Source organism: Oncorhynchus mykiss, chromosome 20, assembly GCF_013265735.2.
Source record: "Oncorhynchus mykiss isolate Arlee chromosome 20, USDA_OmykA_1.1, whole genome shotgun sequence".
Taxonomy (NCBI): Eukaryota; Metazoa; Chordata; class Actinopteri; order Salmoniformes; family Salmonidae; genus Oncorhynchus; species Oncorhynchus mykiss.
This window is the reverse complement of record NC_048584.1, coordinates 23,190,478-23,304,557: the sequence shown is the minus strand read 5'-3', so window position 1 is coordinate 23,304,557 and position 114,080 is coordinate 23,190,478. Positions and strand designations below refer to the sequence as shown.

Below are 114,080 nucleotides of genomic sequence, written 5' to 3'. Positions count from 1 at the left end.
TTGGGTCGTGTCAGCCAGGCTGGCAACTGATTATAACTGCCATGGAATTATTACTGATGAACAAGAGGAGGGGGAAAAAAATGTATCTTGCCAAAACTCATGAATGGCAGCAGTGGATCGAAGGACGGTGGGGTATGTGCACAGGTGCCGCTGTAAAATTTGAATCGGCTATCAGGAACCTTTGACCAGGTTAACCACTAGGTTACAAGGAAGATCTATTCTGTCTTAGTGACTCAGGAATATACATGGCTGGAGGTGTAACCACTTAACTGTTAGTTACTATATGACACATGACTGTTCCAGTTCTCAAAAGAAAATCAATGGACAACCATTGATCTCTCATCTCCTCATCTTAGTTACTATGTGTTGATATGTTTGATGATGAATAGCTGCTATTTATCATGTAAGAGGATGCTTAACAATATACCCTCTTCGCACCATCCTACTGACCCGAACTGTGCTGGATTATTCAAGTGGGTCAGGTGATGACAAAATTCCCCTCTAGTCTAAATAGATACTCTCATGTGGAGTGGTACTGAACATGAAAGCAAACTGTAAAGAAAAGATGAGACACCATATTGAAAAAGAACGTTTATTCTTTTCTATATATCGTCTGACGTCCATTTCCCAAAAAGTGCATCATTGATTGGACACTAAAGCAAAACTCAAATGAATGAGGACAGGGGAGAGACACAGCCACGCTACATTTACATTCATAGTGGACAGAAAGATGCACTATGGGTAGACAGTCACAGGCTGTGTCTGATATGACCCCCTGTTCCCAATATAGTGCACTACTTTTGCCCATCAGCTCTGGGAAAAGGTATTGCACTATGCCTGGGAAAGGGTGTCATTTCAGACACAGTAACAGTCACGTGTATAAAAGTGTTAAGATGAAAATGTCTTGGGTCAAGTTGTTCCTTCAGATCAAGAGGTGTTGGTCAGGTCTTCATTTATCCCTTGATCATGGCAGCGAACTCTGCAAAAGTGAACACACCATTTTTTTGTATTAGTAATATGAATGGTTCAATAATTTTCAATTTCAACTGAGATTGCGAAGACTTGAAATAACATTCCCAAATTCCAAAAAGGAATAATCCTCACCATCAACTCCAATCATGCCATCACCATCTTTGTCCCCGTCAGCCAGGAAAGCCTTGGTCTCAGCGTCAGTCAGAGCTCTGGCAGAGGCAGAGAAGTTCTGCAGGAACAGCCTGGATGGATACAGAACAAACAGGCAATAAGCAAAGATGCTTTCCTGCTCTACTCATATTTTGGGGGAGGGGACTCTATTTTGCTGAGACAGAAATAGGAACCCCGTTCCCTACAGAGGGGTAGGTTTAAAGTGACGTCCTTTTTTTGCCCCCACACTTAACAATCAGTAAAGCCCTATAAAGGGAACATTAATTTTAAGAAACATGATCAAAGTTGTTATATGATGAGTGTAATATTGGAGGGGTCCTTACTTGAGCTCATCCTCCTCAATGAAGCCACTCTTGTCCTGGTCAATGACGTAGAAGGCCTTCTTTACATCATCGTTGGACTTGCCGGCCAGGCCAACCTTGGCGAAGAAAGCCTTGTGGTTGAAGGAGTCAGCAGCTGTGGGGAGATCAGTCATCCATTAAAATGCTGTCAGAGGATTTCACAGTTACAAATATACTTAACAATACTGCTGTGCCAGGGCTGTGCCCGCTTGCCCATGGCTAGTCTAGTGGTTGACCTGCTGCCCCCAGACTGGAGGCAACGGGTTCAATATTCCGGTCTAGCCACTCTTTTCTGTGCTATATCCCTCTCATCTCTCTCCTCAACGACCACAAAAATGAAAGAAGCCTGCTATATACAATCTTGCCCACAAACACAGAGATCCTACAATAGGGAGAGAGAGTAGAAAATTAACTGAGGCATCTACAAGAGGTTTACCTGTGCAAGCAGCAAGGGCTGCAGCAACATCAGCATCGTTAAGACCGGCGAAGGACATGGTTAGCTGGGGAGACAGCAGAGAAGATCAGTTACAGCGAAGCAAATGTTTTTCTGTTCATCACCTGCTTCTGTACAGCAACCGCAAAGACTGATTTCATTATGCTGAGTCTCTGTCCTTTATCAGAGTTGGATATTTGGAAGATTGAACCACTCTAAATTAAACCATTGCATTTCCTAATAATATAAATGGTAATAACATAGTTGTTGTAGTTAACATAGTTATTGTGCTGTTATTAACATCTGAAAAACAAGTTATATTATTTTGTTTAGTTTTAGTTATTTGAGTTATTTTTGGTTATTTTGGGTAGTTTTGGATCTTTTAGTTAGAGTTGGTTATTTTGGTTAGTTTTGATTCTTTTGATTAGTTTTAGTTAGTTTTGGATCTTTTGGTTAGTTTTGGTTCTTTTGGTTAATGTTAGTTCTTTTACTTAGTTTTTGATATTTTGGTTAGGATAGGTTCACACAACAGAGAGCATCAGGATGGACAGTCCTCTATTCCAAAACCTGGATTTGCAGGCAGTGAGTGATATATCATCCCAATGATGTAGCCTAGTCATTCCATTTGGTTCCTTGATTATTCCAAAGGCAAAAAAACGTGTCCTGCGTTTCTTTAATTGAGATGCTTCCATCATGTTCCGTTCCATAGCAAGGTGTAGTAAAGCCGAAGGGTTGAAGATACATGCAAGATGTTGTCGACCTGACAAGACGAAGATTCATCCCTCTGCAACAGACTCACCTCAGGTTTGGCTTTAACGCTTGAGTGGATTCGCAAAGATGATTCTGCCAACTGGTGTAAGCCCCCCTGCCCAAGCCCTCGACCTTATATACCCTACTCACCCGAAATATGAGGCAAAATGTAATAGACACCGCATGCAAAGCAGTTGGTTGAAAATGTGTCCAGTAGTCAGTGTCCTTTCTATTTATATCTACATACATGAAGATGCTTAAATGGTACTTGTTTGCAAAAGTGCTTAATATTAAATCGGGCTAATAATATACGCTGGTATAGATGACATAGATTTGCCGCTGATGCAGATTTATATTGTGTGAAAATCCATACTGATGACAATATTAGGTAAATTAGATTTGTAGTTATTGAAAACTTGACTTTATACGCAGATGTTTCTGCATCTTTTGTTGGCTTCGACTTTCATATATATACATATATAAAAATATTTTGATTTCAAATCAAATTGTATTTGTCACATGCGTCGTAACAGTTGTAGACTAACAGTGAAATACTTATTTGGGCATTTATTTATGTTTTACGGTCTGTTTTACAAAATCCATCAACAGCTATCAAGTTTAACAGTTCATAGGCCTAATTTACGACTGAGTTGCTCCGTCTCAATGCGTAATTGGCACGCGCAAAATGTCTGGAATGAGTTGTTGTGCATGTATCTGTCTAACAAAAGTAGAGCCCATGATTTATGGCCATAGGTGTAAGGTGCTGTATTACGCTGCGGAAGAAAACAAACACTTGAATTACTTGAAAGACTAATTATAATAGGGCTGATGTGTCTTCATGTTAAATCATTTAAAAACATTGAAAGCCTTTTTGTTTTGTTATTGAAAAAGCTAAACACCATTTAAACCTCTTAAGGGTGGCCCCTTTTTGAAAATGTTCGCCTAAAATGACATACCCAAATCTAACTGCCTGTAGCTCAGGCCCTGAAGCAAGGATATGCATTTTCTTGGTACCATTTGAAAGGAAACACTTTTAGGTTTGTGGAAATGTGAAAGGAATGTAGGAGAATATAACACATTCGATCTGGTAAAAGATAATACCAAGAAAAAAACAACCCTTTTTAATATTTTTTTGTTACCATCATCTTTGAAATGTATTATTCCAGCCCAGGTGCAATTTAGATTTTGGCCACTAGATGGTAGCAGTGTATGTGCAAAGTTTTAGTCTGAATCAATGAACTGTTCAAAATATTTGTATCAAGACTGCCCAAATGTGCCTAATTTGTTTATTAATAACTTTTCATCCTCAAAACTGTGCACTCTCCTCAAACAATAGCATGGTATTCTTTCACTGTAATAGCTACTGTAAATTTGACAGTGCAGTTAGATTAGCAATAATTTAAGCTTTCTGCCAGTATCAGATAAGTCTATGTCCTGGGAAATGTTCTTGTTACTTACAACCTCATGCTAATCGCATTAGCCTACGTTAGCTCAACCGTCCCGCAGGGGACCCACCGATCCTGAAGACGTTTTAAAGGACCTGTGCTGTCAGAAACGTGAGTTCTCTGTGTTTTAAATATTTTGCCACACTATAAGGTTGGACTAATACTATGAAATTGTGAAAATTATGATAATGCCCTTTTAGTGTAAAAGCTTTTTGAAAAGAACGCCTGAAATTTCAGCCTGTTTTAGTGGGATGGTGTTTTGGGCTGCCTGGTGACATCACCAGGTGACAAATGAGCTAATAGACTAATAAGAAAGAGTTCCAAACCTCTCTACCAATATCAGCTAGTTTTCAGTTTTCCCCTCCCCACTCAGACCTCTCCCAGACAGTCCAAGCAGTCCTGCTTGAGAAATTGCTCCTAGCTAAGAAGCTATTTTTCTTTCTTTTTGTCCATTTTAATTGAAAACAATTACAGTAAGGTACTTAATTGCTACCCATAAATGGTTTGATATTGAGACGGAAATGACAGCATTGAAACTTTAACAAGTGCATTCAATAACTTAACAGCTCTTTAGAGCTGAGTAAATCAGCAAGTGCATGCTTGAAATTATATATGGTGAAAATAAAAATAAAAGCTCAAGAAACATAATAACAAAATAATTCAAAATCTAGCCCAAAATGTCATATACAATTGTATAGGTTCTTTTATCTGTCATATACAATTGTATAGGTTCTTTTATCTGTCATATACAATTGTATAGGTTCTTTTATCTGTCATATACAATTTGCACATTTGGCAAAAAAAATCATTAATTGAATTCTAATTAGGGCCTAATAATTTATGGAACTATTAATCTATATTTCACATCTTTCCCTACAATTGGATGTACTGGTGCCATTTGGGAGGTTCAAAATGTTAATTGGGGACCTCTCTGCTGAGGAATGTGACTCTTTTTCCTGAGAAAGTTTGTAATTTTGTATATTTGTATTATATTATATTTTGTAAATTGTGTGTATGCAGGGCTACCTTGCGAAAGAGACATTGGTCTCAATGGGACTCCCTGTTTAAAGTAAAGGTAAAATAATAATAAAATAAACATATTTTTTAAATCAGTGGCTCAAGGGAGAGAAGAGGGGACACCCGTAGGAATGTATTTGGCACAATGGATAGATTGAGTCAGTCATCACCTCTGTCTAATTGAAGGTTGCCTGGTGTTATTTTGGTTCCTTTCAGGTCCCCTACTCCCCTCCAGGCTGTTTCTCAGTATGGCTATGCTATTATTTACGACAACAGTGAAAGGTGATAGGTCTACTTCTATCATCATTCAAACATTTAGATCTGGGGAGAGCCATTACGCAATACCTAGGCTACTGTACCGTACATCACTCAATTTTAACAATGCTCTCGATGGTGCCATTTCAGATGCAGAAGTCCACATACGAGTATACATACAGTATGTGTGTGACACGGTTAATGTGTCTACATCCCAAATGGCACTAATTAGTAGTGTACTATTTTTGACCAGAGTTCTATGGGCCCTGATAAAAAGTAGTACGCTATAGAAAGAATAGGGCGCCATTTGGCATGTATGCTATGTGTTTCATACTACGGCAGGTGGCACTGTTGAGGTGGCACTTGTTACTTTTGATTGAGAAGGCCAGCTGGATAAACTATGGAATGCAGTTGGTTGCCATTATTTTTCTATGGTTGTGTAGAGACTATCCAAACCTTTGTGTGTGTACTGGCCATAGTAGTAGTGGCCATTTAAATAGATTTAGCGATGGCAACCTCATCAGTTTATATTTTATGGTACATAAATCAACAGGTCTAGAATTACATGGGAAAATGCTAATTACATAGAAATAGCATATTCAATACGTTTTATCAGTCAGTCACTCCTTTCCCCATCCTTGATCCTCAGGTGCCGTTTGGCTTGACCCCTAACCCCTGACCTTTACCCACAGATAGGTAGAGGAATCCATCTTGACACAAATAAGATTAAAGCGTTTCCCCCTTAAATCTTCTCCCTTAGATTATGTGCTTTTTTAAAAATCTATTCCTGCCATTATTTAACATGAGTGTTGTTGTTAGATGGATGTGTCAGAACAATGGACAACCCGTTATCAGCTGAAATTAGGAAGGAATCCAAGCTGATGTGGGACATTCTGATATTCTGACATTCCAAACTCCACTTAGAGGTGGTCCTTGGACTAAATCCCACCTTGTCATCAATAGCATATACAAATAATTAAATACATTTACTGTACATTCTACATGTAAACAAATATCTGCTAGTAAAAGTTCAGAGTGCAATTTGTTCACTTTTCCCTCCCTCGCGACATAAATAGAAATGGCCTTATTCTATGTCACCGAGTATGACATTTTCTCAGTCTGATAGCTGAGGGAGAGAAACTTGTTCATAAATGTGCCTCATTAACAAAAACGGTGTAACATGGGAGTTCTGAAACACTAGCCAAGAGCTGGCTGGGGGCCTTTGCAATGTGCTGGCTCTAACTGAACATATGCAAGAGATCCTCCAGCTGGCCAGCCCTCTGAAGAGCTGTCTCCAAGAGGCCCTGGCAGTGTCTGTGTCTTTCTGAACCAGCTATAGGTGTGCCAGAGCTGAACATATATATGTCTCCTAGATGCAGTGCAAGTAGGTGGATCCTGTTTTAATTTTATGTGAACCGATATGTTCACATGATGTATCGCAGAGGTCACTATATACAGTTACATCTCAGTACCCTGTGGAGGAATGCTGATGGGAATCCCGGTGTAGCTAGTGTGTGCTGCATCAGTCCTGTATACTCCAATATTTTAAATAAGCCTAACATTTTATTCCTTCTTAAGTGCTTCGAAGGACTTGCTCAACTGTGACACTCAATGTCAGATGAAAAACCATTAGAAACAAAAGTCGTTGTTAATCCAAATGAACATTTATTTCAATTTTCTAAAAGTGCAAAAGGTCTGGTGGTAAACTTTTGCACACCGGCTGACGCAGTTAAAAAACATAACAGTCAACACGCTTTGGGAGTGTGGGGTGACATTCATAAATAAAATGAATATAAAAAAGATGCAGTATTTGACAGGCAGCAAGCCAGGACAACCTCAGCAGCAGACTTGTGGTTCTATGAAAACCGAGCCAATAATAGATGACTTATACCTTCACCAAGGTGGTGAACTCTGTGGAAACAAGGAAGAAACAACAACAGTTATTGCAAGACAGGTCATGATGAGGACTTGGGAAAAAAATGATTCTCATAAAATCCTCATTTCCTTCATGTCATGGCATTTAAAGGTAGTTAGTTACACGTTACTAAAAATTGTTTGTTGTTACAGTTACTTGGCCAACTGGATAGGGTCAAGTACATAGTTGCTTGTTTGATAGAAATGTGTAAAAGTGATTTGATTACCATCAACTCCAATCATGCCATCACCATCAGCATCTCCTGCTGCAAGGAAGACCTTGGTCTCTTTATCTGTCAGAGCTCTGGCACCAGCAGAGAAGGTCTGGAGGAACAGCCTGGAGAGAGAGGAGCACCTTAGAGACCGCTGCCCTATGTACATAGTCATCAATCACTGGTTACTTTTATCATGTTTACATACTGTTTTACCCACTTTATATGTATACCCTGTATTGTAGTCATAGATCATCCTATATAACTACTGCTGAACACACATTTTATATTCATATATTGTCCATACTGTTTATACACCATCATATACATATATATATATATATATATATATATATATATATATATATATATATATATATTCCAGTCTCTGACATTGCTCATTCCCATATTTCTTAATTATTTTTATTGTTTTTTGTGTGTAATGTTTTGTATTGTTAGGTATATCGCACTGTTGGAGCTAGAACATAAGCATTTCACTACAGCTGAGGTAACATCTGCAAAATATGTGCACGCTACCAATGAAATGTGATTTGATTTGAAGGGTGTGTTTAAGTATCCCTATGCGATCAAATTGAAATGAGACTTGGTGAGGGGAGATCAAGGAATAGTGAAGATATGCACTGGCATTCATTTCAGTTTCATGGGTGGTGTTGCGTTGTCATGTACAGTAAGTTAGCTTTTGGCAAATGAATCAACAGAATGAGTTGCCTTATACTGTATAGTAAGTTAGCTTTTGGCAAATGAATCAACAGAATGAGTTGCCTTATACTGTATAGTAAGTTAGCTTTTGGCAAATGAATCAACTGGGCTGCGTCTTCGGCGCCCGGGGAACAGTGGATTGACTGCCTTCCTCAGGAATAAGTGGCCTTGTATAATACAGTAAGTTAGCTTTTGACAACGGAATCAACTGGATCAGTGTGAGACTTACTTGAGCTCATCCTCCTCAATGAAGCCACTCTTGTCCTGGTCAACAAAGTAGAAGGCTTTCTTCAAATCCTCAGTAGACTTGCCAGCCAGGCCAACCTTGGCGAAGAACTCCTTGTGGTTGAAGGAGTCAGCAGCTGTGAGGGATAAACACCGTGGTAATTTCAACATCACTGTCTGGCCTGCTCATGGATGATTAAACATGGTCAATATGGGCCCTTTCACTTTAACTGACATTGATTGTCATAAATCAATTAAACATAGCACACCTGCGCAATGCTGGAGGGCAGCAGCGATATCCTCGTCCTTAAGCATTCCCTTGAAAGCCATTTTTTCGATTCTGAGAAGTGGGGAGAGAGAAAGCAAGAGAAGAGAAAAAGAGAGAGAGAGACATTTTCAAGTCATGAACATGAATATTCAACAGAAAATACTTGGGCCCACTAACCTTTTGACTCTGAAAACCACATCTATTGTCAAGAAAACTGTCTCAGGCACATATATATTTATGTAGATTGACCTTTTCCCAAATGTTCTTTCATTAATTTACTAATTGTTTAATGAATTAATGGATTTAAATGGATAATAAATAGCATTAGTACTGTGTTATCTGTAGCCTACAGGTTTACATTCCAAACGTAGCTCATCTGTGCTCAAAGGCAGAGTGCCTCAACGCAAGAAACTACAGTAGGCCAAAGCCCATACAGTGGAATGCTGTGACCCATGTCCTTTAGGTCTGCTAGACCTGTTTATCAGATCATCTCTTTCATCTATTTCTACCAGCTCTGGAGTCTGTTTCTATTCTGTCTCTCAACCATTCACACAGAAAGATTCACATAGGACTTTCACTGTCATGAAGGTCCATGGCAATTTAGATGGAGAAGAAGCATTGGTGAAGAAAGACACATTGAGTAAGACATGTCTGCCAGTGACAGTAAGTATCATTCAGAGTGGTCCTCGAACTGACATTCCTCGTGCGCCAAAACCATGGCATAAGTCCTCCATCTCTCAGGTAAGAAGCGCTTTAAGTCCAATTTTTTTTGCTTTATTTAAACTCCAATTCCAAACGCACTCCAGATAGAAACGTTTCCCTCTTCATTTTTTATTGAATGTATTCCGTGGAGGCAGTAAAGAAAAAATCTTTGCATGTTGCTGATGCTGAAAACCATTGGTGGTCTGTAGCCTAAATTAGAGCATCAGTCCGGTTGAGGGAACTCACCTTTGGAGGATTAGTGGATTAGTGGCGAGGAGGCTGCTGTATCTCAGTGTAGGGCTGGATGAAGCAATACTCCCCTAGCTCCCACATTATATACCCTCGCCCTTCAAGGTGTAACGCACACCGTATGCTTAGGGTTCCTTTTGGAAAAATGTGTCTAGTAGTCAAATTGTACTATTTTTATCCTTTCAACTAGGGATATGCATGCAGTCCTGGGGTGAAATGCAAGAGGGGCATTTTGGGCTTCGAGCTGATCTTCTCATTCGGCTGTATGTTGGAGATAAAATGCCTGCAATGCGTTTTTTTTAATATGACCCATTATCTGCAATCATGGCAATGTGGCACTTGGTGACCTCAGTGTGTTTCTGAAAATGTATAGAGCAAGTGTGAGATGATAAACAGACATGAACAATTTAGTATCCATCAAATCAGATCATTTTGTTTTGTATGATTTATATAAAAATCAAACTGTTTAACTATCTGTACAATATAGTTTTAATCATTAAAAAAATGTATAAGCTTAATTTCAATTTATATATTCATATGATGTAGGTCTAGATTTTCTACTTCATTATTATTTGACATAGATTCATCATTCTTATGCTGGAAGACATTGTGCTTGTCATATTTGTAAACAATAAAATCACCTCCATACTAGCAGAGTCTCATTTTAAACACGTTAAAAGTTGTTGTTGTTGATAGAAACATAGACATTATCTTCTTGACAGTTAAAAGGTTCCCAAGTTATCAGTTTATAGCAAGAAACCTAATCCCTCGTCTGCCTTCCATATATACTGTATATGAATAATCATGAGAAGAAACTGACTTCGTTTGGATGATGTACTGCAGTTGGATACACATGAGAGGAATATAGACTTGTGTTGACTTGACTCTTTACCCTGGGCCACATGCTCATATTCATGCAAGGAGCAGCCTGTCAAGGACATGACTAGGATACATCACATACTGTCATGTGAAACAGGTGCTACAATATTTATGATCAAAGCCATATATACTGTATTTATAAACTTTACATCAGAGAAAGACAGCTGCAGGCGAGGCAAGTGTTAAGCCAAAGACTGTTTATTTGTATTGGTTTACAATATCATATTTTCCTTAGTCCAAACTAGCATACAGCATATTTCACTACTTGTACTGACAGACAGAGGCTGGACCAATCCAAGAAGGCACTGAGCAGATTCACACAGACCATGTACTGCTTGTCTTCAAACTACAAGATTGTCAAAAATAAACATCTTCTTTATCTTCCTCTCTTTATGAGGACATGACAAGGTTGGAGAACTCTGAAAGAGAGACACAAACTGTTTTCAATGTGTTCATTCTTAATGTTCAATATGCAGAATATACAGATTTAATTACTGTCTAACTACATTTCCAAACTGGGTTTCTCATCCAGTGATCCTTAAACTGCCATTAGAATCATAAATGCTAACAGCCGACCCAGGCTACCGCAGGTTAGGTGTTTTTCGTCATGGTTCTTGTTCTGGAGAGTGGTCAATAGCTGGCAGTTATAAAATCAGATTTTTAACCAAACCTTAAACTTAACCATAACCTTAACCACACTGATAACCCTAATACAATTTAGCCAATTTGACTTTGCAGCTGGCCTATCTAAGGCAAAATGTCTCAGTTCTGCCTCCAGGACAAGACTCATGACAATAAACAACAACCTGCCTGATGGCCTAGTAACCCTACCGTCCCAGCCTATCTTTCCGTCCCCGTCCTTGTCCCCAGCTAGGAGAAAGGCTCTGGTCTCAGCCGCTGTCAGGGGACGAGCCCCCTTGGAGAAGTTCTGGAGGAAAAGCCTAACACGCACACACACACACACACACACACACACACACACACACACACACACACACACACACACACACACGTGCACACACACACACACACACACACACACGCACACACGCACACACACGTGCACACACACACACACACGTGCACATACACACACACACACACGCGCACACACACGTACACACACACACACACACACGCGCACACACACGTACACACACACGCACACACGCGCACACACCCACACGCACACACGAAACACAAAACACAAAAAGTAGCATTACATACTGTACAGTACAGTACAGTACTGTACAGTTGAAGTTTTGTGTGTTTGGTTGTATCCATCTAACTCTAAAGGATCTTAAGTCCTTGTATTAGGCTACTTTTTTTGAGAAACAAAATAAAATAACAACATTTGTATCTGCCTAGTATCTGCTGCTACTTTGATCATGGGATCAAGTTCCCTAGAAGACGTCTGTGTTATATTGTGACTCAACTGTAGCTCGTCCTGTTCGATGTAGCCACTCTTGTCCTGGTCCAGGATCATGAAGATCTTCTCAATCTCAGGGGGAGACTTCTTGGACAAGCCCACCATCGCAAAAAACTTCTTGGGGCTGAAGGAGTCGTTTGCTAAGAGCAGAATGGACAGTGCATAACGACAAACGACCAAACAACCCGTTGATGATTGAAATGAATAGCTCATAACTTGCATTTCCAGTTTCTTTACGTAAACACATTTGTGAAGCCACAATCATAGAGAGAAAAATAAACGGCATTTATGAGTCCCTATGGGCAATCCAACACACCTACTGTAATATTCCACATACCATTAAGTTACAGTAGAGGTCAAAAGTGCAAACATACATTCATACCTCTGCAAGCATTGATCGCTGAAGTAATATCTGACGCAGCAAGGAAGTCTGTGAGAGCCATACTGAAACTGTAGCGAGATCGTGATGAAACGTAGCAGCTTGTGGTTCTATCCTAACTGATGGTGAGGTAGAAAGCTACTGGTAAGAGCGATCTTATGATGCCATGGTGTCAGAAACCACCAGCGTTTCCCTGCCAAACACAGCTGTCTTTTGGGCCCACTTGACGTTCAACGGGCGTGGATGTCACGGCGTCACTATGACAAAGCTTTTGTTTCGCACTTAATTAAGAGACAAACTGAAAGTGGCCCTTCTGGTGAACAGAAAGCCATTCTTACTAGCTTTCCCCCATATAGTGGAAAAAGTACAGATTGAACCCTTTAAGCCTGAATATGAGATTTGTTTGAAACAGCCAGCGACAGTGATACATGATCAGAAGTGTTGATCTGTCTTTGTATTCATGAGATTTAGTCATTTTCCTTTCGGACATGCTGGGAAAAGGCTTCAGGAACAGATAAGAGGACAAGAAAACAGACGACATGCTATATTTGGTTGGCCAGATATCGCCTGGCTTGCCTGCTCTTCTCTCTCCCTCTCCTCCTGTCTTCCTCCACTGTCATTGCTCATCTCCCTCCTCTCTGCCCTCTCCCTTCTCTAAGTTTCTGGTTGCTTCCTCCCTGTGTTACAGAGCTGTCTCTCTGGCACATGATCCCCCAGGCTTAGCTATAAACATCCTGTTATTCGGAGGCTCAGTCACGTTTGGGCTTCCCCTGAGATGGGGGTAGGCTCACTATCGTCACGGGTAGTGGTAAATCACTTACCAGGGACTTTGTTTTATGAGAATATTAGGTTTTGATTCTGCAAATCTCCAGTGTCAGTACTGCTGTACATGTTATGTCTTTGCAGTGGGGCAGACACAGCTGTTGGTGCCTGATAGAGGTTGAGGAAGTGTTAACGACGGATGAATGCTGAAGAGCCACCTCCCTGCGAGGCTGTTTTACTGAACAGCCACCTGCTGGAGTATTCACACATTCCCAGGTGGCCATGCTCTACTGTAGCCTATTAGGTACAGTAACTGGATAATGGCCGTTGGCTTGGAAACAGTACAGTGTAATGTTTCCTGCTGGTTCGACAGCGACTAGCTTTGGAGAGAAACATAACGATAAAGAGCTTGAACTGACCGTGACACATTTACCCTTACATGAAATTTTGGGGAATGATGATTGACAGTATCCCCACTATCCCTAATAATACATCTACTTCATTGCTCACATGTGGGGGTCATTGCTGATATCTGCCCCGGGCCCTCTCTGCAGCGATCTGTGTCACTGTGGGCCTGCTACTGAGCACGTGCAAGCCTATGGCTGGAGTTGTAGAGCTCCTCTGAGCACCAATGACGTGAGCCGGTTTCCTCAGGATAGACGACAGCAGGCCTCTCAGCCAGGGGAGTTGAAAAACGACAAAAACATCCTCTCCCTCCATACCTGCCCCCGGCCATGGCCTTGTCCCCTTCCATGCTCCGATGCTTGTTTGCAGGAAGGCCAGGTTTCCTGTGTGATGGAGGAGAGGGGGATGGGGGGGATGAGGGAGAGGGGAAGAGGGATGGGTGGTAGGGCTTCTACACGTAGAGACTGTACAGATTGACTTTATGTTTTAGCTGTGTGTGGATGTTGGCGTTCTATGTAGTTTCCTGTGCAGGTGAAGCTTGTTGATATCCACGAAGACAATACACAGTAGTTGTGGAGGTGGGGGAGGAAAGACAATGGAACTAAGAAGCAGAGCAGCCTTCTTCTACATGGAGAACCATAGTGGTAAGTAGGAGGAAAATGCTACATTTTGGGGATTGGGATTTTGTGTTTGTCATTGTAGTCCTGTTTTGTGTTGTGCTGGTTGATAGAGCTTACTGTATCCACTTTGCCAGATATGATGTCATGTTGAGACCTGACAAGACTGAATTGTTTGGGTTTGTAAAATGTCTTGTTGATCTATCAAAAGGGGATTATAAATTGGTTAGTTCGAGCCCTGAATGCTGGTTTGCTGACAGCCGTGGTATATCAGACCGTATACCACGGGTACAACAAAACGTTTCTTTTAACTATTCTAAGTATGTTGGTAACCAGTTCATATTAGCAATAAGGCACCTCGGGGGTTTGTGATATATTGTCAATATACCACGTCTAAGAGCTGTGTCCAGGCACTCTGCGTTGCATCATGCCGAAGAACATCCCGTAGCTGTGGTATATTGTCTATATACCACACCCCCTCGGGCCTTATTGATTAATTATATTATGGGGAAAAAATGTCTATACAATTATTTAGTGTAAAGACTTGTCTATGTATCCTCCAGGGGGATCTGCACTCCATCATTAGAGCTGAGTCTAACTGCTAACTATGGAAACACTAAAACACATCAGTGGAAAGTAAAGCACACGTACAGGTGTACTATCTTAATTTGACCAGTTTCTCAAAGCAGAAAAAGAATCCAGCAGCAACAGGAAATGTTAGTTATTATTTGAAAATGTTTGTAGGGGTCGATACATTTTTTATTAGGGTAAATCAAGTCTGACATTTTAAAGTGGAAATTACGAACTTCAGAAGCCTTTTTAAACCTTGAATACACAATATTTTGCACTTCCTGCTCAGCGGGAAAATTTGCTGTGACAACAGATTAATCAAACAGAGTGATAGTAAAACACATTAGCCTCCTGAGGGATCTCTCCCAGATCCCTGGACCATGATTACCACATCGTTTATTTTTCATATTTTAGCCCTTTTTCTCCCCACGATCCTGCCAAGCACGACCCCACGACCATGCCAAGCTGCGCTGCTTCTTGACACACTGCTCGCTTAACCCGGAAGCCAGCCGCACCAATGTGTCGGAGGAAACACCGCCCAACTGGCGACCGTGTCAGCGTGCATGAGCCCGGCTCGCCACAGGAGTCGCTATAGGACAAGGACATCCGGCCAGCCAAACCCTCCCCTTACCCAGACGATGCTGGGCCAATTGTACGCCGCCTCATGGTCTCCCGGTCACAGCCGGCTGTGACACAGCCTGGGATCAAACCTGGATCTGTAGGGCCTTAGAACACCCCACCACATTGTTGCCTGGCTGGGATTGATTGGTGCTATTTTGGTGTGGTGAGAGCTGAGTCATTTTGGCATAGCTGACAGACATGGGGACGGTCTCTCAGCTGCCAAGCCAACCAGCCGGTGGCAGTGTTCTCTTCTCACTCCCAGAGTAAGAGGAGAGAGAGAGAGCCTGCTGACCTGCTGGGTTTGGACTTTTTGCTTGCTTTCTTTATCTGGCTTTTTCTCCGTTGGTCCCACTGCATCGAGCTAAATGAAGTGCATCTTAAGTATCTGAAAGACAACCAATCCTGTTTTGACTTGGGTTTGTGCACATTTCAGGGTGAAGTCTGCTCAGGTCTGATTCTGTATGCTGTTTATGGACAACGTTTCTACCACTGATAAGGTCTTTGGGGAGTCACAGGGAGTATATCTGGGGCTCTGCTGCTGAGCTATTCAGCTTACTGTACTCCTCTCACACTCAGACACAGAGATCTGCAGCCCGGGCTCGCTCGCTCAGCCCACTAACTGGCTGCTATGAGTATGGGCTTTAGATCTACCTTCCATTGTAATCGGGTACTTACTGTGGACTGCATGTAGAGGTTTTTAATGTTTTAAACATTTGCACCCTCGAGAGGATAATGATACAGACATAAAGGGGGAGAGAGAGAGAGAGACAGATAGAGAGAGAGAGAGACTGCTTGAACATCCATCCTGGGGAAAGCGATTGCTCCTCTTCTTCCCTGGGCTCAGTTACATCTCTGTCTATTTCCATCGGACCAGCTGTGGTGGGGGACATACCGATACCGTTCTCAGATTCATCCCGACCCCCCCAATCCCATCACCCCACTTCTCCTCGCAAGGCCTCTCCCTCCTCAAGCGGTTTTATTTCACTCTCCTGACGCTTTGACATCAATCACTCAAGATTTAAGTGTGTGTGTGTGCGCGTGCATGCGTACATGCTTGTCTGTGTGTGCGTGCGTGCACGTGTGTGCGTGAGGGAGTGCGTGTTGATGGGAGCCCTGTAGTAACCCTATGCCACTTCTCGCAGCTATAAATCCTCAGCAACCAAAGGAAAACAAGACAGAGTGTTCTATCTGATCGCTGCTCACGTTCTGATCACTGCTCACGTTACTCCTTACTCCAACCTAACTTAATGCCAGGCTGGCTGAGTACCCTGTCCCCTCCACAACAACAACCTAAGGACCTTCCCTCACACTCATTCGGCAGTCTACACGTGAGCCAAGGGTAGGCTACTCACTGGGTTTGGGAGGATAAACACAACAGAACATAGTTTTGTCCAGGGATGAAAATGACCAGACATTTATAGGAGTAATATTATGTGGAGGAAGTTATCAGGTGGGTTGAGTAAATAAGCAAATAGAATGAACGTGCACACTGTCACGTGTTCCCAATGAACGTTATTAAATGGACAACGTTTCAACCAACGCTCAGTCCCAGTTAAAGACCCCCTTTGGCTGCGATCCAGGCTTAGTTGAATCAGGTATGATTGCGTTGGCACAAAAGCATGTACCATGTGTGGCTCCCAAGTCCTGAGGACCGGGATTGAACAGCCCTGGGTTAGAGGGGACATTTGGCCAGTTGTATCTCAGGGGGCTGGAGAGAGACTTCCCCACACACATCACCCTCTGCTGGTGTGATTTCACCAGGCCATTAAATAGGCCTGTGTTAGCTAGTCTACTGTAACTCCCTGAGATGCTCATTAAGCCATTGTATGTCAGGTTTCCCTTCTACACCCACATCAGCAGGTGCAGTGCTCTTTTTCTCTCCGTTTCTCTTCATTTCTCTTGCTTGCTCTCCCCCATCTCACTTTTTTTTATCCTTTCTCTCCCTCTTTCTTTCTTTCCTGACTCTCTCGCTTCCCCTCCACCCTTCTGTTCTAAGGAGTGTTAGAAAATGGTTGGTCTTTCTCTTGTGTTACTTTCTGGATAGGATAGGGGCCGTGGGGTGGAATGTAATGTACACTTCTCAAGCTTCAGGACCCCCTTAAAGAGTTAAGAGATTTGGCTTAGACAGGTTTGTTCAAATCAACAGGGATCTTTGCTTCCACCATCCTGCACTGTGCTGTAGCTTATTTCACGTACGGGTTTAAATTCAAACTTGCCTTTTAATCCCTGTGCTTTAGCCATTGGCTACCATCGGTCAGCACAAAAATGTAAAGAATTCATGTCACTCTGGTATCAAGGATTTGGAGACAGGCGCAGGAATACATCTGGGTTTTTAATACACCCAAAACAAACATGTGCAGTAACACTGGGATGTACCCAAACAAAAGAGTGAGGTCAAACCTCGTAGAACGACACGGGACGAGACCCGTAATACACAAAACACGCAGCACAGACAAGGCATAGGTACTCACATGACCAACGGACATGGGGAATATAATGGACAGCCCAATGGGAAACAAAGGGCACATTTGTACAAATACAATCAGTGAGGAATTGGAGCCAGGTGTGCGTAATGACACAGTTCAGTGAAGCCTCGAAGGCCGGTGACGTTTGACCTCCGGAACTGGTAAACAGAATGAGCAGCAGTACCGGGGGGATCCGTGACAATGCAGCTAGCCAGCGACTCTATTTAAAGAGTGGGGATAGAAGCAGCAAACCAGAAGGGAAAAAAATGGTTGATATGAATTAAACTGCAATTATTTTAATCATAAGTAAGTTCACCTGTAACAAGTGTCATGTAAGCTATTTATTAAATGTGAAAATCTATTTTGGCATATGTAGCCTATACCCTTCACCGTTCGTCTCTCTCTGTCCCTCTATCTTCTGTTTCCTGTCTGTTTAATTCGTAACCAGGGAAACCCTGACTCATTACATTTTGGACCGATATATAGTTGCACCATGCAACTGGAGTAGTACCCCCCCCCCAAGCTGTAATAGGGCCATTCTGATGCCAGTTGGCTTAGAGCATGAGTGACAGTCTCTCTCTGTCCGGTGGTGGGTGAGTGAAGGGTGGGGTTCCCCAGCACCCCTTGGAGGAGGTTGGGATGGGGCGAGGGTGTGAAGGATAGGAGGAGCACAGAGCAGAGCTGAGGGTTTAAATTAGAACATCGCTGGCCAGTCCTCAGAAACCAAGAAAACAATTTCATGTAATATAGCTCTCCAGTTAGGGAATGTGCTTACCAATTTGTCAATCATTAGATTCTCAGGCTACTGTATGTACGCTGTGTCCTCTCCCTCCAGACCAGCTGTCCCAGTGGGACTGTTTTAGTATCTGATAGTGGTTGCGGTTGAGTGTGGCTGGCTGAATGATCACTTTGCACCATCCAAGAGTTCTACAGCTGTCCATCTTGGATTATGATTGTGTGTGTGTGTGTGTGTGTGCAGGTCAGAGGTGACAGTCTAGCTTTTCAACACTTTCCCAACAGTTCTTTGCCTCTCAGCGTCGCAAGCAAATTTCTCAGCGATTGTGTGTTCTGCGGCTCAGTGCTAGCTTCATGTTATTGCTGAAATATCAGTTTGCTCTAAGCTGGTCTCCTGCTTCTGTTACAGTACTGTATGAGTTCATGTGTTCGTATGTGTACCTTTATATGGGGCCGTCACAGGCTTCAATGGGTTTCTTGTTATCACATTAGGATAGTTTCAGTTTACTTTCTACAGTCACTATGCTCACTTTTATAGACTCAAACAATGTTTTGAGTTTCACCGTGGTAACATATACTGTAACCATTTTAATGATTAATTTTTTTAAAGTGTAAAGTAAAATGAGGTTGTACAGATTGATGATGTAATGACAGGCCTAGGTGTGCCAATGCTTGTCTTGACTAGCCCTCACCCCCCTACACTCCCATCCACCTCCCTACCCACCTCCCAGCCCCCTACACATTTCGCGACCCCCAACACCCTACGAACCCGAACCCTCCAATCCCCCTCTTTCTCCCCAGAGACCAAACTAACAGTTCACAGTCCAGCCTAGTGTTGTGTTAACAGTCAATTAACTACCTAATAAACCCCTTCACAAACATTCTGCAGAGTAGGACAAATCAAGTCTGACATTTTAAAGTGGAAATTACCAACATTAGAAGCCTTTTTAAACCTTGTATACAAGATTGCATTTTACTACTGTGTAGGAAATTAAGATCCCACACCTGTATGTACCAAAAGTCCAGGGCAAATTAACCTTACAGTATAGATATAGACAATTATAGACAGTATAGATATAGACAGTATAGGTATAGACAGCTATATCTATAATTTGTGTTCCTGTTCAAGCTGGGTCATTTGATCTCCTAATCTCTTCTCCTCACCATGGTAACAACCCAGAACCCAGGCAGAGAGAGGCAGGTGGGAGAGCTGCCAGACTGACATGGCACTTTTATTTTTAAATCGGCATGACACAGCAGCAGAGCCACATCGTCTACGAGACATGCATGACCCTATAAGGTCTACTTCCATCCACTACACACACTGGCTGAGTGAGACGAGCTCTTCTGGAGGGAGTGGTTCTCTTCTCTGCCTCCTAGTGGTTGGACACTGTCATGACATGGGTTTATCTGCCTTCTATTGGTAGGATACTGTCACGACATGGGTTTATCTGCCTTCTATTGGTAGGATACTGTCACGACATGGGTTTTGGAGTTCACTGACTTACATTTACATTTTAGTCATCTTATCCAGAGCGACTCACAGGAGCAGTTAGGGTTAAGTGCCTTGCTCAAGGGCACGTCAACAGATTTTTGACCTAGTCGGCTCGGGGATAACCTTTCGGTTACTGACCCAACGCTCTTTACTGCCAGGCTACCTGCAGAACTGTGAGAACCTGACTTACTGTCAGTGGTTTGGGAAGGAGGTTCAAGTCTCAAGTTGTAATGTCACATGTACAAGTACAGTGAAATGCCTTTCTTGCAAGCTCTAAACCCAACAATGCAGTAATCAATTTCAATGTAGCACTAAAAATAATGAAAGGTAGAACAAAAACACAATAAATAAAAATAAGAAAAACAGGAGAAAGTAAGCAAGCATACTATATACAGGGTCAGTTCCAGTAGCATATTTACAATGTACAGGGATACTGGAGAGATAGAGGTAGATATGCATAGGGGTAAGGTGACGAGGCATCAGGATATATGATAAACAGAGTAGCAGCAGCGTATATGATGATTGTATGTCAGTTGGCTTAGGGGATTTTAGAAACTTAAAATAAGGGCTTTATTTTGTGTAGACTTACCCTGGTGTGACGTTTTCATAACCTTATAAATCTCTCTCGGACAAGGTGACTTTTATCAATATATTTGTCTCTATTTACTCTCAAAATGTTAATTAGCATCAAAGACATCATGCAAAACTACAAATCCCTGCATGTAAGGTCCGACGCTGGATATGAGAAGCAGGTACAGAGAGTTGAACATTTCATGTGGAACAGACAGGTAACAGGACAGGACCAGCGTCAGAACCCGAGTAACAAAGACATGCGAACATCAAGGCTGAAGCAGGGAACAGAGCGGGGAACCAGACAGATATAGGGGAGGTAATGACAGAGGTGATTGAGTCCAGGTGAGTCCAATAATCGATGATGCGCGTGACGGGGGGAAGGCAGGTGCGCGTAATGATGGTGGCAGGAGTGCGTAATGCTGGGGAGGCTGGCGCCTTCGAGCGCCAGGGAGGGGGAGCGGGAGCAGGCGTGACAGCAAGCTCCTCCACGTCCTCTCTAGCTGACACCTTCGCTAACAGGTACTGTGTCAATTTAGAACTTGCACAAGGCAGTTCACAAAATTGTCCATTTCAAGAAATGTAACCAATTGATTCAATACTACATTTAGCTACCATTAGATAGTTAATCCAGAGATTCTTACCTTTGCCTCGATTCAGCAGTCTCGTCCAGATCAAAATGACATTTGTAGTTCTTTATGATATCAAACATTAGCAGCTAATTAGCATTTCACTTTTGGGGGTTAAATACAGGCGAATATATTGATAAAAGTCACCTTGTCCGAGAGAGATTTATAAGGTTATAAAAAAGTCACACCAGGGTAAGTCTACACAAAACACAGCCCCTATTTTAAGTTTCTAAAATCCTCTATGGGAAAAATGAACGGTGGAAAAATGATTGGAACCAATTCGCTGTTTGAATGCTAGGTTTTATGGTTATCATGACCCATACTGTGGTACTCTATTATGTGTAGGTTAGTGAGACAAAATCTCCATTGAATCCATTTTAAATTCATGCTGTAACACAACAAAATGTGGAATAGTGTGTGAATACTTTCTGAAGGCACTGTACTCACTGTATATGTGTTCAATTCTACTTCGTGTTTACTCCTATTTAGGAATGTGTTCAGGGTATCTACATTTAGACTTTATGTTGAGGGGTGGAGGTACCATTACAGGTTACTGTACAGTATACTGCAGTATAGAGTTCCTTACCCCAGTAAACCGTGTTCTGCCCGTACAGGGGAATGAACATGGATGAATAAATTAGGCTAAGTTGGCTCCACTCAATACTTGTTTAAGCACGCATGCAAGCGCACACAAAACACACACACACACACACACACACACACACACACACACACACACACACACACACACACACACACACACACACACACACACACACACACACACACACACACACACACACACACACACACACACACTTGAGGCACATACACACTTGATGCGTGCATACTTGCCCAAAATGGTAATACGTTATTGGCATCAATCTTGCTTGTTCAGCCATGTCCAGGTCTCAACTGGGGAAGAGCAGGAGTACTGGTGTCAACAGAGGCTCATAAATACATTATCAGCTCTCTGAAATGTATCTTAGATTTATGTCATCATATTATAGGAACTCTTGTCAGCAAACGCTCTAAAGACCCAATAATCTGCTACTAAGATACTAAGATACTACTGGCATGACACAATAAGCTGACATGTTTACCACTTTGACTGTTGTTGTTTCAGTGTCTAGTTTCACCCTAACCCCCAAAACGGCAGAATGAGAAGTGAGACGCTATCCTCCGGGCGTGTCCAAATAAAGGCTGTAGGCAGGGCTGCTAGGGCCCTGGCTGGTGGAGAGCTCATTTCACAGGTTTACCCAGAGTGCAATGTTGCATGGTCTGGACGGTTAGAGAGCAGAGCGTCATGTGTCGCCCGCCTTGCTTGGGCGTCACTGCCACTGCTCAGAATAAGCCCAGTGCGCTCCAATTACCCTCCTCTCACGGATTGTTTGGTGTCACTTGTCGTCTGTTGGCTGGATATGATGATTCTGTGCCTCTGGTGTAAAAGGATAGTTACGCAGCCCCCCCCCCCCCCCCCCACCCCGGCTTGCGAATGTGCGTGTGATACAACTAAATTGGTGTGGCAAACTCACAGCCAACCCAATCAGAAAAGAAAAGCGACCCCCCTCCCTCCCCCTTTTCGGGTGGTGCTAGGCACGGGTAGATCTACTATCGGTACTCTCTGTCCCTGACTCCGCCCACTAGGGTCTGCACATGGACAAGTGTCCCAGGCCGTTGCATTGCATTGTGGGACTGGTGCATTGCATTTCTTTGGACTGTCATCAAGTGGCCATTAATGTTGAAGACCTGGGAAGAGGAGAGGTAGATATAGACTCGTTATTACCCTGGCTAGGGGTATTAATAGCAGGTGGGGCAGTGGAGAAGGGATATTCTATGCTTTGCCCCAGTTAGAAAAACAACAATAAATTAGGGAATGGAACAGCTATCCACCCATCCTATCCCTACAGTTGAAATCTGAGCAAAGATGGATGCCGCTTTCAATGTGGCCCATCAGAGTCAAAGATACTGTAATGAATGAATGAAGCGGATGACGTTGTAGATCTATGTCAAGAGGTAGCAGAACTATCTGATGCTGAGTAAATAGATTGAACACAGCGCAAATAGTTTAGACTACATTTGAACTTGTTTTTCAACCCTGGCCTATATCATATGCACATTGCTGCTAAGTTTGGTGGACCCAACAGAAGGACCAGGGTTTGCAGGCTAGGTGACATGATGCCTGGACTATACAGAAAGTGGGAGGGAGGAAGGGTGCAAGGGAGCAAGGGAGCAAGGGAGGGAGGGAGCAAGGGAGCAAGGGAGGGATTAAAGGAAAGAGGGGGGGTGCCCCTTAAACACACAGGGGCCAGGGTGAAATGCAAGCACCTTCCTCCATTTGAGTTAACCACCATCTGTCTCTCTCTCTCCATCTCCTTTCCTCCACTCCTCTCTTCACTCCATCCTTTCCTTCTTTTTCAGACTCTGGACAGGGAGGACCTGAAAGACGAGTGTGCGCGTGTCTCCCTGGGAACAATATCCTGATGCTGCATGAGTGTATCAAGTGGAACTCCAGCATCAGTGATTTTGTTGCCAGGGGGAGGACAGTAGCAATCGGACCTTACAACTTGCCCTCCTTCAGAAACAGTGTGGGAAATATACTGTGAAAATTGATGAAGAATAACATTTTCAGTCAATTAATCCCTCCTTCCTTCCTTCTTTCAGGAGATAGTAGTAATTGAATGGAATCTGTACATAGGCGTGTTGTTGGACATTTATTATGTCACATCAAATAAATGTGAAACTTGCAAGATGTGTCAATGAGATATTTAAACAGTTATCACTAGCTGACCTCCTACCAGTACCTTTGAATGAACATTAGACAATGTCACTAGCCGGCTCCCACCCGGTATTGTACCCTACACCTTAGAGACAGCTGCCCTATGTACATAGTCATTGAACACGGGTCATTTTAATCATGTTTACATACTGTTTTACCCACTTTCTATGTATACCCTGTATTGTAGTCATGGATCATCCTATATAACTACTGCTGAACACACCTTTTATATTCACATACTGCCCATACTGTCTATACACACCATGCACATATATCCACTACCGGTCAAAAGTTTTAGAACACCTACTCATTCAAGGGTTTTTCTTTATTTTCACTATTTTATACATTGCAGAATAATAGTGAAGACATCAGAACTATAAAATAACACATAAGAGAATGCCAAGAGTGTGCAAAGCTGTCATCAAGGCAAAGGGTGGCTATTTGAAGAATCTCAAATATATAATATATTTTGATTTGTTTAACACTTTTTTTGGTCACTACATGATTCCATATGTGTTATTTCATAGTTTTGATGTCTTCACTATTATTATACAATGTAGAAAATAGTGAAAATAAAGAAAAACCCTTGAATTAGTAGGTGTTCTAAAACTTTTGACCAGTAGTGTGTGTATTTATATTCAGGTCTCTGGTCAGGATGCTAATTTCCTGCAATTCCATCCATTATGCCATGGGATTTTGTTCTGTGTACTTAAATACTGTATTCTCAACATAGCTCATTCTAATATATCTACCGATATACATATCATTCTTAGTATATATTGTGTAAATGCATCTGGTGTAAATATGTACAGATTACACTTGGAATGCTGTTAATTAGATTCGATCTGACATTTCTTGACTTCGTGTAGTATTTTGTTATTTATTATTATTTGGTGTTTGCCATTTTACTGCAGTGTTAGTAGCTAGTAACATAAGCACTTCGCTCTGCTCAACTGTGTACGCGACCAATGACCTTTGATTTGTGTGTGACATGTCTTTGACATCGACTGTCTGCTATTATCAACAGAACCACTAGAGGGCAGTCCTGCCCGCATAGGCTTGTGATTGTATGCCGTGGTGAAAGTCCTAAAAATAGTAAGGGTCCTGAGGTTGCACAGCCTTCTTTCTTCCAAGCCCTCTTGCAAACTTTCAGTTTCTGATTTTGAGCCAAAATTGTCCAAGCATTTTGTCTGTAAAGCTTCAGGGAGTAGTCGGTGTGTGTGAGTACTGTCCTCTTACTGTCTCTCACTGAGGAGGATCTGTTACATTATTCATTTTATTTTATTAACCTTTATTTAAGTAGGCAACATTAGCCAGGCTTTTAATCGATTTGCCTGTCTTGCTCTGCTCCTGGTCAAGCCCATGGGACTGACTACTGTACACGTGAGCTCTTTGTCCTCTCCCCACTGTTCACCTCTATCTGACTTTGGTCTTCTCTCTCTCTCTCTCTCTCTCTCTCTCTCTCTCTCTCTCCTACTCTCTGTCTCTCTCTGTCTCTCTCTCGCTTTTCCTTTTTCTTATCTCTCTCGTCCTCATTTCTCTTTCACTGTCTCTCTTGCCTTTCTTCTTATTTCTCCTAATTTCCTATTGTATCTATTTTCTCCAGAGACTCGGTTCTGGATTACTGATCCGCTGATCTGACCATTTGCTGTAGAATGGGATCCTCAAACCACAAGGTACAGTAGTATTCTGACCTCCTCTCTCTTAAGTCAATTTTCTCTTGAAATTTGCATTGATAATGTAAGATAGGACCATGTGTCAGGAAGTTGCATCAGAACTTTGTACTGTTCTGTAGTTGAGGGCATCATGATGTAGCAACATGTAAAATGACATTTGTTTATCTTCACTTGACAGACTTAAGAGGCTGAGTTAGCTGTCCTGTCTTTGGATGGACCCTCATCTTATTGGCTACCCATTATTGGCCACCCGAATGGGTGTGGTCGTAGTGGAGAAAACTGATGAGAGCGACCAATGGTATGTTCCTGTAACTTTTACTACAGTGTCAATGGTTTTTGTCCATTGTTTTGCAGTTTGCATTGTCTTGTTAAATCTTCAGCTCATAATCCTCTTTATTTTATAGTACTCTCTCTCTTTGTGTGTGTTTGTGCGCAGTGGTGTCAGGTACTTAAGTAAAAAATACTTTAAAGTACTACTTAAATCGTTTTTGGGGGGTATCTGTAGTTTACTTTACTATTAAAAAAATACTACTTTCACTTTTACTTCACTACATTCCTAAAGAAAATAATGTACTTTTACTTCACTACGTTCCTAAAGAAAATAATGTACTTTTATTTCACTACGTTCCTAAAGAAAATAATGTACTTTTACTTCACTACGTTCCTAAAGAAAATAATGTACTTTTACTTCATACATTTTCCTAGAACCCAAAAGTCCTCGTTACATTTTGAATTATGATTTCTGAGTGTTTGAGTGAGCCCCTGTCCATTCGTAAAGAAAAAACATCTGGTTTGCTTAACATAAGCAATTTTAAATAATTTATACTTTTAGTTTTGATACTTAAGTATATTTCTCAAGTAGTATTTTACTGGCTGACTTTCACTTTTACTTGAATAACTTTCTATTAAGGTATCTATACTTTTACTCAAGTTTGACAATTGGGTACTTTTTCCACCACTGTTCGTGCGAGTGCGTGCTTGTGTATTTGTGTCTGTGTGCGCATGTGTGTGTGTTTAAGCTGTGTCTTTTTTGTATGTAGGACATTGGTAGCGGATACACAGTGAGGTGCTAATCCAGGTGGTAAAGGAGACACAGATTACAGCCCTGTGTGTGTGTGTGTGTGTGTGTGTGTGTGTGTGTGCACGCATGCGTGTGAATGTGAGAGAGAGAGAGAGAGAGAGGGGGGAGGGGGCAAGAGCGTGTGTATGCATCTCCTGGGCTGTGTGTCTGCCTCTTGCGTTTGTTCGTCATAGCGCTCAGTGACTCAGCATCTCTTTTTCCTTGCCTGAGTCACTCATTTAACGGTTGCCCGGTGACCGCAGAACGGAAAAAGGTTCCTATTGCGTGCTCGCCTGCGAAGACAGCCACCAATATTTATTCAGGCCCTGCAGTGAGTGGCCAGGAGAAAATAATAGACATGCATTCTCCAATGATTGCCTGGGTGCCATGTCATTGTACGGAGAGGAGCCGCTTAGTAATGAGTTTTTGCACTTCCTGTTTTGGAAGGAGATATACTGTCGCTAGCGCTCTGGGGCACACAGTGTGAAAGGAGACGATGGATGTCTCAGTAGATGTTTATTTATTTGTATAAAATACCAAGTTGTATGTTGAAGAATAACATAAAATTAACTGCATTTTATGTGAAAGAATCATATTTTTCTCCATGCAGGTATGAAGACTTCCAGTGTTGGCTCTCCTCAGGTGAGAGGGGCCCCCAGTCCAGCCCTGTCACCCCCCACCGCAACCCTGTGACCCCTCAGCCCAGCCCTGTGTCATCAGAAGGGGACGAACCTGGACAAGGGAGGAAGGTGTCTTTCTTTGATGATGTCACTGTCTATGTGTTTGATCAGGTAACTGCATCTATCATACAGATAATTGGTATTTTACATCAGAGTCATGTTTTTATGCCTACAGTATCAACATCATTTCATTTTGAACACGCTCCATAGGAGAGTCCCACCAGGGAGCTACAAAGTCACTGGCCAGAGACCAACAGCAAAGAGACCAAGGGTCAATCTCCAATACCAATTTACAGACACACACCTGAGACCAATGATCTATCCCCAATCCCGCCCTGCAGCTATGTCAACCATCTACCTCACATGGCAACCTCAGGTGTCTGCTTAAAGGACAATGGTATGTCTTTATCTCTCTTTCCTGATGGTGATCTCTCTATCTGTCTGATGACATCTCTATCTGATGGTGGTTGTGTTTACGCTGCCCTACAGGTCATGGTTTAGAATGGGAGGATGACTTCTCCTTCTTGGACAGCTCCCTCAAAACCAAGATGGCCGATCACCATCTAATAATATCAGAATCCAGTATATTTTCCGCATCCCCCCACCAGCCCTCCACATCCTCACACCAGAGGTGGAGTTGTCCATCCACCCATGCCTGCTCACAGTTGAGACCTTCTAGTCTGGTCCTCACCCACGTCACTGATGCTGACCTGGAGCAGTAAGGCAAGTGGTTGGCTGCACACTTGTTTTTCTGTCACCCAGAGAGCCTTGGGCTCATGGAAAAAATGACTTATCCTCTCTCCCTCTCCTCCCCCCCCCCCTCATTTCTCTCCACTCCACTCCTCTCCCCAACCCTTATATGATTCATTATTTAATGGATTTCTAGCTGGAGAGTTTTTTCTCCTTCTCTCCAACAGTTCCAAACCACCTGTCGGTTGGTTACACTGATATCACAAAGCTCTGTGACAGTACATTGTCTGACTCAATAAGCCTGGGCCGTGTAGTAGCTAACAGCACAGCTGGCCACAGTGAAAGCAATAGATATCAGGTCTGTGGCTCTGGCTGGAGTTGAAAGCATGTTATCTTCTTCTCAGTCAACATAAAGGCCTATTGTTCAGCCCAGTCAACAGACGTCTACTTTTACTACTGTCTTATCAATGCCACCGGTCATGCTCTCGTGCCACATTCAGCCTCAGGCCAAACAAAAGTGAAAAGGCTATTCCATAGGTTTCTAAGTGACTTCATCAGTGACTTCATCATTACACAATGTAGTAAGTGGTGTAGTAAATGGATAATATTGATCTGTTTTTATTATTTTATAATAAGAAAAAGCAAGGTTTGTGTAGACTCTAAACAGAGAGGTGTGATGAAAAGGGAAAGACGAAGGGAAGGAGAGAAGGAAAGGAAGTGGAAGAGAAAGAGGGGGGAAAGAAAAGGAGAGGGCCCTTTATTTGTCTAGCTATTTCAAGGGGTGTCCTTGAGTCCATCTGTGGACGGCTCTATGGCCAGTATAGGTGGAGGACAAGACAGGATGGCACTCAACTCTGATCCGCATGTTCATGCTTGGATGTCGGCATCCGTGTGCCTGTGTGTGCGTGTGTTACAGTATTTGGTCCAGCTTGTAAGACCTGAGTTTGCTTGACTTATTTTAAAGTATACCCAGTAGTTATTAGTTATCAGAGCCCATGGGTAAGAGCCCAGAGCCCATGGGTAAGAGCCCAGAGCCCATGGGTAAGAGCCCAGAGCCCATGGGTGAAACTAAATACACATGGTTGTCCTGAGGAGAAACTGAACAAACGGAAATGTTCCGCAGAACCTGAAGTGTGGTTTGGTTGATTAGAAGAAACCTGGCAGGACCAGTACTAGTGTTCACACACACACACACACACACACACACACACCCACACACACAGACACACACACACACACACACACACACACACACACACACACACACACACACACACACACACACACACACACACACACACACACACACACACACACACACACACACACACACACACACACACACACACACACACACACACACACACGCACACGCACACACACACATACATACTCAAGGACTTCACCGCTGCACATTTTGCTGCTGGGAGCTGCTCACCTGTGTCTGACATTCTCTTTAGATACCGGTAGAAATGTTTGTGGAACCATTACACTATATCATACAGAAGTCTGTCTTTCTTGTGTTTTAGCCCAGTATCCGCCTCTGGGGATGAGGAGATGGAGGCCTAACAGCGTGTTTGCTGAAGGAAGACAATGTGATGGAAGACAAATCTCCAGATAAACAGAAGAACAGAAGAGCTCAACAGTGGGACCTTGCTGTTTCACCACTAGTAAACACTACACATACTCCCTTTACATTCTATGGACCTGACTAAGGGTCCAACTGCAGGGGTGATAAACCATCCCCACCAAGAGTCAGTTGTTTACCTTTCAGGGCTGTGGCTGTCTCCCAATAAGGATTAGCCTACGCAACGTGTTAACAATAACAGAGGGCTCTGATGATCAGAACATAGCAATGGTGACCTGATAATCCTACATTGAATAAATGGGTTCCAACAATGGGAATCTCTTGATTCACTCATCAAGTATTTGACAGCCTGCATATTTAAAATGTAAGAACATTTTCATCAGGCTTTTCATCAGCTAACTACTGTACTGATAAGAGCTTGATGTTGAAAATAAAACATTTCTACAGTCTTCATTTGATTTGTTTCCCCTTGCCTATCGTGAACGGTATCTCAGTGATAAGTAATACCATGCTGCAACAATAGGTCACACACACACTAAAAGTGACTTCAAAAATATATAAATGTGTTTTGATGAGCTACTTGGAGGGATTCAGACAATTAATGGGCGGGTGCAAGGAGTGGACTGATACATGTGGGAAGCCTCCAGTTGATTTTGACCAATGAAGCTGATAGTTTTAGCCCTGTTTATACTTGGTTCTAACATGCGTCATGTTGTCGGTCATGTCTAGACAGGATACAGCTTTTGTCAAATTGACCTCAAAGTAGATTTTTTGGGCGTTTTAGCTAACCCATTTCCTAACCTTAACCTGATTCTTCTAACCTGCTACGTTCATTCTCCTAAACTGCTGCATAGGTTCTACTAAACCTGCTACAAAAAGAAAATTGTGACAAAAGCTGTATCCCTTCTAGACAAAACCTAATTTGTCCTGATCTTGTCCAAAATCTAATTGTGCCCACATTTTATAGACAGGTGTCGACTTTTAAAATACACATTTTGATATGATTGTCATTTAATCTTACTCACCACCTCTGGAGTGGTCTTTCAAATAATTTGCATAATTTGCATACAGGGACCAGGATATCTGGTCACAATGCGGAGACCGTGGATGGACCTAGAGAGATACATTTTACTACCATGTCTCGATCAGAGGAGGCTGGTGGGAGGAGCTATAATGGCTGGAATAGAATAAATGGAATGTGTCAAACTTGTAGTTTCCATATATTTGATGTGTTTGATACTGTTCCCAACTATTCCATTCCAGCCATTACAATGAGCCGGTCCTCCTATAGCTCCTCCGACCAGCCTCCTCTGGTGTAGCTGCAAAGGCTTCAATGTGGGCACAATCAGAATGTTGATAAGACCAGGACAAATGAAGCATGTTAGCTTCATAGCCTCAGATGTAAACGAGGCTTTTGGCTACGCACGGGCACAGATGACCACGTCCGGAGTCTGAGCGCACTCCCATTGGCTAAGCGAGCGCAACGTGTACATTACAGCAGCGACAGGTACCTCACATGCGACAGTTATCTTTCATCCTTGGAGCAGAACGACAGACGCTTCTTCCACTCAACCGAAACTTTAATTCTGAGGATATTATTGATGTTTCACGGTGAAAACTATTCTTCTACATACACAGGCATCTTACTTTCATTTTTAAAGGTAACTAACATGTCAATTTGTTGTCTATTCCTTTTCTCTTTATTGAAATCCAATGAAGTTGTATTAATTTAAGATGTTCACTGTTTTCCTCAACTTGATGAAGGCTAACTATTTACTTTATGTAAATGATTGGTGAGCGTGGGAGAAAGAGAGTATGAGAGAGTCACAACATGTATTCATACAGTAGGGGAGACCGGGGAACAAAGTAACAATGTCAATGCTTGATTAGTGTCTCTACAAGCCTAAAAAGTTTTGTTTAAATCCAATTATTGACAAAGAATGGGTTTCAAGGCCCTAAAGTAAATATACTTGCCACCTCTCTTTTTATAAGTGTATTATTGACTTGTAGAACATTCTCCATGCATCTAAACATACAATCAGGTTCAAAATGATTGGCACTCTTGATAAAGATTAGCAAAAAAATAATGTATGAAATAAATCATACAAATTGTATGCAAAAAAATGAAATTCTATTATTTTATACTAATACAATTGCTCAGAGAAATATTTTTTTTTATGAACAAGTAATATTTTTTCTAAAAAAGATTGACACCCATGTTTTCAATACCTTTTAATACCTCATCTTGGTAACTGCATATCAGTTTCATTGTTTTTATTTAAGGGATGTCAGAGGTGTAACTGCGTTGGAGCTGTCAAATCAGCAGACGGCTCCCTAACGCAGACATTGCCATTGGATGCGCCAAGTCGCATTAGTAATAATCCCAGCATTGTTGCAAGGTCGAACACTTTAATATATGTTGTAATCTACACTTCGATTAGGCTGATATACATATTAATACTTATTATTTGTTGAGTTTGCTGGTGTAGTATAGCAGAACAGCCACTTGCAGTAAAAAAAACTTTGAGTCCTTGAAAGGTGCTATATAAGTCCCATGTATTTTTATTAGTGTATTCACCTGTTACCATGGTACATGAATAGCATCTGATGAAGCATAACAGTATAGACAGCAGGGGTTCAAACTGTAGAACCCAGTTCCTACATTTGAATATAAACATGTATTTTATCAAACAAAACTTTGCTATATTTTATCTCTGGGACCCTGAGGATGACAAATCAGAGCAAGATTTTTGAATGTAAGTACGTTATTTACCTTCAGAGGTGAATGTATCAAACCAGTTGCCGTGATCAGTTTTGTTGTTGTGCACTGTCCTCAAACAATAGCATGGTATTTTTTCACTGTAATAACTACTGTAAATTGGACAGTGCGTTAGATGAACAAGAATGTAAGCTTTCTGCCCATATAAGACATGTCTATGTCCTGGAAAGTTTGCTGTTACTCTAGTCAAATTAGCGCAGGTTAGCAACAACCGCCCGGGTATAGGGACACCGATCCCGTAGATCCTTAAGAGTTTTTTTTTAAATGATGAGATGGCATACACAGGGGAAAATCTCTCTACCAAACGTGTGCTGTTCTTTTCTGGCTCGTTTGTTATAAGAGAGTAACCTTGAGTCGGGTATTATCTGGAGCCTTGGGTAGCCTGCAGCAGGATAAGAGAGGTGGAGATTACACAACCAACATTATGGTGTTTTCACACACTGGCTGATTAGATAGATGCTGTGTTTCTTAAATCTTAATTTTAAACTGCGAATAAAAACAATGATAAAAGGGCCATATTTCTGTCTTACTGTAAAATAGCATTATGCAGGTATTCCTCATTATTACTCATTAATCTAAGCTTATTCGTCAGGATACAGGATGTAAACGGTACAGTAAAATGCTTATGGATCGTAAACAGCAGGATTAGTTCCATTAGCTAATTACAATGTAATTACAGTGTAATCAGCATTTATAACTTCATTGGGTTGCCAATTTCTAGTGTTTTTTATGAATAATAATACAAACTAAAGTCTAAGCCAGGAGATTGGAAGGGAATAAAATGGTGCTCAAAAAAACAGGTATTCCAACTTGAGTGTTTAAACTCAACTGTAACACTGTAGCCTTCAGGGTAAAGGCCCTGCCCCCTGTTTGCTTATTTCTTCCATGACAAGCCCTTTCTATAACCAGTTGTTGTTTTTCTTATCTTTCAATGCTTTTGACAGTGTGAGGAAGAGGGGTCACTGAATCAGGCTGAAGGATGAAGTCTAAAGGGAAGGCCGCTAAGTCATCCAGAAAACCCTGGACTGAGCCAGACCCCGAACCAGAGACCAGTGACACCAGTGAACCAGGCTCTAGCGAACAGGAGGGCTCTGAGGCTTCGGTCCATATCGGAGGCTCCTGGAGGGGGGTCCTGAGGGGCGGGGACCGCGAGCAAGGTAGAGGAGGAGGGGGTGCCACCCACAACCCCCACAGACGCCAACGGTCTCACAACAGCAACAAAGAACGCAACGTCCGGCGGCTGGAGAGCAACGAGCGAGAGCGCCAGCGCATGCACAAACTTAACAACGCTTTCCAGGCCCTCAGAGAGGCCATCCCGCATGTCAAAATGGATAAGAAGCTCTCCAAGATCGAGACGCTGACGCTGGCCGAGAACTACATCAAGTCCCTGACCACCATCATCCTGGGGATGTCCAGCGCCCGCCTGCCCCCCGGGGAGACACCGACAGAGGCTAGCGCTGCCAGACTGCTCCAGTGTTACCAGCAGCACCTGGAGGAGGATGGGGAGGAGAGCCTGTCTCAGTTCCTCACCCAGATTCACAGCTTTAGCCAGGAAAGCTAACAGCTAGCAGGTGCTAACTCAACAGCCGAAGGGTTGGAGCATTCATGCTTGACTTGGGGAGCGAATCTCAACTGACACTATCTCCCATATTGTGCAATGCTACTGTACTTATGACCGAAAGTAGTACACTGTATGGGGAAAGAGTGTCATCTGAGATGCAGCCTTATACTCCACCAAGCTAGTGAGCTATAGTGACATACCTGACATCACCATGCACTAAATGGAGCATACAAGAACTTGACTCAGTAACTCTATTAGACAGTGGTGGGAGGTGATTCTTAGCACCATACCCTTGACATTAATTCTAAGAGAACATAATGGTGGAGTCTAAGTGAAGACACAGACAGCATCCTCCCACCTCTGGCTGGCTGAAGCAAAGCACCTGTGGACTTTGCCAGTCTAGACATAGGCCTAGCATGAATAGTGACAGACAGAATACCCAGAGGACCATGATAAAACATATCACTTGGATTCTGACTCTGATTGGTGGTGAGAACCAAGAGTGGACCGACTTCTGACCGACCAACGTCAAAGAACAATTCAGCGCCATTTTATTTAATCTGTTTCATTTCATTGTCTTTTATTTTCATAATATTTTTCTAACTGCTGATTACTGTAGTTAATTGGTCAACAATGTAAAATAACTGATTGTCAAAGTATAGTTCATTCTCTAACTAAAAACCAGCATACACTGTGGCCCTCAGGGGCCACAAGCTGTGTAGATAGGACAGGCCACCCCTGCTGTAGAGGAAGACTTGTTTTCAACCTTTTAGGACCAACGTTTGGTTTTCCCTGCTGAGCACTGCCTCTGGACACAACAGTCACATACAGGACAAGGATATGCTTAAATAGACTGGTCCTACAGACTTTAGTCAAATACTGTACTCTTTAAGTAAGGAAACGAAAACACACCATCATTTAAATGAAGTGATGAAGTGCGAATCGTTATGACTGTAGATATATGTATACATGTGGGAAAAACAGTTTGAAGGGTTGAAGCAGGGAATTGAACCCATGCCTTTGGTGAAGAAGCCGGCAGTTACCACTAGACCCACAGGCTCTGCAGAGATATATATTTGTACATGTCAGAATTGATGTGTTGACCAAGTGCTCTCTGTGACCCATCTCCAAACTGCAATGGTATCTTGCAAGTGTATTTACAGAGCTGTAAAAGGGTCCTTTCAACGGCAGGATAGTGGGTTCGAATCCCGGGAACACGTGTATTAAAAATGTATGGATACATGACAGTAAGTCACTTTGGATAAAAGCGTCTGGGTTATTATATACAAATAGTGGTGTGTGTGTGTAACAGGTGAATTTGATAATGAAGACATATTTATGTTGCTCTTACAATGTGTGTTTGAATTATACTGTAATATCTTTGTAGCCTTGGGTTCCGAGTCTTGGATCATGAGAGTTTTGGATGATGAGAATAAAAAAAATACAATAATCTTCCTTATCAATAATCACATTTATTGAGAGGACATTGACCATGGACACTATTGGAAGGGAGAAATATACACATCAATAACAGCCTTGTTGGGTTTAGAATAGTACCTGATTATAGTATTTTAATTGACATTATACTCAATAAAAACAATGGAATCATTTTTTAAACGGACAAGTCCTCCTCTAGACCTAACACTTAAAGCTTGGAAGGTGAAGGGGTACACCACAGCATGACAAGCATGTGCCGCTCCTTTAGGATGAAGCCTAAACAGTAGTAAGTGAAACATTATCAAAAAACGCCCTCTTTGTATTAGGAACTGCCATAGGAAGATAAAGTGAGTTTTCACAGACAGTTTTCTGTACAATCAATTATTTGTAGTTCCAGTATATCAGTGATAGCTATTGGCTTATGGTTTCCATGTAGAGAAGTAAGATCAATTAATGCCCAAATGTGCTAGTTTCAGCTTTTGTGGTTTATGGATAATAGTTCATAGGACTAATATTTTACCTTTTTATATACCAACGCACAATAACCAACCTTGAAATATCCCCATTAAAACATTTATACTAAACTCATATACAGATTTATAACAAAAATATTTTATTTGTTCTTTCCACCAAACCTTTCACGTGTGTTGCCTGTCAGTCATTACTGCTACAATCGTAGAAGGTCAAAAACATGCCAATAATAGCATTTAGGAGAACTCTTATTTTCCTGAGAAATAAACAGATAAACTTTAAAGCCCCGTAAAGTCATCCCTTTCCAAGCAATTCACACTTTGGTCCAGTGTAGAACTACACATTGCAAATTTTTCATGAAAAGAAGAATATATACTTTCTTTTCGAGTGCTGTCAAAAATACATGGGCCAACAAACTCTTCACTGTGGCCATCACAGATACAAACCATTCAGGGGGAAGGCCTAGAACTGTAAAAGCATCATGTGTTATCAAACGTTAATAACAAAAGTTCTCTTTAAATAAATCCTTCTTGTTTTTGGTGCGACTCCAGTAGAATCTCGACCTGTTGCCAGCAGGTACAAAGTAGTAAGTACTGTAACTTCCTGATACAGACTTTTTATAATAAGTCACAAATAATTGGGCCGACAGTGATGCTTTCTTACCCATCTTAACCTTGCCCCAATCACATTGAATACATCCCCAAAACACATATATTATTTTAAAAAGATAAATCAATTACCAACATAACATTAAAAAAAATCTACTCACATAATACTGTACACACCAAACACACACATAAAAAACATTCAACCAAACAAAAACCATAAGTAAAACAAAGTTATCTTAAGAGCACAGATTTAAACGTAGACTCATATATGAAGTAGATGCAGAAAGTAAACAGCATAGTGGGTCAATTTCCTTTGTTTTGGTCCCGTACCTACCACTCTCTACCAACGTGAAGCGAACCGTACCTACCACTCTCTACCAACGTGAAGCGATCCGTACCTATCGCTCCAACAGCGTGAAGCGATCCGTACCTACCACTCTCTACCAACGTGAAGCGATCCGTACCTACCGCTCTCTACCAACGTGAAGCGATCCGTACCTACCGCTCCAACAGCGTGAAGCGATCCGTACCTACCACTCTCTACCAACGTGAAGCGAACCGTACCTACCGCTCTCTACCAACGTGAAGCGATCCGTACCTACCGCTCCAACAGCGTGAAGCGATCCGTACCTACCACTCTCTACCAACGTGAAGCGATCCGTACCTACCGCTCCAACAGCGTGAAGCGATCCGTACCTACCACTCTCTACCAACGTGAAGCGAACCGTACCTACCACTCTCTACCAACGTGAAGCGAACCGTACCTACCGCTCCAACAGCGTGAAATGATCCTGTGTACATGTGCAGATACTGTGTGTGACTTGCATCTCGCTCATCTGAATATTTGCGGTGCTGCTCGTGGCAATGTCTTTTAGCTGAGTTAACCTTTAAATTACAATAGCGCAAAAACGACATTAGTGCTCTATGTGGGAAATACTGAACATGATCTGCTAGCTGTAAAGAGAAAAGGTGATTGGCTGAGTCAAGTTGAGGGCGCAGAGATAGGGTTCAAAGGTCTTTTAACACAGCCAGGTGATAGGTCAGAAGAGCTGAGGCTGGAGCTACAGTACAGTGTGGATGGTGGGGTAGTTGCATTGTGGCGTATCTGAAGAGAGTGTTGGGCTGAAGACAGAACAGAGATAGTGTCCACTAGCAAGTACTGTAGGTGTGTGTGTTTAACATCTGACAGCGTTCCCGTTCTCCATCTCCGTGATCATGACAGGGAGCAGGCTGCGGGGTGGAGGGGGGCGGAGGGGGTCCGTTAGGGAGGAGGTGAGGGAGGGTGTCAGGGAGGGCATACGGACACGAGGAGCCTCAATGGAGTTCCCTCTCACAGTGATGTGGTCCCAGCCACCCTGAGGAGAGCGAGAGGAAGAGCGGAAGAGAGAGAGAGAGAGAAAGATAACAGACGTAGAGAGAAAGTCAGACAGCCCCCCCACCAAGAAAACCTTCAAAGTCATTGGTGTCTCAGAAGCATGTTGATGGGTTAGGGTCAGGGTTAGAGGTAAGGTTAAAGAGTCTCACCCCGATGCCGTAGTCCCACGACTGTCCCTTTGGCTCCATGGGCTGAACCCCCAGACGGTGGCAGACTGTCCCACAGCTCAGACTGTGGCTGCCTTGCACCTTGTCAGCTATGATCCACACCTACACAAACACAACGAGAAAGGTTGAGTTACTCAACACAGTGCAAAGTCAAGAGCGTTGAATTTTGAGAAAAGAGAAAGTCTTTATGATTCATTATTGCCGACGACAACCACCCTGGTTTTAGATTGTAGGTTCTGCTCACCTGGTCTAGAGGTCCTACGGAGACCTTGCGTACATTGTTGCAGATGTGTTCCCATGATGATCCCTGGGGGTAGCTGGGAGTCAGGCCCTGTCTGAACCACAGGTTACCTGGATGGAGAGCACAGCATTAAAATCATGACAAAAATAAATCATTGCGATGGCACAACTAATAGACAGCTGATAATAAAGACAAGTGTCATAGTAAGTCATGAAATTATTTTCTGTTGTACCATTTTGATCCACAGTGTAGACCGATGTTCTCCCTACAGACACCTGTTGGAGCTTCTGTCTTTCAGGACAGGGGATGTGGTACCAGCAATCTCCTGCAGGGGGCAATAGTACATTAAACAGCCAGTGGTTAGTCTACTATCATCATCATAAGGTGCATCTCTGTGATATGAACCAGAGCCCAGAGAGGTAAGCTCCTCCAGAAAGGAAAAATTGAGCCACAGTATTACTGTAAAGCACTTTGTGACAACTGCTGATGTAAAAACAGCTTTAGAAATACATTTGAGTGACTGACTGAACTGTTGATTAGCAGTAAGACTGAAGGGAGAACCCTGGGTTCTGTCAGAGTGTGTGGGTTCTGCGTGGTTCTCTGGCTGACCTGCAGGGCTCTCTGAGGACACAGAGCCCCTGTAGAAGGCAGATCCATCCCTGGCAATGGCCCACACCTGGTTGGCCCCACCGATGGAGATAGACTTAAACGGCTGGTCTGTGCCCACGTGAAGCCATGACGTCCCCTAGGAACACACACAACCACTTCGGTTATCAAATACAATGTGTGCGTATTCACAGTGAACATGTGTGTTTACATATTGTGTGTGTGTGTGTGTGTGTGTAAGACTCACGGCAGGAGTCAGTAGGGTGACCCCCAGTCTACAGAGCACGTCTCCCTTGTTACTGATGGCCCACAGAGGGATCGGCTCAACACTGCTCTGAGCTCCACACAGGACGATGGTCACGTCACTCAACGGGATGGGTGGGACTTCCTGCCACGGCCCTGTGGTCGTCAGTTTACACTTCCTGTCAGAGGAAATACACAATATATACACACACACAAAAGTATGTGGACAGCCCTTCAAATGAGTGGATTCGGCTTTTTCAGCCACACCCGTTGCTGACAGGTGTATAAAATCGAGCAAACGGCCATGCAATCTCCATAGACAAACATTGGCAGTAGAACGATTAAGTTACGTTCCTGACCTGCTAGAGCTGCCGGTCAACTGTAAGTGCTGTTATTGTGAAGTACAAACGTCTAGGATCAACAACTGCTCAGCCGCAAAGTGGTAGGTCACACAAGCTCACAGAACAGGACTACTGATTGCTGAACCGCGTAGCTACCGAGTTCCAAACTGCCTCTGGAAGCAACGTCAGAACAAGAACTGTTCGTCAGGAGATTCATGAAATGGGTTTCCATAGCCGAGCAGCCACACACAAGCCTAAGATCAACATGCACAATCATTGGCTGGAGGGGTGTAAAGCTCCCCACCACTGGACTCTGGAGCAGTGGAAACGCCTTCTCTGGAGTGATGAATCACGCTTCACCATCTGGCAGTCCGACAGACAAATCTGGGTTTGGCGGATGCCAGGAGAACCGTGATTGGGAGTCCCATAGGGCGCCACACAATTGGCCCAGTCGGCCTAGCTGCCCGAATGCATAGTGCCAACTGTAAAGTTTGGTGGAGCAGGATAATGGTCTGGAGCGGTTTTCATGGTTCCGGCTAGGCTCCTTAGTTCCAGTGAAGGGAAATCTTAAAGCTCCAGCATTCTAGATGATTCTGTGCTTCCAACTTTGTGGCAAAAGTTTTTACTTAACCTTTAACTAGGCAATTCAGTTAAGAACAAATTATTATTTACACTGACGGCCTACACCGGCCAAACCTGGATGACAATGGGCCAATTGTGTGGCGCCCTATGGGACTCCCAATTACGGCTGGTTGTGATTCAGCCTGGAATCGAACCAGGGTCTGTAGTGATGCCTCTAGCACTGCGATGCAGTGCCGTAGACCGCGGCACCAATCGGGAGCCCAGTTTGGGGAAGGCCCTTTCTTGATACAGCTTGACAATGCCCCCGTGCACAAAGCTGTGTCCAAACATAAATAGTTTGTTGAGATTGGTGTGGAAGAACTTAACTGTCCTGCACAGAGCTTTGACCTCAACCCCATCGCACACCTTTGGGATGAATTGAAATGCAGACTGCGAGCCAGGCCTAATTGCCCAGCATCAGTGCCCGACATCACTAATGCTCTTGTGGCTGAGTGGAAGCAAGTCCCTGCAGCAATGTTCCAACATCTAGCGGAAAGCCTTCCCAGAAGAGTGAAGGCTGTCATAGCAGCAAAAGGGGGACCAACTCCATATCAATGCCCATGATTTTGGAATGAGATGTTCGACGAGCAGGTGTCCACATACTTTTGGCCACGTAGTTTACAAGGGTTGTTAAAATAGGAGATAAGTCGCAACTAGACCAGTGTACCACTAGTTAATTAGCTGTGTTGGTAGTGGGGTGGAGCAAAAACATGCACTTCCTGTAGGTCCCCAAGACCAGGGTTGAAGAACTGTGTCCTAGAGCTAATCTAAGGTCAGTTATTGTGTTTCCCTCAATGTCGAAGGTTAGGATTTAGGTAGAGTAAAGCTGATCCTTGATATGTGCTTACGGGCCATTTTTCTACCTAGAGCGCAAACTCAGGGTTGTTTAAACAGAGTACTGAGTCGGCAGAATGAGGCAGACCAGACCATTGTATCACCTAGGTGGGTGCTACACTTCAGTAGTGGACTATCCAGCCTACCTACAGAGGAGGAGAAGGTCACAACGAATGAGGTGCCTGATGAACAGCACCGTGCTTGTCTAAGTAACTGATTGACGCTGCTCCCTCTCTGTGCCATCAAAGCTCCATCCTCTGAAGTACTGCCCAGCCTTTCCGAACCACCCAGCTCAACAACACCTCGTCATCTGACGCTGCGGATGACCATCGCCCAAGACCTGCCAGATCTCCACGTTTGTTTTGTTTGGTTTTACGGCGTCTTTGAGATTCTCTTTGCAATGAAAAGCGCTATATATTATTATTGTGTGCTGACTAAAGAAACGGTGATGAGGGAACAGAGCCATTGTTGTGTAGTAAGGTACAGTACCTGGCCCATCGTCTACGACGAACAAAGTCCTTCAAGGTCTTGTGGCCATGATACGACCTGGAAGAGTACATACAGAGTGGAGAGACAACACATGACAGTGACGTAAACAAATATTATGGATGCTTTCCTAGCTGGGAAAAGATTCAGCTTGATGTGATAGATAGACCAATGAATATGTATTGGGGAGGGTTAGGTACACTCACCTTGGGAAATCAGCTGCGTATTGCCAACCCTCTCGGTCTGTCCCCCCGGAGATCCCATAGTCAATGGTCCAGTCTGCTACCTGATAAGAGACAGAGCAGTTCGTTTAGTATGTTAGTCAAGTCAACCAGAGTGTTTTTCCCATACTCCTTTTGCTATTCTCTTTTTGCTAGTCCTCCCGGTTTTGACTCCTGCCTGACTCTGGACTTCTTTCCCACCTGCCTGATTATCCTGCCTGCCCTGACCTTGATTCTGCCTGCCCTTCGGTACTTTTTGGACTCTGAACTGGTTTTGCCCCTTTTGCCTGACCACGACCAGTCTCCTGCCTTCCCCTACTGGATTAATAAATATTGTAAGACTCCAACCATCTGCCTGGGTCTCGCCTTGTGTCATGATAACAAGCGTTGTTTGTAGGACCGTTTTGAACATCTACTGCTACTGTGTGGATGTTTAAGTTCAAATGTGACATTGTCCATAGAGCTCGCCAGCTTGTACTCCATGACCTTTATGAATTATGAAGCCTTTAATGTGCTTGTTTTGATTACATAAATGAAAGGAAAAAAAAGACTGACATTGGCTGATAACCACAGACTTTATTTTTTCTATTTATCCAAAACTCCTACAAAAGCCCCATTCATTTCCCCATAGGCTTTGACCAACGAGCCATGGCAGAGTTAGTGCCTACAAAAGAGTTGTCATTACTATTGCGCTCTATTGAGGGTGAACTGGACATATTTTGTCCTGCTAGTGGTACCCACCCATGTCCAGTGAGGGGATGGAGGTTTGGCGTTGGCCTTGGTACACTCCTGCAGTCCTGTTGCATCACTCCACATGTAACGGTCTGTTGGGAGGCCTCTGTTGGTGTAACCTGTGACTGGGTTCCACCTCTGGTTCTCATAGATGTAGACACACTTCACATCTGTCTGGGTGAAGATATTATCTGTGCTGCTGGCCAGACCTGACAAAGACAAGAGAGAGGTTATAGTCAGGGGCTGAGATCAAGTAGAGCTGATAAATACCTTTTCACCCTGACCAAACTGGCCCTGCACTTATGTCCGCGAGCATGTTGATTTTGTCTATCCCCACCAGACGCGATCATGACACACAGGTAAAAATAACAAATCTAAATGTGAACCAACTTTATCAATTTGTGGACTGTTCAACACTTAAAATAAACATTCATGGACATTAAGCTAGCTTGCTAAATCATTTATTTTCCAATGCTCGCACACGTGACGTTGCCAGTTTGGTTTCCCCGTACAGTACTTGGTCATGTTTGGCATATGCTTTAAGTCCAGTCCAGTAGGTTTATGTTTGGTATATGCTTTAAGTCCAGTCCAGTAGGTTTATGTTTGGCATATGCTTTAAGTCCAGTCCAGTAGGTTTATGTTTGGTATATGCTTTAAGTCCAGTCCAGTAGGTTTATGTTTGGTATATGCTTTAAGTCCAGTCCAGTAGGTTTATGTTTGGTATATATTGGTGTTTACCCTGGAAGAATCCCCCTCCATAGCCGGTGTAGACCCAGGCAGTGTGGTCGTAGCCTACCCCCCAAACCACCCCCAGACTGTTACACTCCACCAGACGTAGGTGGCCCCCCACCTGACGCCAGAACCTGCAAACACACACAGACAGGGCAGACAGGGCAGACAGGGCAGACAGGGCAGACAGGACAGACAGGGCAGACAGGGCAGACAGGGCAGACAGGACAGACAGGGCAGACAGGGCAGACAGGGCAGACAGGGCAGACAGGACAGAGCAACATGTGGTTAGAGACAAAAGAAAGAAAAGTGACTGTCAACCAATGTTTAATCAGTTAAGACTATTCAGTTGTAAGTGCATATATATGATCAATAAATATCCATCTATTTATCCACAAATAACTCATTCACGATGTACTGCAGGTTTGTATTCAGAGGTCTCATTTACCAAGCCTTTATAAAGCATTGATAACTGCCCAGAGGACGGGTCTTACATCTGGTCGCAGGGTGTGGGGTAGGGACAGGCTTCCAGGCTAGGCGAAGGCTCACAGACGAAGATGTCTCCTTTACAGGTGACTGACCAGATGGCTTGTTTAGAGGGGGGACCCTGGATCCCCCGGGAGTCACAGCACGACACACTCAGCAGGGCCAGCTGGGGGTACAGAGAGACATAGTCAAGACATTAAGGCCCCACTTTTACCAAACTACAACTTATAAAGGACGTATTTAGCATACATAAAGTCTTCATAAGCCCTACATAGAGGCAAAGTCATACTACATAAAAGGTTCATTTAAAAAGATTGTATGGTTCTTTGTGGCATAACCCTTTCGCCATCCATCATTTAGCATGACATTTGCTTATGAATAAAACATATGATATTCTGTGAAAATGGAGCACTGTACTTTGTGACAGGTTCAGATGGAAGACAGTGATCATATAACCTACCCAGTCGTGCATCTCCACCTCAGTGGCAGCAGCCAGTCTGATAGGCCACCTCTGTTTGGTCCTCTCTGCTGTGTAGACGGCAAACGTGTGTTTGGAGTCATTCAGCACCGGCACCAAGATAGTCACCTCGTTGATGAATGCATGCAGGTACTGGAGAGAGGGAGGAGAGGAGGAGAAAACAAGGACTAAATAACTCATCACAGAAAACACCCACGCACAGGCACTGTGGCCCTCCCCTCACCTTCTTCTCCTCGTTGAAGTTGTAGTAGAGGAAGAGAATACCATCCTGGTTTCCCTCTGGTCCTGAGAACTGCTCCAGGGCAAACCTCACGTCCACCCACTTATGGGGCTTCCAGTCCCTCCACCACTGCATGGCCCCTTTCTTCACCCACACAGACTGGGACGGAGGGGGGGAGGGAGAGAGAGAAGGAGGGGAGGGAGGGAGACTAATCAGCGTCTATACAACAAGGACAAGTCATAAACGAAACTCATTAAATCAAGGCAAGCAACCAAAAAGTGGCATTTGTAAACGTTCAAGTTGTCGGTACCTGTTCTACCGCCTGTTCGTAGTGTTTAAAGTGGTCCATCTCTCTCTTAGAGCGTTCGCTGAGCTGCTCAAAGATCTGTTTCCGCCAGGCAGCTGTCTGGGCTGGACTGATGGACAGACTCATGGACTGGACTGATGATGCCAGGGCTGGGAGAGACAATAAGACAACGGTCCAAACTTTATCAACAACGTGTGAGGAAACGCTCCAGTGGCTCAACAACAACAAGGAAAAAGCAGACAGACACTGTTACATCAGGCAGAAGTGTGTATTCTGGTTTAATTGCGAGTTGGAGCTGGGGTTTTGCATATCCCTAGGCTTGTTTTAATATACAGGAGAAATACAATATCTACAGTATCTGTGTCTCACCTGTGGCAGAGTTGAACCAGTTGAGCTGGGAGTGACAGTTCACACCACAGCCTCCTCCACTGACCCATGCCCAGAGCGGGTGTTCATCTGCCCCATACGGCTCCCCCTGACACAGGGTGTAGGTGGCCACCGAGGACAGACTACAGGTGTCAGCCGAGTCCCCTCTCACCACGGCAGGCCCCACAGCCAGGTGAGTCTGGGTCTCTTCCAGGTCCACGTTACTCCACTGGGGGTCCCCAAGCCCTCCAGACAGGCTGGGGGAGAGAACCAGAGCCGGAGGGGGACACTTGGCCTCTGGTTCCCCAAGAGCGACTTCCTCTTCTGGGATAGAGGGACTGGCAGTGGTGACAGCGGTGGCCCCCTCCTGTTTGACCTCACGGTCGGAGAGCATCTCAGAGATGAAGCTGTCGCTGGTGACCTTAGGGATGCGTGGTTTGGGGACGTCGGGGTCGATGGGAGGGGGCTCGGGGGGAGGAGAGGAGGGGCATGCCCCTACTTCTAGGACCGCCCTCTGTGGACCGCCCTCTGTGTCCAAGTCTTCACTCATCACAGACTGGGCTTGTACCTCACCACTGAAGAAACAACCAGCACTGTGGGACAGGGAGAGAGAGAGAGAGATATTAGTATTACGCAGAGAACCCAGCTGGCAGACTGTTTGGCTAATTGTTTTATGGAGATGAGATTGCCCAAGCATTGGAAATGTGTCACAGTATTCCGTGTCCATGTCCACCTGTGCAGACTGCTAATGCTGGCGGAGGAGTGGGACCTGATGTCTCCGTCTCGGGGCACGTTGACAGCCTTCCAGGCTTTACCACTCAACTCACTGGAGGTCACACCCTGACGGAAATACACTGCCCGGTCCACACAGCTGATACCCCACACCTGGACAGAGTCAGAACAAACATACATTGACCTGTGTAGAATGCCCGACCAAACATGTTTCAGCACTATGGACAGCGACAAGTGAATCTTTATAAACCACACTCAGAGAACTTACCTGACAATCTATTAGAAGGTCTGTTAATAAACATTGATCAAATCCTTACCTGGTCGTTGAGGCCCACGTTGACCATGACCATCTCCCCGACCATCCCGATCCAGCCTGAACCACATGGGTTATGGGAGTTGATGCCACGCCTGAACCATACCTGACAGATACAGAGAGATAATCATCAGGAACAAACTGCTGACAAGGGAAGCGTTAGAGAACATACATGAGAGTGTTTCATGTAGTCTTACTTTGTTGTCCTTGGTGACGGCCCAGACTACGTTGTCCCCCACAGCTACGTGGATGGCCCCGGCCTCTGGGTTGGGAGAGTCCACCACCACCCAGGACGAGCCTGGTAGAGAGAGAAAAGGAGGAAAGACACCATTAGACACAATCTCAGGCTCTCTCTCTCTCTCTCTCTCCCTTGCACACACACAAACAGACACAAACATGCGGTCTCTCATTCTCTATGTCTCTCTCTCCATCTCGCTCTCTCTCCCTCTAACACGAATAAACACACACACACACACTTCCTCTGTTAACCAGCCACCTTGTGGGCAGTCTCTGGTGATGCCCTCCCTGACGATGAGTTGTCCTTCCCAGAGCACAGCCCAAACCAGGTCCCCTGGACCACAGCTGATCTGCACTACCTCCCCAGGCAGAGACACCTCCTCCCAACCTTCCCCCTCTGGGCTGTGGTGGTGGATACCCTCACGAAACCACACCTAATGACCCAGATCAAACACACACAGGCAATTAGTCAATCAAATTGATTTGTTCGTTTACAAATACATTTGTGTTGTATGTGTGTGTTTTGTGATCTCTGGAGATATGACCTCCCCCTCTGAGCTGTGTGTGCGCGTGTGTCCATGCCATTCATGTGTGTGTGCATGTATTAGTGTGTTTGTGTGTGTGTGTGCATTTATGTGTGTGCGTGTGTAATACCTTGCCCTGTAGAGAGACAGCCCACAGAGACAGCCTCCCCCTGGGCTCCTCACTGATCTCCCAGCCCCCACAGCTGATGTCATTAAAGGGGTCTGGCAGGGGACCACTGTGACCCTCAGATGGGATCTGGTAACACAGAGAGATACGGGTCAACACACACACACAGGCCTAAACAAACCTACAGTACATGATGAGTACAGTTCAGTACACAAAGAAAGCATTCACAGCAGAGGCATACAGTTACATCCTAGTTGTGGTAGGTGATTATATTTCTCCAAATACACACCTTGGCCCAGGTGTCTGTGGCCTTGTACCTCCTGTAGCGGATCCATCGCCTGCGACGGACACACGAGTTCCACTTCTTGTCTTTGGTGTAGGTGGCAGGGAAGTCCAAGGCATAGGTCCAACCCTGCAGACAAATCCATTCACAGATGAATCATCGTAGATGAGGGTAAGACAAGGACATAGAGGGAGGGAAGGAAAGAGAGAGGGAAAGAGATAAGGTGAGAACAGAGGGAAAGTCTAAAATGGGGAGACAAGAGAGAAAGAGAACGAAAAGACAGAGAGAAAGAGAGAGTGAGAGTGTGAGAAAAATAGCAAAGAACGACAGACACTCACTCCTTTCTCTGTGGGTTCTCCTCCAAAGTTCTCGTCGATGTACCAGTCCCCCTCCCACTCCCAGTTGGTGGAGGGAAGAAGGAAACTATCCAGGGGTTGGTGTTCCAGCCCTGTGATGTCACTCCAATGCCAGCGGTCGCTCGGCAACAAGTGATCCGAGAAGTTATCCTTGGGATTCCATCGCTGAGAGAGAGAGAGAGAGAGTTACAAGAATCATAAATGCAGCAGGGGCAAAAGAAGCACAAATACACACACACACTAGTGATGCGCAGGTCAGCTGTTTGTACACCCGCATCCGCCCGCAATTTCTAATAACCCACCTGCAAACGCCCGACTATATATGATAAAGTGAAAATCTGCACCCAACCCTAACCCACAAATATAGAAAATGCACTGTACAGTCAGAGGAAGAATAATCTTTTGACAGGCCTTTTTAGATAGTCCTACGTTTCTGCTTATATTTTCAAACGTTTTGGTAGTTAGTCAACTTGTCTATAATTAGACACATACAGCTTCTCTTCTGTCATTACTTGTTGCCCTAGAAGACTAAATAAAACAGTTGGTGGCCGGAATAATGTCATAAATTGATAGAATGAATGCTTCAACCTAGTTGACGTCGGTAAAGTTTGTTTTCTCTTTCATCTCTGCTTCTCTAGTGGAGCAAAAACGTTTATGGACCAGGGAGAAAATGCAATAACAAAACAACAAAAACCTGGAAAGATTTCCCGCGCTAAATCAGTTTGACCGGTTTTAAGAAAAGTAAAAGCTGTTAAATAGACCCAACATGTTGCTGATAAGACTTCAGTTCGGCTTGGATGCATTTTTGATGTGGTTGAAATAGTATCCGCTTTTATGATACTGATAAAGATAGCATCTTTACAGTCACTAACCGATTTCATTCGGTTTCATTCTCTCAAGATGCTGAAATAAATCAATAATATATTTCTTCACTCCTGTTCCAGAGTCAAAATTAACATTTGGTGTATAATTGTACTGCAAGGAATGCTCAATTCTGCAAGAGTTAATATTATATTAGGTTATGTGAAAGGTTATAAACCTACATTCAGTATCCAGATTTCAGTTAGGCTATTATTCCATCCATTTAACCCATCTGAACAGTAGCCTACTGTTCCCTTGACGTACCATTTTAACCTCTACGGGATCAGTCCCTAAACTGGGACAGTTGTTGCTTAATATGCAATAATGTGACTAGAATGACATTGTAAACAACAGCCAACTTTCCGAGACATAAACATGTCTTATATGGGCAGGAAGCTTAAATTATTGTTCATCTAACTGCAGTGTTCAATTTACAGTAGACCCCCCTTAGTATTTTTGGATGTTCTCTATAGTTTTGTACTTGAAAATGTATAAATTGACCAATTCGGCACATTTGGTCAAACTCAGGGCAGACTTGACACAAAATATTGTGTAGTGATGTAATTCTTCACTGGATAGGTCTGAAACGTTGTGTAAAACGCCAAAATTACACATAGAATCCTATCAATGTATGGCCTTTTAAACCAAAAAATTGAAAACGCATGCTTTTTTGTTTGTATTATCTTTTACCAGATCTAATGTGTTAAATTCTCCTACATTCATTTCACATTTCCACAAACTTCTAAATGTTTCCTTTCAAAATGGTATCAAGAATATGCATAGCCTTGCTTCAGGTCCTGAGTTACAGGCAGTTCGATTTGGGTATGTAATTTTAGGCGGAAATGTTTTAAAAAAAGGGTCCGATCTTTAAGAGGTACCCGTCTTGTGACTGTCGAATTTGTATAACGTCTCACAATCATCACACATAACATTCCCTCATTAAAATGCAAATCAATTTATAACATTTTTGACATGCGTTTTTCTGGATTTTTGTTGTTGTTATTCTGTCTCTCACTGTTCAAATAAACCTACCATTAAAATTATAGACTGGTCATTTCTTTGTCAGTGGGCAAACGTACAAAATCAGCAGGGTTTCAAATACTTTTTTTCCCTCACTGTACTAACACCATATAAAGATAATGAAAGAAGAACCTCAATGTAGCCTAAAGATATGACTTGCACAATAATTATGCATTTATGGATTTTCTATTAAAAAGTATATCTTTATTCAACCCGTCCGGCACCCACCCGCCCTTCATCCACACAATATTTCATGACCCTAAACCTGTCCGTTCCGAGGACACGACACCATGTACCTGGTTCTCGTATGTCTCCTCCTGGTAACGTATGGGTACATCACTAGAGTGGACATTCAGGTAGATGTGGTGGTCACAGGCGATACCCCAGCAGCACTGCTGTACTGCTGTCACCCTCTTAAACTCTAACACGGCATCATGACACTGCTCCCACTGCTGCCCTCCGGTGGACAGGCTGTAAACGCGCCCGTACACATCCACTGCCCACAGCAGGGACACAGACATGGTCAGGCCTAGGGAGAAGGAAGACATAACAAAGAAAGATGCCTTGTTTTCATTTGGAAAGAGGGGTGAGAAATGGGGAAGAGGAGGATGGACAAATAGCAGAGGTCACGGAGAGGGAGGACCATAAAGGGTGTATGGAGGAAGAAAAAGAGAAAGCGAGAGAGCGAGTTCCCTCAAATTACCCTCATTGAGAGGCACACACCCAGCCAAACTGCTTAGTCTAATAATAAGGAAATCATATTTCTAATTAAAACAGTCCAGTGATGTAGCTAGGCTAGCCAGCAGGCTAGTGAGTCTGAATCAGCATGCTCACTGCTGACCTTCTTTTCAGCTCTCCCTCGTGGCCCCTGGCCCTGCCTCGTCTCTCTTCTGGAGGAGTGCAGAATAAGCTGTAGTACAGAGTCTGCCTCTATTCCATCTATCCATGTAAGGGTAAAAGCAGTGGTGTATAGTACTTCACTAAAAGTACTTTAAAGTACCACTTAAGTCAGTTTTGGGGGTATCTGTACTTTACTTTTTATATTTTTGGCAACTTTTACTTCGCTACATTCCTAAAGAAAATAATGTACTTCCTACTTTTCCCCTGACACCGTAAAGTACTCGTTACATTTTGACAGCAAAATGGTCCAATTCACACAAGAGAACATCCCTGGTCAACCCTATTGCCTCTGATCTGGCAGACTCACTAAATACAAACGCTTTGTCTGAGTGTTGGCGTTTGCCCCTGGTTATCCACCAATAAATATAAAAAAGAAAATTGTGTTGTCTGGTTTGCTTAATAATATAAGGCAGTTGAAATTATTTATACTTTTATTTTTACTTACTTTTATACTTAAGTATATTTAAAACCAAATACTTTTAGACATTTACTCAAGTAGTATTTTACTGGGTGACTTTCACCTTTACTTGAGTCATTTTCTATTACCTTATCTTTACTTTTACTCAAGTATGACAATGGAGTACTTTTTCCACCACTGGGTAAAAGGCTAAACTGACCTTACACCAGTGTCCAGTCGAGGCAGCCTCAACCTATTACATCCTATCCTGGTCCCAGTACGTTATGTAATGCCTGGGGCGAGGGATGCTCTACGAAGTTGTAGCCCCTGTCAAAAGCAATCAATAAACTAGCCAGAGAGATAAACCTGTACACTATCTGAAGCAAGCTGCGATCTGATCTAGTGACTCGCCCAATTAACTCGAGAGTCTCTAGATACTGCTACTTGCTAAACGGCAACATTGTCAATCACTGAGAAAATACTGTGGCACATGAATTACGTTTGCTACATTGTAATAGGATGGCGATTGATCAACATTGATACATTGTTGATTATCGGGCACCTATGTGACACATAGTACCTAAGCTTTTGGTTGGTTTACAAAGTAGTCTACTGTTAGCATGCTAAACTTATCACAGGTAGACTGCAGTTGTTGCATAACAGCTGACTACTGCTATCAGCAAATCTACAACCACATGAAGGACACTCAACATTACAAACGTGGCATGACTATACATACAATGAATGGCCTAGCTAGCACTGAGTAAATATTAGCTTGACATTGCTCTTTAAGCGTTACAGGGAGGCTTACCACTAAAGCACAGCAATACATGTAATAGTTAGCAATAGCCCATCCCTTACCGTGTGTTCTCTCTCATAAACGGTATGGTAAGTCACTGCAATTCATTCGTCATATCAGATTGAATATACCATTAATTGCGATATTTTCTTTAATCCGAAACAGGAAGTGTGGTGTTTTACTGTAAACGCGGATTGGCTGCTGCACCAAATGAACCAATGGCTGAATTTGTCCAGTAGGCGATGATAGTAGTTTCGTTTTTATAGGGCATTACAAGATCTGGAAAATAACATTGGAGAATGTAATACAATATAATATAATAAAATACAATACAATATTGCTCTTGTCTTTCCTTACCAGCACTGATTTTGCTGATAGCTGTTTTATTGAGGAACGTTTTACTTAAAGTGATTGTGATGTGTTGTTGCACTGACTGTAAATCTGCTAAATGGACAAAACGTAAAAGTCAATTTGGTTAGAACAGAAATGGGCTTTTCCCCCAACACCCCCAGACAGACAGACAAACAGACACTGGATATAACCACTAGAGAGTGAATGTTATAGAATTCCCTAGGCATGGACAGTAATGTCCTACTGACAATCCCCAGTGTTGTCTCATGCTTTTCCTTCTAAATGTGTCTTATGACCTGACACAATAGTAGTGAAAATTGTGGTAAACATAGATATCTTTATTGAAAGATTTATGTGTGTGTGTTTATGTTAATCAAATTAACGTAACTTATAGTAATTTACTATGGGGCCGGAAAGAATGGTAGCCCACTAATTCATTCAATATAAAAAACGACTAATTCAATAAAAGACAACCAAAGCTTGTTATTCTCCATTTCATCTCGTGTATTAAGGGATGAACAACATTTTCAATTATTATGCAAGTCTTCATACAGATACACAGTAGGCTATGGCAGTATATTGCAAAGCCAATACATTAATAAGGACCATGTAAGGTTTATCCTGTTTCACTGTGAGATAACATTACATTAGTCTACATGGTGCCAAGAAATATATATATTTTTTTCAGACAACCATTTTGCCCATGATATATTTACAAAACTTGAGGACAAGGACAGAACATCATGTTACATCCTTTTCCTTCTCACCTTTAGAGAATGAAAACAATACACATCAGTATCTGAACAGAGATAGAAGAGGAGGAACCATGTCCAGTGTTCTTTTCAAATACTTATTTGGGATGGTAATCATCAATTAGCATGGACAGCAGTGTGGTGTGTGTATCATGAATTACTCTACACAGAAGGAAGATTTTTAAAAAAACGGTTGACTCTTTTGACATACTGCATGGCTCATACTGTATTTCTACCAAAAACAATGTGATTGTGATTTGCAACAATTGTGTATTTGTATGCACACAACCTTTAGCTTACCATGAAAAGCCAAAGAGAAATTTCCACCCTACAATTATTGTATAAACATCATGAACTTTTGAACAAGTATGAAAAAATACCATTTAAAAGTATGAAGAAAAAGCATGGCAGGGTCCATATGTCAATGCATTCCCCATTCAGAATACATTCATTTAGTAGTCTATGTCAAATCAAAAATCCCTTATTTGAATTAAAAAATTTACACTACTACCTGCTAGGCATAAATGGATTGAATCAACTTTGTTTCCACGTCATTTCAACAACAGAACATATTTGTGATGAAGTTGAATCAACATGGAAAACAGATTGGATTTTGCGTTAAGTCTTCAATATAAGGGAATTTTGTCTTTTTTTCAACCAACTTTGAACCTAAATCCAATGACATGGTGTAATGTTTTGTTGATTTCACATTGAATTCACATCAGTTGACAACTCAACCAACTGTCAATCAAAAATAGACACTGAACGGATGGATGTCTGTGCCTAGTCGGTATATTCATTCTTCCATAAACTCTCACTGTTTAAACTCAGTTTGTTTCATATGTTTACATAAATAGTCTCCCCATTTAAAAATGGGCACGTAATAATGAAAAAGTAAACAATAATTGAGCTCTTCTTTTCCCAACATGTGTCTCTCTCCCATCATTCCCACAACTACTACAGACAGATTATTATTATTATTCATTTTTGTATCTGAGTGCTGAAGAGTCAGGAAGGTAGCCTGGATATTAGTCTGTCTCAGCACTGCCCATATTTATTGTCACTTCACTGGTCTGTTTTACAATGCAGTTGCAACGGACCTAGCAACAACGGAGCTGGTTTTCTGAAGCAGAGTAAAATCCAGGCTATCTGGACATCTTGTCGGACTGTGATTCTGAAGTGTTGGCGGCGCAGAGATTCCAAGCTTCATAAATCCTCTGTCTGGATGATCCCTGTTATCAGACGATTGGTGCTGATCTGTCATTGGTCACTGTAGGTCTCAGTTTGACAGTGGCAAAGGGATTCCCACCTCTGGAAAATATTTCAAAACACATTGTAATAGGTGAGATCCTTATTATTTTTTATTCAAATTTCCCATCAAAATCAATGCATAATCCATGTGATAAGTTATAATGTTATAACATAGTTATTATATGACTTACCCCAGAAAGGGAGCCTTTCCAACCCCATTGGGTAGAGAGATCTGTTTACAAAATGAAAGAAAGAGAAACACTTAAGTCCAGATAAATGCTGTGCATATTTAGTACATGTTGTATTGCCTCCCGTGCAGCTGTGAGTGTGAAAGGTTGCTTCTAGTTGTCTCTTGTCAGACAGGTTGGATAAGGATGTCAACTGTCAACACATATCGTCGTTGTGTCACTCCCAAGTGAAGAACTCTGGGACGTACGGAGACGGAGTGTACCATGACCTCACGCTGGGAGTCAGGAATCTAGAATGTCTAGAAAGGCCAGCATACAGCACACCTCTAGAAACACATATAGAAACACCTCTAGAAATTTTCTAGAAACATATGTAGAAACACCTCTAGAAACATCTCTAGAAACTCTCTAGAAACACCTCTAGAAACTCTCTAGAAACACCTAGAGAACACCTCTTATCGCACCTCTTAAAGAACACTCAACATTACAAACGTGAAACACCTCTAGAAACACCTCTAGAAACACCTCTAGAAACACCTCTAGAAACACCTCTAGAAACTCTCTAGAAACACCTCTAGAAACACCTCTAGAAACACCTCTAGAAACACCTCTAGAAACTCTAGAAACACCTCTAGAAACTCTCTAGAAACACCTCTAGAAACTCTAGAAACACCTCTAGAAACACCTCTAGAAACACCTCTAGAAACACCTCTAGAAACACCTCTAGAAACACCTCTAGAAACACATCTAGAAACTCTCTAGAAACACCTCTAGAAACACATCTAGAAACTCTAGAAACACCTCTAGAAACACCTCTAGAAACACCTCTAGAAACACATCTAGAAACTCTAGAAACACCTCTAGAAACTCTCTAGAAACACCTCTAGAAACTCTCTAGAAACACCTCTAGAAACTCTCTAGAAACACCTCTTCTCTGAGTAGATGGAAATCTTATTGTAAATCCAAACAAGTGAGAGTGATGAAGATAGTTTTAAATGAGATGCTGAACTGATTACTTAGCTATGTTTTAGGATGTATGAACGTGTATCTATCTGACAAAAAATGTCTGCACTCTCAGAAATTAAAATCAAATATCTGATGATGGATGAGAGTAAGCAAACCCTCTCCAAGTTGTGTTAATTTTGTATCCTTATCTGATGTTTTGAAGATACAATCTAACAGTGGATCAGCCAGTTTTTGTACTGCACAGGAACATTGCTGTAGTAGGCTTATTCAAACTACTTCAGGACATAACCAGTACCCTAACATTCCACTAGAGGGCAGTCTGTGTCCAGAAGTGAGGGCACAGAGGCACCTATGCGAGAGGCCCCATGGAGTGGCTTACGTCAGAGACAATCATTAAACAATCTGGCAGCGACAATAACAACGCAAAGAGCAAAGTCATCTCTCTACGATCACATGATCAAATGGAAGTGTGGGGGGGGGGGGGGGGGATCAAAGGGGGAGGGAAGCAAGAAAGTATGGGACTTCTAGAAAGGAAAGGGTGAGAGGTGGGGAATGGGGAGAACAGATGGGGAGGCAACTAGGAGAGGTAGAGAGTTGGAGAAGGAGAAGAGCAGATGGGGGGGCATGGGGGAGAGGAGGGGAGAGAAAGGGGAGGGAGGGATGCCAACTCTATTACGATAACATCCCTAACAGCAGTCTATTTCTCTCAAAGCCCTGAGGCAGCAGTTCCAGTACACAAAGGCAATGAGAGGAGAGAGAGAGACTACTTGATTACTTCATTCTCAAACCAGCTGACACCGTGCAGGTCCTAATTGAAGCTGTGTGGATGAGCAATATTTCTGTGTAGACCTATACCCCCCTTGTCCTCCCTCCTTCCTTCCCTCCCTCCCTTTCTGTGTCCCTACCTCCATTCCTACGCAGAGACAAAACCAGGCAGGGAGCATTTTTTAAATGTCTTTTCGAGGTGACAGCTCTCTCTTGTTCTCTTTCTCTCTCTTGCTCCTCCTCCACCTCACTCTACCTATGTGCTATTTAGAACCTATAAGGGTTCTTTGGCTGTCCCTATATGATAACCGTTTGAAGAACCCTTTTGGTTCCAGGTAGAACCATTTTGGGTTTTATTTAGAACCCTTTCCAAAGAGAGTTCTACATGAAGCCCAAAAGAGTTCTACATGGAACCTAAAAGGTTTCTACCTGGAATCAAAAAGGGTTCTCCTATTGGGACAGCTGAGAGTGTGGCAGACAGGGATTACATTAACACACAACCTCAAAACCCTGTTTCTGTCATGACCTAGCTTAATGTGTTCCTGGGGGTGGGAGTACATCCCTAACTAGCCCAGGGGAAAATACACTCGTAAAAAGTCTTCCACGTTAGGTCATCCAACAATAAACCTGAGGAGAGTGTGGAGGTTTAACGTTCACCCTAAGGAGACCGTTTCCCAGTATTTGGCCTGATAAACAACACTGAAATCAAAGTTGTTCAGACATTTGAGAGACCCCGTAGGTCACTTTAAAGTAGGTTGCTGACTGTACTGTAAGGTGAGAATATGGAAGGGATGATTGGGTTCTGACCGTGTTTTGGGCTGAGTGTGTGGAGGAGCTGACCATTCTGACAGGGCGACTCTCCTTCCCGTCACTGTAGTCTGGCGGCGGCAGCAGAACAGGCTCTTCCTCTTCCTGTTCCGGAAGACTGGCCACACTCAGACAACGCACCGGTGTCCCCAAACTATAGACATAGACCAGATACACACACATTGTAGAACTTTACAAGGTCCAAAATAACCTTGTTTTACTTATTCTAGACACTTCTTGAAAGACCCCTAAAGATTTGAGAGGATTGGGCAATATCATAAGATTATCACATGGTTATATGTGTCTTGGTCTTACCTGTTTGAGATCAGTGGTTCATTGTAAGGTCGGCAGTATGATGAGGGAAACCACCCCCGCCTGAAACAAACAAAGACACACCAAAATATTTGCTAAATAAAACAACAATGAATAACATAATTAAAATATATATATATACTACCGTTCAAAAGTTTGGGGTCACTTAGAAATGTCCTTGTTTTTGAAAGAAAAGCACATTTTTTTGTCCATTAAAATAACATCAAATTGATCAGAAATACAGTGTAGACATTGTTAATGTTGTAAATGACTATTGTAGCTGGAAATGACAGATTTTTTAATGGAATATCTACATAGGCGTACAGAGGCCCATTATCAGCAACCATCACTCCTGTGTTCCAATGGCACATTGTGTTAGCTAATCCAAGTTTATACTTTTAAAAGGCTAATTGATCATTAGAAAAACCTTTTGCAATTATGTTAGCACAGCTGAAAACTGTTGTTCTGATAAAACTGGCCTTCTTTAGACTAGTTGAGTATCTGGAGCATCAGCGTTTGCTGGTTCGATTACAGGCTCAAAATGGCCAGAAACAAGTACCTTTTTTTCTGAAGCCAAATGTCCCTGTTGGCATGTGAAACACATATTTCAATGATCAAATATTTGACAGATTTGCTTCGAAGACACTGTTTCAAGTTGAGAAATACAGAAATTGTTCCCAAGCCAAATCTCACTGTAAAAAATTAATAAATATCATATTATATTATACTAATATTAAACGGGTTGCTTATGGGCTGTTTACTTGGAGGTACCAAGTCTCTGTTCGTGACAAGCTGTCACTGATAACTTTAAAAACAATTTCATACCCAAAGCAATAATAATGGCTGACAATGTCAAAGGGTCATGAAATTAACTTAGCTCATTTGTTTCAGAGGGAAAATGTCAAGGCAGGTAGACTAACATCTCTGCTTAAAGCACTCTCTCTCTCTCCCTCTCTCTCCTATTCTCTGATCTTTCACCTACATATGAGCACTAATGACTTAATGAACAGATAGAGAGAGGGAGACACAAGACCAGCCATCAAAGCATGCACACATAATTACCAAGGTGGCTTTGAGCCATCGGTCTCTGTGGCCTCACCGCAATTACCCACATCTGGTCTTCTGAAATAATATTCAATTACCCACAACTCATCTTCTGAAATACTATTCAATTACCCACAACTCATCTTCTGAAATAATATTCAATTACCCACAACTCATCTTCTGAAATAATATTCAATTACCCACAACTCATCTTCTGAAATACTATTCAATTACCCACAACTCATCTTCTGAAATAATATTCAATTACCCACAACTCATCTTCTGAAATAATATTCAATTACCCACAACTCATCTTCTGAAATAATATTCAATTACCCACAACTCATCTTCTGAAATACTATTCAATTACCCACAACTCATCTTCTGAAATACTATTCAATTACCCACAACTCATCTTCTGAAATACTATTCAATTACCCACAACTCATCTTCTGAAATAATATTAAATTACCCACAACTCATCTTCTGAAATACTATTCAATTACCCACAACTCATCTTCTGAAATACTATTCAATTACCCACAATTCATCTTCTGAAATAATATTCAATTACCCACAACTCATCTTCTGAAATACGATTCAATTACCCACAACTCATCTTCTGAAATAGTATTCAATTACCCACATCTGGTCTTCTGAAATACTATTCAATTACCCACAACTCATCTTCTGAAATAATATTCAATTACCCACAACTCATCTTCTGAAATACTATTCAATTACCCACAACTCATCTTCTGAAATACTATTCAATTACCCACAACTCATCTTCTGAAATACTATTCAATTACCCACAACTCATCTTCTGAAATAATATTCAATTACCCACAACTCATCTTCTGAAATAATATTCAATTACCCACAACTCATCTTCTGAAATACTATTCAATTACCCACAACTCATATTCTGAAATACTATTCAATTACCCACAACTCATATTCTGAAATACTATTCAATTACCCACAACTCATCTTCTGAAATAATATTCAATTACCCACAACTCATCTTCTGAAATACTATTCAATTACCCACAACTCATCTTCTGAAATACTATTCAATTACCCACAACTCATCTTCTGAAATACTATTCAATTACCCACAACTCATCTTCTGAAATAATATTCAATTACCCACAACTCATCTTCTGAAATACTATTCAATTACCCACAACTCATCTTCTGAAATACTATTCTGAATGGCACAGATACAACTGCTTTAACAATGACATTACTTTCAGACCTGACATTTAACAGCTTAACAAAACATAATGAGCCCCAATTTTCCACTGCACTACTTTCAACTGGTACCTGGTTCTATCGCCACTGTAGTCAGAGATTAATAAAAAAAAACGTAAACAAAATTGCTATATATCCGCATCACTCTCAGAGAAATACAGTGCCTTGCGAAAGTATTCGGCCCCCTTGAACTTTGCGACCTTTTGCCACATTTCAGGCTTCAAACATAAAGATATAAAACTGTATTTTTTTGTGAAGAATCAACAACAAGTGGGACACAATCATGAAGTGGAACGACATTTATTGGATATTTCAAACTTTTTTAACAAATCAAAAACTGAAAAATTGGGCGTGCAAAATTATTCAGCCCCTTTACTTTCAGTGCAGCAAACTCTCTCCAGAAGTTCAGTGAGGATCTCTGAATGATCCAATGTTGACCTAAATGCTTAATGATGATAAATACAATCCACCTGTGTGTAATCAAGTCTCCGTATAAATGCACCTGCACTGTGATAGTCTCAGAGGTCCGTTAAAAGCACAGAGAGCATCACGAAGAACAAGGAACACACCAGGCAGGTCCGAGATACTGTTGTAAAGAAGTTTAAAGCCGGATTTGGATACAAAAATATTTCCCAAGCTTTAAACATCCCAAGGAGCACTGTGCAAGCGATAATATTGAAATGGAAGGAGTATCAGACCACTGCAAATCTACCAAGACCTGGCCGTCCCTCTAAACTTTCAGCTCATACAAGGAGAAGACTGATCAGAGATGCAGCCAAGAGGCCCATGATCACTCTGGATGAACTGCAGAGATCTACAGCTGAGGTGGGAGACTCTGTCCATAGAACAACAATCAGTCGTATATTGCACAAATCTGGCCTTTATGGAAGAGTGGCAAGAAGAAAGCCATTTCTTAAAGATATCCATAAAAAGTGTTGTTTAAAGTTTGCCACAAGCCACCTGGGAGACACACCAAACATGTGGAAGAAGGTGCTCTGGTCAGATGAAACCAAAAGTGAACTTTTTGGCAACAATGCAAAACGTTAAGTTTGGCATAAAAGCAACACAGCTCATCACCCTGCACACACCATCCCCACTGTCAAACATGGTGGTGGCAGCATCATGGTTTGGGCCTGCTTTTCTTCAGCAGGGACAGGGAAGATGGTTAAAATGGATGGGAAGATGGATGGAGCCAAATACAGGACCATTCTGGAAGAAAACCTGATGGAGTCTGCAAAACACCTGAGACTGGGACGGAGATTTGTCTTCCAACAAGACAATGATCCAAAACATAAAGCAAAATCTACAATGGAATGGTTCAAAAATAAACATATCCAGGTGTTAGAATGGCCAAGTCAAAGTCCAGACCTGAATCCAATCGAGAATCTGTGGAAAGAACTGAAAACTGATGTTCACAAATGCTCTCCATCCAACCTCACTGAGCTCGAGCTGTTTTGCAAGGAGGAATGGGAAAAAAATTCAGTCTCTCGATGTGCAAAACTGATAGAGACATACCCCAAGCGACTTACCGCTGTAATCGCAGCAAAAGGTGGCGCTACAAAGTATTAATTTAAGGGGGCTGAATAATTTTGCACGCCCAATTTTTCAGTTTTTGATTTGTTAAAAAAGTTTGAAATATCCAATAAATGTCGTTCCACTTCATGATTGTGTCCCACTTGTTGTTGATTCTTCACAAAAAAATACAGTTTTATGTCTTTATGTTTGAAGCCTGAAATGTGGCAAAAGGTCGCAAAGTTCAAGGGGGCCGAATACTTTCGCAAGGCACTGTAAGTCATACTGCTCGGTTTTACACAGTCAAATGTAACAAATATTTTTTTCATAAAGAACTGTACAAATTGTATATTTATGACATCAATATTTTAAAAATATTTCAAATAAATAATGCAATACAGTATTATCTGATGATCTGTATGAAAAACATTTACAATGGACATTTTAGTAATTCCGCAGATGCTCTTATCCAGTGCAACTGACGAGTAAGCATCTTAAAATAGTTAGGTGAGACAACCACATATCACAGTCAAATATACAGGATACGAACACTCCACAGAAGGAAATTGCACGAATGTTGGTGCCAACATTGCATAACTTCTCTGAGAGACCTTAGAACTGTATCTATAGGTTGAATTATTGTGGCCTGAATTATTGTGTAATAAAGGTGTAATAAATCTTTGTAAACGTGTAATAAAGCTTTACAAACGCTTAATGCCAGTGACGTCAATAAGCTTTTATAAAGCTTCATAAACCCTTAATAACCAGTAAATAGTGACTTACTGCCAGATCTTCTCCAGGTTAATGAGCCTTTATAAAGGAGTAATAAAGCTTCAAAAAGGTTCATAAAGGCCTTATTAACCAGTGAATAGAGACTCACTGCCGGGTATTCTCCAGCTCTCCATACAGCCATCCGTCCTTGTCCTCCTGGATTAGCAGCATGATGATGTCACCGTCGTCAAAGGAAAGGAGTGTGTTATTGTTGCCGGCCGTGTGAGGGAAGATGGTCCTGACCCGTTGCTTCCTGCCCACGTTCAGCCCTGAACCTATCGACACCGACCTGGACAGAGACAGACTGCCACCGTCCTCCATACTGCCCTGGTCTGTAAGGTCAAAGTTCAAGTTAAATGTTTTTTACTATCAAATTGCAGAAAGACAGCAAGGACTCTCTGAAATACCTGATATTTACAATAGCAGAGTTCAAATTGATACTTTGCTAAGTATATCAGGGAGAAGACATGGCTTATAGCTAGTGATTTATAACCCTGGTCTAAATGACTATGCGGAGAAGAGAAATTGCATCATTAAAGAGGAGAATTGGCTTTGCAGCGTAATTTTCTGTATAATTTGAACATTCAATAAAAGAAGACATGGAGAACAAACGAAGTAAGAACAGATCCATTAGCAGGATTAAAGGGAAGATGCAGCACAATTTGAAGGGAATTCAGTAGCCGTCCTGAACCTTTGGATTTCTGAATAGGATCTGTCTAGCACATTTACTGAATAAGGCCCCGGTGCACAAGATCAAATATTCCTAAACAAGACATTACATGTAGATTAGGACCTATAGTTTTATCTCTGTTATCTATTTTATCCATTTGTACAAGTCAGATTACGAAAGGCAGCATACTTACATGGGGAAGGTGGTGTGAGACTCTGTAAAACTAAACATAATCTCTGTATAAGATACCAGCTACCAGAACCTGCTATATTTTCACATTTGTGATATGGAATACATGTACAACTACACACACAATGAAACACATACCCATACTTCAATCCAAAGACTGAAGCCTGAGGTGTGAGGCTGCAGTAGTACCTGAGTTGTGGTCTGATGTGGAGGCGTATGTGGATGTGATGGAGGCGTCCTGGTTGAACATGTTAACCAGTGGACTGATCTGGGCCTTCAGCTGGGGGGCTGGTGGGGGAACCATCGAGTCCCCATTGTTCTGATTGAGAAGACATAAAACAGGTTATGTTATGCACATGCAAGTCACAGTACATGCAATCCATCTAGAAGAGCAAATACCATTTATGAGAAGAGCCAAGCCTTTAAACCAAGTAAAGCGGTGAATGATTGTCCTTCTCTTGTTATAGCATTGTAACAACAGTGTAATAACAGCCATGACGTCCCACTCACCCTGTTGTAGCGCTCAACGCGAGGCGAGGCTTCTGGGGATCCAGACACGGGAGTGCGGAGCCCCTTTATCATGGTCATCACCGTGTCAGGCACCTTGGTGGCATCGCTGCATTTATCCTGCCAGCTGGGCAGCTTCACCGCCAGCAGCTCTTTGGCCTACAGTGCAGATAGATATAGACCAGTTATAAAGGTGCAATAAAGCTTTATGAAGCATTCATAACTGTTATATGGCCAAGTTAGGGGGAGCATTGGTTACAGTGCTGAACAACACATAGAATCTCAGCCATATCAACCCCAAGGTGGGCATAATGCCTCTATTTGGTAGATTTGAATCCTGCTGTTGTTGATGTGACTAACTAGGAAGTAACCCCTCGGTGTATGAGGAGGTCACATCACTGAGTCTTCCTTTAAGTCAAGGTTAACTAAGGCCTAACAAAGTTGATTTACTGTTTAACGGATACCTCGCTTCACATAAATATATTTTTTATGGTTTTGAACATTTAATCAATTATTTTAAATTATTATTTTTGACGAAACAAACGATTCACTTTGCGATTGTAGTAGGTTGGATTCTGTTCAATCCCCTTAAATCGAATCATGTGAATCCAAATAAAAATGTGTAAATTGTGAACAGTAATTTTCAAACAAAAAAACCTGTAGCCTTCCATTTTTTTTACCTTTATTTAACTAGGTAAGTCAGTTGAGAAAAAATTATTATTTACAGTGACGGCCTAGGAACAGTGTGTTAACTGCCTTGTTCAGGGGAACAGTGGGTTAACTGCCATGTTCAGGGGAACAGTGGGTTAACTGCCTTGTTCAGGGGCAGAACGACAGATTTTTACCTTGTCAGATCGGGGATTCGATCTCACAACCTTTACAGTTACTGGCCCATCGCTCTAACCACTAGGCTACCTGCCGCCCCCATTTGGGTTATGTGACTGCAAAACTTGTTTTGTAGATACTTTAAGTTGATTTGGGCATTCAATTTATGGGACATTGCAACTCAATAGATGCTAGTCAGCCTGCAAACACTAAGGTAAGATAAATATGACAAAACTAGAAAGGGTACATTTTCTGAAGAAAGTGTGTGCTTGCAACAGCTGTCTAAAAATATTTGTATGGTAGAGGGAGAAGTCTTAAATGTAGAATTCAAGCTGAATAGAAGCTGAAGCAGTTAGTTCTAGAAAGAATTGGTCTGATTACTTTAGTAGACTGCTAGTATTCAGACCCCTTGACTTCTTACACATTTTGTTACGTTACAGTTTTATTCTAAAATAGATTTAAAAAAAGAGTTTATGCCTTCATCAACCTACACACAATACCCCATAATGACAAAGCAAAAACAAGTTATTAGACATTTTTGCAAACCCCCCCCCCCAAAACAAACATAAGTATTCATAAGTATTCAGACCCTTTACTCAGTACTCTGTTGAAGCACCTTTGGCTACGATTACAGCCTCGCATCTTCTTGGGTATGACACTACAAGTTTGGCACACCTGTATTTGGGGAGTTTCTCCCATTCTTCTCTGCAGATCCTCTCAAGCTCTGTCAGGTTGGATGGGGAGCGTTGCTGCACAGCTATTTTCAGGTCTCTCCAGAGATGTTCGATCTGGCTCTGTCTGGGCCATTCAAGGACATTCAGAGACTTATCCCGAAGCCACTCCTGCGTTTGTCTTGGCTGTTTGCTTAGGTTCCTTGTCCTGTTGGATGGTGAACCTTCGCCCCAGTCTGAGGTCCTGAGCGCAAATTCTTAATCCCTCACCTTACTTTTAAAAAATGAAATCTACTTTAGGCCTAAATGACTAAAGGTTAAAAGGACTAAACCCCTTATGTGCAGTACCTTCTCATGGAAGGCGGTGACATGGTAGGAGAACATGCAGTGTTTGTCGACCAGAAAGCAGAATCGTCTCTTCTCCTCCAGGAGGGCCTCTCTGCAACCATCAGCGATGAACTTCTGCATGTCACTCTGCCGCGACGAGATGGTCTTCATATACTGAGGGGAAGAGGAGGGAAAGAGGAGGGGACACGTCAGTAAGGGTTGGTTGAACTGATGAGGGGTCATTAAGGAACTAAAGAGGACAGGTCAGTAAGGGTTGGTTGAACTGACGCGAGGGGGGGGGGGGGGTCATTAAGGAACTAAAGAGGACAGGTCAGTAAGGGTTGGTTGAACTGATGGGGGGGGGGTCATTAAGGAACTAAAGAGGACAGGTCAGTAAGGGTTGGTTGAACTGACGGGGGATGGGGGGGGGTGTCATTAAGGAACTAAAGGGGACAGGTCATTACTGGGTTACTGACAGGCGTACTGTTAACTCTGCGTGTACAGTATATGTATGAGATTGTCTCCAGATACTGACGAGAGGACACAGAGGGAGACTGATTGTTAAAACATTCAGTAAGGTTGTAATTGCATGCTCAGACAAAAGCAGCTTGCTTAACTGTTCAGGAATAACTAATGAGCCTTCTAATCAAAGTCTCTCCTCTGTCTGGCTCAATCTCACCCCCTGTTGTTACTCCACCATCCCTATCCTGTAGAAAATCACCCTGCTGAAAGAACCTGTGTCTGCGTCCCAAATGGCACCCTATTCCCAATGTAGTGTATAGTCAAATGTAGATCACTATATAGGGAATAGGGTAACATTTGGAAAGCAGGACACACTCCTTCCCAGAGAGTGACTCAGAACTGAAACACCATCACAAAGCAGACCACGGAATCTGACATCACACACAGACAAAGCTCAGCTCCTCTTTGAAACAACTCTCTCCCTCTGTCTCCTCCCTTATCTCTCCTCTCCTTTTTCTGGTTGTCATGACGACAGTGAAAGCTGGTTAGTCTCTAGGGTTGTGGTGGTGGTGTCACAGACCCTCCTTTAATGTTTAGCCCAGTCGCTCTTTCTCTGCCCCTCCCCTCCCCTCTCTCTCTCTCTCTCTTTCGCTCTCTCCCCCAATCCCCTGTCTCTCTCTCTCTCCCCCAATCCCCTGTCTCTCTCTCCCCCTCCCCTCTCTCTCTCTCTCTCTCTCTCTCTCTCTCTCTCTCTCCCCCCTCCCCTCTCTCTCTCCCCCTCCCCACTCTCTCTCCCCCTCCCCACTCTCTCTCCCCCCTCCCCTCTCTCTCTCCCCCAATCCCCTGTCTCTCTCTCTCTCTCTCTCTCTCTTTCGCTCTCTCCCCCAATCACCTCTCTCTCTCCCCCAATCCCCTCTCTCTCTCTCCCCAAATCCCCTGTCTCTCGCTCTTCCCCTCCCTCTTCCCCCTACGATGGGGCCACAACTAAACTATGGAGCTTAATTTCTACTGCAAACAATAGCTGGAAGACTGAGAAAGACAGAGGGGAGGAAGAGAGAGATAGAGGATAGAGAGAAAAAGACAGACATATGGAGAAATAACCATTTCACTGTACTTGTGCATGTAACAAATACGACTTGAAACTTGAAACTTGAATTGAGCTCAAGTGTTGCAGCAAACCTGTAGGGGTTTGAAAACGACGGATTTGTGGGCAAATTCCATTAAAGACATTCATGCATGACTTTGGAGAGAGCAGGATGTTACCTTTTCCATCCATTTCTATATTCTGACAACTGAACCACAGAAGATCACAGTAGAGGCGAAACTAAATATACTCTACAGTCTGATACATGACAGTAGAAAGTGTTCATGGGTGTGTGCATGTGTTTGCCCTTATCTAGTCTAATCAACAGGTGTCATATACATAGGATAATGACAAACCAGTTTCCTTCCACATAGCAAGCCACAATACATTACTGTCTATTAGTTTCTCTGAGATAAAACTAGATTACAGCCCTCTTTCCATAGGCAAAGGTAATCTACATACTGAAACAAAGATGGTTAATAGCAAGATAAAAACCAAGAAGCCATTAAGAAGAGATCATGATCACTGAATAGAGAGAGAGACAAGATTCTACTCTTCAAAACCTCCAGTTAGCTAGTGCTTCTCGGATTTCAGTCAGAACAATAATACAAAACGTGTTGCAGCTCAATATATTGGGCCCCTTACTAAAAATAAACCCACCTCATAAACTGACACTCATCAAAGTCGGGCCGGTGAAACCCGTCAATAAAATAGGAGTGGACGAGGAGTTATTGCACAGGCAGCCTTGTATCAAGCAGAGCCAGAGTGGGTTTCATCAACAGACAGCATCTCCTTGGCCCCTCTCTCAACTTGTCCTATTGATTTACTAAAGAAGTCTATGTTTAATGTATACTGTGTTAGGAAGACTATTACTGTATATCCTCTGATTCCTGTAAGTGGCTAAATATGCTACCAGGCACCACTCCAAGCCTACTCTATTTGAGTGGACATTATTGACTATAAATGCCTCACCCATTCCCAGTCCCACTACACCCTACAAAGCTTTTCAGCGAGTGTATACTACCAACCAACTCAAGACCAACTACAAACTCCTAAGTGCACACTTCATACTCCAGATGGGGCTGTACCCTTGGCCAGTCAAGGGTACATGCTTTTTACACCCACTTGAGAGCACAATCCTCATGCAAGAGTGTACAGTGCTCCCACTCCTCACATTCACTAAAATACACTCTCCATTCTAATGTGATGACAGCCATTTGGTCCCTTTCGATGAGCCTTCAGTGTGGCTTTATAGGTGAAGGGCAGTGGTGAACAAAGGACCCAATTTTCATACTTGAGTAAAAGTAAATTGCTAAAATATACTTAAGTATCAAAGTCAAAGCAAAAGTATAAATCATTTCACATTCTTTATATTAAGCAAACCAGATGGCATGATTTTCTTGTTTTTTTTTAAAACAAGAAAATCACTCCAACACACTCCAACACTTAGGCAATAATTTAAAAACACATTTTTGTTAGTGAGTCTGCATGATCAGAGGCAGGAGGGATGACCAGGGATGTTCTCTTGATCACTTTGTGAACTGGACCATTTCCCTGTCCTGCTAAGCATTCGAAATGTAAGGAGTACTTTTGGGTGTCAGGGAAAATGCATGGTGTAAAAAGTACATTATTGTCTTTAGGAATGTAGTGGAGTATAAGTAAAAGTTGTCCAAAATATAAATTGTAAAGTACAGATACCCCCAAAAATGACTTAAGTAGTACTGTAAAGCATTTTAACTTAAGTACCTTGCACCACTGGGGAAGGGGCAAGGCAGTGACGGCACTCCACTTTACATTACTACAAAGAATTTGCCTGCAGCTATACTGTAGGTGTGGTGGTATTGTGTATATTTAGTGTTCATTTCCTTTCCACCCGCTCGCTTTTATGTACAGTTTTTCCACCTTGAGGTGTGCGGCAAGATCAAGGAGCCACCTGGGCCAATGACATACCCTATTTTCAAGACAAAGTTAATAAATGTTTTCTTTGATATTCTCGATGGGTTATTGCCCCATGCGTGCAAATCATTTAAGTGATAACACCCTCGAAGCCGGTGTTTGGAGGTCATGTTGGCACGGGTGTTGTTAGGCCCGAGAAGAAGTCAATGTCCGGCAAACCGTGCCAATATATCCTCCAAACACCGGCTTCGAGGGAATTATCACTTTTATACAACGGGTTACCAACATATCCAAATAATTATTTACATATTTTTATAACAAATATTATTTTGATGGATTTATTAATACTATTTCATCCTTCCACAAGATATAGTCCCGACACAAATTCAAAGTTGCTACCCAAGCCGGCTGGTCATTGGTTCTATCGGTTCGGTTGCCAGAGACGCGACCCAGTCGTTCAGTCTTTTTGTTCTATACCTGTGGATGCGACCCAGTTGTTCATTCTAAATGTTCCATTGCCATACTGGCTGGCAACGTTCTTATCCCTTGCTTGCTAGCTAGCCAACTACGGCTAACTTACAGTCACGTTGAACAGAACAGCAAAGTAGCTGCATTTGTGTTTGTTTAAGCTATTTTCTAGTGGATAAATTCATAACAATAAGCTATTGATGCACGATTTCACCTCGCGTAGAAAATGTGCTCTCGTCAGGATATTTGTTCAGAGGAGCTAGCCAACAACACAGCTAACACAATCACTTCGTTTTACCTGTTTCTATCGATAGTTCTTTGTATATGTCAATAAAAATGATGCCAGCTGATTCATGATTTTGACAGGCTGAGAAACACTGCCTTCCTGTCTGTCTCATCCCGACTCCCGACACGTTCATTATTATGGGACAGCTGGAGATCGAATTTGAATATTGAAACAATGTTTATACAAAACCCTGCTGTTGAAAACTAAATGTTGGTCTAAAAGAAATGTGAGGTAATGTCTAGATGCTTTTTATAGTGGAGATCAACTTTATAAATTGCCTGGCTGGGCTGATGAGACAGTGGAACAGAGTAAATAGGCATTTTAATGTCATAGATTTAATAACTTGTGGAATAGACAATGGCTGGAATGCTGTTTTAACCAATCACCATTCAGAATTAGAGCCACCCGTTGCATAAGGGAGTCCATAGAAGGGTTCAGCTTTGTTTATGTAAACAAAACAAGGCAACCAAGAGCAATAATGTTCTGTTTGGTTTTTATATTGATAAACCAAACAGAACATTATTGCTCTTGGTTGCCTTGTTTTGGACACATAAACCAACAAGTGTTTCTGGATGAGGGTAAAGTCACGTGACTGTCTGTTAAAGTCCCTTTCTAGCCGTCTGAGAAACTTCCAGGAACTCAAAATAATCCAAGCACATGTTCACATCATCAGAAAAAATTAACTGGACACCGAGCCACTTCTCGCTTGAAAATGGAGAACATTCATAGAGTGGGTCTTAATAAGGGACTTTTCTGACTAGTGTACCCATGATACATTGAGTGAACAGCTGAGTCTGATCACTGAGACCCCCAGTGAGATAAGATGAGATCTGTTTTTAGTCTCACCTCGTTCTCCTTGATTAGTTAAGATCTGGATCTAGTATCACCTCGTTCTCCTTGATTAGTTAAGATCTGGTTCTAGTCTCACCTCATTCTACTTGATTAATCAAGATCTGGTTCTAGTCTCACCTCGTTCTCCTTGATTAATCAAGATCTGGTTCGAGTCTCACCTCGTTCTCCTTGATTAATCAAGATCTGGTTCTAGTCTCACCTCGTTCTCCTTGATCTCGTACTTGGTGACTTGTTTCCCCTGGCTCTTCCTCCGCAGCTTCTTCAGGTCCGTCTGAGAGCGCTCCAGAGAGTCCTGCTTCAGCTTGTGCTCCGTCTGGTACCGCTTGAATGTGGCCTGGATGAGAGATACAAAGGTTAAGATAAGTTTGATGTAGAGATGGAGAGGACTTTTACTGAATGCAAGGATAGGGGATATTGAGGAGAGAGGAGACCATAATTAAGTGTGTACTTACATACCTGCATACGTAGACATGCAGACCCGTACACAAACATGCACACACACACACACTCCTTGTGATTAGATTGTCATTTGCCAAAGTCCTATAGTGGTCAATGTACTTACAGTCATATATTTGACATCCATCTCTGTTTTCCTCTCCAGCTCAGCAATGATTTCATTGTGGAACCGCTTGAACTGAACAGAAAGAATCCAGTTCAAGTCGATATATAAACATTTAACAATAGCATAACCATGGCAAGATGGTGACATCAGAATAAGAGTTGTGTGGCTGAGCCAGAGGAATGTAGCTGTGATAATTGCTTTCTAACTGAGGGGAATTCTAACAACAGGTAGGTCTTATCTACCTCTCCAAATAGTTAAACATTGACTACTTTCTCCTTCCTTCGTTCTCGCAGATATCTCAGAAATAACTAACCATGCTTCGTTGGCATGTCGCTTTACTTGGAGCCCAGTGAAAGACAAGTGGGAGCCTTGTAAAGGCTTTACTACAGTTCTGAATGTGTAATACATGTATACTGTAGTGAGAATACATTTTATTTGATCATATCTCTTCTGATTACTGACCAATACTATAAATATTCATAGATCAAATCATCTTAAATTCAACAATAATCATATTTTCAAAGTTTATCCGCCTCGTGCATAGGATACAATAGGTATAAAACAGTAAAGTGACAGTTTTTCTTGAGAACTCTTTCCCAACAATGCTGGGATCATTTTTTCCCTCATCAATCTACACATAATACCCCATAATGGAAAAGCAAAAACAGGTTTTTATTAATGTTAGTTAATGTATTACAAATAAAAAAACAGAAATACCTTATTTACATAAGTATTCAGACCCTTTGTTATGACACTCAAAATTGAGCTCAGGTGTATCCTGTTTCCATTGATCATCCTTGAGATGTAACTACAACTTGATTGTAGTCCACCTGTGGTAAATTCAATTGATTGGACATGATTTGGAAAGGCACACACCTGTCTATATAAGGTGCTACAGTTGACAGTGCATGTCAGATCAAAAACCAAGCCATGTGGTCGAAGGAATTGTCCATAGAGCTCCAAGACAGGATTGTGTCGAGGCACAGATCTGGGGAAGGGTACCAAAACATGTATGTAGTATTGAAGGTCCCCAAGAACACAGTGGGCTCCATGATTCTTAAATGGAAGAAGTTTGGAACCAGCAAACTCCCATCTGTCTGTGTTGATGGGAGAAACCTCCAGAAGGACAACAATCTCTGCAGCACTCCACCAATCAGGCCTTTGTGGTAGAGTGGCCAGATGGAAACCACTCATCAATAAAAGGCACATGACAGCCCGCTTGGAGTTTGCCGTAAGGAACCTAAAGGCCCCTCGACCATAAGAAACAAGATTCTCTGTTCTGATGAAACCAAGATGGAACTATTTGGCCTGAAGAGTCACGTCTGGAGGAAACCTGGCACCATTCCTATGGTGAAACATGGTGGTGGTTGCAGCATCATACTGTGGGGATATTTTTCAGTGGCAGGGACTGGGAGACTTGTCAGGACCAAGGGAAAGATGAGCAGCGCAAAGTACTGAGAGATCCTGATGACTGGGGCAAAGGTTTACCTTCCAACAGGACAACGACCCTAAGCACACAGCCAAAACAACACAACAGTGGCTTCGGGAGAAGCCTCTGAATGTCCTTGAGTGGCACAGCCAGAGCCCGGACTTGAGCCCGATTGAACATCTCTGACAAGACCTGAAAATAGATGAGCAGCGACGCTCTCCATCCAACCTGACCGACTAGAGAGGATCTGCAGAGAAAAACGGAAGAAACTCCCCAAATAAAGGTGTGCCAAACTTGTAGCGTCATACCCAAGAAGACTCAAGGCTGTAATTGCTGCCAAAGATGCTTCAACAAAGTACTGAGTAAAGGGTCTGAATAATTATGTAAATGTGATATTTCCCTGATTTTTTTTTTGTTGTTGTAAATTTTCAAACATTTCTAAAAACCTGTTTTTGCTTCGTCATTATGGGGTATTGTGTGTAGATTGATGAGAAAAAAAAAACAATTTAGTCAATTTTAGAATAAGGCTGTAACTTAACAAAATGTGGAAAATGTCAATGGGTCTGAATACTTTCCAAATGCACTGTATATAACAATGAAAATAGAATAAAAAAACACAGAAGAAGTACGATGACAGCTGAAGAAACATGAGAATGCACCTGCTTCAGTCTAGACCATCTGTATTGTATAGTATTGTAACTTAGACGTAGTGAGTGATTAGAGATGATACTGTCTAAGAGCTAGTTGTGTCTTGCTCTTGTCACAGTTACAACACCAGTGACACCAACCAGAGTCACTTGATTTCCTAGTCTATGCCAAGCCTCTCACCCCCAGGCCTACACAAGAAACCCGACAGACAAAAGAGAGAGCACACGCTGAAAGGAATCTTGTGTCCAGGTGGGATTTCTCTCTAGGCTTTGTTGTGTTCTTGGTGTGTTTAGAGGATAAAGGAGGTCTGTTAATGACTAAGTCACTGTGAGAAAGAGAGAGTTGGCGTAGAGGACTATGGATATGTGTGTCGACATGAACATCCAACGCAGGTCAAAGAGAATGGTAACCCTTGACTTCAGTCTTCCAGTTAATTAGCGATTAGTTGGTAAAATGGTAATTACATAACAAAAAACTACCAAGAGAAGAAGTGACAGTAGGTCAGCAGGAAAACTTACGTTCTCCTCCAGCTCCTGGTGAACCTTCCTGTGCACCTCAGAGATCTCCATCAGAACCACACCTGTAGAGAAAAGATCATATATCATATTATACAGGTAGCTGACAAAATAAAGGAATCACCAACATAAAGTGACTTAATAGGGTGTTGGGCCACCACGAGCCAGAACAGCTTCAATGTGCCTTGGCATAGACACTACAAGTGTCTGAAACTCTATCGCAACGAACCGCCCTTGCTGTCTCTGCCTGGCCGGTACCCCTCACTCCACTGGGATTCTCTGCCTCTAACCATATTACAGGGGCTGAGTCACTTGCTTACTGGTGCTCTTCCATGGCGTCCCTAGGAGGGGTGCGTCACTTGAGTGGGTTGAGTCACTGACGTGGTCTTCCTGTCTGGGTTGGCGCCCCCCCTTGGGTTGTGCCGTGGCGAAGATCTCTGTGGGCTATACTCGGCCTTGTCTCAGGATGGTAAGTTGGTGGTTGAAGATATCCCTCTAGTGGTGTGGGGGCTGTGCTTTGGCAAAGTGGGTGGGGTTATATCCTGCCTGTTTGGCCCTGTCCGGGGGTATCATCGGACGGGGCCACAGTGTCTCCTGACCCCTCCTGTCTCAACCTCCAGTATTTATGCTGCAGTAGTTTATGTGTCGGGGGGCTAGGGTCAGTCTGTTATATCTGGAGTATTTCTCCTGTCTTATCCGGTGTCCTGTGTGAATTTAAGTATGCTCTCTCTAATTCTTTCTTTCTTTCTCTCTCTCGGAGGACCTGAGCCCTAAGACCATGCCTCAGGACTACCTGGCCTGATGACTCCTTGCTCTCCCCAGTCCACCTGGCTGTGCTGCTGCTCCAGTTTCAACTGTTCTGCCTGCGGCTATGGAACCCTAACCTGTTCAATGAACGTGCTACCTGTCCCAGACCTGCTGTTTTCAACTCTCAAGAGACAGCAGGAGCGGTAGATATACTCGCAATGATCGGCTATGAAAAGCCAACTGACATTTACTCCTGAGGTGCTGACTTGTTGCACCCTCGACAACTACTGTGATTATTATTATTTGACCATGCTGGTCATTTGTGAACATTTGAACATCTTGGCCATGTTCTGTTATAATCTCCACCCGGCACAGCCAGAAGAGGACTGGCCACCCCTCATAGCCTGGTTCCTCTCTAGGTTTCTTCCTAGGTTTTGGCCTTTCTAGGGAGTTTTTCCTAGCCACCGTGCTTCTACACCTACATTGCTTGTGTAACGGATGTGAAATGGCTAGCTTAGTTAGCGGTGGTGCGCGCTAAATAGCGTTTCAATCGGTGACGTCACATGCTCTGAGACCTTGAAGTAGTAGTTCCCCTTGCTCTGCATGGGCCGTGGCTTTTGTGGAGCGATGGGTAACGATGCTTCGTGGGTGACTGTTGTTGATGTGTGCAGAGGGTCCCTGGTTCGAGCCCGGGTATGGGCGAGGGGACAGTCTAAAGTTATACTGTTACATTGATGCTGTTGACCCGCATCACTGGTTGCTGCGGAAAAGGAGGAAGGTCAAAAGGGGGGTGAGTGTAACGGATGTGAAACGGCTAGCTTAGTTAGCGGTGCGCGCTAAATAGCGTTTCAATCGGTGACGTCACTTGCTCTGAGACCTTGAAGTAGTAGTTCCCCTTGCTCTGCAAGGGCCGCGGCTTTTGTGGAGCGATGGGTAACGATGCTTCGTGGGTGACTGTTGTTGATGTGTGCAGAGGGTCCCTGGTTCGCATCTGGGTATGGGCGAGGGGACGGTCTAAAGTTATACTGTTACACTTGCTGTTTGGAGTTTTAGGCTGGGGTTCTGTACAGCACTTTGATATATCAGCTGATGTGAGAAGGGCTATATAAATAAATGTGATTTTGATTTGATTTATTGGAGAGATGAGGCACCGATCTTCCACAAGAAATTCCACAATTTGATGTTTTGTTGTAAAACGCTGTCTCAGGTGCCGCTCCAGAAACTCCCATAAGTGTTCAATTGGGTTGAGATCTGGTGACTGAGACCAGGGCCGTGCACAGACCATTCAGCAGTGGTGTAAAGTACTTCAGTAAAAATACTTCAAAGTACTACTTAGGAAGTTTTTTGGGGTATCTGTACTTGACTTGACTATTTATATTTTCGACAACTTTCACTTTTAATATATATTTATTTTATTATTCATACTTTAACTTTTACTTTTGATAGGTAAGTATATTTTAGCAATTATATTTACTTTAGATTCTTAAGTATATTTAAAAGCAAATACTTTTAGACCTACTCAAGTAGTATTTCCCAGGGTGACTTTCACTTTTACTTGAGTCAATTTCTATTAAGGTATCTTTACTTTTACTCAAGTATGACAATTGGGTACTTCTCTTCACTGCCATTCAGGGGGCAGGTTCATGGGTCAGGTCCCCCACTTGAAAAACAAAATGACTTCCATAATTCACATCTCAAAATTCATAATATACCAAATGCCTGTAGCAAAAACAAATGTTGAGCATAGGCCTATTTATTTCTGCAACAACACAGTCACTCAACATCACAAATTGTAAGCAAGCTAGTTACAGTGCCTCCTAAACAGATGATCGACATCGGGGAAAGATGGTGAGCTATCAGCTAATCATTGACGTTGATGATTGATGTAGATCTGCAAGTTAGCTAGCTCAATTTTTTATTTTACTGATTGTGATTTATCTTCAATGCTTGTATCAAATAATAACTTCATAATATAATACTCATAATCTACTAACTCAAGCTAGAGGCTTGTGTGTATATTTATTATGGTGGTAAGCTCGAGTGTAGTCGACCTGTGTTGCTGCTAACTCTAGAAGAAACTGATGGAGTTGGATCAGAGGGTTGTTGATACTGCCGCTCCTCTCTATGTCTTTCTGCTTCTCTCTGCTGCATGTATCAGCCAACCAGACCAAATATTGATGATGATGTAGGTTAAATCAAGTGTTATAAAGTGAGAATCAAATGTTATGCTGTTGTGGCAGTAATGTTGATATTAAAACTAGGTAGCTAGCTACACACACTCAAATGGTGACCACATCCCTCAACCCATGCATGTATGGATACAGGGCCTGCGATCTCCATAAAGGGCAGACTGGGATAATAACACAACCAGGAGTGTGCGAGCTCCGTACAGGGCAGACCAACAGGCGCAACCAACGGACAGGGACGGAGTTTACATACACCTTAGCCAAATACATTTAAACTCAGTTTTTCACAATTCCTGACATTTAATCCTAGTGAAAATTCCCTGTCTTATGTCAGTTAGGATCACCACTTTATTTTAAGAATGTGAAATGTCAGAATAATAGTAGAGAGAATGATTTATTTCAGCTTTTATTTCTTTCACCGCATTCCCAGTGGGTCAGAAGTTTACATTCACTCAATTCGTATTTGGTAGCATTGCCTTTCAATTGTTGAACCTAGGTCAAACGTTAAGGATAGCCTTCCACAAGTTTCCCACAATAAGTTGGGTGAATTTTGGCCCATTCCTCCTGACAGAGCTGGTGTAACTGAGTCAGGTTTGTAGGCCTCCTTGCTCGCACACGCTTTTTCAGTTCTGCCCACAAATTTTCTATAGGATTGAGGTCAGAGCTTTGTGATGGCCACTCCAATACCTTGACTTTGATGTCCTTAAGCCATTTTTCCACAACTCGTGACCAAGCTTTAACTTCCTGACTGATGTCTTGAGATGTTGCTTCAATATATCCACATCATTTCCCGTCCTCATGATGCCATCTATTTTGTGAAGTGCACCAGTCCATCCTGCAGCAAAGCACCCCCACAACATGATGCTGCCACCCCTGTGCTTCACGGTTGGGATGGTGTTCTTCGGCTTGCAAGCCTCCTCCTTTTTCCTCCAAACATAACAATGGTCATTATGGCCAAACAGTTCTATTTTTGTTTCATCAGACCAGAGGACATTTCTCCAAAAAGTAGGATCTTTGTCCCCATGTGCAGTTGCAAACTGTAGTCTGGCTTTTTAATGGCGGTTTTGGAGCAGTGGCTTCTTCCTTGCTGAGCGGTCTTTCAGGTTATGTCGATATAGGACTCGTTTTACTGTAGATATAGATACTTTTGTACCTGTTTCCTCCAGCATCTTCACACGGTCGTTTGCTGTTGTTCTGGGATTTATTTGCACTTTTCGAACCAAAGTACGCTCATCTCCTTCCTGAGCGGTATGACGGCTGTGTGGTCCCATGGTGTTTATACTTGCGTACTATTGTTTGTACAGATGAACGTGGTACCTTCAGGCGTTTGGAAATTGCTCCCAAGGATGAACCAGACTTGTGGAGGTCTACAATATTTTTGGTGATGTCTTGGCTGATTTCTTTTGATTTTCCCATGGTGTCAAGCAAAGAGGTACTGAGTTTGAAGGTAGGCCTTGAAATACTTCCACAGGTACACCTCCAATTGACTCAAATGATGCCAATTAGCCTATCAGAAGCTTCTAAAGCCATGACATCATTTTCTGGAATTTACCAAGCTGTTTAAAGGCACAATCAACGTAGTGCATGTGAACTTCTGACCCACTGGAATTGTGATACAGTGAAATAATCTGTCTGTAAACAATTGTTGGAAAAAATACTTGTGTCATGCACAAAGTAGATGTCCAAACCGACTTTCCAAAAGTATAGTTTGATAACAAGAAATATGTGGAGTGGTTGAAAAAACAAGCTTTAATGACTCCAACCTGAGTGTATGTAAACTTCCGACTTCAACTGTATCTGCGGTATGCAGGTAAACGACATCTAGCCTGGTTTCCAGTCATAGAGAAACACATTCAATATTTCTGTGATACTGCCAGTCTATTTCTTCTTGCGTCAACATTATGTTATCTTATTTGGCAAGGCCAGGATATATCAGTGGTGAATCAATGCAGAAACTTTAAGACAACCAGGCTAAAGGAAACTATTGCGTTTAAATATGTGGAGGACATCTATAACCCTTTTTCCTCAAGTTGCTTGGCGGCAACAACGTCCCTGATAGCCTGGCCGGCATGGTACTGGCTGAGACTTCACGAGGAGAACAATGGGTTTTCACAAAGTTGTTGTATCTGCTCTTTCCCTATGCTTACACAAGCAATGTTGACTTTAGGGGTGAAGAACAAACCAAAACATCATGTGTATTTTATGTTTCATCAAGTCATGAGGAGTTTTTACATACTGCATGGATGAGATTTAATTTTGACACAGTAGTGTTTGAACAGTGGTAACTCAGTAGTTGCCATTGACCTGACACAGAGACAGAAAAATCCCCATTGAGAGAACCCACATTGAACGCCATAGAGGAACAATAGCAGTCACTACAGTCAACAGAAGCAGACAATAACAGCGGGACAATTTACAGTACAGACACAGACACAACGGGGTGACATCTAGAGGTTATGTAGCCTAGCCATATTTTTTTGAATGAGTTATAATTGCATTCTATAACCACCTGCCACTAGAACCACCTAGCTACCACTAGAAGGTCTGCTTTTTACAAAATGTTATATTGTATAGTCTTAGTTTGTAATGATTTTAAATATTTTCTGCAAACACCTGCAACAAGTAAACCATCCACCCACTCCTATCACCTCAGTATTAATTCAGTTATAATCACAACTGCGCCTGTGGGACCATATAAACAGAATCTACCCAAACAAACTGAGCATACATACATTAGGTAAGCACGCACAAACACACGCGCACGCACACACACACACACACACACACACACACACACACACACACACACACACACACACCTGGCGTGATCCCAGACCTGCTGAGACAGAGCTGTACCTCTCGGGCTGCCTGCAGCTACAACAACATTGCCCTCTGAAGGTCAACAGAACGTACTGGTAAATGCTGCCATTGTACGGCAGAAGGGAGAGAGCAATAGGAGGGAGGTGGGCTCTTGGCAGGCTGTTTATACTGCACCAACAACAGCCTGCTGCAGAGTGAGAGGGCTGGTGTGTAGTGAGAGGGCTTGTTTTCAAACAGGTTACAAAGTGAGAGGGCTGGTATTCGTATCGACACACACCTGCTAATTTCCTCTCTGACCTCTCTGAGAACCAACTAACGAGCCACATATTCTGTCCGTATGTATAGCAGAACATGAGAAACGGTGATACTGTAATTAATGCTGAAAAAAAACTAGATGACTTCACCAAACTGAAATTAACTTATGTTCACATGTTGATGGGTGGAGAGCAGCCGATCATTACATAACATCTGTGGTCAAGAGTACACACATCCTCTATTGGACTAAGAGGGACTAAATGTTGAAAAACCCTCCGTTTGAAATTAATGCAGTGGTTAAATCAGGCTATCCTGCTATCACGCATAATACATCTGGGTGAAGAGCATTGTGGACTATACCCTTTAGAAAGGTTAAGCATCCCATATGAATTGTCCTCTTGAGGTTGTGACTTGTTCTGACTGACTATCCCCTACTCATCTCTCTCTCTCTCTCTCTCCCTCTCTATCCTTCCCCTCTCTCTCAGACCTCCCCTCTCTTATTCCTCTCCCCCCTCTCTCTCCCTCTCTATCCCTCCCCTCTCTCTCAGACCTCCCCTCTCTTATTCCTCTCCCCCCTCTCTCTCTCCCTCTCTATCCTTCCCCTCTCTCTCTCCCTCTCTATCCTCCCCTCTCTCTCAGACCTCCCCTCTCTTATTCCTCTCCCCCCTCTCTCTCTCCCTCTTGATCCCCCCCCCCCCCCCCCCCCCCCCTCCATCCCTGTACTCCTCTCCATCGTATGCTGTGTTAACCAGGCATATGACTAGGTAATGACATTTGACCCTGTAATCCTCCACATGGCTCTGGTCTTAGTCTCAGCAATCTGTGTGCTACAATGTTTAAAAACTAGGGGGGGAAAGACATCTCTCTCTCTCTATCTCTTTCTTTCTAAAACATTACAAAGGCATCTGTTCCTGCTGTCTCCAGATTGACCTACCCAGGAAAGGATACATAGTATTGTTCATAATACTGTATACATAGGCCTATGTGTACATCTCTAAACATTGCTACATCTAAAATAAAAGAATTCATAAAACCAGCCTTATGTTCAGCGGAATTACACCCACAATAATAAAAGGCTTCCCCGTTTGACTGTTTGTGTCTGTTTGTGGTGGATCCTTTCTGGAACCACCCACTAATGACAATGAGACTTTTACCCCAGACTTATCACAGTCAGTCTGTCTTTAGATAGTTAATGGTGGCATCACTGGTAGAGGTCTCATTGTGATACTGTCTGGTTTTTACAGTGACTTTATAACGACTTGATCATTATTATAGAAACATCCTAGGGTTGGGCAGTGTACTGTGTATACCATATCCTGGGAATTTTTCCAATACCGTCAATACCGTTTTTTAATAAATTTGAAAATTTTTATTTTTTAAATAATGCAGTCAACTTGTGCACTAGGTAATAGATACGTTTCTCAAGACAGCCTATTTGAGCCAGTCACGTGTGTTTGTTTACAAAGAAGCACAATGAGCAAAACGGGAGTTTCATGAGGTGAGTCACTCCTGCTGCAGCGCAACTTAAGGGAGGTGATCGAGTTACGTGTCACGTTCTGACCTTAGTTCCTTTGTTATGTCTTTGTTTTAGTTTGGTCAGGGCATGAGTTGGGGTGGGTAGTCTATGTTCTTTTTTCTATGTTGGGTTTATGTGTTTGGCCTGGTATGGTTCACAATCAGAGGCAGGTGTCGTTCGTTGTCTCTGATTGAGAATCATACTTAGGTAGCCTGAATTCCCCATTTTAGTTGTGGGTGATTGTTTTCTGTTTTGTGTCTGAACCAGACAGAACTGTTTCGGTGACATTTTTCGTTCTCTTGTTGTTTTTGTATTTAAGTGTTCTGTTCTATTAAGTATCATGAACACTTACCACGCTGCGTATTGGTCCGATCTCTCATACTCCTCGTCAGAGGAGGACGAATCCCGTTACATTACGCTTGTATGAAATTCACTACACTACCAATGTCTATCCCCTATATATCTTCTAATTATTAAATGAACTATCTAAGATGTGCCAAATAAATTCTCTGCAGCAGGTTTTTGCTAACTTGCTGATGTTAGCTAAGCAGCTGACTTTAGCGTGCAAGATAAAGCTTCTTCGTAACAGCAGCAGAGACAATCCCTTCCTTTATTAAGATCTCTGCTGTCTAATATTTGTTTTGTGTGTGATGCAAACTGTGTTTTGGGATAGCTACTGGCGTAACTTTAAGCAGGGTTGTCTTAGTAGTTCATATTAGCATGCGCCCGTTAGCATTTACCTAGCATCCGCTATGGGAATTGCTTAACACTTGTTAGCATTTTGTATTTGTTAACTGATATTTTTGGGCCTTTTCGTGACGTTCAAATTTTTTGAGGCTGGTTATACAGTATATCCTGAGATGGAACCGTCATGGAATGAAGGTATGGAAATCTGGATCCTGCCCAACCTTACACCCTGACACCTATGTGTTATAGCCTTTATGTTTAATGGTGGTGTTGATAGCACATAAAACTAAGCCTGTCACCTTTCACATTCTTATCAGGTGATGTGGTTTATGAACGGTGCAGGCCTCTGCCAAAAGAATACCTGACATTTTCTCATAAGTGTAATAAGGAAACATTGTGAGCAAATTCTTAATCTTATTCGATGACGAATCACAATACATTTCAACAGGTGATCTGTTCAGGTTATTCATATGTACCAGTTTTATTACTACAGTCCCTTCAGAAAGTATTCATAGCCCATGACTTATTCCACATTTTGTTGTGCTACAACCTGAACTCAGAATTGATTAAGTCTTTTTTTTCTTCTCACATCTACACACAATTCCCCATAATGACGAAGTGAAAACATGTTTTAGAAATGTTTGCAAACTTATTGAAAATGAAATACAGAAATATCTCATTTACGTAAGTTGTCCCACCGCTGAGTCAATACTTTGTAGAAGCACCTTTGGCATCGATTACAGCTGTGAGTCTTTCTGGGTAAGTCTCTAAGAGCTTTCCACACCTGGATTGTGCAACATTAGCCCATTAGTCAAAACTGTAACTCGGCCACTCAGGAATATTCACTGTCTTCTTGGTAAGCAACTCCAGTGTAGCTATGGCCTTGTGTTTTAGGTTATTGTCCTAATGAAAGGTAAATGTGTCACGTCTGCTCCCGCTCTTCCCCCTCTGGCGCTTGAGAGTGCCAGGCTGCCCTGCATCACGCACTCCTATGATCCATTACGCACACCTGCCTTCCCTCGTCATGCGCATCAGGGATATTGGACTCACCTGGACTTTTTTGTCTTTGTTTTCTTGTATGCTTATTAAATGTTTGACTCCCCGTACCTGCTTCGTCTCTCCAGTGTCATTCCATGTGACAAAATTAATCTCCCAGTGTGTGACGGAAAGCAGACTGAAGCAGGTTTTCTTCTAGGATTTTGCCTGTGCTTAGCTCTATTCGGTTTCTTTTTTATCCTGAAAAACTCCCGAATCCTTAACGATTACAAGCATACCCATAACATGATGCAGCCACACCTATGCTTGAAAATATGGGGAGTGTGTCATGTACTGTCATGTTGTGTCTTGTCTCTGTCCTTTCCCTTCACCCTGTCTCCCTCTGCTGGTCGTTATTAGGTTACCTTTTCTCCCCCGCTTTCCCCCAGCTGTTCCTTGTCTCCTCCTGACTACCTCGTCACCCCGTTTCCCACCTGTTCCCTTTTTCCCTCTGATTAGTCCCCTATATCTCTCTCTGTTTTTGTTCCTGTCTTTGTCGGATTCTTGTTTGTTGTGTTTCATGCCTGAACCAGACTGTCGTCATGTTTGCTGTAACCTTGTCTTGTCCTGTCGGAATCTGCCGGTCCGTCTGAGCCTACTTATGTTTGGTAATTAAAGAAGCTCTGTTTAAGTTAATTCGCTTTTGGGTCCTCATTCACGCTCCGTAACAGAAGAATCCGACCAAGAATGGACCCAGCGACTTCGGATCCTCTCCACTCAGCCGTCGGGATCCAGGGAGCGATGCTAGGCAGACACGATCAGGAATTGTCTGCTGCTCGACATGCCGTTGAGACCCTGGCCACCCAAGTCTCCAACCTCACAGAACAGGTTCACCATCTCCGCCTCGATCCACCGGCCACTTCCAGGGCTTTCGAATCTCCGGAGCCCAGAATCAATAACCCGCCGTGTTACTCTGGGGAGCCCACTGAATGCCGCTCGTTCCTCACCCAGTGTGATATTGTGTTTTCTCTCCAGCCCTACACTTTCTCCAGGAGCACTGCTCGTGTCGCCTACGTCATATCTCTCCTTATTGGACGGGCTCGTGAGTGGGGCACGGCAATCTGGGAGGCAAGGGCTGAGTGTACTAACCAGTATCAGGACTTTAAGGAGGAGATGATACAGGTTTTTGATCGATCTGTTTTTGGGGAGGAGGCTTCCAGGGCCCTGTCTTCCCTATGTCAAGGTAATCGATCCATAACAGACTACTCTATTGAGTTTCGCACTCTTGCTGCCTCCAGTGGCTGGAACGAGCCGGCTTTGCTCGCTCGTTTTCTGGAGGGTCTCCGCGCAGAGGTAAAGGATGAGATTCTCTCCCGGGAGGTTCCTTCCAGCGTGGATTCCTTGATTGAACTCGCTATTCGCATTGAGCGACGGGTTGATCTTCGTCACCGAGCTCGTGGAAAGGAGCTCGCGTTCTCCGTTGCCCCCCTCTCCGCATCACTACCATCTTCCTCTGCCGGCTCGGGTGCTGAGCCCATGCAGCTGGGAGGTATCCGCATCTCGACTAAGGAGAGGGAACGGAGAATCACCAACCGCCTCTGTCTCTATTGCGGTTCCGCTGGTCATTTTGTCACTTCATGTCCAGTAAAAGGCCAGAGCTCATCAGTAAGCGGAGGGCTACTGGTGAGCGCTACTACTCCTGTCTCTCCTTCAAGATCCTGCACTACCTTGTCGGTCCATCTACGCTGGACCGGTTCGTCAGCTTCCTGCAGTGCCTTAATAGACTCTGGGGCGGAGGGCTGTTTTATGGACGAGACCTGGGCTCGGGAACATGACATTCCTCTCAGACAGTTAAAGGAGCCCACGGCCTTGTTCGCCCTGGATGGTAGTCCTCTCCCCAGGATTCAGCGTGAGACGCTACCTTTAACCCTCACTGTTTCTGGTAATCATAGTGAAACCATTTCTTTTTTAATTTTTCGTTCACCTTTTACACCTGTTGTTTTGGGCCATCCCTGGCTAGTTTGTCATAATCCTTCCATTAATTGGTCTAGTAATTCTATCCTCTCCTGGAACGTCTCTTGTCATGTGAAATGTTTAATGTCTGCTATCCCTCCTGTTTCCTCTGTCTCTTCTTCACAGGAGGAGCCTGGTGATTTGACAGGGGTGCCGGAGGAATATCACGATCTGCGCACGGTGTTCAGTCGGTCCAGGGCCACCTCTCTTCCTCCACACCGGTCGTATGATTGTAGTATTGATCTCCTTCCGGGAACCACCCCCCCCCCCCCGGGGTAGACTATACTCTCTGTCGGCTCCCGAACGTAAGGCTCTCGAAGATTATTTGTTTGTAGCTCTTGACGCCGGTACCATAGTCCCCTCCTCCTCTCCCGCCGGAGCGGGGGTTTTTTTTGTCAAGAAGAAGGACGGGTCTCTGCGCCCCTGCATAGATTATCGAGGGCTGAATGACATAACAGTGAAGAATCGTTATCCGCTTCCTCTTATGTCTTCAGCCTTCGAGATCCTGCAGGGAGCCAGGTTTTTCACTAAGTTGGACCTTCGTAACGCTTACCATCTCGTGCGCATCAGGGAGGGGGACGAGTGGAAGACGGCGTTTAACACTCCGTTAGGGCACTTTGAATACCGGGTTCTTCCTTTCGGCCTCGCTAACGCTCCAGCTGTCTTTCAGGCATTAGTCAATGATGTCCTGAGAGACATGCTGAACATCTTTGTTTTCGTTTACCTTGACGACATCCTGATTCTTTCACCGTCACTCCAGATTCATGTTCAGCACGTTCGACGTGTCCTCCAGCGCCTTTTAGAGAATTGTCTTTTTGTGAAGGCTGAGAAGTGCTCTTTTCATGCCTCCTCCGTCACATTTCTCGGTTCTGTTATTTCCGCTGAAGGCATTAAGATGGATCCCGCTAAGGTCCAAGCTGTCATTGATTGGCCCGCCCCTAAGTCACGCGTCGAGCTGCAGCGCTTTCTCGGCTTCACGAACTTCTATCGTCGTTTCATCCGTAATTTCGGTCAGGTGGCAGCTCCTCTCACAGCCCTTACTTCTGTCAAGACGTGCTTTAAGTGGTCCGTTTCCGCCCAGGGAGCTTTTGATCTCCTCAAGAATCGTTTTACATCCGCTCCTATCCTTGTTACACCTGACGTCTCTAGACAGTTCGTTGTCGAGGTTGACGCGTCAGAGGTGGGCGTGGGAGCCATTCTTTCTCAGCGCTCCCTCTCTGACGACAAGGTCCACCCATGCGCGTATTTTTCTCATCGCCTGTCGCCGTCGGAACGTAACTATGATGTGGGAAACCGCGAACTGCTCGCCATCCGGTTAGCCCTAGGCGAATGGCGACAGTGGTTGGAGGGGGCGACCGTTCCTTTTGTCGTTTGGACTGACCATAGGAACCTTGAGTACATCCGTTCTGCCAAACGACTTAATGCGCGTCAGGCGCGTTGGGCGCTGTTTTTCGCTCGTTTCGAGTTCGTGATTTCTTATCGTCCGGGCTCTAAGAACACCAAGCCTGATGCTTTATCTCGTCTCTTCAGTTCTTCAGTAGCCTCCACTGACCCCGAGGGGATTCTCCCTGAGGGGCGTGTTGTCGGGTTGACTGTCTGGGGAATTGAGAGGCAGGTAAAGCAAGCGCTCACTCACACTCCGTCGCCGCGCGCTTGTCCTAGGAACCTTCTTTTCGTTCCCGTTCCTACTCGTCTGGCCGTTCTTCAGTGGGCTCACTCTGCCAAGTTAGCCGGCCACCCTGGCGTTCGGGGTACGCTTGCTTCCATTCGCCAGCGTTTTTGGTGGCCCACCCGGGAGCATGACACGCGTCGTTTCGTGGCTGCTTGTTCGGTCTGCGCGCAGACTAAGTCCGGTAACTCCCCTCCTGCCGGCCGTCTCAGGCCGCTTCCCATTCCCTCTCGACCGTGGTCTCACATCGCCTTAGATTTTGTCACCGGACTGCCTTCGTCAGCGGGGAAGACTGTTATTCTTACGGTTGTCGATAGGTTCTCTAAGGCGGCTCATTTCATTCCCCTTGCTAAGCTTCCTTCTGCTAAAGAGACGGCACAAATCATCATCGAGAATGTTTTCAGAATTCATGGCCTTCCGTCAGACGTCGTTTCGGACAGAGGTCCGCAATTCACGTCTCAATTTTGGAGGGAGTTTTGCCGTTTGATTGGGGCTTCCGTTAGTCTCTCTTCCGGCTTTCACCCCCAGTCTAACGGTCAAGCAGAACGGGCCAATCAGACTATTGGTCGCATCTTACGCAGTCTTTCTTTTCGCAACCCTGCGTCTTGGTCAGAACAGCTCCCCTGGGCAGAATACGCCCACAACTCGCTTCCTTCGTCTGCGACCGGGCTATCTCCTTTTCAGAGTAGCCTCGGGTACCAGCCTCCGCTGTTCTCATCTCAGTTCGCCGAGTCCAGCGTCCCCTCCGCTCAGGCTTTTGTCCAACGTTGCGAGCGCACCTGGAAGAGGGTCAGGTCTGCACTTTGCCGTTATAGGACGCAGACTGTGAGGGCTGCTAATAAGCGTAGAACTAAGAGTCCTAGATATTGTCGCGGTCAGAGAGTTTGGCTCTCCACTCAGAACCTTCCCCTTAAGACGGCTTCTCGCAAGTTGACCCCGCGGTTCATTGGTCCGTTCCGTATTTCTCGGGTCATTAATCCTGTCGCAGTTCGACTTCTTCTTCCGCGATACCTTCGTCGCGTCCACCCGGTCTTCCATGTCTCCTGCATCAAGCCCGTCCTTCGCGCCCCCGCTCGTCTTCCCCCCCCCCCCCCATCCTTGTCGAGGGCGCACCCATCTACAGGGTCCGTAGAATTTTGGACATGCGTCCTCGGGGCCGTGGTCACCAGTACCTCGTAGATTGGGAGGGGTACGGTCCTGAGGAGAGGAGTTGGGTTCCCTCTCGGGACGTGCTGGACCGTGCGCTGATCGAGGATTTCCTCCGTTGCCGCCAGGTTTCCTCCTCGAGTGCGCCAGGAGGCGCTCGGTGAGTGGGGGGGTACTGTCATGTACTGTCATGTTGTGTCTTGTCTCTGTCCTTTCCCTTCACCCTGTCTCCCTCTGCTGGTCGTTATTAGGTTACCTTTTCTCCCCCGCTTTCCCCCAGCTGTTCCTTGTCTCCTCCTGACTACCTCGTCACCCCGTTTCCCACCTGTTCCCTTTTTCCCTCTGATTAGTCCCCTATATCTCTCTCTGTTTTTGTTCCTGTCTTTGTCGGATTCTTGTTTGTTGTGTTTCATGCCTGAACCAGACTGTCGTCATGTTTGCTGTAACCTTGTCTTGTCCTGTCGGAATCTGCCGGTCCGTCTGAGCCTACTTATGTTTGGTAATTAAAGAAGCTCTGTTTAAGTTAATTCGCTTTTGGGTCCTCATTCACGCTCCGTAACAGAGTGGTACTCAGTAATGTGTTGTATTGGATTTGTCCCAAACATAACACTTTGTGTTCAGCACAAAAAGTTAATTGCTTTGCCACATTTGTTTTGTATTGCTTTACTGCCTTGTTGCAAACAAGAGGCATGTTTTGGAATATTTTTATTCTGTAAAGGCTTCTTTCTTTTCACTCATCTAAATTGGAATGAATAACTTCACCATGCTCAAAGGGACATTTTCAAAAACATAATTCCACTTATTATGGAGTATTGTGTGTAGGCCAGTGACAGGAAATCTCAATGTAATCAACTTTAAATGTAGGCTGTAACACAACATAATGTGGTCACGGTGTGAGACGACTGTATACTACTATACTATTAGTTAGTATTGGAGTGAACTAAAACAGTTGTATCTATGGCTGATTGAGCTAGGTGTGGTTACCTCATACACAGTGCCCAAAACAGTGACATTTGAACTTTGAGATCGTAACTCTCCACTTTGAGATAGTCCTCACTCTCATAAAACAATAATGATAACTCTTACAGGGTGCATTATAGAACATGTCACAGCATGAGTCTGATGCCATATGAACAACACCTATTTGAGTCACGGCCAATGATATTGCAATCTTGAAGCCACACATTCCAATGGCAGGAAGGGAGAGTTAGTGTTTTGATGTTGCCATGGTTGGAAGTCTTCGTTCTCTGATATTACTTGGATATGAATCAGACATCGGTGGCACTCAGGTCAGGACATTAGCGCTAACATGCAAACCCACCCACCCACCCACCCACCCACCCACACACACACACACACACACACACACACACACACACACACACACACACACACACACACACACACACACACACACACACACACACACACACACACACACACACACACACTCCCTATGGTACTGATGCTACTGAACCTTGACTGAACTAATGGAAGGCGAAATGCTGACCAGAATCCTCCAGGCAACCCATCCATGGAGGACATGAGTTTAGAGACTGTTTCTTTAGAAACTGGATTTAGAAGTAGATAAAAAAAATGTTTTTGCAAGGACATAGGAGGAGATTAAGAAACACCAAATTCCACAATTTGGCACTTGTTAAGTGATGTGTCACAAGATAGGTGGGAGAGTAATTTCCCAGGAGGATGTATCACATCATAATATCTCCTACATCAGATTTATGTGTGTTGTACACACAATGGCACCAAGCAATTCAACAACAGTAGTAAACTCACTTCAAATAGAAAGGCCACAAACACACCATCAGGAAAATGTGCTAAAATCAACATTTGGCTTCACTTTGCCCATGCATAAAATGTACAAATAAAAAACAGATTGTTCTTTGAAGATTAGGGTAATGGAGGGGGAAAAACACCCATATTATGAAAACTTTGGGTTTAACAGATGCTGGATAGAGCAAGGGTGTGTGGGGCAAGGGAGGATGTGTGGGGTCAGGGTGGCCATGGGATTGTTTGGAGAGCGAAAGGAGCGTGACAGAGTGGAGAGCCTAAGGCATCATGGGTGAATGAGCAGCCAGCCAATGGCTGGCCCTGGCTGCCTACCGTTCTCCCTATGAAGTGTTCACTTGCTCACTTGTCTTCATGAAGTGTGCAGTCCCTCTCATAGATTTAAATGCTTTGGATAGATTGGTGAAAGCATTGATTCCAAGGACGTTGGAAGTTGTTTGCGCACCTTTAAAGTTCAGATGGGCTACATAGAATAGTAACTGTAATCTGGACATGGACTGTAAGCCTATAATCTCTAACATGTGGATAAATACAATATTAACTCCTGCACAATTAAGTATTTCATGCAGTGAAATTTTGTCTCAGGAACAGTATGATTTATCTATTTCAGCATCGCTTGAGAGAATGCGAATGCACAGTAAGGGAACGCAATCTTTTTCAGGGATTGACAGTTACATAAAAGCTGACAGTATTTCAACAACATAAATTAATCCTAGACTAACTGAAATCTTATCAGAAACATGTTTGATCATTTTCACAGCTTTTAGTTTCCTTAAAACCAGTCAAACTGATGTCATTTGGACATTTTGCACAGGAGGAATCTTGCGTTTTCTCCAGGCCCCTAAACGTCCTCGCTCCGAAGGAAAAGCAGAATGAAAGAAAATTTTACTGATGTCAGATTATTGATGCATTCATTCCATCGATTTATGACATTATTCTGGTAAGCACCACTGGAGGACCTGAGCCCTAGGACCATACCTCAGGACTACCTGGCATGATGACTCCTTGCTGTCCCCAGTCCACCTGGCCGTGCTGCTGCTCCAGTTTCAACTGTTCTGCCTGCGGCTATGGAACCCTAACCTGTTCAATGAACGTGCTACCTGTCCCAGACCTGCTGTTTTCAACTCTCTAGAGACAGCAGGAGCGGTAGTTATACTCGCAATGATCGGCTATGAAAAGCCAACTGACATTTACTCCTGAGGTGCTGACTTACTGCACCCTCGACAACTACTGTGATTATTATTATTTGACCATGCTGGTCATTTATGAACATTTGAACATCTTGGCCATGTTCTGTTATAATCTCCACCCGGCACAGCCAGAAGAGGACTGGCCACCCCTCATAGCCTGGTTCTTCTCTAGGTTTCTTCCTAGGTTTTGGCCTTTCTAGGGAGTTTTTCCTAGCCACCATGCTTCCACACCTGCATTGCTTGCTGTCTGGGGTTTTAGGCTGGGTTTCTGTACAGCACTTTGAGATATCAGCTGATGTAAGAAGGGCTATATAAATACATTTGATTTGATTTGATTTAGATAGTGGGCGTGGTCAATTGCGCTCCTCTTGGCCGCAGAGACTAAATCTAGCCGTTTTAAAGCTAGTTCCCTAAAATTCTACATATTTTGTCATGGGCCTGAGTGAAACATTTTAGTTTGATTGCAAATGCCATCAATTTTCTCATGAGACTGAGAGGAAAATTGCAGTTTCAAAGCTAATTTCCTGCAATTCTACATATTTTGCCATGGGGCACAGAGAATCTTATGCTATTTGAGTGACTCAAATTTTTTTTTAAATCAATGGAGGCCAAATGCCATGACATTTAAAAAAAATGATTTTCCCTGACCGTCTAGCTTTTTATTTTGGTGATTCCTAGTTCTCAAAGATGATATTAATTTAAAATATATTGCTCCAATATATTTTTTTACATACTTTTTTGTATATACCTGTACTACATGACCATAAGTATGTGGACACCTGCTCGTAGAACATCTCATTCCAAAACCAGTATATATATATATATATATATATATATATATATATATATATATATATATATATATATATATTAGAGGAATTTTCTTTATTTGTACTATTTTCATTTTTTTTTTTATTAATAGTGAAGTGCAAAACTATGAAATAACACATACAGAATCATGTAGTAACCAATAGAGTGTTAAACAAATCAAAATACATTTTAGATTTTAGATTCTTGAGAAAAATGTTATTTTCTCATTTTATTCAACTGTTACAGTACTATGCACCTGAAAAAAAGATAGCTCAGATGTGCGAGTGAATTTTGAATGTTATATTTTAGATTCACTTGTTGGCTGCTTTTCCTTCACTCTGCGGTCCAACTCATCACAAACCATCTCAATTGGGTTGAGGCTGGGTGATTGTGGAGGCCACGTCATCTGATGCTGCACTCCATCACTCTCCTTCTTGGTCAAATACCCCTTACACAGCCTGGAGGTGTGTTGGGTCATTGTACTGTTGAACAACAACTGATAGTCCCACTAAGCGCAAACCAGATGGGATGGCGTATTGTTGCAGAATGCTGTGGTAGACATGCTGGTAGGGTCTGCCTTGAATTCTACATAAATCACTGACAGTGTCACCAGCAAAGCAACCTCACACCTCCTCCTCCTCCATGCTTCATGTTGAGAACAACACATGCGGGGATCATCTGTTCACCTACTCCGTGTCTCACAAAAATACGGCAATTGGAACCAAAAATCTCAAATGTGGACTCATCAGAACAAAAAAATTATTTCCACCGGTCGAATGTCCATTGCTCGTGTTTCTTGGCCCAAGCCTTCTTATTGGTGTCCTTTAGTAGTGGTTTCTTTGCAGCAATTAGAACATGAAGGTGGAGACTCATGGAGTCTCCTCTGAACAGTTGATGTTGAAGTGTGTCTGTTACTCTGTGTTTCATCATAGTGCTTGTTGGTTTTTGCAACTGCACTCAAAGAAACTTTCTCAGTTCTTGACATTTTCCGTATTGACTGACCTTCATGTCTTAAAGTGATGATGGACTGTCATTTCTCTTTGCTTATTTGAGCTGTTCTTGACATAATATGGACTTGGTCTTTTACCAAATAGGGTTATCTTCTGTATACCACCCCTATCATGTCACAACTGAACTCATTAAGAAGGAAAGAAATTCCACAAATTAACTTTTAACAAGGTACACCCGTTAATTGAAATGTATTCCATGTGACTACCTCATGAAGCTGGTTGAGAGAATGCCAAGCATGTGCAAAGCTGTCATCAATTTGTTTAACACTTTTTTTTGTTATACATGATTCCATTAGTTTTATTTGATCGTTTTGATTTCATCGATATTACTCTACAATGTAGAAAATAGTAAAAATAAAGAAAAACCCTGGAATGTGTAGCTGTGTCTAGACTTTTGACTGGTACTGTATATATACAGTGCATTTGGAAAGTATTCAGACCCCTTGACCTTTTCCACATTTTGTTACGTTACAGCCTTATTCTAAAATGTATTAAAAAAAAATCTACACAAAATACCCCTTATGACAAACCTAAAACAGGGTTTTAGAAATGTTTGTAAATATAAATATAAATAAATATATACATTTATTTAAGAAATATGAAATACCTTATTTACATAATTATTCAGACCCTTTGCTATAAGACTCGAAATTGAGCTCAGGTGCATCCTGTTTCCATTGACCACCTTGAGATGTTTCTACAACTTGATTGGAGTCCACCTGTGGTAAATTCAATTGATTGGACATGATTTGGAAAGGCATACACCTGTCTATATAAGCTCCCACAGTTGACAGGGTATGTCAGAGCAAAAACCAAGCCATGAAGTCGAAGGAATTGTCTGTAGAGCTCCAAGACAGGATTGTGTCGAGGCACAGATCTGGGGAAGGGTACTAAAACATTTATGTAGCATTGAAGGTCCCCAAGAACACAGTGGGCTCCATGATTCTCAAATGGAAGAAGTTTGTAACCACCAAACTCCCATCCCTCTGTGGAGATGGGAGAACCTTCCAGAAGGACAACCATCTCTACAGCACTCCACCAATTAGGCCTTTGTGGTAGAGTGGCCAGACGGAAGCCACTCCTTAGTAAAAGGCACATCACAGCTAGCTTGGAGTTTGCCAAAAAGCACCTAAAGGACTCTCAGGCCATGAGAGACAAGATTCCCTGGTCTGATGAAGCCAAGATTGAACACTTTGGCCAGAATGCCAAGTGTCACGTCTGGAGGAAACCTGGCACCATCCCTACAGTGAAGCATGGTGGTGGCAGCATCATGCTGTGGGGATGTTTTTCAGCGGCAGGGACTGGGAGACTAGTTTGGAACAAGGGAAAGATGAACGGAGCAAAGTACAGAGAGATCCTAGATGAAAACCTGCTCCAGAGCACTCACAACCTCATACTGGGGCGAAGGTTCACATTCCAACAGGACAACAACCCTAAGCACACAGCCAAGACAATGCAGGAGTGGCTTCGGGACAAGTCTCTGAATGTCCTTGAGTGGCCCAGCCAGAACCGGGACTTGAACCTGATTGAACATCTCTGGAGAGACCTGAAAATAGCTGTGCAGTGACACTCCCCATCCAACCTGACAGAGCTTGAGAGGATGTACAGTACAGAGAAGAATGGGAGAAACTCCCCACATGCAGCTTGATGAGGAAAAATAACTATTTATTCAATTTTAGAATAAGGCTGTAATGTAACAAAATGTGGAAAAAGTCTAGGGGTCTGAGCACTTTCTGAATGCACTGTACATGTGTGTGTGTGACGCAGCTAAACGCATATAGGGGAAACACTGCACTTTGAAAAGTAAACACATTATTTGATATTCTACAAGCACATGACTGATGGAGAACTGATATGAGATTGTTGTGATCATGCTAGTTCATTATTTCCCTCACCCCCCAAAAATGAATGTCCCTACACATACTATAAACCAGTTGGAGATATTTTATGATAGCAGAGATGTTAAAAACCTAGCCATAAAGTAGTATTACAGTATATGTAAAGTATGTACCTTGTGATGAGAGATATGTTTCTCACCACAATCAGGTCTTTCCATGACACTGAATGCCAGGAAGGAGTCTAGCAGTCTGGGCTCCCTCACGGATTCTTTCTGCCCCTGTTGTTTGCAGAGCCAGGTCATTTTACTGCTCTTTTCCCTTGAGCCACAATGGAGTAAATAGAACCACTCCATTAACTTGAGTTGGAATGGAGTCATGGACTGTACTTAGAATTCTATGAATACCTCCCATTGAGTTGAGGAAAGTTGGTGATAGACTACATAAAAAGATGTCAGATAGTCTGTTTAAAGTTATTTCATTTAGATTTCACACATCTAAAACATCTGAAAGCCCAGCAGTTTTATTTGAAGTGAAAGCACTCAGGAATGTCTCTCAAAGGTTAACAGTCGATGCTGTCATTTTCAAAAAATGGTAAGTCATTAAGCGATTAACTGATTGTTCTCTCGGTTAACAACACCACTTACCTTTCACAATGTCACAGCACCAACCAGGAGGTCACACAGGCCTGTCATGAAGCAGAACGGAGCTTACATATTGTGTAGATATTGTCCCTTATTGGTTATCTATCATTATTAGGCCTGAAGTATTTATTGACTATGAGGCCAAACAAGGGAAAACTCTAGTTGCAGCCTATAAGTAGGGCCAGAGTTCATCCCGGTCAGGTCATGTGGTCGGAAAAAAACACTGGATCTTACACTTATCATTGTAAAAAGGCTATGGATCCAAAGATTGCTTTTCTTTTCATCCAAAAAGGATGTACAAACTAATCTGTATGACAAAATACAGACTCAGGGATTTGTTTTGAAACCTGAGAGGGTGAAAATATGTTTGAAACCTGAGATGAAAGCTGAGACCACATGAGATTACATGGGCTTCTGTGGGTAGTTAGTTAGAAGTGATGTGGATCATCTACTACTGTACTATTACTACAAGGTATTTAAAGCTGCAATATGTCACTTTTTGGACGACCAGACCAAATTCACATAGAAATGTGTTTTATACAGATCTGTCATTCTCATTGAAAGCAAGTCTAAGAAGTGGTAGATCTGTTTTATGTGCGCTACTTATGCTTCCTGTTCTTAAGTTTTGTTTTGCCATCTTTTACTTTTGATTTCGTACAGCAGCTTCAAACCAAAGACAGTACAGTATGAAGATTCTCCAATAGAAATCTCTGATCACACTTGTAGGCAATGTCATTTTGTCTCTCACGAGGTTGGAGTAATAACATGTTCAACTAACTATGTAAGACACTGGCTCAAATCTAGGTTGTGCCATTAGATTTTGACAAAATAAACAACTAAGGAAGAATTTTTCATTTATTTCGCTGACTTCTCGAACCCCAAACCCGGCCTGGTCTGTTTGGTCTGTTTCGCAAGCATTTCCGGAAGTCTTGCAATGTTGCTTCTCTGGGTTTAGAAACTGTGTTCAAACAGCTAAATATACAATATATTTGGTTATGGAAAAGATATTTCACAGCGGTTTTGATTGTACAATGATTCGCAACACCATATTTGCTTGTTTTCCCACAAACTGGAATTAAGCATTATGTATTAGAATTGTTGAATAGCCATTCTACGTACAGTACCAGTCAACAGTTTGGACACACCTACTCATTCAAGGGTTTTTGGTGTGTCCAAACTCTTGACTGGTACTGTATATACGAAGTGCCAAACTCACTGACTGATGCAGATGCTGCTCTATTACACTACTCTATTTAGCTACTGAGTGAAATTCAATTTCATCCCCTAAAACCCTTACAAAGCATTTATAAGAGGGAAGGTTACTCATAGCAATATGTTAGTGGATTTTATCAATATGAGAGTCATTGTGAAGTCAATTCAGAGCCAGAGGTAACTTTTGCAGTCACACTGTGACATCTGGCTTGGTCTACTAGTATAACTTGAAGCATGAAAATGTTCCCAAAAATATATATATATATGTATATATATCTAACAAGGGGTCACACTCAAAATGTTAGAAAAATCCATCAACATCCTCATCTCTAGCTCTGGCCCCTCAACCTCTATCTTGACAACAATACAAGCTTCCCACTGGGCACAAACGTTTCTTTTTGATTTATATTTGGTTGAGTTGGATTTAGGTTCAAAGTTGGGTGACATTTTTTTCCCAAACCATTACATTACATTTTTTTGGGGTTGAAATGACATGAAACCAAGTTGATTCAACCAGTTTTTGCTCAGTGTGTTTACTCTGAACCCCTGAGAGGAGACGAGGAGAGAAGGGCAGCAGATGGAGGGATAGATAGATAGAAAAAGGGATATGATGGTGGGACTACAGTCCTCCTCTGTCAGTCTGTTTGTTCTGTGTATTTGCTGCCCTACTCTGTGTAACACGTGAGATAATTCACACCGTCTCGCTGACTGTGGCCAGTCTCGCTGTGGCCAGTCTGAGCAGAAGAGAAGGAACCATACAAATAGAGTAGGAACAGCTCCAGACATCGAATACAAAACGTTTCGGACGCTGGTGTTCCATTTTGGAATGTTAGATTAAGTTGGCCAGAAGCACAAACTGATCTGCTACCAGGCTATGAATGTTCAATATGAATATAGAATGTGCCTAGAATGTGCCTTCAGAAAGTATTCACACGAGAGGTCTTCTTGGGTCCAAAAAGTTAGACGGGTTCTGAAATGGACCCAGGGCTTTCCTCCCCAGACCCTACCGAATAAATATATGTTTTAACATGGAGACACGGTCCGAATGGACCCAAGGCTAATCAGATCAGGCCCCATATAGACAGTGTCGGGTCTCCATATAGACATGAGTGGCTCGAGGAGGAGGAAGAGTGAGACAGCAGCAACCAAGCCAACTCGCACTAGTTAGTATAACTTCTAGCTGCCAAATCTGGGTTATTTATCATCCAATCTGGGTCGTTGAAACATATCCTTGTCAATTCACTTTCAATTCCATCCTTTTAATTCCATCTTCCATTGATCTTTTCACTTGCTTGCAATGACACACACAGATCCAGAGGCTAGTGCAGTTTTGATGACTTGTGATTAGCCGACAAAAACAACAAGCTACAAGCCTATCATGAAAAGCCGCAGCAGTATAAATTAGACAATTTTCTCTCCCTTTCTACTGCAGAAGTCACATTCGGGTCCTTACTGGCAAATCAGTTCTAATTACACATACCCAAGACCTGTGACAATCAAATCAGATCCGACCCGGATCCAAGGGTCAACTACAGAATTTAGTTGTAATTCTGTTTTTAGCCTTTTTTTCTCTCTTTTTTTTAAAACTAATTCATTAAAAATGAAAAGCTGAAATGTCTTGAGTCAATAGGTAATCAACCCCTTTGTTATGGGAAGCCTAGTTCGCATAAGTTCAGGAGTAAGAATTTGCTTAACAAGTCACATAATAAGTTGCATGGACTCCGTGTGCAATAATAGTGTTTAACATTATTTTTGAATGACTACCTCATCTCTGTAACCCACACATACAATTATCAGTCCCTCAGAATTTCAAACACAGATTAAACCCCAAAGACCACGTAGGCTTTCCAAGGCTTCACAAAGAAGGGCACCTATTGGTAGATGAGTTTTTTTTTTAAAACAGACGCTGAATATCCCTTCGAAGTTATTGTTATTATTAAAGTTATTATTTACACTTTGGATGGTGTATCAAAACACTCAGTCACTACAAAGATACAGGCGTCCTTCCTAGCTCAGTTACAGGAGAGGAAGGAACTGCTCAGCTATTCCTTATATTAAGCAAACCAGACTGGACGATTTTCTTATTTTTTTATTTATGGATTGCCAGGGGCACACTCCAACACTCAGACATAATTTATAAACAAAGCATGTGTTTTTGTTTTTATTTATTTTTTACATTTTACCCCTTTTTCTCCCCAATTTCGTGGTATCCAATTGTTAGTAGCTACTATCTTGTCTCATCGCTACAACTCCCGTACGGGCTCGGGAGAGACGAAGGTTGAAAGTCATGGGTCCTCTGATACACGACGGAAGAAGCACTGCTTCTTAACACAGCGCGCATCCAACCCGGAAGCCAGCCGTACCAATGTGTCGGAGGAAACACCGTGCGCCTGACAACGTTGGTTAGCGCACACTGCGCCAGGCCCGACACAGGAGTCGCTGGTGCGCGATGAGACAAGTATATCCCTACCGGCCAAACCCTCCCTAACCCGGACGACGCTAGGCCAATTGTGCGTCGCCCCGCGGACCTCCCGGTCGCGGCCAGTTACGACACAGCCTGGGCACGAGTCTCTGGTGGCACAGCTGGCGCTGCAGTACAGCGCCCTTAACCACTGCGCCACCCAGGAGGCCACAAAGCATGTGTTTTTAGTGAGTCCGACAGATCAGATGAAGTAGGGATGACCAGGGGTGTTCTCTTGATAAGTGTGTGAATTGGACCATTTTCCTGTCCTGCTAAGCATTTGAAATGTAACAAGTTCTTTTGGATGTCCGGGAAAATGTATGGAGTAAAAGGTATATCATTTTCATTAGGAAAGTAGTGGAGTAAAAGTAAAAGTTGTCAAACATATCAATTGTAAAGTAAAGTACAGATACCCCCCAAAAAAACAAATGAAGTTGTACTTAAAGCTATTTTTGCTTAATTACTTTACACCACTGATAAGAAGCTACTTAATGGATCATAAAAACATAGACCTGGGAGAATAGGTCACCTCAATAATGGGTGGTGAGTCACCACAGAGAGAAGGAATAACAACCTGTATATAGTACTAATGATAGTTTCATTACAGTGTGTGAGTGTGTGTATCTCTCTCTCTCTGTGTATCTCTCTCTCTGTGTGTGTGTGTGTGTGTATCTCTCTCTCTCTGTGTATCTCTCTCTCTCTCTGTGTGTGTGTGTGTGTGTGTGTGTGTGTGTGTGTGTGTGTGTGTGTGTGTGTGTGTGTGTGTGTGTGTGTGTGTGTGTGTGTGTGTGTGTGTGTGTGTGTGTGTGTGTGAACTTACCTAATTCTCTGGAGACAGGGGACACGGAAGCAGTCTCTCCTATCTTTGACACAGCGTCAAAGTACGCCTTCCCAGCAAGAGTCATCGCTGTGAGGAGACAAACAATATAATCATATGAATGGATCTCACCAACACCTACATGATACCCTATTCAGACCCTTGTGCTAGCCATGCCTGTGTCTGAAACCACAGTGTAAAAGTTAACTTGTTAGTGTATCATGTGAGACATCTAATTCACTTATGTCCAAATATTGGGATGATAAATCACATTTTGTTCATGCTGTATAACCCTTGTTTATAGCAACATTTGTCATAAGATGCTTGACAGTAATCCGGCCTAGATCCACAAAGAGCAAGCAGCAACATAGTGGCAAATGGCAAGGAAAAACTCCCTAGAAGGAAGAAACCTTGAGAGGAACCAGACTCAGACCCATCCTCCTCTGGCTGTACTGGGTAGAAAACATTAACATGTTCTTACCGGCTACAGATTTCTCATAGTTCTTCCCCAGATTGACCAGGTTCCTCAGACCTGGGTTGAACTGCTCCATCACATTCTGTAAGCGAGAGAGGGGGGACGGGGGTCAAAGAGAGAGAGAGAGAGAGGAGAGAGAATGAACTACAGCTGGGAGAACACAGACGAGAAAAACAAACTACAGAACAATCAAAGACCTGTTTATTCTTGGCCAGGGACTGAGTGTGACTATTCTTGAAATTGTTTGTTTAAACAACACTATTTTTATACCAATGTCCAGTGGGAAAACTTACTTTTTATTAACAATGGCCAATTCTCTTGTGGATTATATACACAGAAACCAATAATAAGCCAATACATAAACCACATACATGATTGTCTTAATGTCATCATAAATAAAGGTTTCAATGTTTGTGTTAATTCTATAAATAACACCAAGCTGAAATAAAACGTGTTAATCATTAACATGATCCTTCACACTTTACAGCTATGTGCGACACAAAGTCCGACACAAAGTATTTGCAGCAGCAGGCTAGGGTGAACCAAACCCAATCCCCGTCCTATTCAAATGGCCCACAATAAAATGCTGTTCAGGACTGGAGTCCCTGTTTAAATTCCCCAGGCACACCCTCAATAGAACAATGAACTGCCAGGTATGTGTTAGGCCTGCTTGCACCCAGCCAGAGAGAGAGAGAGAGAAAGGGGGAAAAGAAAACAGAGAGAAACAGGTTTATCATCACTCTTCTCTTCAGCTGAAATTGTGGCAGGTCCTAAACTGTATGTATAATTTATTAAACTGACACTTTCGACTTCACTCACCTGCGGAGTATTGGACAGGTGGGGCATGAGATATTGCCTTATGTGCACCATATTGCCTTAGAATTAATGAACTAACAATACGAAACAGATGATTGGTCAAATTTGAAGTTGACAAATTACAAATCTATTGTTTTTTTTCTTTCAGTTGAGAGGCAATGGTACTTTGTAGGCTACTTCACTGCGTTTTGCGTTCAACAAATCATGGGCACAGTTTACACGTGCGCTAATGGTAAGCACTGTGCAAATGTATGGCCATATTATGGAATGGGTATATGTATCTCCTATAATAACTGTGAGCCCTAATCTGAAACTAATTGGAGCCTACTGCTATTGCCAAAGGCGACGATGGACAATGGCCAAATGGAAACCCTGTTATTATGTAGCCAAGGTCATGGTGGAGAAATGGGGAGCTATTATGACGAGGGAAAAAAGCCTGCTTACCTTGTATGTACTTTCGGTCAGTTTATTCACATCGTCATGATCCAGAGACATGTTGGCAGTCATTTCTCAGTCTCTGCAAGATGGAGAAAAAAAACTAAACCAAAGCCAATCACTCGAAGTCTATATAATTCCTTTCAAATCCAAGGGTGGGCTGTTTAGTTGTTCCAGGAGTAGTTTACAATTGAGAGCAGAAGCGCAACTGTGCACCAGAGGCCAAACAAACCGGCATCAACCGCTGCGCTGCCTGAACGGAGACTGTCAAACTTCACCGTGTGTGTGTCGGAGGGGCGAGAGACAGAAAAGGTAGGATCCGTGACGTCACTGCTTTAGTCAAGCACTTTCGGTGCTGTGCTTTCAGGTGGATCAACTCGGTATTGGCAACAGGGGTTGGGCGCTCAGTCACTCCCTATGGCTCACTCTCCCGGGGCGGTTCTGTTATCGCATTCGGAAGCATTTAAATGACAATAGGCTTACTTTAAAATCAGGGTGAACCACCCCGGGTTTAGCTGCTTCTGCAAAAGCAAATGGGGATCCAAATAAATAAACAAACAATATTTTAAAATCAATTAACTCCCCCATTTGGCCATCGGCATTAGTCTCATGTAAACATCCCTACAGAAAAAAAACACGATTTCACATCTGGAAAATCACATGATTTCAAGTAAAATTTCACATGTGAAATCATGTAAAAACTTGTTTTTGGAACACTTGACATGTGGTCACGTGAAATTCACGTGGTTCTTCCATAAGGGATCTTCTCAGCTTAATTATGCTGTGGTTCATTGCTGTTGTTATCAAATCAAAGTTTATTGGTTGTATACACAGATTTGCAGATGCAGCGAAATATTATTACAGCGCAGTAATAATACCTCGAAAACAATACAAAAGTAAAAGAAAGAAATGACAAAATATCAGAACAAGCCATGTCAGAGTCCGGAATATACAGTTGAAGTCAGAAGTTTACATACACCTTAGCCAAATACATTTAACTCGTTTTTTCACAATTCCTGACATTTAATCCTAGTAAAAATTCCCTGTCTTATGTCAGTTAAGATCACCACTTTATTTTAGGAATGTGAAATGTTAGAATAATAGTAGAGAGAATGATTTATTTCAGCTTTTACTTATTTCATCACATTCCCAGTGAGTCAGAAGTTTACATACACTCAATTAGTATTCGGTAGCATTGCCTTTCAATTGTTTAACTTGGGTCAAATGTTTCGGGTAGCCTTCCACAAGCTTCCCACAATAAGTTGGGTGAATTTTGGCCCATTCCTCCTGACAGAGCTGATGTAACTGAGTCAGGTTTGTAGGTCTCCTTGCTCGTGCACGCTTTTTAAATTCTGCCCACAAATTTTCTATAGGATTGAGGTCAGGGCTTTGATGGCCAAATATTTTTTTCTTGCCCATTCACCCTCTAAATGGCACACACACAATCCATGTCTCAATTGTCTTAAGGCTTAAAAATCATTCTTTAACCTGTTTCCTCCCCTTCATATACACTGATTGAAGTCGATTTAGAGAGCAGATGTTCCTACTGTTTTGTACACTCAGTGAATAATGATGTGTATAGACACTATGGATAATATATTAATTGAAAAGGTGTGTTCAGCAGTAGTGATATAGGAGTACTGGGTGGTAACCGGCTAGTAAAAGTAACTAAGGTTCAGGGCCGGGTATTGGGCGGAGGCCGACTAGTGGTGACTGTTTAACAGTCTGATGGCCTGGAGATAGAAGCTGTTCATCAGTCTCTCGGTCCCAGCTTTGATGCACCTGTAAGGTCTCCTCCTTCTAGACCAGGGATGGGAAACTCCAGTCTTCGGGGGCCTGATTGGTGCCACACTTCCCTCGCAAACACAGCTGATTACTCAAATTGCATTCTTAAGTGAAGATCGTGAATAGGTGATTATTGGAGTCAGGTGTGTTAGCTCGGGCTGGGGCAAAATTGTGACACCAATCAGGCCCCAGAGGACTGGAATTGCCCACCCCTGTTCGAGATGGTAGCGGGGTGAAAAGGCCATTGATCTGGTGGCTGAGGTCCTTGATGATCTCCTAGGTCTTTCTGTGACTCCGGATGCAGTAGATTTGTATTTGTATTTATTAAGGATCCCCATTAGCTGCTGCAAATGTAGCAGCTACTCTTTCTGGGGTCCAGCAACATTAAGGCAGTCATACATATTTTTAAATATTACATTACATTACATACCATAACACTTCTCACAACAAATTAAGTGTGTGCCCTCAGGCCACTGCTCTACTATCACATATCTACAATACAAAATCCATGTGTACGTGAGTGTAGAGTGAGTGTCTTATGTGTTTGTGTGTCTGTGCCTGTGTGTGTCTCTTCACAGTCCCGCTGTTCCATAAGGTCTATTCTTATCCGTTTTTTTTATCTTATTCTACTGCTGCTATGGAATAAAGTGTGCCTCCCTTAGTCTGTTCCTGACTTGGGGACTGTGAAGACACCTCTGGTGGCATGTCTTGTGGGGTATGTATGGGTGTCAGAGCTGTGTGCTAGAGGTTTAAACAGACACCTCGGTGCATTCAGCATGTCAACACTTCTTACAAAAACAAGTAGTGATGAAGTCAATCTCTCCTCCACTTTGAGCAATGACAAATGTACATGCATATTATTAATGTTAGCTCTCTGTGTACATTTAAGAGCCAGCCTGCTGCTCTGTTCTGAGCCAATTGTAGTTTTCCGAGGTCCCTCTTTGTGTCACCTGACCACACGACTGAATGTTAGTCTAGGTGCGACAAAACTAAGGCCTGTAGGACCTGCCTTGCTGATAGTGTTGATAAAAAGGCAGAGCAGGATTTTATTATGGACAGACTTGTCCCAATCTTAGCTACTGTTGTATCAAAATGTTTTGGCCATGACAGTTTACAATCCAGGGTTACTCCAAGTAGTTTAGTCTCCTCAATTTACTCAATTTCCACATTATTTATTACAATATTTAGTTGAGGTTTAGAGTTTAGTGAGTGATTTGTCCCAAATACAATGCTTTTAGTTTATTTTAATTTTATTTAGGACAAACTAATTCCTTGCCCCCCACTCTGAAACTAACTGCAGCTCTTTGTTAAGTGTTGCAGTTATTTCACTCACTGTAGTAGCTGATGGGTATAGTGTTGAGTTCAAAGCCAGTGGCATGTCATTAGTAAAGATTGAAACAATTAAGGGGCTTAGACAGCTGCCCTGGGGAATTCCTGATTCTACCTGGATTATGTTGGAGAGGCATCCATTACAGAACACCCTCTGTGTTTTGTTAGACAAGTAACTCTTTATCCACAATTTAGCAGGGGGTGTAAAGCCATAACACCTTTTTCCATCAGCAGACAATGATCGATAATGTCAAAAGCCGCACTGAAGTCTAACAAAACAGCTCCCACAATCTTTTTATCATCAATTTCTCTCAGCCAATGATCAGTCATTTGTGTCAGTGCCGTGCTTGTTGAATGTCCTTCCCTACAAATGTGCTGAAAGTCTGTTGTCAATTTGTTTACAGTAAAAAAGCATTGTATCTCGTCAAACACAATTTTTTCCAAAAGTTTACTAATGGTTGGTAACAGGCTGATTGGTTGGCTATTTGAGCCAGTAAAGGGGGCTTTACTATTCTTGGATAGCGGAATGACTTTTTGCTTCCCTCCAGGCCTGAGGGCACACACCTTCTAGTAGGTTTAGATTGAAGATATGGCAAATACAAGTGGCAATATCGTCTGCTACTATCCTCAGTAATTTTCCATCCAAGTTGTCAGACCCCGGTGGCTTGTCATTGTTGATAGACAAAAAAATAACAATCTCTTCCACGCTCACTTTACGGGAATCAAAATTACAATGCCTGTCTTTCATAATTTCAGTTATACTTGGATGTATAGTGTCAGCACTTGTTGCTGGCATGTCATGCCTAAGTTTGCTAATCTTGGCAATGAAAAAATCATCAAAGTAATTGGCAATATCCGTGGGTTTCGTGATGAATGAGCCATCTGATTCAATAAATGTTGGAGCTGAGTTAGCCTTTTTGCCCCAATCACATGTGTGATTTAATGAAAGTTGGATTTTTATGTAATTTTTTAAAAATGTGCCTGTTTTTTGCCCAAGTGGGACGCAACTGTCCCGCCTATCCGTAAGAAGTTAAGGTGCTCCAAAGCTTTTTAGTATCACTCTTTATATTAATTATCTTTGTTTCATAGTACAGTTTCTTCTTCTTTTTATTCAGTTTAGTCACATGATTTCTCAATTTGCAGCACATTTGCCAATCGGTTGTGCAGCCAGACTTATTTGCACGTCCTTTTGCCTCATCCCTCTCAATCTGTAAAGCAGGCACAGGGAGTCAGGAAACAAGTGCAGTTAGTGAGTTTAATAATAATGAACATGGAACGATACAAAAGAAGAGAAGCGTCTGACATGGAAGCATAAACAATACTACCTGACGACTAATGACAGAAGAGTACTATATGAAGGGTGAGTAATCAAGGGAGTAATGAAGTCCAGGTGTGACTGATGATGAGATGCAGATGTACGTCATGAGTGTTGCAAGGTGTGAGTATAGATGGCTTGCCAGGACTGGTGGTTAGTCAACCGGCGACGTCGAGCGGGGGAGTGGGAGTAGACTTGACACAACTATTCCATTTTTCAATTCCTCATCAAACCTTGTTTTTTACAGTCATTTTATTTATTTCATTTTTTATATTTTTACCCACTTTTTTCTCCCCAATTTCCGTATTATGATCTTGTCGTCTCATCGCTGCAACTCGGGAGAGGGGAAGGTCAAGTCATGTATCCCCCGAAACATGAGCCGCCAAACCGCGCTTCTTAACCCGGAAGCTAGCCGCACCAATGTGTCGGAGGAAACACCGTTCAACTGACGACCAAAGTCAGCCTGCAGGTGCCCGGCCAGCCACAAGGAGTCGGTAGAGCGCGATGAGCCAAGTAAATCCCCCCCTGGCCAAACTCTCCCCTAACCCAGATGATGTTGGGCCAATTGTGCACCGCCCTATGGGACTCCCCGATCACGGACGATAATGACACAGCCTGGGATTGAACCCCAGGCTGTAGTTACAGTCATTTTCTTAATGGGTGCATGCTTATTAGTAACTGGAATAAGCTATTTCATAAATGTGTCAAGTGCAGCATCTGGTTGCTCCTGATTACACACCACAGACCAGCAAATATGCTTTACATCTTCAACATATGAATCACTACAAAACGTATTGTATGAACTCTTATACACTATATTAGGCCCAGACTTTGGAACTTTTGTTTTCCTAGATATGGCTACTATATTGTGTACACTACAATGGATTTGGATACTGCTTTAATGCAAATTTCTGTATCATTTGTAAAGATGTGATCAATACATGTTTATTATTTCATTTTTGTGTTAATTTCAACTACCCTAGTAGGTTGACAGATAACCTGACCCAGGTTTCAAGCACTGTTTTAAGCTTTTTCTTGAGTGGGCAGCTTGATGAAAGCCAGTCAATTTTGAAATCACGCAGAAAATATCTATATATCTATATATCTAATATCTGTTGATATCACATAAATTATCAAGCATTTCACACATGTTTTCAGATACTGACTGTTAGCACTTGGTGGTCTATAGCAGCTTCTCACAAGAATGGGCTTTTGGTGAGGCAGATTAACCTGTAGACATATTATTTTAACAGTATTTAACATGAGATCCTCTCTAAACTTTACAGGAATAGGGTTTTGACTATAAACAGCAACACCTCCACAATTGGCATTTCTGCATTTTCTGTAGATGTTATAACCATGTATTGCTCCACTGTATCATCAAAGGTATTATCTAAGTGAGTTTCAGAGCTTTCCAGAATATTAATGTCATCTGTTACAAGCAAATTATTGATTTCATAAACCTTGTTTCTTAAGCTACATATGTTAATGTGGCTATTTTTAGCACTTTTCTATGATGCTTGATTGTTTTCATTGCTTTACTGGGAAGCTTAGCAGAAGTAGACATGCTCATGTTATTTATGTTTGTGCAAATTGAGCTGCACACAGTGGACTTCCTACTAAGGCCCACCGCCACAGTGCTAACAGTATAACACTTGTTCAAAGGCACATGATTACTGCATATAATAGCTGTAGGATCAGCAGAGGTATTCCGGGCAGTTACAGGGACATACATTAGGTTACTTACATTGTGTCTACCAACGGGATAATGTACATTTGCTGAAGCATTATGACAACTCAGCAACACAATGGTATGGATTAACCTAGCTGGGCTTGGGTGATTGATAAGTCATTGTCTCAGCGTAGTCTTATAATGCTGTGAAAAGAACCAGGAACCCAAATGATTTGGGATGATCCCATTCTCCTTATAAAACAAGCTTTGTTTCCAGAAGATATCAAAATTGTCAATAAATGTTAGACCCACAGAGCTGCAATAGTTATGTAGCCAGTTATGGAGGGCTAGAAGCCTGCTGAAATGTTCAATGCCACGGTTTAGGGAGGGCACAAGGCCAGATATTATGGGGCGTTTGTTGGTGTCAAGCAAAGACCCAGTCAGTTCTTTAAAATCCATCTTCAGCTGTTCTGCCTGCCCTTCATAATTTAATTGAATCCCACATGAACTATGATATACTCAATTTCCTGATGCAGGGTTAAATGTTTTGGAGCAGCTTATTGATGTCCTGTACTCGTGCTCCTGGGTATCACAAGATTTTTGCTCCAGGGACTGAGACATTTCTCAACCCTTGAACTGCCCAATACAACAGCCGGAGAAGGGGATGGAGAAATCTGTAATGTCCTGGAAGGCAGGCAGTGTTCTCCCTATAATATGTTGGTCTGACCGCACCAGCCTCTGGAGAGCCCTGTGTTTGCGGACAGTGCAATTGCCATACTAGGCGGTGATACAGCCTGACAGGATGATCTCAATGATGCATCTGTCTTAGGGGCAAGTTTCTTCAGCCTCCTGAGGTTGAAGAGGCGCTGCTGCATCTTCTTCACCACACTGTCTGTGGGACCATTTCATGTCATCAGTGAATGTACGCCGAGGAACTTGAAGCTTTAGACCCTCTCCCCTTTGGCCCTGTCAATGTGGATAGGGGAGGGGCATGCTCTCTCTGCTGTCTCATGTAGTCCACTATCAGCGCCTTCGTTTTGTTGACATTGAGGTAGAGGTTATTTTCCTGGCACCACTCCGCCACGGCCGTCACCTCCTCCCTGGAGGCTGTCTCGTCATTGTTGGTAATCAGGCCTACCACTGTTGTGTTGTCAGCAAACGTAATGATTGAGTTGGAGGCGTGTGTGGCCACGCAGTCATGGGTGAACAGTGAGTACAGGAGGGGGCTGAGCACATACCCCTAACGTTCCCCAGAGTTGAGGATCAGCGTGGTGGAGGTGTTGTTGCCTACCTTCACCACTGGGGGCGGCCTCTCAGGAAGTCCAGGACCCAGTTGCACAGGGAGGGGTTCAGACCCAGGGCCCTGAGCTTATTGATGAGCTTGGAGGGTACTATGGTGTTGAAGGCTGAGCTGTAGTCAATGAACAGCATTCTTACATAGGTATTTCTCTTGTCCAGGTGGGATAGGGCAGTGTGCAGTGCTTTGGCAATTACGTCGTCCGTGGATCTGTTGGGGCGGTTTGCGAATTATAGTGGGTCTAGGTTTTTGGGTAAGGTGGAGGTGAAATGTTCCTAAACTAGCCTCTCAAAGCACTTAATGATGACATAAGTGAGTGCTACGGGGTGATGGTCATTTAGTTCAGTTACCTTCGCTTTCTTGGGTACAGGAACAATGGTGAACAGCTTGAAGCAAGTGGGGACAACAGACTGGGATACGGAGAGATTGAATATGTCAGCAAATATTTGTGTTCGTCATTCATATTAATCTGCAAACATTTCTCTCCACCTTATGGCAAAATTAGGATAATTGCAGCAAACTTGCTTTAAAACGGCAACATTTTCTTTACTCCCCATGGCAAAATATGTAGATTTGCAGCAAATTCACTCTAACAAGTGTTTTGCTTGCAAGGTGAGGGCTCCATCGCAATTCTCTGTGTATGTCTCCATCGTGTGGCCATATTTAATACTGGAGCTCATGACTGAGATGCGATCAATCAAAATTCACATTTATTCACACATTTCTAATTTGTGCTTCTAATTCTGCGTTGATTGCTTTTTAGGGATATAGACTGGGTATCTGTAAAGCACTTTGTGACAGCTGCCGATATAAAAAGGCTTTATAAAATACATTTGATTTGAGATGCAAGCAGCATAACATCCTTTTTTCAACAGCAGGACAAATATAGCTTACATCGAACAAAGGTATAGCCAATAAATTCAATGATATACTCCCCTAGACAGAACATGGGTGACTTCATAACTAATAAATAACGTTGGTCATTCCTAAGAAGTGTCCAGCAGATGTTTGTTGTGGGCCATAAACCAATTCCTTAATACCATGGACAGCGACTCACACAACACAGCTCCTTGTGTTCCTAGAAGCACATGGTTGAAACGCATAGGAATTATTTCAGGCTTTTACAGGAATTTGGGAAATTTTAAGGCTATGAACAACTTTTTGGCAGCAGCTAACAAGACAGTTAAGGAATATATTATAGGTTGTTCTTTTGAAGTGTTCACATTTCTTTGTTCTGGAGTGGCCTATACCATTTGCCTCATCTGTGAGTGGACAAGCGCAAATGTATCGGTAAATGTGAGTTGCTTGCGTAATATTCGAGTAAATAAGTAGAATTGTATTAAATATCAAGTTTAATATATACTTTTATATAATTCTGGTTTATGTTTTCAGAAATATAATTGTGGTGGTCTTCGTGTCACCTGCCCTGATTCTGAGCCCCCGGATTTTGGGGCTCACAACAGACGGTTTGATCCATCTGAGTAGGTTGATTTTACGCGCATAATATTATTTCAATATAATATATATTTTTTAAACAATTTATAGTAAACTCATGTTTTTGTTACTTTTTCCCTTCAGAAAATGTTTCGGGGAAGCTCAGCTTCATTCAGAGGGAATGCGACTTACGTGCGGGACAGGGAGCTGGCCTCGAAGGTTCCAACCGAGACAAAGTTCGAACTGTTCGATCCAAGGAACACTTTACGCACCACCAAATTCAACTATACCTGGGACTTTGGCAACGGGTATGTCTGCCTGTTTATCATCGAATATATGTTTTGTTGTATTCCTTTTCACAGGTTAGGCTATATATTTAAATAGCATGTGGTTGTTTTATTCTGGTTTTGTAAGGGAGGTGCTGTATGTGCACCATAAATACTTGTCCTCTGGAAACTACACTCTGCGGCTGAGAGTGGGGGCCCAAGTGAACAAAAGCTGTACTCCACTAACTGGGGTTTACACCATGGACATTACAGTGTTGGGTAGGTTGGCAGAATACACATCATTTTTGTTAAGAATGATTTCGTTTGAAATTGTATTGCATATCTCTGCTATTTTCCCGACCCCATCAGAAATATTAAGTCGAAAGGCCCTTTGAGTTTCCAGGTTTCCAGAAACAACCGTCTGGCTATTCATGTCGATGGAAGGTGGATACAATTTCTCAGTAGAATTAACACCCATACAGCACCATAAACATGCATAACACATCAAAGAATCAACTAATTTATTCTCTCTTCCTCTCTTTGCTTCCCAGTCCTCCAATGTGGGTGTGCTATATTCATTCTCATTAGCTCTCTCTCTCTTTCTTTCTCTCTCTCTCTCTCTCTCTCTCTCTCATTCAGACTGAACCACACCTTCACGGCTTTAGGAGTCCACTGTCTTGACATCAGTGCCTGCAATGACATCAGCAAACTACAGACCTCCTAGGCTGAAGCTACAGTACAGTACACACTCTCTCCTCTCACTATGAATACAGTATAGACTAGTTTGATATAGTACAAATGATCCATCTATTAGTATAGTGTCAAGAGGTTTTGATCCGAATTTACCTCTTTAGATTTTATGGTTCTCCTTGTAATCTTAAAGGGATACTATGGGGTTTTGGCAATGAGGCCCTCTGTCCACTTCCCCGGAGTCAGATGAACTTGTAGTAATACTTTTTATGTCTCTGCATGCAGTTTGAAGAAAGTTGCTAACTAGTGTTAGCGCAATTGCTAAATTATATTAGTGCAATGACTGGAAGTGTCTATTCATTGCGCTAACGCTGGTTAGCATTGGCTCGCAAACCTACCTTGAACTACCTTCATACTGGACACAGAGACATACAAATAGTATCCATGAGCTCATCTGACTTTAGCGAAGTAGATAAAGGGCCTCATTGCCAAAATCCCAAAGTATCCCTTTAAACTGAACCGAGTGATAGTGTTTTTCAGAGAAATTAAAAGACGACAATGGGACAGTGGCCAGGGTTGAGGAATTCACTAGGGAGTTCTGGAGAAGAGTAATTTAACTCATGGACCCACAACCCATACTGTTCATGTCTCCTGTGGTGAACTGAGGAGTTTCAGGAAGCTTGTGACCTAATTCTAATGCATATACAAATACCAGAAGACTAAAATAATGATGAATGATGGCTATTGTAAATAGGAACATGATTCAGTGGTGTACAAAGTATGTCAAGAGGAGACATGCTGTGGTGCTTGAATAATCATGTATGCAGAAACTGGTGAGTATGACAGTTACTAATTGGGAGTGAATTGTAAATAGGAAATTAATTTTGCTTGCACAACTTCTCACCAGTATTCAAGCTTGTCTAACTGCATCATGTAATACTGTAGCATTAAAGTATGTGAAGAGTTTTCCCTACCTTGAACTATGGTAAAAACAGTTCTCTCTGTCTCCTAATAGCCTCCAATAACCTGCTCTTCATCCTGCCGTGTGCTGGGATCATGTTAGCAATCCTCACCTTCATCACTGTTATAGCCAGTCACCCTAAGAAAGGAAACAACAACAATTCACAGGTAGAATGTTAGGCCCTGTTTCAGTACTCCTCCCAAAGATATGAGGCTATTCTACAACGTGTCCACAAGGAGGTGTTCTATACCTAACAAATTGACTAACGATCAACTTCAAATAATGGCCGTGGCTGTAGAAAGCACTGTCAAACAATGTTATGGTACTCTAGTACAAGATTCAGACTTGACTCGGACTCGACCAGTGGTGACTCGGACTCGACCAGTGGTGACTCGGACTCGACCAGTGGTGACTCGGACTTGACCAGTGGTGACTCGGGCTTGACCAGTGGTGACTCAGACATGGACTCGGACTTGACCAGTGGTGACTCGGACTCGACCAGTGGTGACTCGGACTTGACCAGTGGTGACTCGGACATGGACTCGGACTCGACCAGTGGTGACTCGGACTCGACCAGTGCTGACTCGGACTCGACCAGTGGTGACTTGGACATGGACTCGGACTCGAGCAGTGGTGACTCGGACTCGACCAGTGGTGACTCGGACTTGACCAGTGGTGACTCGGACATGGTCTCGGACTTGACCAGTGGTGACTCGGACTTGACCAGTGGTGACTCGGACTTGACCAGTGGTGACTCGGACATGGACTCGGACTCGACCAGTGCTGACTCGGACTCGACCAGTGGTGACTCGGACATGGACTCGGACTCGACCGGTAGTGACTTAGTTGTCCGATGGTGATTTGCTCAGTGTATTTGTTCTTGTTCTGTATAAATTTGCTAGGAAATGTTGAGACACTGTAGCCCTACAAACACCAAAAAAAGTGTCAGTGTAAATGTTTACATTTGTTTGTTTATTGTATTATGTTACAGATGTCTGGGTACAGTAACGCCACTTACTCCAGCATTAAAGTGGAACTGCAGCCCCATCAGGACATCCCTGATATCAGTACTGATCTGTATGTGTCCAGGGCAGAGAAAGGAAAGGTCCAAACCCTTCTGTTGCAGCATGGTACCAGAGCTGACGCCTACTCATACCGCAACCAGTCTTCTGCTGGTTTGATACAAGTCCAATGCTAATAGTTTGCTAAAAATGTATGGTTTGAGATTAATATACATGTAAAGTAACCTTGAACTATATATTATTTCACTGATGTACAAGTATACGGAACAAAAATATAAATGCAACATGCATCAATTTCAATAATATTACTGAGTTACAGTTCCTATAAAGAAATCAGTCAATTGAGATAAATTCATTAGGCCCTAATCTATGGATTTCACATGACTGGTGAGGGGCGCAGCCATTGGGCAGTCAGACCCAGCCAATCAGAATGAGTTTTTCCCCACAAAAGGTCTTTATTACACACTGAAATACTACTCAGTTGAATCAGCTGTCCGGGTGACTGGTCTCAGACAATCCCGCAGGTGAAGAAGCCGGATGTGGAGGTCCTGGGCTGGAGTGGTTACACAAGATCTGCGGTTGTGAGGCCGGTTTGATGTACTGCCAAATTCTCTAAAGCAACATTGGAGGCGGCTTATGGTAGAGAAATAAATATAACATTCTCTGTCAACTGCTCAGGGAGACATTCCTGCAGTCAGCATGCCAATTGCACACTCCCTCAAAACTTGAGACATCTGTGGCATTGTGTTGTGTGACAAAACTGCACATTTTAGAGTAGCCTTTAATTGTCCCGAGCACAAGGTGCACCTGTATAATGATCATGCTGTTTAATCAGCTTATTGATATGCCACAGCTGTCAGGTGGATGGATTATCTTGGCAAAGGAGAAATGCTAACTAACAGGGATGTAAACACATTTGTGTATAAAATTTGAGAGAAATAAGCTTTTTGTATGGAACATTTCTGGGATCTTTTATTTCAGCTCATGAAACATGGGACCAACACTTTACATGATGCATTTATATTTTTGTTCAGTATAAGTCAGGACTGAGACTAGACCATTAAGGAACACTCAACACCTCTTGGAAATCCATTCTGGTGTGTCTTTTGCATAAACGTGTGTAATTGTCCAGCAGAAAAATAAAACCCTATCCCAGAAGACTGATGTGGGTTTTCCACTAACGTTTTACCTGAGCTTTGCTCCTGTCATATTTTTACTTCAGTGAAAATATGTTGCCCTAAGAGTTAAAAGGTAGAATCTTATTCCAAATGATTCACATCTGTAATGGCTGCCAAATGTGCTTCCACCATGTATTAACTCAGGGGGGTGGAGACTTATCCAATTATATACAGTACCAGTCAAAAGTTTAGACACACCTACTCATTCAAGGGTTTTTCTTTATGTTTACTATTTTCTACATTGTAGAATGATAAAGACATTTAAACTATGAAATAACACATTTGGAATAACGTAGTAACCAAAAAAGTGTTTTTAAAAAATCTAAATATATTTTATATTTGAGATCCTTCAAAGTAGCCACCCTTTGCACACTCTTGGCATTCTCTCAACCAGCTTCACCTGGAATGCTTTTCCAACAGTGTTGAAGGAGTTCCCACTTGTTGACTGCTTTTCCTTCACTCTGCAGTCCAACTCATCCCAAACCATCTCAATTGGGTTGAGGTTGGGTGATTGCGGAGGTCAGGGCATCTGATGCAGCACTCCACTCTTTTTGCTCAAATGACCCTTACACAGCCTGGAGGTGTGTTGGGTAATTGTCCTGTTGAAAAACAAATGGTAGTCCCACTCAGAGCAAACCAGATGGGATGGCGGATCGCTGCAGAATGCTGTGGTAGCCA

At 42.8% G+C, this 114,080-nt stretch overlaps 6 protein-coding genes and 1 long non-coding RNA gene across 19 annotated transcripts; 2 read left to right on the top strand and 5 right to left on the bottom strand.

The window, feature by feature from the left end:
• Nucleotides 1–576: 576 nt before the first annotated feature.
• Nucleotides 577–2,865, bottom strand: pvalb2 (parvalbumin 2). 2 transcript variants are annotated; one of them, XM_021575354.2, is made up of 5 exons: nucleotides 2,717–2,865; nucleotides 1,921–1,984; nucleotides 1,467–1,599; nucleotides 1,105–1,214; nucleotides 577–979 (listed from the first exon to the last, which is right to left on the bottom strand). In XM_021575354.2, exons 2-5 carry the CDS (start codon nucleotides 1,976–1,978, stop codon nucleotides 954–956), a joined length of 327 nt encoding a protein of 108 aa, XP_021431029.1. In that variant the 5' UTR covers nucleotides 1,979–1,984; nucleotides 2,717–2,865; the 3' UTR covers nucleotides 577–953.
• A 4,161-nt stretch (nucleotides 2,866–7,026) lies between these two features.
• Nucleotides 7,027–9,821, bottom strand: LOC110499195 (parvalbumin-2). Its single transcript, XM_021576165.2, has 5 exons — nucleotides 9,672–9,821; nucleotides 8,725–8,795; nucleotides 8,460–8,592; nucleotides 7,526–7,635; nucleotides 7,027–7,295 (listed from the first exon to the last, which is right to left on the bottom strand). The coding sequence occupies exons 2-5, from the start codon at nucleotides 8,783–8,785 to the stop codon at nucleotides 7,270–7,272; spliced, it is 330 nt and encodes a 109-aa protein (XP_021431840.2). The 5' UTR covers nucleotides 8,786–8,795; nucleotides 9,672–9,821; the 3' UTR covers nucleotides 7,027–7,269.
• A 909-nt stretch (nucleotides 9,822–10,730) lies between these two features.
• LOC110499196 (parvalbumin, thymic) lies at nucleotides 10,731–12,527 on the bottom strand. Its single transcript, XM_021576166.2, has 4 exons — nucleotides 12,365–12,527; nucleotides 11,990–12,122; nucleotides 11,385–11,494; nucleotides 10,731–10,972 (listed from the first exon to the last, which is right to left on the bottom strand). Exons 1-4 carry the CDS (start codon nucleotides 12,423–12,425, stop codon nucleotides 10,944–10,946), a joined length of 333 nt encoding a protein of 110 aa, XP_021431841.1. The 5' UTR covers nucleotides 12,426–12,527; the 3' UTR covers nucleotides 10,731–10,943.
• Nucleotides 12,528–13,956: 1,429 nt separating this feature from the next.
• bhlha15 (basic helix-loop-helix family, member a15) lies at nucleotides 13,957–35,495 on the top strand. Of its 4 annotated transcripts, none has more exons than XM_021576162.2 (7): nucleotides 13,957–14,172; nucleotides 25,616–25,685; nucleotides 25,864–25,983; nucleotides 27,356–27,536; nucleotides 27,636–27,822; nucleotides 29,645–31,364; nucleotides 33,427–35,495. In XM_021576162.2, exon 7 carries the CDS (start codon nucleotides 33,462–33,464, stop codon nucleotides 34,041–34,043), a length of 582 nt encoding a protein of 193 aa, XP_021431837.1. In that variant the 5' UTR covers nucleotides 13,957–14,172; nucleotides 25,616–25,685; nucleotides 25,864–25,983; nucleotides 27,356–27,536; nucleotides 27,636–27,822; nucleotides 29,645–31,364; nucleotides 33,427–33,461; the 3' UTR covers nucleotides 34,044–35,495. The 4 variants fall into 4 exon arrangements, with proteins under 4 accessions (XP_021431837.1, XP_021431834.1, XP_021431835.1 ...); XM_021576159.2 differs by lacking the exon at nucleotides 33,427–35,495 and adding an exon at nucleotides 27,915–28,148 and having other exon boundaries at nucleotides 13,984–14,172; nucleotides 29,645–30,154; XM_021576160.2 differs by lacking the exons at nucleotides 13,957–14,172; nucleotides 33,427–35,495 and adding exons at nucleotides 24,597–25,104; nucleotides 27,915–28,148 and having other exon boundaries at nucleotides 29,645–30,154.
• A 4-nt stretch (nucleotides 35,496–35,499) lies between these two features.
• On the bottom strand, nucleotides 35,500–51,758 carry LOC110499192 (tectonin beta-propeller repeat-containing protein 1). Of its 6 annotated transcripts, none has more exons than XR_005037969.1 (25): nucleotides 51,624–51,758; nucleotides 49,762–49,994; nucleotides 47,567–47,749; nucleotides 47,235–47,357; nucleotides 46,949–47,074; nucleotides 46,554–46,728; nucleotides 46,255–46,355; nucleotides 46,062–46,163; nucleotides 45,746–45,897; nucleotides 45,016–45,605; nucleotides 44,650–44,795; nucleotides 44,343–44,498; nucleotides 44,102–44,251; nucleotides 43,650–43,807; nucleotides 43,165–43,289; nucleotides 42,436–42,635; nucleotides 41,680–41,759; nucleotides 41,477–41,533; nucleotides 39,196–39,370; nucleotides 38,952–39,087; nucleotides 38,575–38,667; nucleotides 38,346–38,452; nucleotides 38,084–38,203; nucleotides 36,924–37,914; nucleotides 35,500–36,889 (listed from the first exon to the last, which is right to left on the bottom strand). XR_005037969.1 is itself a non-coding variant. In XM_036956022.1 (24 exons), the coding sequence occupies exons 2-24, from the start codon at nucleotides 49,984–49,986 to the stop codon at nucleotides 37,735–37,737; spliced, it is 3,660 nt and encodes a 1,219-aa protein (XP_036811917.1). In that variant the 5' UTR covers nucleotides 49,987–49,994; nucleotides 51,624–51,758; the 3' UTR covers nucleotides 35,500–37,734. The 6 variants fall into 6 exon arrangements, 1 of the variants encoding a protein (XP_036811917.1); XR_005037966.1 differs by having other exon boundaries at nucleotides 35,500–37,057; nucleotides 37,090–37,914; XR_005037970.1 differs by having other exon boundaries at nucleotides 37,090–37,914.
• A 638-nt stretch (nucleotides 51,759–52,396) lies between these two features.
• On the bottom strand, nucleotides 52,397–100,795 carry baiap2l1a (BAR/IMD domain containing adaptor protein 2 like 1a). Of its 4 annotated transcripts, none has more exons than XM_021576153.2 (15): nucleotides 100,463–100,795; nucleotides 99,209–99,284; nucleotides 98,731–98,817; nucleotides 72,932–72,993; nucleotides 70,337–70,408; nucleotides 69,974–70,108; nucleotides 64,748–64,900; nucleotides 62,907–63,062; nucleotides 62,586–62,715; nucleotides 62,401–62,430; nucleotides 61,647–61,869; nucleotides 56,957–57,016; nucleotides 56,642–56,795; nucleotides 54,107–54,147; nucleotides 52,397–53,975 (listed from the first exon to the last, which is right to left on the bottom strand). In XM_021576153.2, the coding sequence occupies exons 1-15, from the start codon at nucleotides 100,523–100,525 to the stop codon at nucleotides 53,903–53,905; spliced, it is 1,515 nt and encodes a 504-aa protein (XP_021431828.2). In that variant the 5' UTR covers nucleotides 100,526–100,795; the 3' UTR covers nucleotides 52,397–53,902. The 4 variants fall into 4 exon arrangements, with proteins under 4 accessions (XP_021431828.2, XP_021431831.2, XP_021431829.2 ...); XM_021576156.2 differs by having other exon boundaries at nucleotides 56,675–56,795; XM_021576154.2 differs by lacking the exon at nucleotides 62,401–62,430.
• Nucleotides 100,796–109,247: 8,452 nt separating this feature from the next.
• LOC118942011 lies at nucleotides 109,248–110,447 on the top strand. The gene is made up of 3 exons (XR_005037879.1): nucleotides 109,248–109,332; nucleotides 109,430–109,593; nucleotides 109,700–110,447. It is a non-coding gene; the product is annotated as an uncharacterized LOC118942011 (long non-coding RNA).
• The last annotated feature ends 3,633 nt before the right edge of the window (nucleotides 110,448–114,080 follow it).

What these genes read in the sequence shown, in the direction of transcription:
- LOC110499192 (XM_036956022.1), bottom strand. Translation starts at nt 49,986, where the DNA reads ATGTCTGTGTCCCTGCTGTGGGCAGTGGATGTGTACGGGCGCGTTTAC. An exon ending in TCACCCTACTGACTCCTGCC is followed by an intron (nt 39,088 to 39,195) that starts GTGAGTCTTACA and finishes GTGTGTTCCTAG; the next exon opens with GGGACGTCATGGCTTCACGT. An exon ending in CGTGGGACTACGGCATCGGG is followed by an intron (nt 37,915 to 38,083) that starts GTGAGACTCTTT and finishes CGCTCTCCTCAG; the next exon opens with GGTGGCTGGGACCACATCAC.
- baiap2l1a (XM_021576153.2), bottom strand. Translation starts at nt 100,525, where the DNA reads ATGACTGCCAACATGTCTCTGGATCATGACGATGTGAATAAACTGACC. An exon ending in CTATGAGAAATCTGTAGCCG is followed by an intron (nt 98,818 to 99,208) that starts GTAAGAACATGT and finishes GTCTCCTCACAG; the next exon opens with CGATGACTCTTGCTGGGAAG. An exon ending in CACACTCAGCCCAAAACACG is followed by an intron (nt 54,148 to 56,641) that starts GTCAGAACCCAA and finishes TTTTGTAAACAG; the next exon opens with ATCTCTCTACCCAATGGGGT.
- LOC110499196 (XM_021576166.2), bottom strand. Translation starts at nt 12,425, where the DNA reads ATGGCTCTCACAGACTTCCTTGCTGCGTCAGATATTACTTCAGCGATC. An exon ending in AGCGATCAATGCTTGCAGAG is followed by an intron (nt 12,123 to 12,364) that starts GTATGAATGTAT and finishes TTCTGCTCTTAG; the next exon opens with CAAACGACTCCTTCAGCCCC. An exon ending in ATCGAACAGGACGAGCTACA is followed by an intron (nt 11,495 to 11,989) that starts GTTGAGTCACAA and finishes TGTGCGTGTTAG; the next exon opens with GCTTTTCCTCCAGAACTTCT.
- LOC110499195 (XM_021576165.2), bottom strand. Translation starts at nt 8,785, where the DNA reads ATGGCTTTCAAGGGAATGCTTAAGGACGAGGATATCGCTGCTGCCCTC. An exon ending in ATTGAGGAGGATGAGCTCAA is followed by an intron (nt 7,636 to 8,459) that starts GTAAGTCTCACA and finishes CTCTCTCTCCAG; the next exon opens with GCTGTTCCTCCAGACCTTCT. An exon ending in TGGCATGATTGGAGTTGATG is followed by an intron (nt 7,296 to 7,525) that starts GTAATCAAATCA and finishes TTGTTTCCACAG; the next exon opens with AGTTCACCACCTTGGTGAAG.
- bhlha15 (XM_021576159.2), top strand. Translation starts at nt 25,898, where the DNA reads ATGGACCCTCATCTTATTGGCTACCCATTATTGGCCACCCGAATGGGT. An exon ending in ACTGATGAGAGCGACCAATG is followed by an intron (nt 25,984 to 27,355) that starts GTATGTTCCTGT and finishes TTCTCCATGCAG; the next exon opens with GTATGAAGACTTCCAGTGTT. An exon ending in CTGTCTATGTGTTTGATCAG is followed by an intron (nt 27,537 to 27,635) that starts GTAACTGCATCT and finishes CACGCTCCATAG; the next exon opens with GAGAGTCCCACCAGGGAGCT.
- pvalb2 (XM_021575354.2), bottom strand. Translation starts at nt 1,978, where the DNA reads ATGTCCTTCGCCGGTCTTAACGATGCTGATGTTGCTGCAGCCCTTGCT. An exon ending in ATTGAGGAGGATGAGCTCAA is followed by an intron (nt 1,215 to 1,466) that starts GTAAGGACCCCT and finishes GTATCCATCCAG; the next exon opens with GCTGTTCCTGCAGAACTTCT. An exon ending in TGGCATGATTGGAGTTGATG is followed by an intron (nt 980 to 1,104) that starts GTGAGGATTATT and finishes TCACTTTTGCAG; the next exon opens with AGTTCGCTGCCATGATCAAG.